The sequence below is a fragment of the Netta rufina genome, assembly GCF_964035555.1.
Source record: "Netta rufina genome assembly, chromosome: 11".
Taxonomy (NCBI): Eukaryota; Metazoa; Chordata; class Aves; order Anseriformes; family Anatidae; genus Netta; species Netta rufina.
The window spans coordinates 4845353-4989531 of NC_140134.1; the positions used below are offsets into that span (position 1 = coordinate 4845353).

The 144179-nt window shown below is 38.7% G+C and overlaps 1 protein-coding gene across 1 annotated transcript; it reads left to right on the plus strand.

Annotated features, from left to right (window-relative positions):
• Positions 1–13223: 13223 nt before the first annotated feature.
• Positions 13224–70028, plus strand: MYZAP (myocardial zonula adherens protein; the record flags this gene model as incomplete). Its single annotated transcript, XM_084293509.1, has 19 exons — positions 13224–13307; positions 18277–18366; positions 27106–27264; positions 29801–29893; positions 32311–32424; positions 33290–33442; positions 35480–35605; positions 36497–36625; positions 38332–38414; positions 41046–41151; positions 54750–54833; positions 55455–55555; positions 57101–57195; positions 58555–58621; positions 63540–63935; positions 64190–64345; positions 64432–65085; positions 65769–65991; positions 66968–70028. The coding sequence occupies 19 exons, from the start codon at positions 13224–13226 to the stop codon at positions 67103–67105; spliced, it is 3051 nt and encodes a 1016-aa protein (XP_084149635.1). The 3' UTR covers positions 67106–70028.
• Between the last annotated feature and the right edge of the window lie 74151 nt (positions 70029–144179).

Consider the following 144179-nt stretch of genomic DNA (forward strand, 5'->3'; position numbering starts at 1 on the left):
ATGCATGCTATGGTATACTTAATCAACCACCTTTCCCCTGAATTTCCCCTGCTTCTTGCTAGATTCTCTGCTAAGAAAGTGACCGATAGTGGCATTGGGAAATACCTACTCATGAAGCTAGAGTCCTTCATATCCTCTCTGCAGGAGAAAGGTAACTAAGTTTGCACATATATAACAGACCAGCTCAATATGCTTACAGACTCAACTATTTGTTTTTAAAATGAGACAGTTGCCATTTAAAGACAAGTGTATATCAATAAGTGTGTTTGCAATAGGTTCCATGAAGGCATTGTTTCAAAGACAAAACTGGCTTTTCATCAGACTTGCCCCCATTTCATGGCAGGAATCTTGACTACACGTATAGGATTTTATTTTACTTAGGCTTTTAGCTTGTGTCCACACGTGAAATGAGAGGCAGGCAGTATCTGTGATCCAGCCTGACATCAGAGCAGTAGTACTGGAGATGTCCTGATGCACTGTGGGCGTGGCCTTAAGCACCTACCATTCAGCTTGTTTGAGCAAAATAATGAGCTTTTTGTAGTCATGTAACTACCACTTACCTAGCCTCTTGTTGCAATATGTTTGTATTCACCTGGAGGAATTTTACTGCAGAGCTTCAGCAGCGCTGTTTCCAAGAAGTCATGTGCTTATGACATAAGCCTCAGGATCCCATATGTAAACTGCAGCATCTGTTGATGTCTGTGTGCCATCAAATGAAGGATATTAGCAGTTTTATTTGAAGGGTAGGGGGTAGTGCAGGTGGCAGAAGGCAAGTGAGCACCTGGAAGCCCAGTAGGGCAGGAAGTCTGCCTAGGTTTGTTTTGTACAGTGTTAGGCCTACCACGCAGGATGAGTAACTCCTGGGTAGAGTAGGTCTACCCGCTGAGTAATTAAACCCCTACCTCCTACACCTGCTTAGCCGGGAACATCAGACTGATTTCACAAACTCCTATAAATCTTGCAGTTTTAGTTTTTCTTCTCAAGAGCATAAGGATACCAACTAGCCATGGGACGTACCGGTGATACCTATGACACAAACTGCAAGTGCACTTTCCCAAAGCATACAGGCAGTGACGTGCTGCTGATCACAACCTGAGTGTGCACAGCTGTTTGCTGCCCCAGACCACCTGTAAGGCCCTTCGAGAACACTGTAGCAGTGCAGCAGTGCAGAGAATCACATAAAAGCAGCACATTTATAGCTCTGATTGGCACTTTATCTAGTCAGTGCAATGGTTCTCATCACATTTGTAACTTCTACAAATTTAGAAATAATATGGAGGAAAAAAGGGAGGTTGGTACTCATTAACTTTGCTGCTCCTCTGAAACTTTTCATTGCTCAGCAGAGATTGACATTCTTGGCTCTTGAGAAAAATGAAACAAAACGCCACAGAACAGGGAAAGTTTCGATGTAAGTTTTCCAGAGAGAAGTCTTAAACATGGGAACTGCAGTCAAGACTGCAAGATGCTTCAGATGAATTGTTCTCATCAACAAGGAGAGGAGCCATAAACCTCAGAGGAAAGGAAGCTGAGAGTAGGGGAGCACACCCCGCAGGTGGCAGCAGAGAGCAGGCAGTAATAGTCCCAAACGTCCTGCCAATGCAAATCTTAATCCCAGTTTGTAGGTATATTTTAATACATCATGAATTGTATTTAATGACATAATGCACTCTCTGTACTGTGACTGTATGCATTTACCAAAATACAGGATTTTGTTGCAAAGAATCTCACACTTGGATCCGTGATGCTGGTGACCACTACCAGCGGCAGTCATAATTTGCCCAGTGGCACTGCTGCCTTATTTTGTTGCTGACATCCTTCAGTATAATGAGGTGGTAAAAGTCATCCCTTAGCACTGCTAAGCAGCTAGGAAGTCCTGCTGTGACTGTCATTCCAGATGAGGTATTGCATCCTCTTTGATGACTTCTGTTAATTATGGTCTAATAGTATACACTAGCTCATGTGGAGCTGACTGTTATACTCCCTCTGCAAAGAGGGTTCATATATAAATGAACCTAAAGGAGGTCTAGAGAAGCTGAAGTGTATGTTGAAGCTCAGGAAACTTGCGATTGAACTCCAGCCGTAGCACAGATTTCTTGCAAGCTGGAGGATATTATTTAATAATCTTCCTTGGATATTTAACATTCTCTTTGGTTATCAATTCTCCACCAATGTAGCACAGGACAGAACAAAGCCAGGCTGCCATTCTGAAAAGTATGCCCTACAGAAAGTGATCTGCTCGACAATAATCCTTTTCAGTAAAGAACTATAGTCAAAATAGCATTTAAGATATTAAGGTGTGTGAAGTGACTAAAGTGAAAAGGGGTGTGATGCTTTCCTATAAAAGTGCTGCTGCTGTAAGAAGTACTCAAATATACTATTGCATCACTAGAACAGATTCACAGAAAACTGATGACAGTCCCGGGTCTGGAGAACTTAATTTGAAGAGCACCTGGATATACTGAACTTGTTCAGAGGTTTGTATTATGTGATGACATTATGTGATGTGAAGGACAGAAAGAGCATTGATCAACATCTACTCTACTCTGTCTTGTAACACTGACAAGGAGACAATCACTAGAAGGGAGTAAGGAATGTCAAACAAAAGCCTACTTTAGTAGGCTTTACTAAACCTGTAGTTCAGAAAGTAAGTTAATTTGTAATGATTAGAAATCCAGGGAAATATTTGGAGGGAATGGGAAGATAATTAATATCTGTCTCTTGTGGAGTTCTTACGTCTCTCTCTCTGAAACAGGAAATCCTGGCCACTGACAAGTTCGACAGCTCTGATGCAGTCTGAGCATCTGTACTACTCTGTATAACAGCAAATGATGATCTGAGAGACAATGTGAGGTAGTTAGTGACCAAAATGTCTCGGAAACTGAGTTGTCTTTTGCCTCAACACTTCAAGGTACTTTCAAACAATGATTTCCAGTATCACTTTAGATCTGAGTTCATTCCATCTAACTTCAGGCACTGACCTAGAAAGGTATCAGCAAAGTAATAAAAGTATGAGTAGGTGTGTTTGAGCTTTTGTTAGGGGATATTTTGTTGTGATCTTTCTCAGAAGTTTCCCCCTTTTTCATCTGACACAACACGATCCTAGTATCTCTCCCTTTCACAGAAACCAAGACCTGTTTGATGTTTGTTTACTGGAATATGGATCAACACCAGTGACCGGTCCATTTGCAAAGATACTGCTTGTGATGTGCAGAACATGACCTCTGCAGGCTAGTGAATTTTGAGGGGTCGCCATTTCACTGTGTGGACCCTAAAAGTTATTCCACTTTTCTAGAATTCACACAAGACAGTAATGAACTGTGGTGAAATGAGTATGATTTATTTACAGGTTTTACACTAGCGATGTCATCAGGAATTTGTCATGTTTAATAGGTGATTGAGATCACAGTTTCTACTTGAACAGGTTCCCCTGTTTGTATCATGGAGTTCTGTACAAAATCATGCTCTTCTTGTCCAAAGGAAAACTCAGAATTTCCACAAAGCTAAAAGTTAATCTTTTTTGGAGATTTTACATTAAAATGATCAGATGGTGTTGACCAAAAGACGGCTAAATTTTCAGTCAAAGCAATTACAAATGTCTAGACCATGTCTGGCTACAGAAACACTGGAATTCCAAATTATATCTACATAACAGGGTAAGTCATTGCACTATAACCTTTGTGTTGATGTTGCAGAGTTGTTGCTGGTACCAAATTAGGGTAACTTAAAGGTAGACAAGAAAACTGACCTATATAGTTCAGCTATTTCTGGTACTATCAGACAAAGAGCAATCCAACCAGAGGCTGAAAATCTTGCAGAGAACTTGATGAAATCTGTGGAAAATACACCGAGCACGTGTGGTATTAATAGAAAAATAGTGAACTACATCAGCCAGAAAAGGTTAAAAACTGAAGACTTTGTATAGGTTCTGTAGATCAGGGAAATGAAAGACAATTGACCTGTGCCAGCACAAGTAGATTCCAAATTATCTTAAAACTATGTGGTTGTCAATATATGCTCAAGGAGGCTCTGGAACTGGGCTAATAGGAAGTAAATAAAATAAAACAGCACCAACCACCAAACTTACTTCAGATATCCTTAGTGTTGATGTTAGTCTGTACCTGTTTGTGCTTGTCCTGCACTGCAAAAATCCACCCTAGGGATGAGGAAGTTAATGTCAGGTTCCCACTGGGTTCAAAACTTCAGCCAAATTTCCAATTATGTGTTCCAACTTGCTATTTTTCTAGGTCCCTCTGTTGCTATCAAAGGATCACCTTTATACTAAAATGATTCTAAATCTCGGGGTGAGATACTGTTTATAGTTACAACAGATTTATATAGAGAAGTTATTGTATTATACAGGAAGGTTTTGACAACCATTGTAGTACCCCAAAAGCGTTCTTTATATATTCATCTTCAGTTGTGGTTTATGAACACATTGGCTGCTGTCCCCTATCATGAGTCAAGGAAAAGAAAACACTATTTTATTGAGAAACCTGTTTCAACATTGTCACCTTAAGGACGGGGACAGAAATGCTCAGTGGGCCTACAATTCTAGAGTTTGTTTCAACCACTTTTGTCTAATGGTTAATTCTACAGGATCTTTTTGTTTAAATATATTCAACAGAACACCAAACGTATATTAACAGAAGAGAACCCCAAAATTCATAGAGATACTATAACTCCAGTAATATGTGAAGTTGGAAATGTACCAAAATTCTTTCTTAAGAGCCTGCTAGCTTGTCTGCAGTCAGAATATTTTGGTGTATTTTGCATTCTAACACTTTAGCAAAAGTAAAGTGTTTGTCATAGGACAGCTGATTGAAGATGATTTCTGGTGTTTGTTACCTTCCCCTAGAAGGTTTGCTCAAATAAACCAAGCTAGAAAATAAACAGACAACGGTTCTTTCTATGTATCCAGTATATGCAATTAATGTATTACTTGATTATAGTCTCTGTACAACATCTGTAGAACTTATTGGGAATTTTGCTATTGACTTTAGAGGCAGGAGGATTGGGCCTGGTGTTACTATTAGTCCTTTGTTAAAAGTTAGAAATATAGAAATTTCCAGGGACGGAGTGATGGTCTAACATCCTGTTTTCAATAGCGGACAATTCCCAGTGCCCCTCAGGAAGGCAAATCCCCTCCTCTCTTTCCCTTGCGTAGTCTGAAGTCAGTTGTGTCACAGGAGACTAGTATCAGTCTCTTTATTAATTGCTAGCCATGTGGGTAAACCTTACTGATAACTCGGACTGAATTCATGCTAGGTAGTTCACTGGTTTTGTCTGACCCAAACCTGATCCTGTACATACGTATGTACCTCCTTCCTTCAATACTAGCAACTTCTTTGTTCAGTGACCTGCAATGGCAATGGACCTCCAGGTTAATTATAAAAAGCAATAAGATAGTTCTTTTGTACTACTTTAATTCTATTAACCCACATTAATATCCAGAGCACCTCCGTTTACTTCTGGTTATTATCAGGCAGATGCCTGTAAAAATAAGAGTTAGAAGTAGGGCAATTGTCTTTTAGCGATATTTTGTGTCTTTCTATTCTTGTTCTGTATCAGGGAGAATAGGTGTTCCAGACAGGGCTGTTCTAGGTATTCATTTCTCTCCATACCCCTCTTTTACCCACTTTCTCTGCTTATACTGCAATTCTAAAATCAGCAAGGTTAAGTTGTACTTACTAAAAGATGCAGTTAATCAACCGTTACACATATGACTGTGTATGTGTGTATTAAGAGAAAATAACCTTTGAATTAGACGATTTTAATGGGAAAAGAACACTCCTTGCTGAAGGTGCATTTTGTTATAAATACAGAAACCTTCTAGTGATAGTTTTCCATGCTGAAATACTTCTGTAAAAAGCAAGTGTGCAGCTGGGAGGAATTTAAAGACACCTCTAGAGATATGCCCTTTCTGTTTCCCTCTGCCAGGTGAAGATGAAATTCTGCCTCGGCAAGCTATAGACCAACTCAAGGAGGACTAATAGATTCTCTTGTGTTAGTTATGCAGTCCAGATGGTTTGATAGCTTGTGAAGCTTTCAGGTAACACCTTTGGAAGATTTCCAGAAGTGGGGATGCTGTTCTATTAACCTATAATAATAAACGTCTTGAAATAATCTGGATAGGCCAGAAGTGCAACAAAATGGCTGAGCATGATGAAGTTATGAGAAAGGGAAAGGATAACAATTAATTATGGAAATTCAAATTTCCGGTCAACATTAATCATGCTTTTATAAATACTGTATATCTACAAAACTAAGTATACATGTATATTATTAAAATTAGGTTGGCAAACTTAAAGACTTCATCAGCAGACATGGTTTGAAATCCTTTTACAAAAGCATGGTGGAAGCACTAGAGACAGGGCTCAGGCATTTGAATAGAAAGAGTAAGATAAAATGGAGTTGAGTGATGCAAAGGAGGAGCAGACTTCCTCAGAGCCTGCAAAGAGTTTGTCGTAATATAGAGTCACTTACTGAGCACTCCTTTCTGCATATTTTTTGCATTTTTCTTCGATACAAGTAGAGGTAAAATGTAGGCCCATTTTGAAATGTGGGGAAATATTTTTGTGGAGATTTCCTCCTTCGAAATCTCCTTATTGAAATAAATTTACAGAGTAAGTCAAAACTCCATGGAAATTAATGGCTCGAGTCATTTGCAAGGTCTTTTGATAGTGTACTCACTAAGTTTTTGTTTTTGTTTTTTTTCTCTGCAGAGAGAAACCTGATAGGAATAAATCCACCGAGGAAACAGTTTAATTTCAGAATAGAAACTTCATTTCTGAATTATGAGCAATCTTGCAAACTGGTTAATTTCCTTTTGTAGACCAGCCTTTGTCACCCAAAAGCCACAGGTTTACTTGGATTTCACATTGTCATCAGACAGGCAGGATGTCAGGAAATCCTGCTGTACTGGTTCAGGTCACTGATACCAGTTTCATCCATTTTAAAGGCTGTAATATTTCTTGAAAGTGACTTCCTGGAATAATTCACATCTCTTGCTCTGTGAACAAGACCCAGAACTATGCTTCTGTCAGCTGCATTCTTGCTAACTAGATGATGAACCATATACAGGTGAAGGAAAAACGTGCTCTTCCCCCTGAGCTGAAGAGGCCTGAAGAAAGGCAAGAAATCCGAGGAGTGGCCATCCAGACTCACAGATACAGTGTATGACCAAATGTATAAGTGGCCAGGTGTGTGAATCCATTTCCTTCCTAAGACTGGGACTCTTGTTAGAGGGGTATTTTCTTGAGTAATATTTGTAATATCACTGTGATTGAGCTATTAGCAAGTGCCTTTAACTATTTAGTTGTCCCTATATACTCCCTCCTAATAACTTCACCTCAGTTAGGCCCAATGATATCTTCTGTATTAATTATAACTTTACTTCTTTTTTGATTACTATAATGGCTTGTGCGCAGAGGAAAGTAGACAGTTCTTGATGGGATAAAAAAACAATGTCCTTATGCTGTAGATACAGATAGGTCCACTAGAATATTTTTTAGGGCTGGAGGGACCAAAGTTTTCCTGATGATAGTTGCCTGATATCAAGAATCAGTATGATCTGGTATTTTATGGTTAAAACTCCTGCCCTTCCACCTTATTTTCTTTTTACACGATTTCTAATAAACATTTTAGTAGTATTTAGAAAGAAAATAAGAGGATGAGATCTTCGACTTCACAACTTTTATGCATGTGCCAGCTCTGGGTGTGAACAGGCAATGGGCTGTGAAAATCACTAATAATTGCTAAAGCACCGTGAGCATCATTCTGAGATGGGGAAAGAGGAGTGGAGGCCTTAAACCAGGTCTAAAACCAGGCACAGCCAGACAACAAAGAACTTTTGTAGTATCTGTGCAGGTGCTCAAGAAAATGCCTGTTTGCTTTTATTGATTAGAAAAATATTCCATCATCCTCTGCCCTGAAGTAGGGCTGAAGTCTGCTACTTTTTATTCCAGTCTTCTATCATAAAATGGAACAGAGTGTAGTTTTTCCCCCTTCTTCCTCTTCTGTTTCATTTCCTATGGAGAAATGAAGAACTAAGGCAAAATTTCCCCTTTGCAAGTTGGAAACAAAATATATGTATTGATTTCCTGTCTTTAACACTCTCGGTCCCTGAAACATGTCCATTGCTCTCATCTGTAGAACTTGTACTTCATAGTTTACCTCTGCCTCTAAAATTTACTTGTTTCCTGCCACAATAACAGTACTAAAAAAAAATAATAACCTTTTGGAAGAGATCTATCATTTGATATCATCTCTAGGGAGTGGAATAGTTTTAAAAGCAACTACCCAACAATATAACTGTGGTGCTAATGGTGGGCGTGCCTGTTTTTTGCTCTCCTACCTACCTTAACCAGTTCAATTATATGACCTGGCCAAGTCACACCCCTGCATGAGCAATGCTGCTACTCCTATGCTGCATTATTTTTACGTGATGTTTATATTGAACTGTCCTGCTTGCATAGCATAGGCTGACTAAAACAAAGCCTACTGCTGAAGGAAGAATGACAGGCTTCTAGAACTGCGTATCTATCTCAGGGCACATTGCAATGGGCTGTGACCATATGCTAACTGAACAGGAAGCTCATGTGAAAGAGGAAATGGTGAAGATGAATCAAGGGGTGGTACTTCTGCTGAACAAGAACTGAACTGATGCCATACATGCTTCAGCAAAATGGGAGGTGGTGCTACCTAGAGACCAAAGAGTTAGTGACTGAAAAATGTTACCATTACCTAATTAGCTTTGATGGCCAGTTCTGCATTCTTGTCCAGATACGAATTTGAGTGACAAACCCATTCTGTTTTGTCCTTTCTCTCTCTTCTACAGTAAATGGTAGTTACCATTGCCTTGTATTATTTATTTATTGAGCTATCTGGGATTCTGTGAGTTCATTGATACATAGTTGAAAAAGTACTTTGAGAACCTCAGCAGGAAGATGGATTGTAATTCGGAAGTAAGAAAACAACTACGAACAGAAAGCATTAAAAGAAAAACTGTTACTGAAATGATAGTCACTGATTGATGACCCGTAAAAGTGGCATTGAGCTGCTATTGCAGGTAACTTAGGAATTTCTTTTTTGATTTAGTTCAACCGTAACTGAAATAATCACACAAAATGGGTACTGAAGGCTTTGCAAAATAAAATATATATTGTGCATTTCAAACTCCTGGTGTAAGAATTCCTAATTATAGATGTGTGTATCTGAGATCAGCAGGGGAGGTTCTGAGCTTCTGTAGTAATCCTGTAGTTGCCATGTACTGAGAGTGTTATGTGACAGCAAACAGTTATGTCAAAAGGTTTGAGAAGTGATTTGATGCTTGTAGCTAACCCAAGCTGGATATTCAGATAGCTGTGCTATGTCACTTCAAAAGGCTAACTGCAAACCAGACTAGCTCCAAAATGTAGCAAAGGCGTATTTGCCAGTGCAAGATACAAATATTGCTCAAGACCAGAACTGTACAATATTATACTTTGGTTTGTATACTGCATATAACGAGGCCTACAAATACAGAATTTGGAGGCTCAGTTTCAGATGACCATCCCCAAACAAGCTGTTTTATGTCTGTTAACAGGCCAACATTTTCATGCTAGCTGTAATGCCCAAAAAAGAAAGTTTGAGAGTTACATGATACTGAGCTAAGTGCTTATCTATAGAATACAAAGGTGAAAGCTAGTCGGGGGCGGGGGAGAATAAAAATAAAAAAATAAAAATTTTAAAAAAAAAAAAGAACAGCTCTGATGAAAAATAGGTGATCAAGCTCACGGGTCTTAACAAGTCTGGTTTTGAAATATTTTATATGCATCTGTCCATTTGACAGTCTTTGCTATAAATGGGTTTCATGCCTTCGGGATGAAGAAGGCAGAACAGATTTTAATCCCTCTGGAAAGTGAAGACTATTAGAAGTTAATTATAACACTTCATTTTTGTAGCGATACAAATGGGAATTTATAACCTTAATGACCATTTGTGTGAGTTCTTGCACAATTTGTAACTCCACAATTATTCCCCAATCCCACAGGACTAATATTCCAGTTGATAAGGTGTTACTGGGATTTTTCCTCTGGACTCTGTCAGCTGTTAGTCTGAAGATGGAGGGAAGATATCGATGAAAAAAATGAGCCTTTTAACATGGCCACTTTGAGGCGATTTGTTAAGGTAAGGCCAGGCTGCCTAGTCCAACAGTATTGCTGACACAGTTTGCTGTTCTGTGAGGGGAGACCTATTCCCTACTCCATGTATTGTATGTCCTGTTGCTCATTTTGTGACTTTTAACATAAAGGCCTGTTGTTTCTGTGACACTGTTTCATTTCTCCTGCAGCATAACAGCCTTTTACCTCCTAGACGAGTGATGCTGGTGGATAAAAGGTACTTACACTTCAAATTTTAAACAGTTTCTGCATAATCACATTAGCTGTTTCACAACAAGTATTGCCCTAGATATTCACATTATAGTGTCAGCTTGTAATTAACCTGCTGTTCCTTTGGATCATTGCGTTCACAAAGCACTGGAAGGTTTTGAACTAAAAGCTCATCCATCCTGGTTAGATTATTTTCTGCCACCACATTGTATAGGGTCTGAGCAGTCTGTATGGCTGTGTATATGTTTTATGCAGTCTGCACAAGTGTAAAAATACAAAGAATAGTGTTGGTTTAGTCAAACTAATCAAGTGGTGATTTGCTTTCCATTCCCCCATCCTGTTTCTGTAAGTTAGTGCCATGTCCAAAGCACAGACAGCAAGAAGTGCCTGCAGAAGGGTGCTATGACCCTTGCAGGGAATAAGAGCTGTAAATCCTGGCAAATCTACTTCAGACTTTATCAGAGCTAGCCAGGTAGGGTCACAGGTCCAAGCTGAAACCGAGCAGATATTTCTCCCTCATCTCTCAGGGATTGAAAGAGGGAATGGATTGTCTATGGCATGTCGCTTCTTGACTTACATCTCCATGAGGGGTGAGAGAGAAAACAAACCTTAAAATTCAAGGACCTCCTGAGTCAGTTGGTAGTTGTATTGATATATTTGTGATTTACAGTCCTTGTAGCTTGTCTTCCGTGAGTTTATCCAACTGCTTTTTGAGAACATTTATATCTTTCGTAAGCAGCGTATCCTGCAACTTAGAACTTTTTTTGCAGCCCTTCTATGTATGTCTCACATTTCTGCAACATCTTCTCTTGAGCTTCTTATTTCGTACCTGGGGTACCAGATGTTTGTTCAATACCAGCAGTTCCATCCATAATCTCTGTAGTGTATCTGAGCTTTGGGGAGGGAGAGAAAGTTGCTATTCCAAATGTTGCTTCCATGCAAAGAGATGTTTGTTTGGTATTGTTTGGTGTTTTTTGTTTTGTTTTGGATTTGTTTGATTTTGAGTCTTACCTCTACAGATTCTTTTCTGTCTTGGCAGAGCTTAGAGATTGAGACATTTTCAAATGTTTACTATGCACATAGGACCACGCAGCCTGCAAAATGGCTGAAGAAACTATAGGTGGGTGCACAGGATACACAGCCAATTAAATCAGCAAGGTAGAAAGCAAGTTAGACTCTTCACTACCCTTGTGCAGCTTGCTGATTTGGGGAAAGGGAAGGAGATGATTCTTAAAGCATCCAAACAAAAGCAGACTACTAACTCTGCATACAGGTTATTCTTTCTTAGAGGATTTTAATTTGGGGATATGCCCAAAGGCAGAAGATCCCCCAGTTGAAAGAGAGATTGGGATATGAGGCAGACATGGCCTGCTGCTATTTTCTAAGAAATAGGAAAAGCAGCTAGCAAATTAGACAAAGCTAAGCAAACTGGATTTGTATTATTGGTCTTTGTATTACCCATGGACAAGTCTTTTCTGTCCATCTGCACCAAAAAGATTTCCATCAAATTAATCATAATTCTCAAAGCTGATGCAGATCATGCAAGTTCTCCCAGAGACCAGATCAGTGTACCTCACTTCATCATAATTGGGCACGGGAAGAAAGGTCCTTTCCCATAGTGTGGTGCAAGTTTAGTTTCTGTGCCTGGAAAAGCAGTTCTGTCTGTGCCTGGCAATGACTAGACAGCCCTGTGTACACACATTTTCTCAGAGGGGAATGAAGTTCTGAAGGCTTCTCACTAATAAGGAGAACTTCACAGGTATGTGAAAGTCTTTGCAGCTGAAACCACACGAAGGCCCTCGGCTGGCTGCACACCAGCATTTAAGCTGAGACATTTCTGCTTGCCAGGAACAAGTAGTGGCCGCTGCTGAGAGACAGCCCAGCAAGAAAGTGACGTACTTCTGAAAAAGTACATCCCTGTTATTGAAAGGGATCCTCCACCTGCAACCCCCCTCTGAAAGCAGGTGTGAGTTAGGACAATGGATGACTTGTGTGGAAATGTGATTGTGGGCATGGGACATCTTCACACAAAACAGTAGACGTAACATTGAGCCCAACTTGCGAGAAATCCAAATACCAGTGGTTGTTCTAGCTCATTGCCTGGTGCTGTATTACCTTCCTCAGGGGGAGAAGAGAACAGTAGCTGGGAAAAGAGAGAAGACTGAATCCGAAGTGCAGACCCTTCGTTCCCTCCTCCAGGCCTGCACAACACTTTCTTCCTCTCTTCCTCAGATCGTATCACATTGATGGCTCAGAGTCTTGCCCTAGGGACAGGGAACCGAGAGGTGGAAGCGAACGGACACTTTGTGCACCGAGAGTGGGCAGCAAATTGCTTCCCTTTCCTTGTCCTTCTGCGGCTCGGGAAGCAGCACGGAGCCGCAGCAGCGCGCTCCTTAGCATCTTAGTGGGCAAGGACACCACATAGCCATAAGCGTGCTCTTTTGTGGTCTTAATTATTCCCAGGTAATTACAGGGAGAGGAAGGATAACCCGTCTCAGAACTGCTGTTCCGTGTATTTGCTCCCCACAGCAGCGGCTCCTTGGGCTGTGCCTCCCCCGCTTCCCGGGGGCTGAGCTCTCGCCCACCTCCCTGCGGGCCGAGCGCTCGGCGCCGGCTACCGGAGCCTTGACCCCCGCTGCCGGCCCCTCCCGGGACTTCCCCCCGGGCGGGGGGCTCGCCCGTTTCTCTCGCTAGCCGAGCGGCCGCCGCTCGGGGCCCGCCCCGCCCGGGGCAGCCGCTGCGCAGCCCGGCCCCTGCGGCCGCCCGCGGCGGGGTGCGCGGGGCGGAGCGGAGCCGAGCGGCGCCGCCGGCCCGAGGCAGCCGCAGTCAGCGGCGGCCCGGCGGCCCGCGGGGATGCTGCGCTACAGCTCCGGGCTCACCGTCACCGCCACCACCCCCAGGAGGCCGGGCGGGGACAGCGGCCGCGCCCGGAGGAAGGTGCGCGGGGCAGCGCGGGGGGACGGCCGGGGGGTCCCGCGGGGCGAGGCGGCGGGCTCGGCCCCCCGGCTCCGTCCCCTTTGGGGCTGGCGGCGGAGCGCTTCGCTGGCTCTTCTGCTCCTCGCTGGCGGGGTTTTCACGCGGAGCTGGCGGAAACGTCTTTTTGCGCGGCTTTGCTAGGTGCCGGGAAGGGCAGAGCCTTTGGGGCGTCCTGCTGGGCTTTTGTTAGCGCCGGGCGGTCCCTGGCCGTTCTGGAAACCTGTGAGGGAGCTGGGCATGTGTTAGAGACTCTTTTCCTCTTGAAATGCGTCTTCCTATTTACAGCTGAGAACTTGCCCGCCGAGACTTTCCATCACGAGGAAGCTTGCCGTAGTGATTTAGGTGGTAAAGGTCATTTCTTTTAAAATCAGTTCAGGAACAGAAATATGATTTACTAACTTTTTGTAAGTTTCGTAACTAAGGTAAATAACACTGATGAATTGATCTGCTGGGAAACATGTCTAAAAAGTTGTTAGAACTCTGGCAGATAAGCCAGCAGTGTCTCTGCAGCCACCCTGCTCTAAACAGTCCCCTCGCGCTGCAGTAGCCACACTTATCACTGGGGCTGCACGTTCTATGGGTAAAGAAATAAATCAACAAAATCAAATGGTAAGCTCGCTCTTCCAAAGAATTCCAATTTTGTGATCATGATGCATCTCAAAATATTTAGGCATGGGTTTGACACTCCAAAAATTTGAGTTTCTCAGGGATGATAAAAACAGCAAAGAATGTCACGTTGCTGTATGTTTCATGTGGTAGCATGCAAGTAGGTTCTGCCACAGGAAAAAAAAATACATCTTTGACCTCTATATGGTAACTCTTAATTTTGGTTTAGGAAATACAAAATTTCAGGTTGATAATAAAATAAAATTGTTCATGCGTGTGGAAAACTTAGGATGACTGGGAAATCATACTTGTGTTCAGTACGTCTACTGCATTCCCATTGAGTTTTCTGTTTTAGTATTTCTTAAAGAAATTGAAGGTAAGATAATTTGTCTTCAGGTGTTAATTTTCTTATTTTCATGCCCAGGAAGTACTTGCCAAGCACAATGTAAAATGAACTTTATTTAATAAACTGGTAAAATCTAATTTGCAAATGAAAGCCATAGGGAAACTGCTGTTCCTTTTGTAGGGAAATGTGTGTCCCATACAATGAGTTATTGAAAGACAGGAGGAAGACAGTTAGAATAACTGCAGAATAAGTGAAAGATGTGTGTCACATTCCTGCATGCCTATGGTCACAGGAAAAGTGTCCTTTAATTGTGGTGGAGTGGGCAGTCTCACAGTGGAGTTTTCCTAAATGAAGCAGACTTAAAATCAGCAGATAAATGACCAGAGAAAGTACTTTCTTCTTTGCTTTTTAAGACCGACTGAAATTAAAAAACTACTTTATTTTTGCTCTCACCTTCAAAACTCTAAAACTAATATCTGGTGTTAGGCAAAGGAAGTGATTTTTGGTCATTGAAAATAGATTCTGGTATTGTTAACTCCAAAGTTGAAGTTAAGATTGATACTGAACCACATCTTCCTTTTTGGGGGTACTGTAAAAATCTTAAATCGGGACTGGTTGTTAATAGAGCAGCTTTTATCTTTCTATTGCTGTGCTAGTAACTTTAATTATTCTATCAAACCAATGCTCGTTATTTCAACGTTAGCGTTGCAATTATTTCAGTACATAGTTAACTATGGTCAATCCCTTTCTGGGTGTTTTGGTTTTTGGAAAAGGGGGAGAAGAGTCTGAAGAACATTGCTCAAACTGAATCTGTCATCTGTATTTATCTTAAGTTGCACCCTAGTGATTTGAGTAGGATGGTAAACATGAATGTGGATTGTGGATCTGGGCCATGAATTCTTAACATTTTTAACTAACCTAGATTGGCTTTTTCTTAACTGCCATATTGCAGCACCTCTCACTTATGCTGTCCCACTAGCTTCTTAGAAGCTGTATAAAAGACTATGTCTTCACCTGTTAACTTCCATTGCTGTCAGCAAACTTTTGCTGTCTGGTGTTGTGGTGGGGTGAACCTTCCAGTCTTTGTTTTCCTGTCTGCATATTCATTTTGCAAATGATGTCAGATGCGCTCTGGAAATACTGCTTGTGGGGTGCTGGTGTCAAAATCCAGGAGTGAGCATAAAATGCCAGCACGATGAAAATTATTTTGTTGGCTTGTCAAAGTTACTGATGCTGTAAACCAAACTCAAATTTGATAGTCTAGAAAACTTGATGCTTGCACGCGTTCTATTTCTTTTAAAAAGAAGTTGTGCTCACAAAGTTGCAATGTTGGTGACATAAAGGTAGGGTGAAAGCCACATCTGTCCCTCAGTTTTTCATTGCTTGTTCTTACTGCCAGTTACCATTTGAAGGAAATTGAATCACAGTTTTTCCCTGCTTGTGGAGTTCTCTTTCATTCTCCTCCTGGGTTTCTCCCTACAAAACCCAATTGTTTCTGTAAATTACTGCTTCATCCTCAGTTGCACGTTATTCTTCCACTGTTTGGCACTGAGTTGAGGCTCTTCCTGTTAGGATTTCATTTCCATTTTAAGTCATCACTTCAGCCATGTCTTACTGTTAGGGGAGGGCTAGCTGTGATTTCCATGTGAACCTGCTCATTCATTTGGTCTCGTAAACTTGCCAACAGAGTGTTTCTTTAGGAAACACTACATAGCAAGAACACTATAGACACAATATCCATCCCTTCTGAAGGTTGAAGGGAAAGTGGTGCCTGTTGTTTTTCCCTTCTGATCTCCATAGTGTTGTTGAATTTCAACAGATTGGTCTGTAGTTCCATCCTTAGGTAGAGTACATCACCTGTGGTCCAGGAGTAGGAGGAGTGAATTTATACATTTGCTGCTCTTTCCCCAGGGATGCCGTGGTAGGGCTATTGTTATAAACAATGACAAGAGTACAGCCTATATAAGGTTGTCCTAGCAAGGAATTCAAAACTGGGAGGTACTTTGCCACTGCTGCACAAGCCCCGCTGGGTGTGACTCCAAGCTTGGAATTCTCCGATGTCTGCTAATGCCACCCTCTGCTTGGCATTTTTGTGCAGCAGGCAAAGTGAAACATTGAATCTTCATTTTGTGTCAGAAATACTGCTGAAAATATGAACTTGTTCGAGGTGTTTTAATAATTTGGCGGTAGCTTGGAAAAAAAAAAAAAAGAAAATGGAAAAGGAATAAAAGTGCGCTTCAGGGAGTTAATAAGAAGGCAGTCTGAAAAGAAAAGGGCAAGAAAAACAGTTTAAATAATAACCCTTTGTAGAGTGCTCCTAGTCGCAGCAAGTTCTTGCTACTGCCTTATGTTTCCAAGCTAGTTGTTACAACTTACTTTTTCTCTGTACTGGGCTTCTCTGATTTCCTTCATGGTAACCCTGTAACACACAAATCGCTGTAATGTGACAGGCAGTCATGATTCACTAACTGGTGTACACGCACAGGAATAATTGCTTATTTACAATCACTGCACTGTGAATCTATAAATGTGTTGGCTATAATTAGTCCTATACTGACTAACAGGCAATCCATTTGCCAGCTTCAGAGAATCTTATACAGCTTCATTTCTCCTCACATTGAGTTGCCAGTCAGTATCTTTTTCTGTTTCTTTGAGGGTATTTCTCATGTTTTATCCTAACAATCCCTTCATTTCTTTTAACCCAATTTTCTTTCACTGAAATCACTGTAGGGAAAATTTGGCCTCATCTATCACTTCCTGCACAGCACAGCACAAATTCAGTCCTATTTCCTATTTATGAGTCTGGTCTTTCTTTGTTTGCCTACATGGAAGAATGCCAGACTCTCCCTTTTTGTTATCAACACTCATGTTTTAGAGGAAAAAGCCTTGCTAAGCTAATAGGAAGAAAGAGCAAGGAGAAATTCAAATAGGTGAGAAAACATGGTATTAGTTACCATGTGAGTCAATGAGCTCCAATGTTGAGGAGTTTATTATTAATATATCTTGATAATTTCGTTGTAAGCGGGAAGCACTTCCTGCTTCTGCAGTTAAGGGAAGAATGGTATTCTCTTCTCAGCACACTCAGTCAGTGTCTAAAGCCAGTGTGCAAAGACTCATCATTTTTAAATGTGTTTCTTTGTTTCAGAATTCTTTGGGAAATACGAAAGCATGACCAACCCACTTTTATGCTAAGCTTTGTTTCTTCTGTTGCTTTCTATGAGGCTTCTTGTTACAGAGTTGATAGCATACAGCTTAATGATGAATTGACAGTGAGGAACCCTCTGCACAAACAAAGTAGCCTCCACATGTAACCTGCTAAAGAGTAGGTTATATTTCACATTGATCTTTTTATGGACATTTTTGTTTCCCCAGCAATAGGATGACTTTTCTGAAGTCAGATAGGAAACAAGACTTATTAAATTTTCTGTGATGCATTTTTACGTTTAGTATTTATAAGCAGCTTTGTATGTAACATATTTCAATAATATTTCTGTTTGAATTCAGTGGAATTCCAGTAATGAGGTACCCTAGAACCAAATATTTTTATATGTACTGATTAAAAAAGGGGCATCCACTCCAGAATGCACTTTTTGTCTCTAAATAATTACTTTTGAAGATTAAAAGTATGCCAAATCTGCAATCAAAACTGAGAAACTAGGAAATTATGTTCAGTGTTCTGATATCTCAGCTCTCAATGTCATTTATGAGTACATAAGAACACGTTGTTGATTAAAATGGATTTTTGCTATTTCAGGTATGTAATTATGGGGACGCCCTTGAATTATTTCTCACCAGCTAAAAAAAAAAAAAACTCTAGCCTTTAACAAATAATTTTTTTCTTTGTCAGATATGTGACAGAAGATACAAAATAGTAAATGAAAACCCAAAAGTTGGTACAGTTCATATTGCAAAACAAGTTGTTAAAATAAAATTTTTGTAACTCTTTAAACTAAAAGCAAACTTCTGTTTTTCTTTCAGATGAATGTTTGTAGATTACGCCTAACAGTGCCACCTGATGAAGGCTCACAGCCTGAACAGGGAGCAAAGGAACCCGAAAGAAAGAAAAACGTAAGTTTTAGCAATCAAAGTTAAACGCTGTGTAAACAGGGAGTAAATATAGACATCCACAAAAGCTGATCGTAGTTGTTTTGGGAACCAGATCATCTGGGTAGACTGAGGAACATACGAAAGCTGAACAAGTCAGCTGTGAGCTTTGAGCCTGAGTTGGCGACAGGAAAACTGCATATAAAATAGAAGGACAATAGTAGATTAACAATGCAAACTTTGAAGGTGATGTGTGACCAAGGTACTTTTAAGACTTGATTATTTAATATTTGTATAGCAGGAAGAGTAGGAAACTGCTGTCAACAAGCAGGGTCTTGTGTTAAGCAGGATCTTGATCCTAGACTGAAGGAGATCTTCTGTTTCACATAAGCTTAACAGTGTACAAGATTTGGTCCTTAACGTGCAGGGGAGCTGGCTGGCCTGGGGCTTGGATGCTTTGCTGTGTCAGCTGATTTTGGTAACCAGTGGTATACTAATAAGAAATAAAAAACAAAGAATTCAAGGTTGTTTTGAAGTGAAAGTGATTTGAAGGTCATGTACATAGAAGGGTTTAGAAGGGCAATTCTTCATAGAAGCAAGTAGTATGCACAAAAAAAAAAAAATCTTACAGCTGCTTTGGTACAGAATTTGTTCTCTAAGAGCTATTTCAGAGCGATAGATGTTTAATTTGTCTTGTTTAACCAGTAAAATATCTGAATAGCAATATGACAATAAGAAGTAATACAACAATAGGATTTCTTTGAAATAATTTTGTAGCGGTACTCAGAAGCAAAAGTAACAGTAAAATGAAACAGAAATACAAACATTTAAAAAAAAAATAAAAACAAATGCTAAGTAATATGGTCAAAATAAAGAGTCATTATCAGACATTTGTTGTGCTGAAATCCTGTACACACTCAGATCTTCATACACTGCTCTGGCAAAGTAATAGGTCCTTGAGGATCTGTAGATGTTATTTACAGAATGCAGTAAAAAGGCCTTCATGCAAACTACATTTAGGCCACCAATAAATTGTGATAATTAATTTTGTACAGAGGTGTTTAGTTGCAGCAGTTAGAGTATCTTTGCCCACCACTTAGAGTTCTCTGTCAGTTTGTATCTGTTTGCAGAAACCTTTAGTCTAGCTTAAACATATGCGTCTGTTGCCCTAAGAGCAATACAAGTTTGTTTTCGAGGAGGATAGAAATTGACTCATGACTTACTCACTTTACTGTGCTGAGTAGTGTAGTAATGAGAAAGAAGTGTAAATGATTAGGGCTTGGACAATTCTTGGGCACTTTCTTATGTGACTTATTCTTTTTTCTCTGTGAGACTCTGTGTTTAATGATAACTGTATTGTAATTATTGTATTAATACACATAAATCCAAGTGGTTTTTATATCAAAGAATGTTAAGAAGATATGAAAGGTAATAAATACATTATTCAGCTCATGCTACATTCCAGTATACTGCACGGTGGTTTTTAGGAGATGGGTCCTTTTAGACGAGAACAAAAAAGTTATATATAGTTCAATTATTGCATGTTCTGAGTAATTTTCTGAAGTTTAGTACTTATACAAAAGTGTGCATAAAGTCTTCAGAACCAGATGGGATCTAATTATTCAGTGTCATAGCAATTAAAAAATACAGAGTAATTATGCCATCTACTTGTGTTTTACATACTTTATAAACTGTATAATCTTACGGTGTAGAAGCAGCCACAATAAATCACTGATCATGAACTGTTTTTTCTCATGCCTCTGAAACAAGAAGGTAATTTATTACCTGTAGATTTGTATTGTCTATGCAATGTATTGCTTTATATATTTGCATTAGTTACACAGTAACTTACGGTGCATACAAGATTCCTGACTAGTCATGCTGTGATAGTTTTATCTTACTTCAGACTTGATTGAAAAAAATATTAAAAAAAAATAAAAAAAATAATAAAAAAACCCCAAAATCTCCTGAAAGCAGTGATCAGATATCTCTGCTGATCCACCCATGTTCAACTGACTCTGTTAATGAAATTCTATAAAGCACTTTGAGAATAAGGAATTTTACAAATATTAGGTAATACTCACACAGTGCTATAAGAACTATGTCCCTCTTTTGGAAATAAGGGTAATAAAAAGAAATTAGAGAACTGCTCAGTTTTCTGCTTTCTGCTTTACAACTTAATGTTAAAAAATACAGCTTCACCAAGATTCAAACTGAAGAGCAGGACTTGTTGGAAGCTAGAGTTCTGTGCTGTCTTTAAATGTTGGGTGTTAAGAAAATAAATATAAAGGAAAAACTTTTGGAAATTATTTTTGGTATTTACAAAGCACTGGTGTGACTTACACAAATAAACTCCATAACCTGTGGGATCATCCAGTCTTTGCTGGAGTGCTCAGATAGGTCAGGCACTTTGTGCTTGGCTGCTGGGCACTCTCCTGTTCTGGCAGGACAAGTGCTGGAGAGAGAGACTCTTCCCTGACTCAGCCTGCCGCTGATGAGGAAGGAGAGCAGAGACCTTGCTGTGTCACAGGGAATGCCAGAAAACTATAAATATACCATGGCGTGACATTTGGTTGTAATCTTCTCTTTCTAATCTTTCATTGGAAGGAGGTGATTTTGAGGTGCCCCGATGTGACATTGCGATGGCTCACTGGCGCACATGTGTTAATCTTCTATACTTTCTGGGACTAGGTACCATGAGGAGATGTGTCAGGTACAGAATCAGCTAGTGAACTGTACAGAAGGGCTTGCTAGCAGTGATTCTGCCAGTACTTTGTTTTGGAGCTCACTGTCAGTTCAGAACTCGTTCTTCATTGGTTATGTTAGTAGATGTTACCTTGGCCTTTTTCATTGTAGTGAAAGTTTAGTCCAAGATATATGCAGTATTTCCTTAAATCTATATCAGCACATTATGTTTCTAGGTTGACTTATTTATTGCTATACTACTAGTAAATAAAAATGAACCACTGCAAGAGATGAAAAGGAAGTGACAGAGCTGGGCAGTTCTGTTGCAAGAAAATTACTGCCGGCATTGAATGCAGCAGGATGGCCTCTCCCTGTCTTCTGTGAAAGGCTGGCAGATAGTACACGGTTAGGGGATGATCTTAAAAAACGGAGGAAGAGAGAGTTTGTGCCAGGCCAGATTTCTGTGTTCCTATTTAGGCTATGATACCTTGAAAGAAATATGTGAGAGTTGAAGACACCAGTACAAGTTTGTTGGTTGGTTTGCTTTTTAGTGGTGAAAAGCTTACTGCTAAATATCTCTGAATTGTTGCACTTCAGATAGAGTATCTGAAACTATCATAATTTTGTTATATTTCTACTGTTAACATTAGACAATGGATGAAAGTGGTGTGAGGCTGCTTAGTTCACCGTGAAGTACAATGGAATATTGTGCTGGTCAGATTGTATGCAAAATCTGTGTGTCCTGAGGCCTGTTCTGTCTTGCATAATAAAGAGCTACTAGACAATTGTATTGTCTCTGTTTGGGCCTGGGCTTATTTTTATCCATCTATCCCTTTCTTGGCTCTCATGCCTAAATTTGGAAGTGTCATTGGAAGCTGCAGTTAGATGGTCAAGGGCAGAATATTGAGATATGTATAGAGAGATCTGTTTGTTTCTTTGTTTGTTTGGACACTTTGACAAGATAATAAAAAATAAAAATTTGTCTCACTTCCCTGTTTCTGTGGCTTTCAACAGAGTTTGAACAGCATTTAATCTTAACTGTAATTGGTACTTTGGCTGTATATATTTTCAAACTCTTTAATTACGTTTTTAAATGGTCACATCCTAGAGGTGAGACCCTTTTTGCTTCTTGCGTAGGAATACAAAAACAGAGTAAACATTTTTCTCCCAGCAAAAATGTAGACTGTAAGGAAGCCAGAAGGAGAATTTGCTCCAGTGTGTTATGCTGAACACCAAGCAGAAACTTGTGTCAGGGCTGGATCAAAGAACATGAGTGCAATGAACACGAGGCTGTTGTGCACTTTGAATCTAGGACAGTGCCTATTTTCTCCGCTGATCTGTGGCTGCCAGCCCACTCCCAGCAGCATATCAGGAGTTGTGACATAACAAATGTGGTTCACCTGTTACAGGTGCCTGCTTCTCAGCCTCTCCAGCACAAATTCATTGTTTTTGGTAATGCTGTTTAAGCAACTCCTTCATTCAAAATAGCACTACATGAAGACCACAGAAAGAGTTCCACTGACCTCTGTGATTACTACTCTCTTGTATCTTATTTTCTTAGCATATAAATGTTGGTGTTCTGGGTACAGATTTCTTTGATTAGATGTGACTTTGTGTAATGCCTGCTACTTCTGTTTTATGAGGCAGGCACCTAAATTCTAAAAAAAAAATAAAAATCAAGGAGTTTAAAAATTTGAATGTGTTCAGTGAAGCTTCTGATTTAGCATCAATGAGCTTAAGAATGCTCGTGTCTATGTCTTGGCATATTTTCCATATTTTAATACTATTTATATATGAAACATCCCAGAATGTAACATGAGTTCCATAAGCTGTAGGGGAATATGAAGAAATATGAAAACACTGCTGCGTTTTGTAAGAGCACAGTAACTTTGCTTGGTGAACTCAGTATTGTAAATGTGTCACTTTACTGGACAGAAAATATGTAACCTAAGTAACGATGTGAATGCTCTTGTTCTTTGTATACACAGTGAGCACACAAAAGATAACTGGATATTTCAGAACCCCCCTGGAATGCAGCAGACGAGGAACAGATAAAACATTACCTAAATATTTAAGTTGTAGGTTAAAAGAAAAGTTTTTAGATGGTGCTGATAAACAGAAGATCACAGTAAAATTTCGAGACCATGTGTGTACTACCTCTGAAATTGTGCAAATTATTATACGAAGTGTCCTTTTTCCTCAAAATAAGACACCTCATCTAGGCTTCTGCTTCCAGCTTCTGGGCGGTGAGAAAGTATGAAGCATGGGGGTACCTGACTTGCATTTAAAAAGTTGATGGAGACAGATTTGGAAGAAGTCACCCCTCAGTGTCATTTACATAATGCTAATAAAACTATGGGCGGTACAAAAAGCAGCTCACAAATCATATTTAAATATGAGTCTATTTTTATGGTGTCTTTGCTTCATATTACATTATGTGCTGCTTGTGCTACTTCCTTGAACGTAGACATAAACAGGATGCATGGCAATTATCAAGACTTTTGCAACCTAGGGGTGTCGGCTTCTGTATTGAATAATTATTAATTAAGTAAACACAGTCCGCTTTTCTTTAGGACATGCTATGTGATGCTGCCAACTGCAACATGACTATTGCTACAACTTAGCCAAAGCATGTTCCTGGAAGCTGCTATATTATTCATGTACAGCAACACGATGTGTTGTTGCTGTTAACTTGGATTGTCAAACAATTGACTGTAGCCACAAAGAAATATTCATGAGTTTCTTGAGTTTCGTCTGCCTTTTCAGATAAGCATGTCATATTAGAAGGGGTTTTCAGCACGTTTTGGGGCAACACATTGCACTTAGAAAAGGTTTTGTTCCAGTGCTATCAAGTGCGTAGGCAGGCAGGGAGGAAGAGCATCCGTGTACTCTGGAGTTGGCTGATACTCTGACCTTAAAAAGCAATGGTTAACTAAAGAAACCTTCCAGCTTTATGTACTTTTCTGGTTAACTTTACAGTATCTACTTGCTTCTAAATACTTGCATGTATTTACTTATTCTGTTATCATCACTGAGATGCCTCACTGCAGATCAAAGTAGAGAGAGGCGAGGACCTTGTCAGAAAAATATGAGTAGTGGGAGTGGATATGTATGGGAGACAGAGGAAAACAATGAGAAGTTAAAGCAATATCCTGTGTTGTAAATAGCACGTAGTAGAACTGGAACACTCAACAGATGATGGAGATTCGTTTTAATCTGAAAGAAGTGACAAAGACATTTTGGGAGGCTTGTGCAGATATAGACTGGAGACAAGTGTATTATTATTGCTGGAGAAGTGAAACCAGTCTGGCTTTGTGCATACTTATGATGCTCATTGTGTGCCCATTATGATGTAAATTTAAGTCTGTTCATCTGTGAAATATTTAAGTGTCATGGGTGATTCTCTGGCTGCAAACCTAGTGTCTGAATCTGCTGGTCTTTGCTAGAGGGGCAAAATCCTTTAAAGCATTCCTTAGGAATGTGTTTACAATGTTCAAGAAATAAGGGACTTGATCATAACCTTCATGAAGAACTCTGCCAATATTACTTTAAACAATTCTGCTAATGTTTCAGAGGCACAAAGGATCTTAGTAGTTGCTGGTACTCAGCTGTTCACCTCATAAAAAATGAATGAGAGTTGGTAAAGGGTATGGATTTATAAATTCAATGTCTGGGGCCTTAGTAACTTCTAAACAATCAAAGTGATTATTCATGTGGTTATCTGGAAGATGGAAAATTGTATGTAATCCCTTTATCCAGATGCAGGGGAGGAGCTGAGATGAAACTACCAAAGGAACTGTACAACCCTGGAAGTAAACACACTAAAGTTTTGAGTCATGTCCCCATCTAGTTCCTGTGTTATTTACTCTCAAAAAATCAGGTCTAGTTTTTTTGTTTGTATTATGCGTCCTAAGTAGGAAAAAAAAAAAAAAAAAAAAAAAAAAAAAGAGGTACTTATGTAACTTTTGGTTATCAGGATATGAAGCTTTGCATATAGTGTTTTCAAACTGCAGAATTGTATCTGTTATTGGTAGGACTGGTGGCTCAATATTTTTCCGTTAGGTGTTTCTAATTGATTCATTTTAAATGATTACTTGTAGCCTTGTTGTTCTTTGCCTGAAACTGTCTTTATCAGGTGTCTGCTCCATGATTGTTCCCCTCCCAGCTCTGCATGCACACATACAGGGTTTCAGCAAAACGGTTAAGCCATCAGTGATACAGTAAAGGTTTTCCAATGTTGAGAAAATCAGTCAGTGCCATGCAGAAGGAACGCACCTTTCTTTTTATCATGTATAACAGATGTCTATCTTTAGCCATTTCTTTTAATCCAAATAGATATTCCTGTTCCTTTTTAACCTACACAAAGAAATATTTATCCTTACATCGCCACTTCAGTTGTGTTGGTTTGGCTGCTAAAAATTGAAGGAGCTACTGCTTTAGAGTGCAGATATCACCATTGGCCTCTGTCATAGTACGAACTGGAGACTAGCTGGGGTGCGGTTGCATGTGGATACAAGATGATGAGTTTCATCTCTTCCTGCTTCTGTTTGGTATCACATACAGCATTTAGATGCTCCTTAGATTTAATAGACTCTCAAAGTCTGTAGGTTTTCATGCTGTGTCATTACTGAACAACAAAACAAAAACAAATATATTCAAATGCCAATGTTGCAAATATTGTCAGATTTATCCGCATCCTGGGTAAAATCTTTTGTGAGAAAGGAAGTTTAGTGAAATTACCTGTAAGTAATTTATCTCTATCACTGGCCTTTAAAAGACAACGTGCAAAATTAAGTAGTAACAGCTGTTTTTGTTTTTGTTTTTCAAGATTGTATCTTTCTAACTTTATATTCACAAAGAATCATTCATTTAGATTCCCAATGTGCAAACATCCAAAGTTAGGTGATATTATTTCCCCCCCTAGTTTAAAAAGCCATAACATGGATGTTTTCATCTGAGCTAGTTGTTTAAATTCTTCATAAACAAGAAGATAAAATAGTACTTATGGAGTCCAACTTATTTCAGGTGATTGCTACAGAAGTATATTTCTCTGTGTTGATTAGAAGGGAGGCTAGGTGAGTAGTTAGGATGGGTGGTTACATCTCATCTTGCAGATATTTATTTACATGCTGAGGGAAATGATTCCTACTGTTTGTATGAGTATTTTTCTTACCTATATTGATGAGATGAATAAGAGGAGTCTGTTGCAAAGAGCACCTTAAAATAAGACGTTTATCACAAGTATTTTTTTTATAAATTTCTGCAGATTGCCAAAATAACAAATGTAGGCACTTTAAAGCTGCCAGTCAAGTAACAACCAAGATCAGTGCTTGAAGTTCTGTCCTCCTATAATAGTTCGTAACATGGAAATGCTCATGTGGATGCTGTGTTTCATAACATTGTTTTGGCTCTTAAGGTGTCAGTTCTACAATTTCTGGAAGAGAAATGCAACACTGAAATGGATGTTTGATTGCTTTGGAGGTCCTTAGCCTAGAATGCAAACTAAAATCCTAGATTGTTTATCTACAAGATAAAATGATATTTTCTGTGCTCTGTGTAAGAGCTCAGAAGTTGCAATATCAGTTTCATCTGAGAACTCTCTAAATAGTTTTATTAAACTTGTGAATTTTGATACATTGCACAGCAGGGACTTTGCAGAGGGCAGGAGGGAACTGTCTTTTCAAGAATTTAAAGGGAAACTGTTAAAGGTAATAACGCTCTAGAAGAATGCAGAAAAGTAGCATATAAGCCAGGGTAGCTTTCTCTCTCCTGTGCCTCCATCTCTTCTTGCACTAATCCAATCTGTTGCTCCTGACTGTACATATACCACTTCTATTAAAGTCAATGGCAATTAGACACCTGTATCATCTGTGTCAATTATGAACTGATTATTGATCATCCCAAAAGTATGAAGGTTGACAATTTGGCCCCAAAACATTTGGGAACTAGTATTCTTAGGTGCTGCTGTGCTTTCACTCTAGTTGACTGTCTCTCCTGGTCCCATGTTACTGTATTTTTTGTTTTGTTTTTAAATTATTCTAGAACTGATTTTAAAATAATTTATTATTTGTTTTTAAGGAGCTCTACCATGTACCAAATGGCATGTCTCCAGGGACGCTTTCTCATGGAATGGTGTATGGCGTCGTGCACCGGACTGACAACAACCATAAGAGAGAAATGGTGGTTTATGGCTGGTCAGCTGATCAGCTGAAAGAAGAGATGAATTACATTAAAGAAGTGAGTTATTCTTTCAGCTTCAAAATTTGTCATATATCCCTTCCATTTATTCATGTAGAGCTGTGAGTGACCATGGGACAACTGACATCTAGGCCAACATCCAAATCGGAATCAGGAACCCACTTTGAAGTTAAACGCTTGCCTTGTTAGTACTCAAGTTTAAAAAACAAAACAAAACAAAAACACCCGTTAGGTACTTGGGAGCTACATGTTTCAAACTCAAGTCCTTAATGCTCGATGACTGAGGTGAGGGATGCACCTGGAACCTGGACAAGTAACTTGCCAAACAGATCTTGGGGTCCCTGACCTGAAGTCTTCATAATTTTCAATGTGATACAGGAGAATCTATGTAAGCAGACACCTGGAAGGATAAACTCTCTTCTCTTCTGCTTTCCCCTCCCCCATCCCAGTTTTGGAAAGGCTCCTAATTTAGGTGATACACTAAAATCACTTGGGTATGTCTTGGGGCAGTCTTAAAATAGTCAGCCTAATAAGGATGACTTTGTACTATTTTCTTTGTGCATGCTCATTTATCGTAATTGGCAGGAGTTCTCCTGAAAGAAAAAAAAAATGCATTTCTGACGCTGCTCATTTCTGTGCCTGAAACTCACCATCTCTTTGTGTGTCAGACTTTGGCAATAACTCCTTAATTAGCCCAGAGCAAATAATTTGACCTCTTTCCATCTACTCTTGGTCAGTGGCTATCATCTTACACTGATTCAAGTGCAAGAGAACTGCATTGCTATAAAAGGGAGGAGCACCGAGTTAAGCCAGCAGTGTAAGAGACTGTAATTATGTGTACTCCTAGCATCTGCCTCGTCTTCAGCTATCAGGACTTGTTTTTCTCCTTTATTACTCACAGTTTACCAGCTCCCAGCATTTACACTCTCCAGTTCCTGCACTTGCCAATTAGGATACGTCGCTACTGCTGCGCAGGCAAGGCATGTGAGCTGCTTTGGCTGCTCTTTTCCTGCCTACGTAGTTTATCTACCTTGCTGAAGTGCTGCCAGGGGATGGGTGGCTTGGCATACAGCATGATGCAGCTTCCTAGGTTGCACTGCTTCTGATACCTGATGCAGGTTGCTTGGACTGGGACCATCTCCCTCTCCTTCGCTGTTCATTGCAAATGCCACAGCTTGTGGCGTGGTGGGAAATGTCAGGGCATTTCAATAGCATGTCTTGCATCGTGTTCAGGGTACTGATGCTTTCAGAAAATGTGGGAAAGCCCTTTGAAGAGGTGTACTGACCCTTGCACTGCTGTCTTTTAGAGGCTACGTTCAGTTATGCTAGTTTGTGAACTTTGGCCTGCCAGATAAGTTCAATCTTTAAAAGTAGAGTCTTAAATAAAAGTTCTCAGCTTGTGCCACATATGTGCTGACTTAAATCGACCAAAAATGGTGGGCCACATCAGAACTGCTGATCATTTCTTTTGTCGAACTTGGACCTTGCGGGGGGCATGCACGTGTGTAGGAACAGGACAAGGAGGGTTTCCTTCAGAAGTGCAGGAGTCAGCTTCCTTCTGTGTTTCTCATCCTAAAGGGAGCAAGTAGTTGGGAGTAGGCTTGTGCCCACTCCTTGCATAGGTTTGGTGGCCAGTACCCTTCTTTCTGGGAGGGCGTGTGTATACCACAGAGCTTCCAGAAATATCTCCTCTTGATATTTTCCCCTCCTTCCTTCCCCAAGTCTCACTTCAGCTATGCAGAGGTAAGGTAAGCTCACTGCCCTAGATTATCTGCAGCCAGTTTGTGTTCAATTGAGGGCAGGGAGGAAAAAAAAAAAAAAATCTGAGATCTGAATTATATAGCTGGAAGGTAGACTGTAGGTGAACGTCTAAATAGTGTTTACAATGTGTGCTCTTAAGAAAATTGGTTCTTTGCATGTTTGTAATGGCATGCAAACCCAAGCTGGCTTCTAACATGTTTTGTTGTTTGTTTTTTTCTTTTACTTTTTGTTTAGAAAGGCAAGACATAATTTACATCCGTAGTTCTTAAATAAAATCAAATACTCTTCAGGTTTGAAATTATGTTGGTAAATTTATGCTAATATATTGTTTAGTTAATTATGAGCCTAAAAGTCCAAATGCAGCGAAACTAAAGGGTTTATCTTCAAAGGACACTCAGTGAAAACTTAATTAAACACTTTAAATAGAATGAATGTGTATTAAATCCATGTGTGGATGCTTTTTTGAGAAAGAAAATGTTGTATGTTCAAATTAGTTTTAGTTCTGTTAGCCATCAAATTAGGTTAGAATGACTTATGGATAATTGAAATTCATTTAAATTATTAATTTACTAGTGTTTAAGTGTGTACAGAGAAGTTTAGAATTACTCAGAGACTTTTATATAGATCATTCCTATGTAGACAGCTCTTAAGACTTAACTTCTTAAGTATAAAGTACTATTGAAAAAAAGTTAGATTAATAATGGCCATCACTAAAAGTAACAATAAAAGATATAGGAGCAAAATATTGTGTCCCAGTATAAACAGTATCATCAGTAAGTTTGATTGATAAGGCATGTGATTTTTCTAACACCAGGTGAGAGCAACTCTGGAAAAAGTAAGAAAGAAAATGTATGGGGAATATGATGAAATGAAACGAAAAATACAACAGCTTACGAATGAACTGAAAGTAAGTATGCATTCAATTGTAGGGAAAGAATAACTGTCCCTGTACTATCTAGAGACATTTTTCTCTCTTTTTTTTTTTTTTTTTAAATTACTTATTTATTTGTTTTACTTTAGAAGAACAGAAATAATATCTCAAACCATTCTGGTTTGTTCTGTAATGTGACATATTTACCTTCTTTTATTTATCTACCTTTTCCCTCCAGCAAGGTAAAGTAGGACAGGGATGCTTTTGCATATGGAATTAATTGCCTGTTTCTTGGAAATAGAAGAACAATCTTGATAGCATCATCTGAGTGCATGCTCATTCTAGACAATTTAGGAATTATTGGAGGTGTTTGGAGCAGTCATCTGCCCGGTGATTTGAAAAATATCAATTGTATAATTATGAGTGACGTGCAACTTCAAGTTGGTGTAATATCAACAGACTTTGTTCTGTTTTACTGACTCTATTGTTTAAACATGATAGTAAAAGAAGTAGTAATATTACTGAGTATTAAAGTGCATGGCATTCCTAAAATGACTTACCTTTTGGTTCTTAATGGAACCTTGTGATGGTCATTTGATGACCTTTCTTCTGATGTGTGCTTTAGCAATAAATGCTGCTGCAGTCTGTAGAAATGCTATTCATCTATTTAAGCTGGGTTCTTAGTTCCAAAAAGTTCCCCTGAAAACCTGCTGTGGAATTTATATTCAATACTGTTATTCACAGCCCTGGTTCAGAAGAAGCTTTGACAATTAAACATAGCCTGACTTTTAAGGGTCTGGGACCCGGACTTGTGCCCTTCAGACAGTCTTATTTGGAAACTGTTAGTTCCCTGCATGCTGTATTTATGCATAGAGATCACAACACAGAACAGAAATCTGTGGCAAGTAGTATACTTAAATAAAATAATAATAATAAAAAAATCACCCCAACTTGAGAGGAAGGAGAGAAAACTGAATTAATTAGTCTTGATGCCAGCGAGGTGCACCCCCGATTGAGTACCATGTAGGCAAATGCTGACTAAGATGTGGTGTTGTCTTCTTTGTGGCTGGTCCTTACTGAGGACGAGTGATGATATTCTGTATTTCTGGATCTTACACTTGACCAGTAAAAATCGTGCCTGAGTCTGAAAATCACTGGGGATAATGACCAGCTCTTTCAGAATCTCTAGTTCTGAAGCAAATGTACAGTTTACGAAGGATTCCTTCTGACATAAACAGCACACTGAGACATTCCCCACCCTGTTTCTTAGTATTTTAGAGTTCCTGAAATAAAGTCCAGGTGTTCTTCTATCTAATAACATACGCTTTTTGATTTGATTGGTTTTTTGTTTTTACATCAATGCCATCCTACATGCTATTTGAGGATCCTATTTAAAATCCTTTCTATACTCTTTGCTTCAGCTTTAAATCACTACACTTTTTTCCCCATTAATTTCCAGGACTACTTTTTGTTCATGGAGTTTGTTTGAAGTTTGTACTTCAAATACTCAGCCCTGGCCAGTATGTTTCTTCACACAAGTTCTTATCTTGCAACTTTCTTAATCCATGCAAAGCATTTCTGCTTTTGTTTGTTTGTTTGTTTTACCTGAGCACACATTTGTATAGGGTTAACAGTAACTACTTGGCTTCTGCTCCCTGTGTTGATCTAATCCATGTATGACTTGGTTACTAAACACTAATTGTTCTCCATATCGGTCCCTGGTGTTCTTATGCTTTTATCGAGAAACAAATCTCATTTATCAAAGAATCCAAGTTGGGCTGGCCTCCATTAGTAACATTTTTTTTCCTCTTTTATTACTGAATGGTTCATAATAATTTACATTGTTTTGAGTTTCTGTCTCCTCTTAAATGATGTCATTTTGTGCTTTTATTCCCTCCAGTTTTAAGCATGCGTGTGTTTGTATAACAGATGACAAATTTTTGTATAACATAGCTCTCTGCTGACTTCTCCTGCCTGCTTCATATTGTTTCATCCTTGAGTTGTCTTGGTGTTGCTTCTTTATGTATCCAGTTAGTCATTTCCTTCTTAATTAAGGCTATTCTACAGTTCACCCAAACCTTTCTAGATCTCTTCTTTTCTTGCATTCTTCTGGTTTTCACCCTGTGACTTTTTATAGTCCACCCACTCTGTCTATATAAGCTTTCTGCCAAGTGTTCTCTTGTCCTTTCAGAAAACAGACAGGTTTTACACAGATCAGGTTTTATTACAGATCAGCAACAAACATAGCTGCTTGTGCCTTGTTTCTGTTAGCATATTTGAATTATAAATTTTGTTTGTATGTTTTTGAGGTACAGGGACATGGTTTGTATACTTTAAGCATCCTAGTACTGTGGAAATTAACCATGGGGTCTGTCTATTCTGTAGGTCCCTTTGAAGCAATAGGTAAACTTGATCATTATTCTATATAAAACTTCTTTTTTTTTCCTGCTCAGGTGACAAATGCTCATCAGGAATCCTTAGAGAATCATGTGCGAGTGCAGGCTGCAGCCTTAGATAGCTTTAGTGAAATGAACAGCTCCTTGACATCAGCATCAATAGACTTGCAGGTACATTTTAATAGCTGTTTCACAGCTGACAACTTCATTTTCTGACGTGCATTTAAAAGTGTACATTAAACATGGATAACAAATACAGATTCTAACACTAAGCTAGTCCATAAAGTCTTGTCTTGGGTATCTGAGGCATCTAATTTAAGAAACTAAGGAAAAAAATCTGCAACTATTTTGTAACAACAATTTAAAAAGTGTACACTCAAGAGATACTGATCTGCAGCAGACTAATGTCACTAGTCATGTCTTTACAGAATATTGTAAGGTGACAATATAATTTGTTCTGTATTAAGCAAAATAGAACATCTTCTGTCTTATACCTACCTTCACCAGGTAATAGAAATGGAAGTGGCATGTGTGGATGCTAATAAGTACTGGTGATGTTGTATATACCTGTGAAATGTAGGGGGAGGGAGAATGCGGGAACATATTTTCTGTTTTAAAGACTTTCAAATTCCCATGTATCTGAGCTCAACAATTAATGATCCTGTTTTCTTGTATGTCACAGTTTTTCTCACTTTAATGTGTTTAAAATGTATAGCATGGATCTTGGAGAGGAGAAAGGAAGACTGTTGGGAATAACATTTGTACTAAAATGTATCCATATTCCTTTTTTTCTTTTCTTTTTTAATAGAGTTCCAGGACTTGATTTCAATGAATATGTTCCTCATGGAAATTCCTTCTAGGAAACCAAATACAAAAAAAGTCAGAATTTTATATGTTAAAACTTTCAAAACTGTTCATGTTGTGTTGACTAATCATGAATCTCTTAAATGTTTTTTTCTATTCCATAATCTCTTGACCACATTAGCAAACTAGATTATTTGCGATTTTTAATATGTGGTTTGCTTCTTTCTTCCAGAAAACTCTAGTGGATGTTACTTTGGAGAACACTGATATAAGGGAACAAATAAGGAATTTAAAACACACACATGAGCAATCTATGGAAAAGCTGAGAGAGAAGCAAAAACAACTGGAAACAGCACAAATTGAAAATCAGTTACTGAAATTAAAGGTACAGTATATAAACTCCCCTGAAGATATTGCACAGTAAGGGCATTTAGGAATATATTAAATGAATTCCTTGGCCTTATTTGTGAAGGATTCTTCATCCATCACACCTTGCTCGTTCTCTAGAGCTGTCATATTCCTGTGAAATGGTTCTGTATTAATAACAAAGAATCCCAGCTGGCAGCAGTCAGTCTTTCCATGACATGGGATTACTCTCCAGAGATGTTGGCAGGTGGAAGTTCAAACTATTAAAAGGTAATTAGTGTCCATTTGTGTAAGTAAAGGGACTTTATAACTTTACACAGTGCTGTAAGAATGTCTTGATGTTGAGCCTGCTTATATGGTACTGCTTAGTTTTTAGTAGGTAATCAAGTTTTATGAACATACGGTCAGCAGATAAGTGCTGTAGCAGCAAGTGTTTTGGAAAGAGAATTAAGCTATTTCTTTCAGAGAAATGCAAGGGAATAAAATGCAAACTATATGGTTTTACATGGCAGAAAGCTTGACCATTTTCTCATTACAATAGCTGAGGTTGGAGAACTTGCTTAAGAATACCATGACAGATGCCATAGTGCATCAATATTTTAATGCTTGTTATCACTATCCTCATTGCTCAAGTTATAAGCAAACAAATGATGGAGACTCAGTGCCAGGGATCATACTCCAGTTCAATATATCTCAAGGAATTTGGGTTTTGATTGTTGGCTTTTTCTGAATTACATGATTCTTTCAGGCTTTCTATAGCATGAAAGGTTTTGTGTTACAGTGAAACTTAATTTATCTTCAGTCCCACCCACAAAGTGCAAGTTACTACCTCTGTGCCAGTATCAGTCTGTGAGTTGCCAAAGAGGGCAATTGTAGAACAAGTGGAGTCGTTCAGAGCTTAGTCCCTTGTCAAAGGATGAAATACACTGTTGTTATCCTACAGGGCACTAGGACAGTTGTTCCCACCATGTAAGATAAACACAAGATTTTAATAAATCATTCGGTCCTTGAAGTGAAGAAAACAAACAAAATAAATGCACAACGAAGACCTTGCAATCAGAACAAGGTATTTAGTGGTTTTGTAAGCTTTAGTGATGAGCAAGGAACACTTTATTCTTTTCTCAGATGACAGTGTATTCGCATCTCCCTGATGTGGCTTTAGCAGCCACAGCATTCCAGTATAACCATTTCTGATTTATAGAATGTGCATTAAGAGAACTAAGTCCTAGATGAGCTATTTTACTTTGCTTTTTATTGCAGTTTACAGAGTAGATGGGTTTATGCTGTAAGTGTATTATCTTGTGTTTAATCAATGAGGGTGTGGTTCAGTGAGTGTTTTGAACGCACATAAGGGGGAAATCCTGTCTCTGAATTACCATTCTTGCCCTCTTCCCTGTAACAGTTGTAGAGTTTCTGGTCCTGTGGTTAAAAATTAACCCTCCCTTACTCCTGGGTGTTTTCAGTCTGAGTTGTTCACTGATCAACTTTGCTCCATGGTCACCCCAGTTCCTGTGCTGGCTGTCAGAGCAGTATGTGAAAAAGCAAGAGAGAGGAGGGAGGGTGCAGCTGTGTCTTCTGGTTAGCAGCACATACTTATGTTCAGCTTAAAGTAATTGTTGCTTAGAGAGTTGGTGGCTATCTAGAAACGGGAGTCTACACCATCTCCTACACCATCTCTAATCTACATTTCAATAAAATGGCAGGAAACAAAACTTTTTCCATGGGGAAACAAACAGTGACTTGGAGGCTGTTATGGAAGGGCTCAGTAAAGAGGTGTGGCCTGGTGCTCTACAAGTGCTGGCTAGTTAAATACAACCAACGTGAAACTAGATGAAGTGGTAACTTCTACAAATTTGAATAAGTTCTACATTGGCGAAGCATTGCAATGGTTTTGATGTAAATGACAATCTGCTTCAATAATGTCAAATTTATAACAAGGTGGAACTGAAATTCAAGGTGTTATTCTTGCATCATGTGAGTTTCATTTCTCCTGCTGACAGCAGTGCTCTGCTGACAGATGGGTCATCCATGACTTTCATCCTATTCTCTCTTATAGGTGGAATCATCACAAGAAGCCAATGCTGAAGTCATGAGAGAGATGACAAGAAAACTGTATAGTCAATATGAGGAAAAAATGAGAGAAGAGGAACAGAAACATAAAGCTGAGAAAGAAATCCTCCTAGTACGTATAGCCGGTCTGTGGCACTTCGTTTGGGTGTCATTTCTCAGTCACCTAGTAATGGAGAGTTTTTTACTCTAGAGTGTACATATGCTACTTCACTCCTTTCTCTGTGACTAGTCATGCCACTGTTACGAAGTTTTCCAAGCTATTGGGGTTGTAGGGCTGAATAAAGAACGTTCAAACACAGTAACAGTAATGATAATGTTGATTTCAAAATCTGAAATGGAGTAAGTTGGCTTTTTTTACTTCCATTCCTCTAAAAAGAGGAAAACGGGATGTCCAATTTTATTGATATTTTTAAAAGGGATGGAGGGACAATTTCACTGGACACTAGGGGAGCAATAAATCTTTCTGCCCACTGGTTTTGGTCCACCCCCAAGTAAAACCTAACTTTGATCAGTTTGTCATTGTGTTCTTCTACCTGGTAAAGATAGATAATGACTGAGACTGAAGGTAGATTCTCTAGCTTCTTCCTATTCCTATAGTTTTATATGTGAAGAAAGTACATAGCTGAACAGGGTAAATGGTAGTGTTTAAAATGCTGTCAACTGGAATAGCATATTTTCTTGTGCTGTTACTTCACGAAATACTCAGAAGGGAGAACAAATATCTAAGAAATGGGGAAATGTTTTTCTCATATTTTCATAATGATGCTTTACAAATATGTATGCACTTCAGAGTGCCCCAGATCTTTTGTTACATAAAATTAAAGTTTAGGGTCACAGCTTTTCCAGACTTCTGGGCAAGTATAGTGAAAAGCCTTGAGCTTTGCTTAAAAACTATTAGCCTGGTTCTTTGGGCTAAAAAATGTTTATTCTTTATTAACATATTACATGTTATCAGATTTTTCATATTATATGTTAATGTGATTGTAAATGTTCTCGTTTAAAGGAGGAAACAAATCGGCTTCTGAAAGCTATTGAAGAGGCAAACAAAAAGATGCAAATTACAGAAACAAGTATACAAGAGAAAGATCAGAGAATTGGTGAGCTGGATCGACTGATTGAACGCATGGAAGAGGTATGAGAGTTCATTGCTTGCATTTTTTAAAGAAAGTGCATAATTATATGAAGGGAATTTGATTATTTTTTTTTTTTGAAATTGCCTGCTGCTTAGTACCCTGCTCAGTGACATACCATTGCTGTTTGTATCTTATGAGTTATTGCATCCATGTAAGTAAATGCACCTGGACTACTGAAGAGACACTGTGATTAAGTGGGTCTTCTATTTTTCTGGTTGTGTCAACGGTTAGAGCTGCTTAAGGTGTCAACATTTATTTACTAAACCATCATTTCCTTCAGTGTCCAAGGTCTCCCTAGTCTAACGATGTAGTCATATATGACCTGAATTCTCTTAAAAATGCTGTTGGTAGGTCCACTAAAATATATTTTAGTTAGGTAGATTAAGACCCTATTATTATTAAGTTGTCTATTCGGACTGGAATTGCATCTCCAAATTTATCCATGTTTCAATGAAATGCTAAACTGCGGGCTTCAAACTAAAAGTTTCTGGGGGATTTTTTGCAGATATCTAGCAGCTACTTACTTTTCAAAGATTTCTAATTTATTTAGATTATGACTTTGTTTTCTGGTATCATTCACCTAACTGAGAATGAATGTTATTGTTTAGTCCTTAGACTGAAGAGTGTCACTCTCAAAGGCATAAGAGCAGCCCTTCTGTAAGACTCCAATACTTTTGGATGTACTTGTGTGTTTCTCATTTAACTCAATAGCAGGCTTCTCATTATCTTTAAAGATCTGGGCCTTGCTATCTAGAATATAGAATAGAGAACATACTGGGAAATTCTAGTAAGTGGATAGAGTACAGTCTTCTGGTCTTACAAGTGAAGCATTTTTTCAGCAGCTTTATTAAATATTTGCTACTACTGAAATTTTTTTATAAGACAGTCTTGTTGTCTTCACTGGTTAGTCTGATGTGCATTTATATTGAGACACTTTTGTCTGATGCTTGCAAGTAGAATTAGTGATTACACTGAGAAATGTTAGCTTAATATGCCCCTTATCAACTTGATCTGGGTTTTGGCATACCACTTGTAAGTATCATGCAGTGAAAAAAGGATTGTAATATAGTTCTTACAGTACAGATAAGTTTCAGGTTATTTAATTTGCTGATATCTGCCGGATATTTGCAGAGTAAAACTGAACGACTGTTAAATTCCCATTAAAGTGGATAGCTTCTGTTAATTTGTGTTAACAGTTCCCAATTCCTGATCGATCTTCACAAGCACTATGTTTATGGATGCCCAGAAGATAAACAGGAACATTTTTTGATTTGGGTGGAAGACGGGGTAGAGGTAGAGGGAAGGAATAGAGCAATAGCTTTTATCTCTGCCTTGGGCTGAGATTTCTTTTTGGAGGGATAAAATGGAAAATATGAAATTTATGTAGTTAAAGATTGTGAGGACTCATCTCTATTCAAAAATTTCAGTTTCAAGTACAGCTGCACATCTTCAAAAGGGAAATTGAAAAATCTGATCTTATTTCTGTGTATTTTTTTTTTATTTTTGAATTTGATTTTATTATTTGCATTCTGTGGTCCTTGGCTATAGGATATACATGAATTCTCTGTAAAAAATGTAAATTTTGTTTAATTAGTTTCTATTTTAATTTCAAAAATCATCTTTTAAATTGCAATGAAATATGCATAGTAAAGCCTTTATATATTGACATATGGAGAACTGAAGGATAGCATTTATTGTTGTTTAGGAACGTCACCAGCTGCAAAAACAACTGGAACTAAATGAAATACAAATATCTGGAGCAAAATCTGAAAACTCCAACAGTGAGAGGTAAGATATGTCTTGTTTGTGGAACTAAATAGTTGTTAGTGTTGCTAGGTAACTTCAGGGGGTCAGTTGCTTTGTTTGTTTTTGAAGACATCTGAATTTTATCTTTCCTAACTTTAACACTGTTTAGGAGAGATAATCCATCTGATGAGTTCCTTTATTTAGATACAAAATATCATTTCCATGCATTTTTCCTGAAAAGTTTTTGTAAACATGCAAAGTACATTTTAGATGGAACACACAGTGACATATTTGTAGATTGATTTTTCTTAAATCTGAATTCCCAAATTCTGCATAGTATGATCTTGCCTATGAGTACTTTGATCATCTCCTTCTAGACTGTTCAATACAGTTTTAAAAGAAAATACATTCTGTATAAATTAAGCTATAGGATAAAAAGGTCCATCTTTGAAAAGATGAACTCATGATGAGAGCAAAAGTTCTGCATATGACTGCCAACATTTCTTATGTATAGAAGAGGGAGAATGGAATATATTTGAGGCTTGGAGAAGTGTATCCACAAATGTGAGGGACGTTAACATATGCACATGAACAAATGAAGGTGTGTAAAAAAAAAAAAAAATCTGTCATGTAACATCACAGTGCAGAAATAAGCTGTGGAGTTAGTTATTTGAGGAAAGTTGAAGGTCATATTATTGGCAGTGAGACCTCTGTGAATGGTTCTGCAAATCATGAGGTTTAGAAGGAAGAGCTGGTGATGTTGGCACCCGAATGTGCTGTTTCTGCCAATGGGTGGCATGTGCATCCATTGCTACTTTGAGACTGACAAGGCACCACAACTAGGCAAAATAAATTTATGTGACACTACTTGAATGGATAAAGATGAATTTTAAGCAGCCACTGAATAATCACACTTGATTACTACTAATATTTCTGGGGCACCTAGACGCTCAGTTTTAAAGTGTTGACATCCCACTATTCTTTATGAAGTATAATCATAAAAAGGAGTCCCTGCCCAGAGCATCTTACTAGTTGTATTGAAGTGACCTGCTTATCTGGTTGCAGGAAAAAAACATCTTTTTACGTCAGCCTGTTAAAATAACAATTTAGAGTGTACAGATGTTGCATGCAACATAGAATTTGGAGATGAAAGATAATTGCCTTCTTTCTTTACCACCAGATAGCAGATACTCTTCTCACTTCAGTGAATATTGCCCTGTCCACTCAGCATGAAAAGTTATGCTGCATTAATAAGGGTAAAGGAAAGACAGAAATTTGTGCGGTGCAATGCGAACAAGCATGTGGTTGTAATCTATGTAATTCAAGCAATGAATCTCTATTCAGATGCTGAGGTCTGTTCTTAACTTCTCTTCACCTGTACATTCCTAGTCAGACACTTACCTCCACATGAGCAATGACATCTGCTGTTTCTCTATTACTATCAGTACATAAAATTTGGAATCTTTCAATGAGAGACCAGCTCTGCTGGTCTCTCATTACAATTGCAATCAAAATGGAAACTTATTTTGTGAGACCTTAATATGCAGGATTGAAAAACCTGCAGCAGTGCCTTGATTTTTTGAGTCCTTGTCAAAGTGCTGCAGTTACATTTTTGTAGACTACTTTACTGTTAATAGAAACTCTTTATGGGAGAGAAACAGCATACAATTCAGTCATTCATTGGAATCATGTCATACAGTTTGCCATCTGCTGCTTTGCCTTAAAATGGTCGTTCTGTTTGCAGCTTCAGCAGTTTCTTCTGCTGTACACAGAGCAGGATGAAAAAAATCCTTTTTGTTTTTGAATCCCCTCCTCCACTTCTCAAATCCTGTCCAGTCCTAACCATAGGAGTACAGAAGTTTATTTTGCAGGCAAATGATTGATTTCTTTAAGCATTTCAAGAATTGTTCATTCAGATAAACAAACAAACAAACAACAACAACAAACAGATGTTCCCATGCTTCCCTCCTGTTTCTTCACATATTCTAAAACTACTTTCCTGGCAAGCTGTCAAGTCAACTTGTGATAGGAGTTCTGAGGGTGTTCTATTTCTGTGTAAAACTGCTTTGAAGAAATACAGTATCTGTCTGCAAAGTCGTACATAGAAACTTTAAACATCCATGCCAGTTCCTGCTGACTGTTGCTGACTTAAAACTACTCCAGTTAGCATTCTAGTACTGTTGGCAACTATGCCAAATCCTTGATTCATGGCAGCCCTATAGTAGGAGAGCATTTAAAAGGACACCTTCAGATGTGCCTCCTGGCTTCTATTTAGTATGCATTACCAAGAAGTTTGCAGGTGCTACTAAGTCCATATAATTGTGCCTTTCTGGTGATAAAGATCTAGTTGTCTAAATGCCAAGAAAAAACAGACATCTCAAGGAGACGAGCTTTATTATATCATTTAATTGTCAGCACTTTGGGCTCTGAGTAAGCACACCAGTATGTGCGACAAAGGTGAGTTAACATGGGTGGAGACAGCAACTTTGACTACAAGAGTACCATTAGAACGTACTTTATACAAATAAAATCCACGTCTGCCAGTGGAATTTGGCTTGTCTACCTGTGGACTTAATCTTCCTGATTTGTGGTGGGATTATGGCAATTTGTTCTTGTTTTGCTCATACTGCATACCTCCGCATTTATATGCTTAATTCTTCCATCTTTTGCTAGGTCACAGCATTTGGAGGAGGTAGCAGCAAGCCTAAGGGAGCGAATTAAACATCTGGATGATATGGTCCACTGCCAACAGAAGAAAGTCAAGCACATGGTTGAGGAGGTGAGATCCAGTAAAACAATGTATTTTTGACTCTTCTGGGAATGATGATTCTTTTAGTACATAATCCAGAGAGCTATGTTCTGTGTGCAATTTCCTTATGCCACTTGAGTTACAAATACAATAGAAGATGAGTTAAGCATCTGAAGCTAGTAAAGCAGAAAGAGAAGCTAAAAGCAGTTTAATCCAGTGGTTTTTGGCTTATATACTGTGATCTTTGGGCTGACTCAAGTCTTTGAGCTCTTTATGTCAGTCCAGGAAATACAACTTAACTTGAAGCATTAGGAGTGCAGAAACAGGGCAGATTAGTTATTAAGGGTCTTCTTTCTATACACAAGGGTAAGGTAGAAGCTGCCCTTTATATTTTATGATTCAGTTCCTCACAGAAATAGCAGGACAAATACAGATTTCAACTTCAAAACAAACAAACAAAAAAACCCAACAACTTGTTCTTGGGATATCATCATAGCTGATCTAATTTTCTGCAAAATTATAAGCATCATTTTGCTGGAAAGCTGCTTTAAGTTACAGGCTACCTACATGCCAAGAAACCATTCAGCAGTCAGAAAGCTGTGATTGCAGACATTTCTGTTTCTCCAGGTGAATGATAGACTGACATGGGATATATGTAAATTGTTTAAATTGGAGCTATACAAAACAAACTGACAGCACTATTATGCTGAGCCTTGTTCCTGCACAGAGGATGGGCATTCGTGAAATATCTCTTATTTGTATTTCGACATCACACATCCACAAAATCAAATGTTTGCAAACTATTTTATTCTAAGGCATTCTTTCTGCATTCATAATATGCTATTAGAGGATTTCTGATTAGACTTGCATTTTTTCTTATTTATCGAAGTATTATTACACCTCTGTCTATATGCTATTTGCCTATATCTATCTTGCTTTATATTTTGGTTACAAGATTCTGATGCAGTCCTGATATATGATCAGGTGTTTGATACTAAGTTATCCTGTCTTACATGCAGAGAGATGCAAAACTGAGTAGAAAAAAAGGGGATGCAAAATTACTTCTCTCTTTGCATTCAAGTTCTTCCATCACATATATTCAATAGTGTACTGTTATAAAGTCTTGAGGTTTTCTAGTTCAGCTTGCCTTTTTTTTTTTTTTCTTCTCACTACTTTCAAGCATCACAGAAGGTTGTCTAAAGCTGGGCTAGCAGTCTTTATGCCACAGTACTCTATTAAGGAAAACATCTCCAATCTAATTAATCTGGAACAGTTATTTAATCTGGAGTCTATTTTATATTTCAGTAAGTCAACCAGAATATTGTGAGATTTTTTTTTTCCCTACTCAAAAGTACTACAGGACTTGTCACTTTGATATTTGTGGCAACCCAGATGATTCTAGTAATACATACTACATTACGTGTATTCTAAGGCGCCTAATGTAACGACCTCTAGTGGACTGTGTTGGTATGAGAAACATTAAATTCCATGGAGTGTTTTGGCAAAAACAGGTATAAAGCTTGGGCCAGTGATTATTATATCAAAAATAATAGTTTTAATTGGAGAGTTTAGCTTTCTGATTCCTTGTAATATGTATCTACTGGTGTATTCATCTACACAGAAAGCCCTTCTGTCGTGGTTTAACCCAGCTGGCAGCTAAACACCACGCAGCCGTTCGCTCACCCTCCCCCCTCCCTCTCTGGGACGAGGGAGAGAAATGGAAAGTGAAGCCTGTGAGTTGAGATAAAGACAGTTTAATAAGACAGGAAAATAATAATAATAATAATAATAATAATAATAATAATAATAATAATAATACAATGATGATAATAGTACTCCTACTAATAATGTGTACAAACAAGTGATGCCCAATGCAATTGCTCACCACCCGCTGACCGATGCCCAGCCTAACCCCGAGCAGTCCGGCCCCCTCCCCTGACTAGCCACCCCTATATATTGTTTAGCATGACGTCAGATGGTATGGAATACCCCTTTGGCTAGTTTGGGTCACCTGTCCTGGGTCTGTCCCCTCCCAGCTCTTACTGCACCCCCAGCCTGCCTGTTGGCAGGACAGAGCAAGAAGCTGAGATGTCCTTGGCTTGGTATAAGCACTGCTCTGCAACAATTAAAACATCGGGGTGTTATCAGCACTCTTCTCATCCTAAGCCAAAACACAGCATTCCACCAGCTACTAGGAAGAAAATTAACTCTGTTCTAACTGAAACCAGGACACCTTCCAGATCTTCTGGTCATCCTCTTTAAAAAGTAGAATGTTAGATGTCTAACTCACTACTAACTCACTGCTTAACTGTCAAATATAACTAATTTATTTGCTGTCTGGCTACCTGCTTTTCAAAATCAATTAACACTCTGCAAATCATTTTTTGCTGTGTATAGAGAATATACCTTATTTTTCCTTTTATTCCTTGTCTGTTTTATTTTTCTTTTAATACAGTTAACTTGAAAGCTGCATGAACACTTGTAACTGCATTATATTCTGATTAGTGAACTAACTAAGATTTCAGTAGCAGAAATTTGATCAGGTCCAATGGTGCCAAATAAATTAGGCACTTAATATTTTTAATTTCGTGGTGTCTGTGGTGTATGTTTCAGAAAATAACTACCATATTGCTGGCATGCTCCATTTAAACCTTTTTTAATTAAAGGCTTAAAAATAGTAGCTTTAATTGGGTACAGAGAGTTGTAGTTGCCCACTGTGGGGAAGAAAGCATTGCAGATGTGTATGCCCTTTAAAAATCAGAACTACGCACATGCATGGCATTGTTTTGTGTCTCTTCTGTACGTAAACATTAGAAAAGCGTTTTAAGGTTCACTTTTAGCAACACTTATTAACTATGCCATAGTAGTTGAGAAACTGACAACAAAAATACTTCTTAAAAGGTAGGACATTGAAAGAGAATACTATCTGAAGAGATGATGTGGAGATGTTAAAAACTAGTGAGCAGTAGCACTAAAACACACTAGAGTAGATAGGGAAGATTTTGTAATTTTACTGCTGTCTGAGTCCCAGGAAATGTGCTCATCAGAGTATACTTGAAAAATACGAATCTCTCTGCATTAAATTTAACCTAATGCAGAATGTAGTGGCTAGGAAGATCAAGTAAAATACCATGTGAACCTGCCATGTTACTTGTCATTGAAATACTTTTATGGCTGGTATCTGTAAAATAACGTTACATCTTAGGGTTTATGAGGGTATTATAATGATCAATAACTTGTATTTAAATAATATAATTGAGAAAGAATGACCTTAGGAGCTAGAAAGCATGCTCTCTGAAACTCTTAGCTTCTCTGATGCATGGGAATAGACTGCTAACAGGCTAACCTGGGAAACCCAGAACAGAAGTAGCATAACAGTCAAAATTATCAGCAGTATTTTTGTTAGAAATTGCAAAACAAACAAACAAACAAAAAGATACTCTGTGAACTAGGTGAACAAATGTCTAAACACTTGCTTGACTACAGGATAAGCTTAGTGTTTAGTATTCAGCTTGGTATATTCAGATATAGCTCTGAAGTATAAATGGACATTTATTCTTTCAGTGTAAACCATGACAGATTTGTGCTGTTAGCATCGCCAGTTTAGACAAAGTGCAGCTTCAGAAATGAACATCATTTCAAAGTGGTGCTTAACAACCAAAATATGCTGCTTCGAATTCATATGGAAAACTGTCAAAATTGAAAAAGTACTCAGACAAATCTGATGGCTGAAAAATCACAAAATAGATTGCTGTTCAGTACTTTTTTAGGGAAAGATGGTGGATCACATGCAAGTGATAAATGGGAGGCATTCTGTTAGACAACAGCAAGCAGTCAAGAGGCAAGTGAAAGGAAGAGCCGTTAGTTTGGAGTTTTGAGATGCAATAGGCAGCTCTAACACCTTTAGTGCTGTTTTAATAGCATTTAAAATGTGTTAGGAGGCTGTTGTCAGTCCTAATCTAGGCATGCAGGAAAGGGGATGCTGACAAAGAAGCACCCATTGTAGAAGGCATAGGGGAAAAGAGTATTAAAGTCTTCATTTCCAAAGGACCCATCTTGCTGATATTGAATGCAGTAAATATGCAAATTGCCTTTGGTGGAACTGAACCCAAGCAGAGGAAAATCACAGTTCATTGTGGTTATGTGACATTTCAGACATTAATAAAACCTTCTTCAATTTGACCTAGACAGACCAGTCATAAACAGGAGCATGGAAAACAGTTTTCAGAAGAAAATAAAAGATAAAATAAGAGTTAAAATTAAAGATATTAAAAAAAAAAAAAAAAGAAAAAGAAAATGAGGAAAAATTCTGGAAGTTTTCTTGAATCTGTGACCTTCAACATCTGTGTTACGTCCCTCACACAACCATTATTCAGCCTCTTAGGGTTTCTCTTCTGTGAAAACCAAGATCAGAAAGAACCTTCAGAGCAACAGCTGACCTGAAAGTTATCCAGCATAGTCTTCAAGCCTGATGTTACCATTGGAGAGAGACTGCAGATGTCTTAAGGCTTACAGATTTTTCCCTGCCATTGCAGCTGAAAGTGCAGGACTTATATTTGGCAAGTGTGCAGAAGTCCAGCCCCTATCTCCTATTTGTATGTAGCTGGCTTTCAAAAAAAAAAAAAAAGAGAGAGAGAAAGATGGAATGGGTGACCTAAGAGCTCAGTGGTGAAATCAGTGAACATTAGTAATGATAAGACTGATTAGCTTCACTTCCTTTTATTTTAATCCCTCTCCTTTGTAGTCATTTTAAAATGTTGACTGGGCAGAGACAGGCTTTCAAAGGCAGGCCCCCAAATAGCCAGCTTGATCAGAAGCAGAAAATTCACAGGGAGAATCCCAGCATGAAAGGTGGAAGGATGCAAACTTCAGACCCTTCCACTAAGGAGTTTCCAGTTCAGAGACTGAAGTGATAGGCAGATGGAGCCACAGGCGTGCTAGGGGAGGGTAGGGGAAGCTGCAACCACATTGCTTCTTTAAGGGTGGAAATGCTTCTGTGAGAGGGATGAAAGCTTGCTCTTTTAGGTTATCTATTCTGTATGGTCGGTCAGTTTAAACCACTTATGTCTGTGTAGGATAATGGAAATGGTTTAGTGTTAGATAAAGCTAAAAATCTTCAAATCCAAAAATTTATATGAGCAACAAAAGCATTTCTTGACATTATCTCCATTTCAGTCCTGGAGAGATTAAGAGAGATTTAGATTTGAAATCTGTGCAGTTGAAATTGAAATGGAATGCACTTTCATGGCACAAAAAGCTCATGTTGTACATGTTATTTAGTATTAAGAAGCAAGAGAGAGGAGAAAAGTATTTACATTTGTAAGCAAGGCAAGTGGGTTGATGCAGATATAAAGAGCTGTTCTGAAGGGGACTGAAAAGAGAAAAGGATATTTGATTCTGTGGCACAGAATTATCAACAGAACTCAGATTTCACATGGAATTCCCTAACTACTGAATTGAACTGTCTCTAGGTCATGGCCCATGAGCTGTTCTCCAGCTTTAGTCTCAGATTCGCTGGATAATAAATGGTGACCAAACACCAGAGAGAAGCTGCATCCTGCTCTGTTGTGGAAGATACTTGCATGAAAGGACAAAGTGCTAACGAGCAAGTGATGTTTTGTACTGCACAAATGAAGAATACAGAAGAAGTTTTCCCACCAAAGACTTAATAAACAGCTGAAAACTTCTCTATCAAAATACTCCAACTTGAGACACATTGAAAAATAGCCCGGTTTTAATATGGATATACAGTTTCAATTTTAGGTCAAGTTAAAGAAGACATACAGAAGCATAGAGGATGAGAAGATTAAATTATCAGCAACAGACAGAAGCCAAAGTATTGCTAACCAAAATCTGCATTGTGTAGTACCCATAGTAAAAGCAACAACAACAGCAACTGCAAAAACACAACAACAAATGTAGAAAGAAACCCACCCTGGGAGCTTGGAGGAAGAAAATATATGGCAGAACATAAATAATATCCCCGCAGTCCAAGTGTTCGTCATGCCTCAGTGGACTTGAGCAATGCAATACGTTGTTTATCTATTGGCAAAAGTAGAATCACTGCTGGAGTTCAGTGAGATTGTTTATACATTCATAGCATCAGCTCTTTCAGCTGGGAATTGCCTGGCCAAGTCATTAATTAGAAGACTTAAACATTGCTAAGGTAGTTCTTAATAAGGTGTGTAGAACTGTTAGACAAGGTGCTGATATTTATAATCTATTAGGACATCTGGGCCCTGTGGGCCTGCTGTAGGAATAGATGGACATCAAAGACTGCTCTAATACATTCATACAGGTCACTAGTTTAGAAAGGTTGCCAAGTTGGTGCAATAACTTAAATCAATGAGTTGTTACTTTTTCTTTACATAAAGTGGGAGTTATAAAATACTAAGAAGTACTGATTTAAGGAGGACTAAAGGGAAAGGTGCTCATTTCTATTTGCTTTATTATGTTCCCTGAAAAAAATTTCAACACTAGCCTCTGATAAGTACTACTTAAGGTCCAGTGAAATACTGGAATCTTGAGTAAAATGTTGTTTTCCTTGTACAGCAACTGTCTGAGAGTTCAGGCTGATGTTGCAAAGTCTTGTCTGTCTCGTTTTGTATGGTGTAATATGTGTTTGTCCTGTGTTTAGTCATATTTACAACCAGTTTGTTCATGTCTCTGTATCAGTGTTACAGATGCCAAATTGATTTATGGCAGATGAATAAGGAAAATGCACGATACTTGAATAATATATAATATTTAACTATATTAGTACTGTCATATTGTGTTAAATATTTTAAATTAATGGAAGATATTATCAGGTGGTAAATATTGACTGAATTTACCTAACAGCTGGATCTGTTCCAATTCAATAGATAACTATATTTAAAGCCTCCAGAACTGTGACTAAGTATACAGAATAAAATCAAGTTTGCTACGTCAGACTTTCTTTATAAAGGCTCTACAGTTCGACATAACTTCAATTGTCTCTTATGATGCTTTTTCTTTCTCCTTTAATTGATTCATAGTTCTGTTGATTTCCCTTCTAATATCACTACTCCCCAGCAGTTATTTAGAGGACTCTTTCTTTTGGGTCTCTTGATACTCCTCTTGACTGTTCTTAGATGCTCTACCCATGAAATCAATGAAATGCTGTTGACTTATACATCTATCTTTCTATCTTTACTGAAGTAGTTGGTTGACAGAGCAAAAGAAATTCAGAAGTGCAGCTCTTCCAAGAAAATATTTACACTGTCCATTCAAGTAGCATGAGAATTTCATCTGGTACTTGAGGACACTTACTGGAGACCCCATAAGGTGCAGTAGGGAGAAATAAATGTATCTTCATTGATGTGACAGGCAAGAATTTAATTTTCTGGGAGATGCTACAAGATAAGGTGACAGTCTGGAAGTTGAGGGATTTTGAGAGAGATAACCTTGAGGTTTTAGAAGGAGGCAAAGGTATAGAGGTGGTAACAGCAATAGCACAAGGAGGAGAGAGCCTGAGGGGGAAAAAAAAAAAAAAAAGTGGCATTAGTAATCCTCAGCCAGTGAATAAATTCAACAAGATTCACATTGTACGTGGGGGCCTGACAGGCTGATTCAGGCTGTCAACTGCAGTAGGTATGTGCAGTGCGAGCTGTACACCCAACACGACCTGTAGGGATCTTTATGGGTTTGGCCATGACTGAGAGAGATCAGGTGCCCCTTCCTGTGCTCAGCAGCCAAGTGTCAGGGATTGAAGTGGAGTAGACAAAGGGCTGAGTTTGTATGCCCTGTGTTGACCTGTTGGGTGCTCCCCAGCCCTGGGGTGGCCAAAGAGCATAGGGTGCCTCTCAGTTCCTGGCAGACCAGGTAAGTTACAATACTGTAGCTTGGGCCTTGTTTCTCTTCCCTTACTAATTTCTGGCATAGTCATCTATTACCCAACAGGAGGAGGAAAGGCAGGAACAATGAATGCAGTGGAGTGGGGGAGCAAAGAGAGAACGAAGTGATAGGAAAAGAGGGTGATGTTGTGGCTCAGGACTGCTAAATTCGCATTTCTACTGTTAGCGGAACTGTCTTCAAAGGAAGGAGTGGGTGGGTCATTTAGCACAAATGACGTTCTTAAGCAGATTTTTTTGATTGCTTAATGTGGGTGTGAGTAAATATTGGTGGAAAATTGGAGGAAAAAAAATGGCTAGTGAGTCTAACAATGCAAGGCATGGAAGAGGGGAGCACTAGGGAAAAGCCTGCCTGGGCATTTGTAGACAAGGTTGGAAGAAGAGAGTCTGAAGGCTACATCTCAGTAGTACTTGAGGAAAATGATGGAGAAATCTGTAAAGGGTAGTTGTGCAAAAGCCAGATTTGGGAGCAAGTTGCTGAGTTGGCTATGAGCTGAAATGCCAGAGTCTGCAGATACAGCAAGGGTGAGGTAGATTATAGGCCTTGGTCATTGCTCCTCCAAAATGTAGGAAGATCTTGGTGGTATTTTTGTCCTGGAGTCAGTCCAGAAGTGACTCAGTCCAAGGAAATTCAGTCTTTGGCTTGCACTAATTTGTTTTTTACCCAAGAGTGGCCTGGCCACCACGTAGGCCTTTAGTTCAGTATTGTGTTTGACCTATCCTCCTTCACCTTTCCTTCTCCTTACCTCATATTCAACCAAAAGTCAAAATCTATTGCTCTGTCATCTGTTGTTCTCTTACTTCATACAACTCCTTGGATCAAAGACCCTCTTGAGATTATGTTTTGTGCAATACACGTCTAAGCATTATTATCTTAGTTTGCCATAAGTAAGATTTTTTTGGGAAAAAAGCCAATATAATGTTAAGGAACAGGCATTATTTTTATTGCTGAAGAGCTTTTACCCAACACCAGCATTATGAGCCACTGTCTTGTTACATTCCTCTCTCAAAGGACACCATCACACTTTTACGGTATGCGATGTGTCTTATATAAATGCACTGAATTAAGGTTTCATTTTATTTAATATAGTAATATTAGTAATATATTAATATAATCCTCCAAACTTATTCCTGTTTGTTTGTTTTTCTCCCCCTCCACCCGGTTTCCTCCAAGTGCATGTCCCCTTGAAGAGTAATTAAATCAGGTTAGCTCATTCCTGGTCTTCCCTAAGCTAATGGCATAAAATGATGTGTACCCAAATTCTTGTTCTCTAAATAAACTTTTTTTGTAGTAAACTACTCTGGTGGGATGTGTCATCCATGTCAAGCCTTGTGGTAGGCTTAAAGGTGTTTCAAAACTTTGGTGGAAGCCATTTCAGCCCTTGGACAGCAGTAGTGCTGAGACAATTAATTGTCCATGTGTTGGGGAGTACAGCAGGTGTGGATGTCGCATGGGTGCCCTGCTGTGCTCTGCCTTGTTCTTCTGCAGTGGCCTCAAAGGGTAGCTCTGCTGCACCTGGGGAGCAGAGACTGCCAGACTGTTTTCCTGGCCCTGAAACAGCCTCTGCCGTTATAACAGCTGCTAAATTTGTCATGAAATGTATTTGGCCTGTAGAGCTGTCTTGAGTTGAGTTTAGTTGTCTATAGTTGAGTTCATAATGTTGTAAAGATCTACCAAAAGGTTTTATATAAGTTCCATAATTTGCAGCCTTATCATATCTGTAATCTGCAGGTTTTAACACTCAGGTCTGTTTTACTGCTAGACTGAGACTGCATGTGATGATACACTGCAACATTGCCTCTTCTCTATAGGTTAGCAAGAGAAGGCGTATATTAAAGTTCTAGCATAATTCTTTAGAAGGACAAAGTAGATTGATTAAGTGGGCTCTGATTGATGCTATGTAAATGTGTTAAAAGGAGGCAGGGAGTGCTGTTGTATGTTGTCCGGTCTGCCAGTTCTTACAGGATTCTTATTAAAAGAAAAAAAAAAAAAAAGTAAAAGCGGTAACATTCCTGCCAAATTACAAAATCTTGTGTTTGGAGTTGAGGTTTGTGTTTGGGAAGAGGAGAAAGCAGTTTGTCAGTCTCCCCCGACCCCCAGGAAAAAATAAAATAAAATAAAATAAAATAAAATAAAATAAAATAAAATAAAATAAAATAAAATAGGCAGCTGATGAGCTCTTGTTCAAAAACAAGAATGTGTATCTATCAGGGTAAAACCCTCCTCTGATCCCATAGCTCTGCTTGGCTTCAGTCTTCTCTGCGTTGTTCTGATTACAGGTGTTAAAATTATTTACTTGTATGCACAGTAGGAGAACAGAATATTGACAGAGAAGACCCACTTAAAAATCCTAAAAGAACAGTTTAACTTTTCTCAAGTGGAATTTACTGGCAGGGCTGAAGCTGTTGAACCAGTGACTTAATTTAGTCATACTAGTAAACAAAGTAGTAAATAAATAAAAAAAAAATACTACACCATTCTGAAAATTCTGAAGTTACACAGTTCTGAAAATGCTACAAGCTTTGGATTTCTGTGATCAGAAAACTGAAATGATAATAGCTTCAGATGACTGATAACTTTTGCATGCATCTCAAAGTAAAAAACAAAACAAACAAACAAAAAAACCTGATTTTGAGAAAGATGAATGATGTCAGCACTCATATTCTGTAACTGTTCAGCTAAAAATTATGAAATTTACATTTTGCTTTTTTTCTAATAATAACTGACGATTGTGTTAATGTTAATTGAAAATTGGGAAGACTGAATTAAAGTCAATTTGGTGATTTTAGAAAAAAAACTTTTTAAATTTTATTTAAAATTTGAATTTATTTATCTCTTCTTCATTTTTTTAATGCTTCTGTGAGTTTTGATTGCACTGTAGGTTTTGGGGAGGGTGATAATACTATTGGAGCTTTGATTATTATACTTTTGAGTATTTTATCATTCTCTTTTAACATGATGTGAATATTTTTATTAATCATTATTTCTACCTGTATTGAAAAGTTTTTAACTGGTGGTCTTGGAGGGTTTTGTTAATGTGCTTTCACAAAATTGGTTTTAAAATACAGAATTAAAAAGTGACTGGTGAGAGCACATGACAAACTCTGACCAAGCAATTGGAAATGGTCTGTCTTTGTGACTGCCAGAAAAAGAAATGTATTCTGAGGTTTGTTTGGTTCTATAAAATTCTGTAAAATAATTCATTTTAGTAAAATCCACTAAGTTTTAAGTAATATATTTTCCTTTTTTCCTTAAAATTGTGAAACCCATAGCCAACCAATAACCTGACAAAAAAGGCTACCTCATTTTATTTGAAGTTTTATAGAAAATGCCTATGCTTTATTATGTATGGATATTTTTATACTTCTCTTATGATGAAGAAAGCTATAAGCATAGATCTACTTTTTTGACTGTTGGCAGATTGCCCCATAATAGCAAGGAATGTGCAGAACACACGCTTTTCCAGTGCTGTAAAGGCATTTTATATCTTTCCTCATCTAACACAGCTTTAGCTTTTTGTACATACAATAATAAAGACTTTGCTAAAAGCAGTGCACGGTAAACTGGCATTCTGTTTGTGATGCAGACCATCCATTTACTGCCTTGGTTTACATCTGTTTTTCAGCTTCCAGGTGTAAGATCAAAAGCTTTTTGAAACTTTAATTTACTCTAATTCTGAGGAAGCAGGGAGACACTTGACTCAGATAATGCACTGCTGAGTACAGCAGAAGTTGTTGGTTGGGCTCTGCCTGTTTAAAGAGAGCTGGCATGGAACAGGGACAGGGGGTTAATTAATGATGTTCCAGCACTGCAGTTGTAAGAAATGCATTTCCAAGGACTTTGAAGGGGAAATTTATGCTTATTTCACGTCATCTGACATGAAATAGCATGTTCAAGACAGGTCAATTTAAATTTAATTAGAAGAATTAGACTTGACACCATTTAACGTTGAGCGCATAAATACTGTCCATTGCTATCAGCTTTCTTTGCTGTTGTAAGACAAAAATTGCATGAGCACAGGACAAAGTGGGAAATTCATCTTCTCCCAGTCCCTACCTGCATACAAACATGATGCAGAATCCATTGTCTCCCACAAACTGATCTTCCAGTGCACTTCTGCTGACCCGCCATGGAAGTAGTTTTATCAGTGCTTTCTGCACCTGAAGCAGACCGTAACTGCAGGTACAGGAAGCACCTTGCCTGTTGTGCCTGTTAAGTGGTGTGTGTGTACCGCTGTGTGAGTAAGAACCTGAACCTCCTCCTGGGGAAGCAGTAACATTTGAAGTTGCTATTTAGCTATTGCTTTTGTTTGCTCTTTTTATTAGTCACCGTTTTAGTAGGTGCAGTCAGCAGGAGTTGAGAGAGAATAACCAGGGATTTTTGCTTTGGTCCAAGGAGAAAATGTGACGTGTTGGCACAAGATTCTATTGTCTCCTAAATTAAGTCAACAGATTTCTTAGACTGTTGCTGATAACAGCATGCACCTTACACAGCAAATCAGCTTTAAGCAAGAAGTTCAGAAGAACAGAAAAAGAGAAATGCTCGTGGCTTTAGGAGCTTTAGAAAGCCGTTTCCATGCAATGAGACCAGCTTTGGGCCAGCAACAAGAGACGGTTATGAAATCCAGGGTGCACCCAGTTTCTCTGGCCATACCTGCTTGTGCTGGTAGCAGGGACAGATTTAATGCAAAAGTTCTTGTTGTATGAGTCTGTGATCAGCAGAAATTCCAGAGTGTACAGAGGTCATCATCGTTCTATATAGAACAATATTAAGATGCAGTACTTTTGGTGCAGCTAACTTTTATTTTCATGAACACTTGTAAATAATTTACTGCCTTTACCTTTGTATAAAATTAAAAGTTTTTTTTTGTTTGTTTGTTTGTTTTTGAGTTTAGTATGCCAGGAAAGAACTGAACAAATATGACCTTCAAGAAACTAGCAGTGTGCAACCTATTTTTGGATGTAGGTAAAATTCACTAGAGCCTTTGAACCAGAGATAGAGTTTTCCTGAGTTTCCTTTGTTACATGACAGTGTTTGAGTTTCCATTTTGTATCCAGGTTTATAGATTCTTAAAATCCATGTTAGTATACATGTAGTATACATGTTAGTATACAGCCTCCTCTTCTCCAGACGAAACAACCCTAGTGCCCATAGGGGAGCGGCTGAGGGCACTGGGGTTGTTTCGTCTGGAGAAGAAGAGGCTCAGGGGAGACCTTATTGCTCTCTACAACTCCCTGAAAGGAGGTTGTGGGGAGCTGGGGGTCAGCCTCTTCTCGCAGATAACTAGTGATAGGACTAGAGGGAATGGCCTCAAGTTGTGCCAGGTAAGGTTCAGATTGTAAGTCAGGAGAAATTTCTTCTCAGAAAGAGCAGTCAGGCATTGGGACAGGTTGCCCAGGGAGGTGGTGGTGTCACCGTCCCTGGGAGTGTTCAAGGAAAGGTTGGATGTGGTGCTTAGGGACATGGTTTAGTGGGTGACATTGGTGGTAGGGGGGTGATTGGACCAGATGATCTTGAAGGTCTTTTCCAACTTTAATGATTCTATGATTCTATATCATCTATATACGAACTGTCTTAACTGTATGGATGATAGCCATGGTTAAGTAGCTTAAAAGTAGTTTGTGAATATGTATAGCTTTTCAATAGTTGCTGAATAATAAAATTAAACATCTTTTCTTCCTGCAGTATCTAGGTCTTTTTCCTGCGCTTCTCATCCACATTAAACCAAATATGTTTATTTTATTTTTTCTTCACAGATTGAAATGCTAAGGAAGAAAGTCAAAGAGAAGGAAGTATTTATCATACAGCTTTTAGAAAAAATTTCTTTCCTAGAATGTGAGGTAAGGCATTATATCATTGTAATTATTTTATGAAAGCCAATAAAATTTGAACAGGTATGATCTGATGTTACCTAAATGCATTTTTATTGTATATATTTGCTGTACTTCAGCAAATTAAACATATAATAGCAGTCAAATGAAGAACGTATGTAATACAAAGTCTCGATACCTCTACTATAGAGACAAATAAAGTTTCTGCTGTTGTTTCTCACCTTCCTGGGACTGTAGATTCTAAAAAGTAGCAGGGAGTAATAAGAGGTGTAGGTATTAAGTAGCCTGGGATTTGAGTGGTCATGAAGGTCAATTTTTCCTGTGCTCCATGTGATGGCTTTATCTACTCAATTAACTGGGATAGATGTACAATTTCAATGCTAGCTTTCTTGACATAGAATTTTATAATGGTATTATAAGTACTTAGAAGCTTCTTAACGAATACAGTTAAGTGTTTTTTGTTTGTTTGTTTTCTGAGAAATAAGGACTCTATTTTCTCAGTAAATACTCTTACATTATTTCTTATGGGGAAAAGCCACTCTAGAACTTTTTTTTTCTTGTTTAATTAATGTAATTTAATTAACATAACTGAAATAAAATAAACTTGTGTTGAAAATTACTGTTTTACAGAATAAAGAATTACAAGATAAATTGGACTATTTAATGGAAAATCAACCAAAGACCAATGTAGAAACCAGAGATGCTGGTGTAGAATGTGATCTTCCATCCAGGTATTTCAATTTTCTGCTTGTTTATAGCAAACTTCTTCATAATGTCCTTTATTGTCACTGTGTTGGTACACTATTAGCATGAACTGTGAAGTTTTGCAAAATTTTCCTAATTTTCAAAGAGGAACTAGTAGGCACTAGGTGTAATATGCTTTAATGACTTAAGTGGTTTTAGATGCAAACGTATTGCAGACCTTCCGGGAATACTTAGTTACAGTAACATGTTTTAAGCAGGTAGTAAAGCTAGAAGTCAAGAGATCTGACTTTGTGAAATGCAGAAAATACTAATGAAACGTCTGCTAGCACCACAGCAGAAGACAATAGACACCACTGCCCTGAGCCTGTTTAATGCTGGTTTCATGCATGCTTTATTCTCTGTGTTCCACCAGATGCATCAAGAACCATTTTAAACGGCAGGTAACACCAACAGAAACGTTTCAGGGCTGCAGAAATTTTTGGAGCTATGCTAGGCCTAAGTGGACAATTGCCAAGTAAACAGCACAGTCAGATTACCACTTCTTCGCCTGTCTCTGTTCTGTGGTGGAGGGTGGCTCTGTAGCCAGGTTTAGTAAAGATTCAGCCATAGTGCCTTCCCTTCTCCTCCTCCTCCTCCCCATCCTCTGTTCCAAACGCTGCACTAGGGTTGTACTGAGCCCTGGAAACAATGCTATGGACTTGCTCTTGAATCTCTCCCCGAGCAAACCTTTGCAAGGAGGGGCAAAACAGTACAGTAATGAGGATCATTGCATAGCACTTTTACTACCAACAGGTAAACTAGTTCATTTTAACTGCACTGCAAATTGAATCATTTAGTTTGAGGAATGTAAATTAGCATTTGAAATCCACGCTAGCATATGAAATGCAAACTAAAATTTCCCTTCCCTATTTAAAAATACACGCATGAGAGTGTTCAGCCTAGAGCAGATTTTAATGGTATGAACTTTGAAACATCAGAAACAGTGCTTTTCACTTAGGACACCAACATATTTTTGCGTCAGGATGTAAATATCTTTGTTGTCCTCTCTGGGTCCCCTTTGTATATTACCACAAATCCTACTTATCTGATATTCTTTCAGTTTTTGAGATTTATCTTTGACTTCTATGCAGTTTTGCTTTTATGGAATTACACTTCACAATTAGTTGCATTCTTAAATTTAATGCTACTATCTTCACTGTTACAGGATCCTTCAGCAAAGCAGCTCTATTGCTGAACATTCCAATATGAGCTCCAGCAGAGCTCAAACTGTCAATTTGTTTGTCAAAGCTGGAAATGATAGTTAATTTCTTAGCTACAGAAATTTAAATAGATATCTTTAAAGACTTTTTAGCCGTGTATATTTGTAGCCAGCATGTAAATTTGTCGGTATCAGTCATGTTTTTTATCAAATATACGTTGTGGCATTATAGAAAAGAAATATGGAACATACCATTGCATTGAATAGTTTAATTTTAGCCCAACAATGTCAATAACGAGGCACAAGCTCATTGTAGTGTCACTTCGAGCCATCTGACATTAATTCTGTAATTTTTGTTTTGTCTCCTTAACAGTACAAGTATTGAGAACAGAAGATCTCCTGAAAGTGCAAGGCCAGTGAGGACATACACCCCATTCAAGAGAGTGTTGGAATTTAGCACAAAGAACAGTACGTCTTGAGCATTCAGGTCAATGTGCTTTCTAAATACAGGCAAATATTTTGCGCCTTTGCAGCTTGATTAGATACATTTTTATCAAGTCATAGAGAAGAACAGCAGCATGGAGTCTTGCTAAATTTATCCTGAAAGCAGCTTTTTAGTAGCTTCATATCTGAAGTTACTACGGACATTAACTGTGAGGGAGATATGCAAGAAGAGGTATAAATGAAACGGCAGTCATTATTGCTTCTTTAGAAGCTGTCTAGTGCAATGTCATTTCAAATAACTGTAAGGAAGGAGTTGTATAGCTGTACAGATTTTCTTCAAATGTGTTCTATTTGTATAATGAATCTCTAATATATTTTATTTTCAATACTGCCAGGGGAAGAATCTGAAACTACCCTGACAGAGGGCATTAATCTGAAAGCTCTCCCTTTGTGTACGAAGTGTGAGGGCTGTTCATTTCTATCATAGAGACCTGCGGAGATTGAGGGCTCCATTCCCCTGGAATAGATCCACTAGTAACCAGCACTCGTTTGATGGAAGGGGAGATGCAACTGGGCTGTTCTCAAAGAATGCCCTCAACACATGCAGATGAATGTCATGTTTGTTGCTCAAAACAGTAAGCGATAGAGCAGCTTTATGATGGGCTTTGCTTTGTTAGATGAGGCACTGGTTTGTACTTGCCAGTCATGGGGTAGAGTGACTATTGGTTTTACATTCAATAGGAATTGTGTAGGATTTTTTTTTTAATTACTTTTGCATTAGATGAAGGAATTCTCACTAAACAGCATTTTGCCTACAGCAACTTGTAGCAGTTTCTGCAATTCCTACAGCAATAGCAATTTTGAATCGGGATTTTGATCTTAAGTAGTTTGTTTTCCAAAACACTTAAAATCTTATCCCTGTCTTCAAAATACCAGCAGGAGTTACTGCATCTACTACTGAACTTATTTAAATATATATAGTGTATTTTTTACATTTTGTTTAAATCTCCTGCCTTTACTGAACTAAAACGAATTTATTAGTATTTTCTTGTAGTGCTATTAACATGAATGCAGGGCAGACTATTTTTTTATTACAGTAACTGCAATAGAAAACAAACAACTTATGTTCTGTATGACTAATACTGTTCTTGCATTGAATGTCAACCCCAGAGGTATTCACTGCCACAAGGCTTCAGAGTGATTGCTTTTGTCTCCAATTAAATACAAGTTCTTAAATACAGCAGTCTGTTAAAATTAAATATACTCAAAGTTGTACTTAAAATAATAAAACTCCCCTCATAATCCCAATTTTATTCCTGCATTATTTCATGGTTTTCTGAATTTGTTAGTTTTGTTTATTCTGTAACTGTGCTGTTTAACTAGTAAATAAAGAAGCCTGGATTGGAGAATGTTTTGACGTAGTACATCACAGGAACGAGAATTGTGTGATGTAATTAAAGCTCCAGCTTTTATGCTTAGATCATCCTCTATTTGCATGTAAGTTATTTTTTTCTCTTATGACATGTTCAACTCTTGAGGACTTTGAATGGTTCTTACTTTTTAGAAAGTCAAACACAGTACTGTGGGTTGTATTATGCATAGAATTCAAGAGAAACTGCAATCAAAGTCATTGACAAAAAGGTAAAATATCTACTGTATGAAGTAAGCCTGTAATCTTTATTGGGATGGAATAGCATTTCTTTTAAAGAGAACAATGCATAATTACAACAAGTTAATAGCTATAAAGGAAACTCATTTACTTTGCATGTGATAAATGAGTGAGAATGATCTCATAGGTATCAAAAGGCCAAAGAAAATCCCAGCTGTTGCATTAGTGAACAGAAATAATACCACACATTTGCTTAAATTGCTTACCTCTTTTAGCTGTAAAACTTTTTTTTTTTTTTTTGAGCTAGAAAGGGCTTGAAGAGAAGGTCCCTGAGAATTAAGTCAGCTGCTCCCTATCAAAAGTCCTTCAGAGGAAGCACCCTCATTATGCAAAGCAGAGGAATAGTCCTATAGTCTTGCACCACAATACCAATGACAAGAAAACAGCTGTAGTCTTAACCTGCATTTTTGATTGAAAGAAGTTTTGGTGCTTGAGTGGGTTTGAACAAAGTTCCCAAGTAACAGTTAATTTGATCAATAACTGAGTTAGTTAGGTTATGAACAGCCAAGATCTTGAACTGAAACTCTGAATGAGAATATATTTAAATTGGAAGTCTATGTTGATGAACCTAAAAGATGATGGGTAATCACCCAGCCCAAATTTCAGGCACAAGCTTTGTACATGTGTATCGTATCTCCCTCTAGTGGCTGATAACAGCAAAAAGATTTGCTGATACTTGGACAAAATCAATTTTGGAGAGAAATACTAGAGACTAATCCTGTCTGTTCATATTAATATCCATAAGGGATGCAATCTCAGGTCATTGCATAATGCCTGTTACCATTTTATGTGCCCAAAAAGTTAGATTGTATTTCAGAATTTTAATTCTGAACCATGGTTGGTGAGTTACCATCAAAACAAAATGAATAGATGAAGGCTTTATTTATAGATCAATGAAAATGCAGGTTGTTGTAAAAGAAATACATAGACTGGAAATTTTAAGTGTTATTTCTCTGTCTGGTTTTGGCCAGAATTCAGAGAACAGAACCTGGTAACTGAAGAGCTCAGAGAACGGTAGTAGAGACAAGGATGAATCAAGATGCTGTTCTAATGCAGTCTTCAAAAGGAAGTTCTCTCTGTTTTTAATAGATTTCTGAATATCTCTCTGAAAATATTGCAAGATATTTGAGATTTGCAAAGTTATAATCATCTGCTCAAAATTTTGCCAAGACTGCAGCAATCTTTCCTGCAAAAGTGTTCTGTGTAAACTGTCTTTGTTATTTGATGACAAATGTCATTTTTTCAAAATATAACAAGGATTGAAGTTTATACTGTATTTTAGAGCATTTTGATATTTAGTGAGATGTATGAGCATTATTTGATTGGACTATTAGTCTAAATTTGGTAACTGTGAAGAAAAGGAGAGGAACGGTATTTATATAATTGTGTTACATGAAAATATAGGGCTTTCCAGTCAAATCAGCAGCCATGTAAATTAGCAGAAATAATAACAAATCTGACTGAAAAGACTGTAATGCTTCAGTATAATTCTTTTTCAGTTTGTGATTGGATAACTTAGTACTATAAGACTAGAAACTAGTAAAATCTCTGTAAACATCAATAAAAGCCATATAGTTAAGTACCAGAAAGTGCATTAAATGTAAGTCAATTGTATGACTTCATTTGTACCATGGTAAGTGTTCTACTGTGATTCCAGTTCTTCTGGAAAGTATTTTGGGATACAGTTTTCATATATGCTGTATAAATAATGCAATTGAATTGTATGCTTTTAAAACATCCTGTATGTAAGACCTGAAAAGGTTAAATTGCAATAAATATTGTATTTAAACTTTTTGTTCTGTTATATAAACACTCAGAAATAAACTTACCTTTAAACCTTTAAAACTCTTACTCTACATAATTGTGTTTGTTCAAAACATGTATGAATGCAAAAGTGGTTACTCTGCAGCCTTGACGTTCTTGTCAGTGTTTCCTTTGGCAGATGTGCTCCTGAGAACAGGAAGACACTCCCTTGCTAAAGACTAAAGACTCTTCTCAAAGCCAAGTAAAAAAAAAGTAGACAAACTCTTTTATGAACTAAAGAACTATTGACGTGCACAGGATAAACAAGAACTGGGCAATGTAGCACTCACAAAAACAACAAAAATCTTCAGATCCCACAGATAACATCTGAACACATCTGGGGTGATGCTCTCCAACTTTAAGAGGAATACGATTGGGATGAATGTGGCACACTTTCTTTTTTCTTTTCTTTCTTTTTTTTTTTTTTTTTTTTTTTAAGTTTATATCCATTCATTGATGATAGCAATTTATCTTTGAGGCAATCACAGTTAAGCAAGCCACATCAACTACTTAAGAAGAGGTTTGACAAAAATGACAATTACAGTGTTGCTGGTTTGTGGTGCTCAGCTGTAGAATGTGAAGGTTTTTACTTGACTAATACTTCCCTGTGTGTGTACTCAGAAGAAATTGCCAAAAGCGCCTTGTAAAATCTTGAGATCGACAATGTTCAGTGCTGAAACTAGAAAATAGGATTCTGCAAGTTGCAGTCTACAGCTTTTGGGAGAGGCTTCAAATCCTCATTTTGACATCCAAAGGCTTTTACTCATGGATGGGTAAGCAGATAGGTAACAAGTTAGTACTTTCTACATTAAGTCTGTAATTCTGTACAGGAAACACCTGCTTCAAGAATGGAGGTGTACATGCTGAACTATTTCATTCCACTTGCATTTTATTTCATTCCTATTCAGCATTTGGAGATTTTTGTATGTAGAAGAAGAAATGTGCTTAAGAGTCCTGAAGAGTTAAGGCCCTTCCAACTCTACCAACTCTAGTTTCACCACTAGAACATGGAAGAAGCATGGGAAAACAAGACAAAGGTGGTAGAAGTCATCTATAACTTCAGGTATGTGAAAACTTCCAAAAATAGAAAGAACCTGGTGGATTAAAGAAAAAAAATATGTAAAAATGTGCACCTATGAGTTTATAGTATTCTGTAAAGGTGTGTATGGTCTGTAGACACACTACAATAATTTGAATTGCTTCCCAAATGTAAACCACTACACTGAAAGGTATGAGAAAACATAGGATAGCCTTTACAATGTTTTTGTTTTGTTTTTAGAGAAGTAAGGTTAAGGAAGGAGTTTTTTTCCTTTAAATTAAAGAAAATAAACTATTACAAAGATAAATCATGCTGATTTTAAAAATTCATTAAAAAAAAAAAAAGTGAAATAGAAAAAATAGTACCAATATTTGGACTGAAGATGAATCATTTCCATTATCTGGGGAGTGGTTTACTCTGTGTAGTTTGATTCTACCTCCCCTGCCCCGCACTATTTCCACCTAGCACCAGAGAAACTATAAGTATGTTACCCGTCTCAAAGCCTAATTTCTAAAGTCGTCTTTCCTCCTTTTCTTAGTAAAGAGAATCATGAGTAATATTTATGCATTTATTAAAACAGAAGAAAGGAAAGGAGGACAATGGAAATTATACCTGTAACAGAAAAGAATCAAGAGTGTTAGCTTTATTTTTAATACCAGTTTTGCACAGACCTGGATATTTCTGATGGAAAAACATTTCCATGTGAAAAATTTAGGCAGGTAACTTCACAGCTATCTCACTCAAAATGCCACATGACTAGAATACATCAGCTGAGTGGTACTTGTCATTGGTAAAACAGAAATACAAAAGGCACAGACAAATGGCTGTGCAGTGTTCCTTGCAACTGGTGTAAACTTAAACTTAAAAAAAAAAAAAATCTATGCTAGAGCAAGTTACTTATTATTTGAATATCTTTCTTTCCATCTATATTATACACAACAATGAATACTCTTGGGCCACTAGAACCGTGCGTTATCCATGAAAGAGATTATGGTATTCCAAAACTTAACACTTGAACTTTAAAGATGAGCAATATTACTTCCCAATGACTGGGACAAATAAATTTCTGGGACAAATAATGACTTGGTGAATGATGTTCCAAGTGAGGATACAGAATGATCGATCATGATCCCAGCAGTCATGCTACTAGGACACTTTACCCTCTTCATCTTCTGTTTCCTTTTTCTGTGTTTATGCAGGTTAGCAGATAAACTAACTCACCAGCATCACTTTTCTGCATATGTAGTAACAGCAGTTGAACTGAGATGAGCCATCATCATGTGAGTGTAGAGCAGATGTCAAATAAGATTTTTCCATTTAGACTCACTTCCACATGGGCAGAAGCAGTTTCCATGCCCAAGCTTCCCATTTTGTCCAGTGTGCGCAGGAGAAAGAGGCTAAAAGGAAAGATTAAGCATCCCTTCGTGCAAGCTGCAAAAATGCTACGTAGACAGCATAACTTAGGATGGCATTACAGAGGCAGCAACTCGGAGAACTTGTGTTCTACAACTGTGAGTGATCTCCTGGTAAGGGGAAAGAAAAAAAAAATATTTTTTTTTCCTCTTCCCTGAACTCTTAAGGAAAATTCCCTGAGTGATTTTCTTGGGAAATGATTCAGGTTGTACATAGCAGGCAGCAAAATGTTCTCTTCAACTAGGCACTTAACTTGGCTTTTCTCCCCCCGGTCGTGGTATTTTTCCATGGGTAGCTGCCTACTTGATTAATCTCATTTCCCCTGGTCCTCAGCCTACCCCTTCACCTTCCAGCTGAGCAAACAAAGGGCCGGGCAGCCATTTTAAAATGCTTCCTCCTCCATCCCTGCGGGACAGGCCTCTGCTCATCCTGTTTGTGAAACAGCTGCTTTAGCCATCTCGGAGAAATGTCTCTGCGCTGTGGCACGCACCATGGAGCCTCAGCTGGGACCAACTTCAGCGGGCCCAGCTCTGCCTCCTGGGCGCTGCTGTTCGTAAGGACCTCAGCGCTGCTGGATGGAGGGGACATGGCGTTTGTGGTGCTAAGGCAGGGGGATGGAAGGGACATGGTGTTTGTGGTGCTAAGGCAGGTGGATGGAGGGGACCTGGTGTTTGTGGCGCTGAGGCAGCGGGATGGAAGGGACATGGTGTTTGTGGTGCTAAGGCAGGTGGATGGAGGGGACCTGGTGTTTGTGGCGCTGAGGCAGCGGGATGGAAGGGACATGGCGTTTGTGGCACTGAGGCAGCTGGATGGAGGGCACCTGGTGTTTGTGGTGCTGAGGCAGGTGGCATGCGGGGAGGTGAAGGTTGTGTGATAATTTGAGTTTCTCTATTCGCTCTCTGCGTTATATGTAAGCGCGTTTAAACACCACGTAGAAAGAGAAATTGTAACAAAACCCTGAAGGCTGCACCTCGAGTGCACCCTGCACCCTGCTGAGAGGCACCCAGCGGGCGGGCAGCGCGAGGCGTTACTCGGCCAGCACGCCGAGCAGGGCAGGGCGGAACGCTTCGCCCCGCCTTCGCCTTCCTCCCAAGCTTGGCCCTGCCGCCGCGCCGTGGCTTCCGCCAAGATGGCGGCGCCCAGGGGGGCGCGGAAGCGGCGGGCATGGCGGCGGCGGGCGGCCTGCGGGGCCGGAGCCTGGCCGAGCTGCGGGAGATGCTGAGGCGGCAGCGGCGGCTGCTGGCGGACCGGTGAGCGCGGCGCCGGGACGGGACGGGACGGGACGGGCAGGCCTCCCCGCCGCCTCCGCGTAAATAAGCGTCTCCTTTTCTTGTAGGAAATTCATCGAGAGGCTGCCCGATAAGGGTAAGAAGATCGCCGATCTCGCCGAAAAGCTCCAGCTCGCCATCCTGCAGGAGGAGGAGGCGGCGAGGACGGCGGAGCTGCTGTCTGCTGTCAGGCTGGAGCTGCAGGCAAAGCAGGAGGGGGACACGCAGAGCCGAGAGCGTTCCTCAGCCCCGAGCAGGAACCCTGCTGTTAAAGAAGCTCCCGAGGTGCCTTCCCAAGAGCAGGAGGCTGAATGTGTTGGGCAAGGGGCCACAAAAACAGCTGTAGGAAATCAAAGGACTCTGGGAGATGATAAAATAGAGACTGTTCCAAAAGATCAAGGTCTTCTTTGTGAAGTTGTCTCCCAGCCAGCTACAAGCAGTCACATGAGAAATGGTGGGCAGATATCTCAGAGCAATGCTGATGATGGTGCAGGGAGTACAGGTGCTACAGACAACAGAGATACGTTGGTTGATGCCTTCCAAAAAGTTACTATTGCAGATGGTGATAATAGTGAAAAAGTATTGGAAAAAGAGCAGAACGTGGCTAAGCATAAAGGCAATATCTTTGGAAGTCTGCACCCCAAGACACCGCATTATATTGAAGTTCTAGAGTCCAGAGCCAAGAACCCAGTCATAAAAAAAAGCAAATTCAGAACAAATGTGTAAGTATTATTAGGAAAAAAAAAAAAAAAAAAAAAAGAAATAATTGACTTGTATAAAATTGGAAATGTTGCAGAAAAAGCATGGTGAGTTTATTTTCTTATAGTGATCCAAGGGATTTAAAGCCATGAGACATCATTATATGTTAACATACTGGCTCTTTAGCGTTAAGTACTGCACAGCGTCAATACTGAATGGTGATTTAATTCAACCAATTTGGTAAAAACAAAAGTCATAAATCTTCTTAAGCTACAAAGCTCTTAAACAATTGGCAAAAATTTGTTCTGAATTGATTCTAGTATTTATAAAACTTTAACAGCAGGGGGCCTTTTGCTTTTCTTGCATCTCTACAGAAACTTCAGTTCACATTGTATTGGCAATAGAAACAATTTCTATTTCCTTGGACTCCCAAAGCATTGCTGTTTGGTGCTTGCCAAATCACTGGCCTACCTTTTTTGTTCACCCTCAGGAGTAACTTGTGATATTGTTTATCTGTAGAGGTGGTGTATACATGTATTACTAAGGAGAAGATTGATCTTGTTATTTATTTGTGGATGGCGGCACAACACTCCATGTTTTCTTTCAACTTTTCTACTCTTGCATGATGAAAATAAGTTTTAGAACTGAAGCAGTTCAACCTTGTATTTCAAATACGGTCACAGCTTTTGTGTTTTATTGCTTGTAGATTATCAGGAGAGCAAAGCGGATCATCGCATGGTTCCTCATCCAGTCAGTCACCTGGGGGAGTTGGCTCTCCAATTACTGCTGAAGAAAGACGACTTCGAGATAAGAAACATTTGAATGACATCACAGCAGCTCGGCTACCACCACTTCACCATGCCCCTGCTAAGCTATTATCCATAGAGGAATCCATAGCAATTCAGATACAACAAAAAGAAGCTTATGAGGTAAGTATTTGTGATTTAGTCTGAAAAGTAATTACTTAATTACTACACACGCACACAAAAATATATATATAACATCTTTGATACTGTTGAATTTGGTGATGAAATTGAGATTGCCAGACTGAAGAAAAGCACTTTTTCTTGTATTTGAATTTCTTAAAGCTGTGATTAAAAAATGTATTTATCCCTTCTGAAACTACTATTCCTGCATTAATGAAAATTTATTGTCACACTTCATGTGGAGTTACGTTAACTTCATTACAGTCTCTTTACCTCTAACTAGAAAGTATAAACCTTGCCTACTAGCCTTTAATTTGCTTTCAGTCCTTCCAGAAATGAAAGACTAGTAGTGTTTGGTATTCTTAAAATAAGCAAATAGCTGTATTTGCCTTAGTTTATGCTGTGCCTGAAGAATCCAAGTTCTGAAGTTCTTCAATGTTAAGGGAATTTCTTGCTAAATTCTCTTCTAATGGATTTTGATTTTAACTTTCTGGGTGATGCTGAGCTAATGTTTCAAATTAGACAGTACAGTAAAAGTGTTTGTTGCTACTTATTGTATTACAAGCACTTGCTAATATAGTCTTCTTGATACTTGAAGGGAGATAATTTATTTGTAAAATGGATTTTTTTTTCTGGGGTTGCTGAATGAAGAGCTATTGCTACATGGATACTGTACAAGTCTGCTATATAGACTGATTTTGTTCTGTTAAAGCTGTCATAAGTATATCACAGATGAGGACTGCCAAAAGGAGATTTTCGGCTTTTTAACTCAAAAAAAAAAAAAAGTCAATCTTCAGATATCAATGGCACAATTATATACTAATGTAAAAAAATTTTTCACCAGTTACTAGAAATTTTAACGTCTACTGTGACGTTACTGATATTATTACATTGAGTTTCTCCTCTAGTATATTTGTTTGATAAAAATGACAAAAACACTTCTAACTTAATTCTTTTATTTTTTTATTTTTTTTAATAGGAAATGCAAGCCAAGCTTGCAGCACAGAAGCTTGCAGAGAGATTGAATATAAAAATGATGAGCTTTGAACCAGAGGGGGAGGCCGCAATGCAATACAGAGAAGTGAGAGATGAAGATTATTTTTCAGCAGAGGACTGAATTCAAGAAGGGATGTCTGAGGATGAACCATGTAGCTGATCATTCTGCAGTACTTCTTAAAACCCAGACGTGAATATGGAGAGTCATTGATCTAGTCAGTTATTTCTGAAAATTTTAACATTACAGCTGTGGGAAGGGTTCTTTATAAACCTTATATTTATAAGTGTTAAGTGGCAACCCCAAGTGTTATTTGGAGACCTTTTTAGGAGCACTCGGGGCAGTTAAGCCTTGTGGAAAGCCTAATAGTTTTCAACTATAGTAAAACAAGCTCCTTAACACACTTTTGCAGGCTATGATGAAATCATCTACAAGAGAAGATTTCTTCTGTGAAGAAATGTGAGTGCAAAGGGCATCATAACTCATATCCATAAAGTTAGCTAAGGTGCCTGTGAACTGCTGGATGGAAACTGCATGTGTGAAATGTATGCATGTATGTCTTGTATAAATGTAAGATACTTCCTCTATTGAGGCATAAAGTATTTAAGATGATCTTCCTTTTACCATATGGTGACAATACATGCCTGGTTAACTAAGTAATTTGCAGCCTAACTGTCACACACTTGTCTTCTTATCACATGAGAACTTGTTTCTGTGCCCATAGCTTAAAATAACACATTTTGCCATTGTACTGTAAATAGGTACAAAATTTCTTTCTTTTCTAATTCAAATTTTGTTTGGGCTTTAAGGGATTCTGCTATTTCATTTTTGGAGATTACTGCCAAGCACATCAAGAGATCAAGTTAATCTGAAGACTTTAATGTTTTTATTAAAGGCCTCAGTGTTTTTCCATATTTTTGTACAGTGCTTTCAAACTTTGGAATACTATTTTTTCATAGTTTGATACTGTAAATTAACAGATCCACCCTCTGGTTTTCTTAGAGAAAATAAGTTCTGTGTATTTTGCAGATTTATCTGTTCTTTGAAGATTAAAACAAAAGTCTTCCTTATTGTAACATTTTCTGCCTTTCATTATGAATTTTGCAAGGTTAGGAACACAAATGAGAGGTATTGTGCAATGATGTTACGCTGCTGACTAGCATATTCAAACCCTGTTATGAGTTCATTTTAGTTTTAAAAAAAAAAACAAACCAACACACATTCTCAGATTCCATGTCTGGCCTGGCAAAACCTGTTTTCTGAGGTACTCCAGCAGCAATGCATAAGGGGCAGCTCTATGTGAAAGGCTTCCCCTGGATGTGAACATACTCCTGCAGGAGTGGTGTCCCTGGAAACCAAGATAGGAGGCATTCAAAAAGCTGCATAATATTTAGAAAAGGAGGCTGAAAATCCCTACCACTTCTTGAGTGCATAAAGAAGTTAATGCTATGAACAGCGCTTTACAAGCAGGCACTTACTCTTTTCCAAACACTCCATAAGCTCGTAAGTAGTCCCTGTGGTACAGTCCATGCCCTGGCACTGCAGTTTGACAGGCAGAACTGCTGCTAAGCTAATACGTGGCTTTTTTTTTCCGCTATGTCATCTGTGATGCCTCTTCCTATACCCTTTCCTCTCACTGTTTTCTTTTTCTAATTGTTTCTTGGCTTCTGGACTCTGCTTTTCCCTTCTCCTCATAAGACTCATCCGTTCCTAAGAGCAAGTTCATATTCTACATCTGCACCACCCATTCCCTTTTGTATCACATATCACTTCCAGCTAAATGCGAACATATTAAACTTGCGCCATGTGTCGTGCATCTTCCTGCCATTGTTATCTCCTCTTGCTTTCTGCGGGTCCATCTAAATAACCAGACACCTTCTGCATACCTCAGTCACTTGAGTACCTTGTGGAGACCTGAATGTCTGTGTTTTCTGCAACAGCTGCTCTCTTACTGAGGCTTCTCATGCTTTCTCATTTCCTATCTTGGTTTCAGACTGCAGATTGTGTTGGTGTTTGCCACTTCCAGGCCTTGTGACCTTGTCCTTACCACGTACCTCTCCTGTTGAGTGGTTGGTTTGTTTGTTTTTGTGCTCCTGCTTCATCCTCATGGCTTCTTACTGTCACTTGTCTTCATCAGCACTGATTTTTGGCACGTTTTCAGTCTTTCAGACCTCAGTTCCCATATTGATAACCCATGTGATCCCTCCACTGCATGTGTTTCTCTCCCCAGCCTCTTTCTTCAGTGTGTGGCTCTGGCTGCACAGGAGGCCAGTGGAGCATTCTTCTCTCGTGGATGCAGGTCACCTCTCAGATCACCGTTGCCATCCCTGCTCCCTACTACTAGTCTGGTTGAGTCTCGTCATTGGTCTTCCCTTTATTTCAGTCTGTTGAACTTCCTGAGGACAAGGGGCATCAGAGGCCTTTCCCTTTGCTGCTGCACAAAGCACAGGTTGTTACCATTTCCAGGCCTGTGTGTATCTGTCCCTGTTAAGATCATCACCCTTGTCGTATTGCCTGGGCTGTTGCACCCTTTTCAAGTTGTGTGTGGTTTTTCCATACTGGCTTTTCAGTGCTAAAGGAATTTTCACAAAGCTGCGCAGTTAAGAATTTGTTTTCTAGATTACTGAAGTCTATCTTAATGTGGGTTTCATAATAATGAAAATTACATTCTCTTCAGTGTGTTTTCTAGGCTTTTGCTTTCTAAACTTTGTGATGGAAGCTGTCATGAGAGGTTGTTGTTCCCAGATTCTGAATGCAGATGTGTACTCTGTGCTAAGATTTTGTGAGTGGCAGAAAAGCGAAGTTAGGTATAAAGAGTCCCATGATAAGGAGGATGTGCAATCCAGGAGCTTGTTACAGGTTAGAGAATAAGAGGGTGAATCCTGAATGGTTTAGCCATCCTGAATTAAGTTTCTTCTCACATGTAGTATTGTTACTGTGTATTTCACTGTTCTCAGGTTACAGAACATTTCAAAGCATACACTGGGAATCGAGGATCTTGCTCTGTTTTATTGGAGTGAACTGTTTTGTCGGAGTGGACTGTTAATCTGGCAGAAAATAAAGAATTGAAATTGTGTTTTTGAAATTCTTGTGTGGATAATGTTTTGTTTTGACCATGTAAAGCTTGCAGTCAAATTTTGGGGAAAGTCAGGAACTCTTGCTTCAGTTGCTTAACAAGGAAAACACTGGAGATGAAATTAGAAAACATTTGCAGTGCAAGGAAAGAAAACTTTTGGGAATGTAAATGCGTAAGAAATGATCTGCAAGACCTGAAGCTGGGCAGTCATGCAGGTCTGAAAGATGGCAGACAGAGCTTAAATGATGTGTTGCAAGTCTGAGAGCTATAGCGTGTGAGGCAGGTAGCAATCAGTGTGGCGGCATCTGCAGTCCCTTGATTTTTGCATTGTCTAAAACATGGTAGGAGGACCTGATCCCCAGACTGCACAGAAGGAAAGTACCTCTTGGCAAATTTCTGTTCACAGCTGTGATATTTCCTGAGGTTTCCTGAACATGGGGTCTGGTTTGCCAGCTGTGGGGATAGCATGAGCGATAGGATTTAGCAGCCTAAAAATTTATGTTAAGTATTTGGGAAATAACATTTGAAAGAATTAAAACTCTAAATGCTGCTGTACTTTAACTTTTTATTTATTTATTTTTTTAATTTAAAGGCTAGAAAAGATGCCGAGGTTTTCATTGTGTATTAAGACTTAGACATAAGTGACAGATCAGCATTTCTCTGTTAGTAGTTTTTGTTTCTAGGTGTCTTACAATCCAAAAATAAAAGTAAAGAGCTGCAAATTCCTGTGTGGAAGAAATGGAGCCTGCAAAGTGAGGGAATTCAAAAAGTAGAGCTCTGTGTTACAGAGTTTCTCGATCTGTCATAGGGACACTGTATCAAGAGTCAGGGAAAAAAACATTCAGACAGCACAGACTTAGGAATTAAAACTTGTGTGGAAAGACATGGCAAATCTGGTCATACTCGGTGTGCAACCTCTGGGCAATAGTTTTTGTGTTTACTTAAGCTCACAGACAATCCTATATCGCAGACACACCACAAGCTGGCAGCCTTTAGCAGCCTCGCAGAGGACCTGACTAGCCTGAGCTGCAAGTAGAGATCTAGCTGGCTGCTCGCTTTGTGCAGCTCCATTGCAGAGCTGGATCCAGAAGGCTGATTGTAATCTCAGTTGTGTACTGTGCTGGGTTTTGCCAGTGAGAATGAACTGTAGTGGAGCCCTCTTTGGAACATTTTTGGCCTAATTTGAGTAACATCTGGTTTATCATCTGCCCCTAGCAAGTTAGTGCCTGTAAGGAATATCCTTGGGCCAGGCGAATTGCAATGAATTCTTGACCTCTTTTTTTTTTTTTTTTTTTTTTTTTTTTTTTTTTCCTAAATGAGTGGCATATAAGGGATGGGGAATGAGAGTCCTATGTTGGAAGAAGCTATTCCCTATCCTATGGACTTAGCTGTAGCAAAAGGTAGCATTTTCTGCTTTGCCATCTTTGCTTCTTTTTCAGAGCAGTGTAGGAGGTGTAATTCTTCCAAGTGTCTTGTAAGGACAACGTTTTCAGGGAGTGGGTCTTGCACGGTGTGGTCTTGTTCCGGGGAGGTGGTAACTGGACTGTATTTTTCCTGAGTTTGTGGTTCATGTTTTGTTGTAAATCCACAGCTCTTGGGGTGGTATGTGTGGAGATCACCACTGAGATTTCCTCATTTCCTAGTGTTTGTTTTCGGGTTGTGAACTCCCACGTTCTGGGAGGGAAAGGGAAGTAGAACGGACAGCTGTGTGAAAACAACATTTATTTTGCTGTGTGTTTTTTTCCAGTAAGCTAATGATTGTGTTTTATTCTCACACTTCTGCAGTGCTGTGTCACTGCTGACATTGTTGCGGGCAAATGTTAGCTGACTCTAGTCCAAACATCTTCCACTCATGTTGACTTTCCATGGGATATGAGTGTCTAAGTCCATTTGACTCCTTTGTAAATACTGTAATCGTTATTCCATATGTATGCAAAGCTTTGGAGGCATTAAGTGATCTTTTATTTAAAAAAAAAAAAAAAAGTTTTGATCGTTTGGTTATTAAGATTTTACTAAATGGGCCCTTGGTTTGGTGAAGCATGAAAGCATGTACCGAAGTCAAGGCTCGATTCCTCTAGGACCATTTCTATGCAAGTGCTCTGTTGAACTGGGATATTGGCTCTGTGTTCTGTTTAATCTCTGTGTGCAAGGGAATACATGAGGAACAGTTGGGAAGCAATTACTGCATGTGAGATGACACAAACAAGCACAGTTAAATGTACATGGGAAGCAAATTGATTTTTAACTTGCTAGAATCACTGGACTAAGTATTTTACTGTTAATCATCCAAACGTGAGTGAACATGTCCTCTAGCATTAAGTATAAGAATGATCTCTAGTCAGGGAAATTTAGAGGAATTTAGAATTTAGAGTACTAGGTGACACCCTCACCACTTTTGTTTCAGGTTTGGTATTGGGGGCCATAATTGCTTCACACACAAATCGCCACATCTCCACTGCAGTCATGGGGGAGATGAGTGAGGCTGTAATGCCTAATGAACATATACATATTTCTTCCCCCTATCCACACAGCTGGTATTAATGTAGTTGCTTATTAGATCAAGGCAATGATATAATGTGGCAAGCAGTGGCAGTCTGAGCTTTTGCTGAGTCTGAAGCTGAGCACTTGATAGGAGATATTTTTGCATACTTCTGCTGAATAGAAATTTCAGTTGCAAAAATTCTGTCCATGTTTTTCTTCTGTTTGTTTGGTTTTTGGTTTTTGTTTTCAAAATATTTGTTCAGTCGTTACACAATGCCAGTAATGCATATGTTTAATTTATTCAGAGGTTAGTCAGACAGTAGTGGGAATACCCAGCTCTGATTAGAACAGTGTGTGATTTCCTGCATCCATCTCTGAACTGGGGCTAGGATCTGTATGTACTGCCCTCCCAAGGAATGCCGTTTGCATGCAATCCCATTCTGCAAGAAACTATGGGATTTTTTTTATTATTATTATTATGCACAAGGAATTGCAACTGAAACTATAGCAGCAATGACACCACTTGTAGAAGATCTCAGTGAGAGAGAATGACGCCTAGCGAGGCTGAATACTTGTAGCTGCTAGGACAATATCTGGTAGATGCAAACATCCTTCCCAAACTGACCATAGCAAGTGAGAAGTAAATTACATAATCAATGAGATTTTATTTTCCGAGTCATTTAGACCATTACCCACTAACGTGAGGTGTCTGCTTTTACTGATCAATTAGATTTAAAATGGATATCATTCCTACCTCAGGAGAGGGACCTGTTATATATGGGCACTAATATGAAAACATCAAATGGCATAGGCAGTATTTTCCCCAGGCGCTTCATGTTTCTACTTCCATTTATATTGAATTGGCATTGATTTTCTTGTTTTCTTACAAATATTTAAAAACAAATTTTCCAGAACTTGCCTACAAACCAAATGAACCAACTCAGTTTGGGCAACAGGTATATATGTATACATGTGTGTGTGTATAAATGAGCTGTTAGTCAACTATTTACATTTGAATGTAGGAAATCTTCAGAGACTGTGTGATAGGCTCTTTCTGTTTAAGTCACTGTTATGCGTGTCCTGTGTTGTCTCCTGGTTGCTATAAAAGTCTCAATGCAATTGTGGTTTCCAGAGCTACAGATCCATCAATTCCAGTTGTAATTATGTGTGAAATTACTTTGTCATTGGCTTTTTCCCTGCTTTTTCCTGAAGAGGGAGGGGGAAGAAAAAAAGCAACACAGATTCACAAAATCCTCATTTTACGTAATAATCTTTTCTTTACTGACCCCAAATTATTTCATATCAGTTAAAAGTTCTCATTCCTTGGTTTCACATGCATTTGTCTGAGCTGCTTTAAATTGGCATTGTACTGATTATAGTACTGCTTAAATGATAGCCGATGATAAATATTACCCTTGCACAGACATAGGACATCATCATATGTCATGTCTGCAGACCTTTTTTTTTGCCTGCACAGCAGATTTTTGTGGCTGTGAGCCAGGAATTTTAATGAAAGAAAACATCAAAGATGCAGAAGAAATGAGAATATTAGTCAAGGAAGATACACAGTGATGCTCTCTGATAACCCCTGGTAATTGACATTAGAACTATGTGGGAGCAACTTAAATAAACATCTGGACACTGAGTTTAGACATTTCCAGTGACAAAACCCAGACAGATCTTCTGGACTTGCAATAATAAATATTTCAGCGCAGTCTACATGAATCAACTTAGAATTCTGTTTTCAATTATTCTAGTTTTATAAATATATCATAGTTAATTATTCAGGGATTGAATTTCTTTTGAAGATTAAGGAATTTGATGTTTGCTTCATTCACATAAAGTTCCATTTTTTATTTATACCAAATTTACTTCTGTTTGTACAAAAACAATAGTGCAAGCTTGCCAAAAGCCATTAAAGCAGAATGCAACTGAACTTTTCCTGGGGTGGAAGGGCCTTTTCTGGAAATCCTGACAGTGCACTGTAATTCATTCCAGCTATGGAAACCACTTAAATTGTGCTGAAAAGAAAATTATAAATAATAATTTTTAAAAGTTATTCTAAATACTTTTAAATATATATTTTTTAAATTTTTATTTATTTTTGATAATACAGCAGTGCTAAGAATATGGTATCCCATACAGACACTGAAGAAATGTTTATATGTACTAAAGTATATAAAAGAGATAGCAATAAAACTACAGGACTGAGTGAAACACTGGTTGCAGTCCAGATCTGATCCTTACAACTGTGGTGAGGGAATAGTTAGTAAATGCATGCTCAGTTCTTGTGCAATTTCTATATTCTTCAGCAAAGCTTCTAGGGTGGGCTGTACTTGCAAAATCACTTATTTTGGAAGGAATGAATCATGCCTCTGAGGTTGCAGATGTATTTACTCATTATGTTAAAATGACTACATTCGTGTAATTTTTTTTCAAAAATAAGAATTTTGAGATTACCTCTATCTTTGTTGCCAGCAGCCCTGGACAAGCTGAGGGATTCTTCAGAAGGTGATTTAGGAATAATCTTTATTGCCACCTTCAGCTTAATTTATGCTTCCCCACAGCCCAGGCTGTCAACATCAGCACATTGCCGCAGTTTCCTGCTTCGGCTGTCACTAGAAGCAGCACTAGCGTACCGTGGCTGCCAGTGTTGTTAAGCCACTGGTTGAGTTATGCTATACCAACAGGTTAAGAAGGTTTTAAGGAACAGCTATGTTACCCTGACCTACACACCACCAGCCTCTTCAGAGGTGGAATTGGTGGAATTGTGTGCGAGTACAATTTAGAAAGTCTCTTTGATGCTTACTCTTAAGATCAGTGTGTCCTGAGTCTGGCCTAGGGTTCATAGGGTGCTTCTGGTTAGAAGGGACCTCAGGGGTGCTGTCATCCAGTCTCTTGTGCCAAGCAGGGTCAGCTGTAAGGCCAGATGAGGTTTCTGAGAGCTTTAATCCAGTCTGGTATTGAAAACCTCCAAGGATGGAGACTGCACAACCTTTATGAGCAACCTGTTCCCATGTGTGACTGGCCTCTGGGAAGAAAAGTTTTCATTATAACCACTTTGAACGAACATCTCCTGTTTCAGATTATGTCTATCTCTGTCTATTTGAGAACCTCTTGATAGGTACTGGAGGGCTGCTGTTAGATCCCCTCAGAGTTTCTCCTGCTCCAGGCTGAACAGGCACACTGCTGGCTGGTGCAGCTTGCTCTCTACCAAGACCCTCAGGGCCTTTTCAGCAGAACTGCTTCCCACCTTGTTGTCATTTCTTGGCAAATCATAGCCAAGCTATTAGGAAGCTACAGGCTGACAAGTGTATTGCACAGACTCTGATGGGGAATTTATTCAATGCTGTTACAGCTCTCCCAGATCAATAAAATACGTTTTCTGCTTTCATATTTTGTAAAAAAAAAAAAAAGTAACCTAGGCTGGTTATCCCGATATCCTGAGCCTATCTAAAATGTCCATGTTAATTAAAAAAAGGCAATTTGGGCTTTGTAGCCCTTTCTACATACCATAAAAATGATGGATAGGGAAGCACAGTGAAAGCTATAAATCAGCTTTGAGTCGGATAACCTAATAAGAGCATCTCTTCAGCAGTTTCACCTTTTGCTCACTTACGTGTAGCTTGGTAATTCATTTCCCCTAGTTATAACCTTGTATTTATTAGAATACCTCATTTCTTATTGCTGAAACTATGTGCCAGAAATTTGTGGTGTTATAGTTCAGACAGTGTAATCTACTCGTTGTTACAGGAACACAGACCAGGAAGACAAATTTTTCAGAGGTTTATTACTCAGGTGCATTTGAGGAAGACGTAGAATAAAGCTGAATGGATGTCGCTAAGAGGAAAATATGGATTGTGACTATAAAGACAAAATTATTGTAAAAGAGGAGTTATCTGTTGAATAATCTTCTATGGGAAGGTGACTGGCTCTCATCTGTGGGACTTTAAAATGTACTGGACAAAGTTCTACTGATAGTAGAGTACAGTTCTGCGTGGGCCAAGTAGAGGAGTAATCAGGTTGTGCTGTTGTTTTCTGTGCTGCTTCATGCCATAATTGCAGCATATTCTTCTCTTACAAGGCAGCCACTGTTTTCAAATCTATTATTCTATTGCTAATTAAAACCTGACAGCCTGGTTTGGCAGCCTTAACTCTCATGGAATTTAATAGAAATTGCTCATCAGATGCTGAATCTGAAATACATTGACAGTTCTGGTTACCTCCTCCAGTTTTGTTTTCTGATCCTGCTGAAAGGATGGGGCAGTCTGGGTAATCTCCTTACTCATCAGCTGTGCCGTGTTTCAACATTAATTGCTTTTTCCCAAGAATGAAAAATGCTTATAGAAAACAGTAATAAAATCCACTGCAAATTATTTGTAGCAGATGTAAGTTGTGTTTATGCATTCTTTTTGTGCTTTGTTTGTGTAAAGACAAAAGCATTCAGACTACGTGTCTTGACCCCTCCCTTGACTCAAACTACCATGCAATAGAGAGGAAGTGAAGTTTATGGGTTTGTTCTTAGTGGCTGCTGAGACACTTAACATATGTGGAATCATAGAATCACTTACGTTGGTGTTATGTCATTTCTCTACTTGGGTATTTTTATTTTCTAAATGGTATATAAAGTTGTAGAGAACCAAAGACAACAAAGCTTTAAGTATATGCTTTATAAGCCAACTTTTGTACTTCTGTGGCATGCACCTACACTATATACTGAGAAAATAATTTTAAAAAGATGAAAAAATATTTTAATCAAGTGTGTATTTCATTACACCATAATGCTACAATTTGGCATTTTGTTAATAGCACTTTGTAAAAGAAAAACAAAAAACAACACAACAAAACAACAACCAACAAACCAAAGCTAGAGCACAAACAGCATATATTGTTATTAGGATATCAGAATCCTCCTGCAAAACAGAACACAGGTCAGGTATATTAGCCAGACTTTCAGAGGAGCTCTGTTCTCTATCTTACCAGTAGCTGCTCAGGGTTATCAATTGTGTTTGGCTTTTGGCATAAAGGGAATTGGCAAAGCTTTTCAGATTTCACCCATTATGACTGTTTTATGATTTATCACACTCATGTTCCACAGAAAAGGGGCTCTGCATTTTGTTTTGTCCTGGAGAGAGATCAGACTGTTCTTTTACTGGTGATTTGAAGATCTGTGGGAGACTGTCACCCGAACTGCACATTTCCTACCTTTTAAAAACAGGGAGATGAGAGATAAAGTTTCATAGGCCTGGAGGGAGCAGCAGTTTGTGTTTCAGCCTGTGCCACATCTGTCAAACCCGTCTATGTGATCTGTAATTTTGTGCAACAGCTTAGGAGGCCAGAGCTCCAGAGAATGTAGTGTGCTTCCTCTTTTGAATGTCAGTGTGTAAGAAAGAATAGCGCCAATGTATTTGGGGGCTCTATGATGCAATGATGCAGGGATCAGTATGAAAGCCTAGAACACCTTTTCCAGCCATGTTAGGAAGGGGAGCATGACACTCATCCTTAAACCTAGGTTACAATTAATCTTATGTTCCCTGCTAAATTGATGTCTAAATAAATAGCTTTGCCACTGGGACTAGAGGAGATGTGAGAGTCAGATTACACTTTATCATGGAATTTGATATGAAATCCATACTTTGTTGCTTGGACAGTGAGATGGATGTTTGTGGTAGTAATATAAGATGATGTTTGTAGGAGTGGTATATGTCACGGGGCTGCCCTGGATCATATGACATTTAAATACATTACACATGGGCTTTGATCAAGGACCACCTGGCCATGTCTGGCCAGTAGAGAACCAGGACACTTTCTGAAAGACACTCTCCACTTTACAGCCTGTCACTGCAAGAAATGTTTTCTTGAGTTATGGTTTCACCATCAGTAATACCGTGTAATACTGGATCACCAGCTAGTACTAACTCAACCAGGATAGCACATGGATGCACAGTTTATTCCTATTTATCCGGAGAGGACTGTTGGTTATGTTGCCTCTATGTTTTTATGCCAGCTGCGTAAGGACAGGCTATACTCGATATGGCACAGAGCCCTCCAGGACAGAGGTAGTTTTTCAGAGCATCTGGAACAAATATGAACCTTATGGGGTCAGTTTGAACCAGTGTAGCAGTTTTTTTCACATACCCAGTAGTGTGTCTTTGTGGTACAGACTAGCTGCTTAAAATCAGGCTTGTCTGTCAGATTGAGCTGTGACCTTAGTAAAATCCCAATTTGTGCTTCTGTCTGGAGAGTTGATGACTCCCTGGGATTATCCACTGCAGAGCTATGTCATGCACGATTTTTTTTGTGGCTTTGTCATAGTTCATTGGTTCAAGGCTGCCATAATAATTTTAAACCCTAAGGTAGAGAGAAAACACTTTATATATATGTGTGTGTGTGTGTGTGTATGCATATATTATATATGTATATATAATTATATTTTTTATTCCCTCAAAATTGCTGTACTTGCTGTAGGGCTTGAAAATTGTAACTGTTTGTTTTCATAATTAGCTGGTGTGCTCCTGGTGTAGTGCCATTAGAGACATCGGCATGGCACCAGGCAGCACCACAGCAAGCTGGCTGGTGTGTCAGGGTGCTGGAGGCAATATAGTTTCATTAGCTGGTGGGTTAATGAGGCCATGCTAATGAATTACATTGTTCTAGGTAGCTGTACTCTCATGTCAGTAGAATAAGCACCTAAGATTTTGAATTTTGAATATTGTTTAAAAGGGTTTTAAAATGTTTAGTATTTTTACTGGAAAGATAGAGGTGTATGTGGCCTCTGATACTGCTTCTGTTTCCATTGCTCAAAGAATACAACTGGCCTGTTCACAATTTCTGGGTAGCAGCTTAAAACCAACATAAAAACGTTTTTGAAGATTTATAATGCCTGTTAAGCTAGGCTATCTGGCATAATCATGTAATTAAATATAAATTCTTTCAAGATACTTAGTTAAATATCAGGCCTCTTTAGGGAGTTTAAGAAGAAGGAAAATGCAGAAGGGGAGTAACTGCCCGCGAGTCACCCCTGACGGAGAAAATCCAGGCCCCAATTTTCAGCCCAGGGATTTCTCACAGGGTTCGTGAGGGGACAGAAAAACTTGGGGTGACAGAAGTCAGGCCAGTGGCCGCGGCGTGATGCAGGCCGTGGGGAGCTCAGGCAGATGGGAGCTGCCAAGTGGGAGACTCATGGCCCTGTGAGGCACGCTGAGGAGATGGGCCCTGTGGGGCCTGGCGCCATGAGGCGTGAGGAGCACGGGCCCGTCAGGCGCCCTGTGGGGCCCTGTGGCCGTGGTGGCTGCATGGCAGGGCAGGACACCATGGCCCCCCATGAGCCCAGAGAAAAGCTCAGTGAGAGCTGAGGAAAAACTTTAAATGGGCCATAGCCTGAAGATATTATACTCTCCCTGGCTGACAGCCTCATTCTGGAGATCAGCCAGGGAGGATGAGAATGGGGCCCTTGGGGTCCGAAGATATTAACAAAATAAATAACCCCGACCGCAGCACCCCCTTCCACTCCCCTCAGCACATTCCACGGAGGAGCCAGGAGCACCCTTCCTCTCCCGCTGCCTCCTGAGGTAAATCAGACACACCACGTCTGCTTCGTATTATTAGAAAAGGGAAATGAAAAAAAACAATGTAAACACTCTTACAATTGCTGCGGAAACTGGATATAACCAGGTTATTCAAAGGGAAAAAATTCAGCCATCCATATATGCCAAGTTTGCCTTCACATCTGTTAATTGTAAGGGGGTGATTTTAAAACAAGAGCAGTCATGGTTTAGGGCCTAGCTCAGCACAGAGCTGGCCTCTGGCGGGGCTGCAGCAGCAGGGCTGATGCTTGGCGTGCTGCGTCGAGCTGTGAGGCACCCTGGCCCGGCCTCAGCCAAGAAATTATGACTGTTGTAGTTGGTATTGTGGTGGTGTTATCCTAGTGGCATTAAATGGTAAGAGGAAACGAGCAGTGCTTTAAAATCTTTAAAGAACAGAAAATATCACTATTGTTCCTATTATGACAGTGTGATTGGATTGTGTTACTATGTTATCACATCGCAATTATGTATATCATCCATAACATCACGCATCTAAGTTCAATGCAGTTATTTTAACATCAAATAGCTGGTCTTTTCTTTCTTAAAATATTTATTTTAGTTTAGTATGAACACAAGTTTAAGCTTAAAATCAAGACAAGTCTTGTTTGGCTCAGCTTACTCAAGTAAATGAGAGTTCATAACAAGTTTTAGAGAGCCATCATCTTTTTACTGAAATGCTGATTTCAGTAAGGAAATAAATATCAAAATCATTAGCTCAAAATTGCGATGTTCAAGTTTCTTATTTGTTGTCTTTAAATAATATCATCCCATGAGAAACACAATGTTGTAATTGACCATTATTATATTGTGAGCTTTACAATATTCTTTTTTTTAAAATTTTTTTGGTGTGTTTTCTTTTTAATAGTCCATCCTCTGAAGCTGTTATATGTGAAAATTTTGGTTTCGTTTGTGTAAGGTGATGTTTTTGTGCCTGAAATCCAAAACCATCTGTTCTAGAGGTAAAATCTTTTCTTATCTGTCAATTAAAAAGAATCCAATGCTTCATATGGAGAAAAAAAATCTGCCAGTCCCCATGATTTTCTGTTTGGAAGCTGATCCATGAATTTACTGTTTGGAATTGTCCGTAATGAAAACAGCTAGAGCAGAAGATGAAAACATGTTCTGTTCCTGCTCAAATAAACTCTCAAGCTATTTAGGTTTTCTAAGTGGTCTTATGATTTTAGACAATAAGCGCTTTTTATGTCATGGTTAAGTTGTGGCTATGTTTTTTCTAGTAGGAACCTTTTTTTATAAACTTCTTTTGTCAGTAGAATAAGAAATAAAATGTAAATAAATGTATACTCAATAACTGGAAAACTGTGCACATTTTCTTTGGAACAGAACATGGCAGTTTAAATAAGAAACTATAAAAAGTAGTCTTTAATATATTATTGAACTGTTAATGCTCTAAATTTTAATATACAAGGCCATTATCAAATTATGTCACAATCCTCCTTTTTAACATCTTCAAATATATGTATTTTGTAAGTAAGTTTACATACGTTTTAGGCATTTGGAAACATTTGAGCAAAATGCATTAATTTCATCTTTCATGAGCTTTTGTACATCTTGCCTTGCAGAGTACTTGGGGAGTGTGAGTATTTTCATAGATATCTGTGACATCTGTTCTTAATATTCTAACATCTTTCTTCCGTGTACATTTGATAGACAACATACTTTTGGCAGTCTCTGTTATTAGAATTGCCAAAATGTTGATATTAATCTCAGTGCCTTGGTTTTCAAAGAGTGCAAGCCAGAATGAGCCTTTTCAGAGACTCATCTTTGGAACCAAGTTATTTCTAGAAAGCCAAATGTTTCAACATTCTTTTTAGGTAATCAGAAATAGGTTTATAATAGAATAAGGAAATGATTTCTGTTTGGGAACAGTTGTTAAAATATATCTGCTCCCTCCTCTCTATTTCTGATCCATGTATTTTTAAATATAACACTGTGTTAGAACTCTGTCCAAGTGCCAGGCTGGGGGATTTTGATTTGCTAGATACTTAACCCTCCTAAATGCCCATTTAATGTGGATTGATATGAGTCTATAAATGGCATTTAATTAAGAGATTTTCAGAGACCTATATGTTACAGTGTTGAGCATGTGCTGTGCTGTTTTTAGATGTCTGACCACAGAGTGAAAGGCACAGCCTTAAGCTAAGCACCAGGGCTTCTCATATAATGTGTGAGAAGTCCCATCTGAAAGAGCATGCAAAGTCCAGATTTCACCAGAAAACAAAAAGGGAGTCAGTATGGAAGCACATCCAAGTACTCTGGATTTTCAGTCTGGTTTCTGACAGGAGAAAAGGTTCATAGGTTATGTTGTCAGAATTTAGGTGACTCATGTCTCTAAAATCATAAATCTTACTTTACGGTTATATCCATTTCAGAAACTGCAGAAACAAATGTGAAAAACCCATGCAGACACTGAAATCCCATCCTTGTCAAGGTAAGAGGGAAATTTCATAAAGACTTCATCATAAACCAAAACTTGTAATATGATACTTAATTTTGACTGTGAATATTTGTATTATTGCAAAAAGCAAATTAATTCAGCTCGTTTATTGATAATGTTGCCCTATGTTACAAATATTTATTGGCCAAACTAGTTTTTATTTATAATTCTCCATATTCAGTGTAACTTCAGTGGTGAGGAATTTGCCCAGAAGTGGAAAAACACAAATCCACTCATAATCATTATCACCCTGACTCATTCCCACTCTATTAGAATTTTAAATTTCATTACTTTTTTTTTTTTTTTTAATTTCTCTTTCATAATTCATTTTTTTTCTATAACCAAAACTGAGATACACAGACCTATTCTGTTGACTTTGTTAGAATGAAATCTCTACATGAGATCTGTAGTAATGGTTATTGTTCTGTGGTTATAAGGATGGCTATGGATTCTTCTTTGTTCAGCATGGTGAAAGAATATGCTTTATAATGCATGAAATACCTGCAAAATATTTTCCTGAACTGCCTGAAAAATGTGACTGCTTTATGATGTCATGATACCAGATACACAGATTGGAATGCATCTCAGAATTTTGATTATCTCAATATTTTGATTATCATTCTCTTAGTGGTGCTATTTTTATTCCTGCCATAGCCTAGCTAAATTACCAGTTTCCTATAGGAAACAAATGATAGGTAAATGTTCGATATCACTTGTCCAGTATGGTTTCCCCAGTCCAGTATTCTGCCCCGAGTAGATTTTTGTCGTCAGCTGCCACAGTTTGAGGGCTTTATGTGCAGTGAGAATGAACTAGATGTATCCTGATGAACCTGATATCAGTCTAGACATTCTGACTTTTGGAACAAGTCTGCAGCATTTATGTAAGGGATACATCTATTTCCTGAATATCCCTGATATTTCCTCTTAAACATTACGTGTAGCATCTCAGTTGACTCACCTTAAATGAAGCAACTAAGTATTGATACAAGATTAGAAGTAAATTTGCAAGCATGCATAAAAAACAGCTGAAAAACAGAATGGTAAATAAAAAATAAGGGCCAAATCTCCCTTCATCCCTTTGCTCAAGTGTGCAGTTTTGCTTTCTCTCAGTAGATGTCAGCAACACTACAAACTTGCCCAGTTTAAGAGTCTTTCTGTTTACAATTTTAATTAGTTTTCCTATTTCAGTTTTACAAAGGAATAGCTTATCCAAACCGGTGGAATCTATTGGCCTCTGAAACTGGATTAGGGACTGCTATTCAGCATCTTAGAATAATATTATATCTCAGTGATGCAGAACTCATACAGAACTTAGTAGAAAGGGCTTATTGCTACATTTTTAGAATTTTCTGAACATTTACCTCACATTTGCCCTGCAGGTGAATGTAAAGTAATATAAGATGTCTAATATTTTGCTTCTTTCTGTGAAGTAAATCAAAACCGTGGGAATGTTTTCATATAATTTGATTTACTCCTGTCTCCTACAATACATCTTCAACTCTGTTCAGTTAACTAACTCTCTGCCTGCTACAAGAAAGGAGCACAGTCATATTGTGACTGCAATGACAAGTGTTCTGTTGGCTCCACTGGGAATTGTGTCAGTCCCAGAGGAGTTCCCAACCACAAAGGAAGGATGTGGAAGGAAGTTTCTTAACAGAATTGTGTGTGTGTGTGTGTGTGTGTGTCAGGGAGAAAAATGGTTGTTTATTTCTGTGTGTAAGGAGCAATCATTTTGCTTCACATTATAATATAAGCATAAATATTTCAAAATCATTGTGTGCATGAAATGGGGACCAGAGAGTAAACATTCCAGTGTTTATTTGGTTAAACATGAAGAAATTTCATTATCTTCTGATTCTCACAGAAGGGTCTTTTCCTTCATCTGATCTCCAGCAGGAATCTTCAATTTTTTTGTTGTAGATTAGGTACTTGTGAAATGTAGCAGATTTTCACTGGTGGAAGTTAAGATCATACACTCAGAAACAGAAAGCAGCAGTGAGCACCTCTTCATTTGCCTGTCACCATCTTGTTGGTGAGAGCACCAGAACGAGCAGCACTAAGGATCAGAGGCCTGGTCAGCCACAGGCAGCACCGGAGAGATTTTGTGTTGTATTCACTTGTCTGTAGGTAAATGGGTTGTGACTGTTCTGTCTCAGTTGCAGTGTGCCTGCATCCAGTAACGAGCAAGAGCTGGGCAACTCCAGAGCCAAATTCTCTAATCAGAGATATAGCCACAACAAACATTTTGGAGGGTAATCAAGTGGAGTAATTATAACTTCTAGCTAGGGGAGACAAAGAGCTGTGCTCCTCAGCCTGTGCTGGCCTGTGGACAGCAGCGCTTAGCAAGTATCATGCTCCTGGCAACATCGCATTTGGCTTTCCATGTCTTTCTCAGAACACTTCCCTTTCCTGTGTCACAAGCAACATCGCATTGTGTTACCTTCAAGCCATAGGTTGGGAGCCACTGTGTCACAGTATTCCCTTTGCATGTTTTTTCCCCCCAAATTCTCTGTCTTTTCCCATTATCTGTCCCTTTTGGTGTCCTCTCCTTCACAGTGTCTTCTCCTGTCTTTCTGTCCTTTGTTCCTATGCTTATCAAATGGATTTTGATCCTTTCCTGCTTATTGATTCACCCGATCAATATCAATCCTTTTCTCAGCTGCAGTTTCCTCATAACCCTACAGGAGTGGGTTCAGAGATGCTCTCTGACAAGCACGTGCTGCCAAAGGAATAATTACCAATTTTAGGGATTGGCCCAAAATATAGGGGAGCCAGTGGAGCTTAGCTCCCCACCATGGCCCCATCGATGTCTGGGTCTCAGCCGGGGTAGGTGAAGAAGACAAGGCGTAGCAGTGTGCCAAACTGAGCATGGGGTGTGTGGCTCCAGGGTGATGAGGCAGCAGCAGCATGGAGCGAATTTTGCTTAGAGGCATCTGTTAGCATCCATTTGGGAACTAAACTAAACGGCCCCAGTGTAATCCTGTTGTGCTGCCTCCTCCATTGTTCTGTGCTCTTTTCTTACTTGCATAGCCAGCAGGAGAAAGCTGGTGGCTTTGGCGCTCTCTCTGATTCCTCCTTTGGCTCTTGCTGAATAGATCTGTTTCTGCCACAGTTTTTCAGCAGTCGAGCAAGTCTGTTTGTTAGTTGTTGACTCGCTCTGCAGGGTACGGAATAGGGAATACTGAATCTGCTGTGCTTTGCAGAATTTCAGATTTGGAGGTGTAGTCTTTGCCACTTCACCTCAGACTGAAGCTGAAAGGAAATGGAAAGATCGTTATCTCCTGTCTGCATGAAAGTGTTGGGGAAAATGTCATCCAAGCTCTCTCTGGGGTTATATGCATTGCTACTAAAGTTCTGAAATTATATCTGAGATATCAGAGGGTCACAGCTAAACATACTTGTGCATGAAAATTAGAGTAGCCTGTATGTAACAGGCGTTGAAATAAATGTGCAAACCAGTAATATGAGTTAGCTCAGAGTTTAAAAGAAGACTCAAGCAATTCAGCATCAGAGTGACAAGAAATATTCTGTCTTCATGGCTGTGCATCGTGACAGAACCAGAAGTACTGGAACAGTGTGGTGCTGAACACACAACATTAGGTTTTGTTGTCTTCAATGTAAAAGCTGAGTGTTTCCAAGTTCATGCATAACACAGCACGAAAGAGGAGATGTTTAACTTAGTTTAGCATTGTGCTTGTGGCAACCTTTTCAAGTTATGATTACTGTGCTCATAGATTGGTTTAGTTGGAAAGAGAGGTGGTGGCAGGTCTGAGTTTTCCTTTAAATGTGATTTCACTGGAAGGGCTGGCATAAGGTTTTATTAATACTAACAATTTATTAATACTAACAACTGAGAGTAACTTCAAAGCAAGGTTTAGCTATTACAAAGTTGCATAACTAAATATGAAAATTAAGACCATGAGTCTTTCTGCATGTGCAGTATTTCCTGAATCAGATTTTCAGGCCTTATGTACATCAACAATAATGGACCAATTTAGCCAAAATTTGCTTCCACAGCTGCTGGCCTTAGGAAGTTCCCTGGGCCTCCTGTGTTCTGCAGCTGCGGAGGCTATTCCCTGCTCTGAACGAAAGAATCTTCCCTCTCCTGTGACTGCAAATGCTGAATGAGACATCCTGTAACACCCTGTGCAGAGGGGTAGAACTGACAACTGAAGGTCACCCTTGGCATTTTAGTCTTTGTAGATAATGACAGATGGTGCATAACCATGAGCAAGGGACAGCTTATCTCCTAAAATAGGAGGGGAGATTTCTGGGGAGTTATTATAAAAATTGATTGCCCAAAGGTCTTGGTGCTGGTTCTGCTCCAGTAAGGAGGAGAGATATTAAACAGAGGTTTAAAGAAAAAAAAAAATCTGGCATATTAGAGTATTGCAACATCTTACACAATTGCAAAGAGCACATTTATCTACATACACCAAGAGTAAGCCCAGGAGAACTGCTGAATAAAATGTTTCTTATAGAACCACACAAAACATTCCTGGTTTCAGATTTTGCTCTAAATTTTGTTATAAAACTGTTGTAAATTTCACTGAAATTCCTTAATTTGCACCTTTGAAGTGACTTGAAGCACTTACTGTTTTGCAAATGAAACCTGATGGTTTCAAGTGAGTTTCAATTGGAGCTTTTAATATTGTTGTTCAAACCTGAAACTCAAAGTTAAATTCAAGGGGTGCAAAAACACGTATGTGGAAAAATCAAAGGAAAGGGTAACAAGAACCTGTGCAAACCAAACGTGCTAAATCTCCTACAGCTCATGCTCTATGCATTTATACAGATCATCTTTGTCTCCTCCTTCTTGCTATGTGACTGGGGAGCCTAGAGAGGGGTCTGATGGTGGTAGCTGTCAGAAGCACTACTGCAAAATAACTGTGATGTCTTTTCATGGTCAACTATTGTCCTTATGGGGACAGCAATTTGTCCAAATTTAAATTTGTTTTCAGATTCTATACATCCATCAGTAAGGCAAGAGCAATTTAATCTCTGTTGGTAAAGTGTAACAGGAGCTGAAGAAATAAGGTTTGAAGCTTATTTGGAGAAGGGAGAAGTTTTGGTATTGGAGCTGCAACAAATGGGTAATTGCAAAGACAGCTAGGTGCTGTGGTGGGAAACTAGATGAATTATGAGGTTTTATCTAATTTCCATCCCTGCAGTACTTTTGGTTGGAAAACAGAAACTAAGTGTGCCTTGTTATTGCATGAAATAAATAAAACAAAACCAGAGTGCTGTGGTGGCTTCTTGATCTGTATAGCATGCAAAGCTAAAACTACCACATGTAAAAACGATCACAAGAAGTGTGAGTGCAAGCTGAAGGGTTGGTGATACTCGCTCTTCGCAATGCATACAGCTCGCAGTTCTCAGCACAGCTGCCCTCTTGGGAACCGATAGGAAGTCCTGGCTCTGCTTGAGTCAATGGGAATTTTGCTGTGGACTTCAGGGAAGCTGGAACTTCACAGCATAACCCACGTGCAATGTACTGGTCCTGAGTATTAAACCTTGCAACATCTCATAGGTGGGCATATATGCATCTGTAGTGCTGTGGGTCGTCTCTTCAGCAAGAACGGGGAATTCAAGGCTAGCCCTACAGCTAGCTAGGCTCCTGGTAATGACATCCTATCTCACCCATGAAAATGAAATGCGTACATGGAGAACTAACATGACTTTAAGTGGTCTCACGTTGCTCGTTCTGCTTGTTTGTATATGCTGTTCCCTCCCTTTGCATGTGCTGCTGTCTTAAACCACCTCAGTGCACTCAGGCTTTGGCAGTCCTTAGAGGAAGGGGTCCTGGTCTTGTTTGGCCTGCAGGCACTACGGCCCACATCCTCACTCACGTTCAGCAGGGGGGCCTAAAGTGGCAGTTGTGATGGTTAATATTCAGTACTGTTACTAAGACAATTTTAAGTGCTTTCTAGCTAACTGAACTGACACCTCAGATTGTAACATTAGCAACAGAGAAATGCCATGTTAAGCAAGCGAATTTCTGGGCCTTGTTTATGCATACCCTTAGAGGCATGTCACCCTCCCTGAGGAAGCCTCAAGAATGGTATTTTCTTGAGAATATCTTTTTGTCAGTTTTGAATATGCAGTCCTATAAGGCTGCCAATACCATTACAAAAGTTTTTATCCTTTTCATTCCATCTGTTAAGTTCTTTCTGCTAACCCAGTCAAAACTTTATTTTCACTGTTTGTGAAAGATCTAGAAGTTTTCACTGATGTATGTTTGAGAGCAGGGCAAATTAAATTCACTGATGACTTAGAAGCTGTGCGTGCACAATTGAAATGGCTGCTGTTCCCTTGGCTCTTGGCTCTGCCAGGCTTAGGTGCCAGGACGATATCTGGAGTCTTCTGGAGAACTTCTAAATGAAAAAGCAACATACTATATCATTTTCATATAAGTAAGTCAGTTGACATGAATGTGCAGTCCAATTGGTAAGACACTGGCTATAAAATGGTGTGAGAAGGTCTGAGGTACATATTTCTTGTGTAGCACATTGATAGTCACCCCAAAGCAGGTCCTTATGTCCTTCTAAATGCCAAAGCTCCAAGTGGGAGGTTAATACTGAAACAGCACCATTAGTAGCTTCCAGTAATCTGTTGTTATGGTAGGAAGGGCATTACCAAAGATAAAATAACAATTATTTTAATAAGAGTTTGAAAATCCCTTCAGCAGATCATGGTACACACAAGGTGATGTGCCTGGGTGAATTGACCTTTAAGGCGCAGTCCAGGAAATATCCTGGTGTTATTTCTAATATTTTGAACCTTGGCCTTTCTCTATTGAAGATCTTCAAAGCTCCAGGAAGTTTAACTTCTTTAGAGGAAATAGCTAGGATCTTAGAGGTAGAGACAGCTTGCTACACCAGTTAATAGATCTCCAAATTAAGATGCCACATTAAGAACTTTTCCTTTCAGGAAAAACAAAATAAAACAAAATGTGAGGTTTATTTCTGTGGTGGTTCGTCTGGAGAAGCCCTCTAATTATTGTATTGTGTTCATAAGCACAACACAAAATCAGCAGGGTGTAGCTTGTGGTGTAGATTTAGAACATTAATTTATGACAGAAAAATAAGCAGGAGGAGAACTGCTTGCCAAGGGTGTATGAGAATCAGTAGGATTTGCTTTGTCAGTGTTGTAACCAGCCTGTGAGTGCTCCTTCTGGAGCCTGCAAAGTGGGCACATTATACAGCTGCCCACACAGTAAGGGTTTAATGCCAGCTGTGGTTGTGGTCTTCTTTCTTTCTTTTCTTTTTCTTTTTCTTTTTTTTTTCTTATAACTTGAAAGTATAGATAAATAAGGGAAATCATATTTAAGCTTGTTTTAGTTGGGCATGTGATACTCACACAAAATTGCCAGCTTATTTTCCCAGCCGTGCTTTCTGCAAGAGCCCAAATAGCTTCAGTTGCCTCATAAATCCACAATGATTACAGTGTATTTATTTATTATTATCTACGCAGACACAAAATGACCTCAGCAAAGGAGAAGCCAAAACAGTTCCTTGATTTGGGGAGAAAAATGATACAGCCCCCATCTCTCTTCCACCCACAAGCTCCTTCTGGGGGCTGTGACTTTGTCTTATGCTTCAGCAGGAAACATATTTTTGGCTGAGTTAGATCCAACACACCCTGGAGAGTTCTTACAGGTATACTGTCAAAATAAAGTTTGTGTTGGACATAAGACGCTTCACTTGCGTATGTCTAAGTGCTAAGGTGTCCTGTAAAACTGATCAACTCCTTTCTCAACATATGCCTAGTTATTCACGTTTTGTTATCACACAATTAATGTTACAGTTTAGGGGATGAAATGCTTTCTGTGCTGTGTGAGAGGGATGAGGGACCAAGCTCACTTCGGTAGAGAGCAGAGTGAAGTACTGGGAAGCAGAATGGGATGGGATTGTACAGTCTGCTGGAATTTTGTGTGGGTGGATGGTTAGAGTAAGGAAATGCGTTCCACTAATTTCTAAGGGATATTTCCTATGAATTGATGAAAGAGCCTGGGTTCTCTTCAGCAACATGAATGATATAATTGGAGATCATGAAATGAATTAATTGTATTTGGTGTTCCACTCAAACATTTTGTACAGAAAGAACCACAATGTCAGAGCAAATATCCATTTAATGCAGCAGAGGCTTTTTCTTGCAAGGCCTCAGATTTTGGAAGCTGGCAATTCAAGACTATCTCGTGCTGAATTATTGTGTTTAAGACATAGACATTTTATCTTTCATGAACTGATCAAGTCCCTTTCATTAGACATTTTTACTTTTGACTTCCTCATATCCTATAGCAACATTTTTTTTACATGATTTTACCTGATATTCATACTTTATTCTTTTATTGTGAAAAAATAATGACTAGTCATGCCCTGTTCAGCCATATTTCCAAATTAAAATATCATTTAATTTCACATTGTGTAGAAGCTTTCTCGTATCTCTGTCAGCTCTTTCTAGTGAAGATCACAACTAAATGCTCTAGAATTAGAAAGTGTGGAGGAATCTCTGTGGCATAAACTCAGTCCTCCAATCCAGTGGCAGAAAAGCTGAGATTAGATAGATTAGAAACTGTTCTGTGCTCTCCCAATATTTACTGAGCTTCTTGAGGGGAAAAAAAGAAATAGGCTCACAGAAAGTGTCTGAATCTATGTGCCACTCTGTACTTCCTCCGTAGGGGATACAATGTGCTCACAAGGCTTGAGATCAAATATTAAAGACAAAATATAATTAAAGATGGAGGGAAAAAAAGGTGACACCACGTGAGATGGGTTTGCCAAAGTTAGATTGTAGACTATTAAGCAGGTATTTTTTGTTATAATAACAGCTCGTCTAGAAAAGGTAAGTGAATTCTAGATGTTCTGCAGCAAAGCATTTGCTAGAGAGCAGCAGCGATTCCTAGTTGGGCTGTAGGAGGAGGGGATTTGTACAGGCACTGTGAGTAACGTGGGGCTCTGACGGAGAGATGGGAGCGGGTTCTGCTGAGGGAAGTTGGGCAGGAAGGAGGGTTACAAATGAAGCTCCTTGATGATCAGTCTGGGGACTAGAGATGTTTTATGCTGTTATTAATGACTTTGGCATAAAAAGCCAGTGAATGTTGAGGAAATTTGATGAGGATATACAGTTGGGACCCATTGCTGATGCAGAAAGGGCAAGAATATCTTACGTAAGAGATAAATGACCTCTAGGATGGGAGTAATAGGAACAGGCTGAAAGTTAATGGAATGAAGTGCAGGGTCAGGCACTTTGTGATCACTGACAATTTCTCATTTAAACTGGGAGCTTGTTGTTTGAAAACAACAGCGAAAGGGACAAACCTGAGTATACTGGGTGATCACAGCACAACTGGTAGCCGGCAATATGATCCAGGAACAAAAGGGAAGTAAGGATTTGAAATTATTTCAACTGGACATACTTGGTCAAAGACACACTTGTGCCTGATAAGGCACAATAAAGCTGCATCTGAATACCACATTCAACTCCAATTGTCCTTGTTGGAAAAAAAGGAACTCAAGCTGCAACAAATCCACAGAAGAGTAATCAGGATCATGGGAATGATAAGATTATCTGCAAGAAACTAAATCAGCAATGGTTTATTTAGCCTAGCAAAATGAAATTTGAGATGATGTGATTTATAAATACATCCATGGGAGAAAATGTCAGAAAAGCAGTGCTGCTCAAAAGACAGCAATTAAACACAAACAAATGGGTGCAGACTGGTCATGAGGAAATTTGATCTGCAGTTTAGATTTCTAACTAGCTGAAGAACTTGGTCCTGGAATAAGCATAGTGGGATGGGCTAAGGAGGACTAACTAGTTCTATCAGAGAGCTGGATCAGCTTATTAGAAGAATAGTACAGTGTGCTTTTCTGTGGACAAAGCTGATGGTAAAGTCCTGTGGAGAAGCTTTATATTTTCTTGCATGATCCTAAGATACTCTGCTTTGGTTCTCATTTATGTAGCAGTGTTTAAAATAGCACGTAGGAACTGCATGAGATTTTGGTTTTGATTCGGTGGTTAAACTTGAGAATCAGTAATACAGTAAGATATTTTCAGGGCAGTAGATCAATTCTTGATGCTGTAGGGAAAAGAGCATTTTCTAGAAGGCCACAAAGTTTAACAAATCCTTATGGTTTTGAAAGTGAAGGCATTAAAGCTGCATTAAGGGTCATCTATCATTACCGCTCTGAAAGACTAGCTAAAAGAAGTGTACAGAGGAGAAAGCAGTGCCAACTTTTATTCCAGATTTTCACATGCTCTGGCACCATTTATTTTTATAACATTCATTTTTAACTGGTTAACAGTACAAATAATGTGTTTATTCCACTTAATGCATTTTAGATGGACCAGGCATTTCTACTTCTCAGCAAAGAAAATATTTCATGTTCTCAGTTTAATTTGTATTTACAACCTTCTCAAAAATACCTTTGCTACAGTCCTTCCTGACATGCGTCTCTCTCTGAGCAGCCAGGGAAGGAAGGCATCTTGGAATCAGAATAATCTTGTTGTCATTTTAAAAGGACTCTCTTAACTTAAATGCAGCCAAAATCTGGTTGATAAAATTGTCAACATATTCGCGGTCTAATCGGAATGACACAGCATTCAAAGAAGAGTCTCATAATACTGCCCATTCATAAGAACAGAATGTGGCAGTGTATGAAAATAAATATGCCGTGTGGAAATTTATATAGATGTCCATCAGCATTTTATATTTGCTGGTTAAGATGAGTTGTACCTTTGAAATCCTCTAAAAGCTGCTGTAATACTTATATTTCAGATGAAAAACAATTGCCCTGCTGGCAGGATTAAGCCCATGATGGCTTTTATCCTTATCTTTTTCTCCTTTTGATGTGTGTGTTACCATAGCTTCCTATATGTAGGATTTTTAAAGCTCAGCAGTGCCAAAGCTCCTCTTCTTCTTTTAGCCAGATGTTTTATTTTAGAAACATCTTTTTCAATGAAAGCAAAGTAGATTCAAACTTTTGAAAAGTGGCTTACCATAAAATAAATATCTCGGAATAGTTACAATTGAAATTTAGATTTTCCTGATTGAAACAAAAAATGACACCAAAGGGGCTTTTAAATGGTGTTTCACGTGCTAATTGGCTAAAATTCTTTTTTCTTCATATGCTAACGTTTGTACAGCTGTGTTTGTAATATATCCTGAAAAACTTAAGATGGTATATTTCTATGCTCCTTGTGGCTTGGGGAGAACTTCTCTTGAAAGAAGGGCTTTTGTTCAGGGAACTTGCTATGCTAATTACTCACAGGAAGGATGGTGATGTTTTTCTCAATGTTATGTCTCCTAAAGACTTGTGGAACCCACAGTCTCAAACTTTGCGTGCTGGTTTGACATGGTAATTGTTTTGCGTGTGAAGCTTTTGCTTTGTATGACTTAGGCAGTTGGGACAAGTTCTGAATTGTGAAAAACTCGTTTTATTTATAGCAGTGCACATTACTCCAGGTAAACATGATCAGATCTTCCAAATTATACACAGAAATATTGTTGTTTTGTTGTTGTTGTTGTTGTTGTTGTTTGTGGGTTTTTTTTTTTGTTTTTTTTTTTTTTTTTTTTTTTTACGCCTTCCTTATCTATATACAATGCAAGTTAATGCATTCTGACATTTCTACATACCTCTTGTCTAGCATCCCTCTTTGTCTACATGATTCACAAATAGTCTGACCTGTTTCAAGTGAATTGAAGCTTTTGGTATATGTGTCAGGTAACATTTCCTTACTGAATAGTTTAAAAAGTGTGTTTTCATAAGATCATCTAAATAACAAGAAAAATGTCTTACTGGATCGGACGAACTCTGTGCAGTTGCAGTAAGAGACACTCTAGATAGAGTCCTATGAGCCTAGCCACTTGGTGATCCATTCTCAGATTTCCCAGCATCTGCAGTTGTAGTAGGAGTATTAGAGTGTACAGCCCACCAATATTCATTGTATATCCATTTATGGACCTGTTGTCCATGAACTAGCCTGAGCTCTTTCTGAGCTTGTTGATACACTCCTTGCCACCTCCTGTAGCAGTGAGGTCTGGAAGCATGCTGCCCACTGTGTAAAGTACTTCATCAGGTTTGTGTTACTTGTTCAATCACTGCTTCCTAATAGCCTGAAAATTGAAGGATTTTTGTGAGTAAAATCACTATACTAGGCCCAGAAGATCTTTACTATCCCAAAAGATATTGCACACTACTGTGGCAGTGTGGCTGGGGCCAATGGACAAAGCAAACTTACTGTTGGCTCTGAAGGAGAAAGAAAACTACTTCTGATTTTTTGCTTTTGCTTAAAAAACAAGAAAGGAGACAAAACAAAACAAACAAACAAACAAAAAAAGCAGTTTTGCATGTACATAGGAATTAAGAGAGGCAGAATAGAAAAGACTGTCAGAAGTTCTGACTGCCATTTCTTCTCATCATTTAAAATAGTTCAGTGCTTGGCCTACAGCTGTGCCTTGCACTGGTGAAGATATCTGGGCAGCTTCACTGCCCTGTCTCCTTTAAATTTCAGGTATCATCTCTTCTAATCTGTGCTTCATCCATTCCTTCTGCCATGACATATTTGGTTTTAATCCTCCTGTAAACTTTAGTGCATTTCTTTAACTGAGCCTGGACAGCAGGAAAGAAATCAGCATATTCTGTCTCTTCTTGTATGGAGAAAGAATGGAAGGAAATAAAGCAGGAAAAACAAGGAAAATAAATAACAAATCAGGAACAAATATATAGTGTATCTTTCCTCCCCAGTTTCCTATTCCTTGGAGTGTAGGAATAACTCATTTCCACCACTAATAAATGCTGCTAGTACTTTAAAGGCAGGATCACATGTCCCATGGTTCACCTGGGCATTTCCCAGGAGTGAAAGAAGGAGTTAAGGGGCTTGGAGAAGGTTGTGTCCCTAGAGGAATGTTTTGCAGAGGTAGGGCTGTTTCCAGTCTTGTGTCTTTGTTCTGCAATAAGTGTAAGATAGTATCCCCCGCTGAAGTTGATAAAACTAAGGTGAACTGAGTTAATCCTTCAAAAATCTCCGCTACCTTTCCACCTCTCTTACTCTGTAGTAATGTGTGTGTTTCGCTCCAACTTACTGTTAGTTTTTATTGCACTCTGATCATATAATGTGATGCAGGAGTGACAACTCCTAATAGCAGCAGACTGACTTCTGAATCTCTCTTTCTGCTAGGTACTGTAAGACAGGACTGCTCGTGTATCTACTGGTTGAAAACCTTGTTACCCTGCTGGTAGGGGAGTGCATAAGAATACAATTCTGCAGTGGTTTATCTGGAGGTAAGATTAGTTCTGTGCATCAGATAAAATGAGCTGCTTTACTGATTTTCTGATTTTTCATGTGGGCTGTGTGATCTGATACAATCTGCTTAAGTCAGGTTATTAATGATCATATACTTAACTGGTTTTGTTTCTGTTACTGCCAGAACATTATTTCAGTGACTCTGTGTGGCAGTGGGTTTCACAGGTTGTAAGAAGGAATGATTCTTCTTCTTAATTATAAACTTAACTAAATGAAACCAGTCTCTAAATGTGTGTATATAACTCTTGACCTTGCATTCTAGAAAGTGGAGCAGGTCCTCTCTTTTTTTTTTTCTTCAAAAGATCTTCACTTGATTAAAAAGTTTTCATTGCCTAAGTTCTGCTAGTCACATCACATACAGCAAAAATAAACATACCATCTGATGAATGGAGGACAAGTTACAGGGCTATGGTGGGGAGTGGCTGTCACCTACATCTGCACAGGAAAATAAAGATTTACTCTTGCTTTGTTTCTGTGTGCAGTATGTTTACTGCAGCCAAGCTGAACTTCTGCATTTAAACACACAAGTCATATATATGCTTAATTTTGAATACAAGTATAACCCCATCACTTACATTGAATACTTTTGTAAGACTTTGCTGAGTCAAAGCTTTTTTTAATCCTGCGACAATTCAGACAATGACCCAGGCATAGCATCTTTGCATTGACCTCTTAAAACAACAGGTGTGGCACTTGAGAATATTTATAACTTAATAGATTTGAAAATGAATTAAATTAAAAATGAAATGCCTTCTATTGACAGATGTCCAGATACATTTCAAATTTGGGTAAACATTGTTATTGTCCCTTTACACCTGAGGAAACTGAAAAATATAGAAGTTAATTGCTTGCAAAAATGTTAGATCCAGTGAAACTTACAAATGTCTTTTTAGTTCGTCTTCTGAATCCAGCCCAGTGCCTTAGCCACAGGCATAGACTGCTTCAAAATTCCTGCTAAATATGCTTTCATATATTGTCATAATTCCCACTCCTCTATCAAATTAGATATAATAATTGGAGGCCCAGTCATATATGTCTTGAAGACTACAGAGGTGTTGTTCGTGAGTTTACTGGGTATAAGACTGGAGCCTTCAATGCCCAGAAGTTATCTATTATTTATTGTGTTTTCCTCAGGTGTGGTCTATTTCCCCAGAATTTTATATGGACCTATAAAAGAGAAATAATTCTAACTTACATTTTGACAAGAGGAAAGTTAACCTGGAAGGGGGGAAGAGGTTAATTTTTTCAGCACTGCCTGAATAAATCAACAAACTTGCTGCTTCTGTTGATTCTTTGTGTGATTATCTGAAAACATCACTATTTTTTATTCATAGCTAAAAACATCCATGTTTCAGAGGGTGGGGGGACATGGTTTTGTTGGGAAAAAATGTTATTTTTTGCTAATTTAACAAAAAAAGGGCTATTAATGGAAACAAATATTCAAACATTTGTTCAACCTACATGTATTTGAATCATTTAGTTGAAAGAACTTGAAGGCCAAGCTTGTATTCCACTTGAGACACAGTCATGACAGAAAAATGATTGCACTTCATTTAGGCATTTAGTCAAGTTACCCAAAGGCATAATATTTGCAAGCCCTACTTAAATACCTGATGAAATTAATTTAATTGTGAGGAAGCTGTTTCATATTGTTACGGCATCATATGTCTTCACATTTGACAAGTACCAGCATTTAATCTTTTAATTGAAAATTACTTTGGGGGTCCTGCCAGAAACTGCAAACCGAAATCACTAAACCCTATTACTGTGTCAAGTAATACAATAGGTACAAAGTCAGATGTCCTTGGCAGGCACGCTCTGGGGCTGTGTGGGTGGGAAATTCTCTGTTCTTCCAGAATGGACTTCATTCTGCTGTGAAGGCTGAGTATACTGTTTGAGGAGTGTTTCTTTATTTTTGTATAAAACATGCTTTTAATAAGATAAATTAATTTTTCCCTCGTAGAGAAGTGCTTTTAGTTGGCATTGTGCAGCCCCAGCAGCCAATAAGAGAGGATGAAGAGTGCAGATCCAGGCTATGCTGCAAGTACTGTGGAAGGGTTCTGGTTAGTTCTGGGAGCAATTCCTAGTTAAAAGTTGCTCAGTGCTAGTATTTTATGTTTTCAGAGGTGTTTTCTAAACATGGACTTAAATTGATGAAGATCCCTGACAGTTCCAATGTTTTTTGTCCAGAGCTGTGTGCCCAGAAACTGGGTCAAAAAAGATGTGTTTTCAGCCCCTTGAGTGTTTTGCCTGTTCTGAACAACACTGCTGTTGAAAAGTGGAAATGAAAAGTACACAAAGCAGGAAGTTCTACCTCGCTAACGTAATTCATGGAGAGGTACCAGGATTGCCCACTACCAGTTAAAGGTTTTTCAGCAGTGGAAATTGCATTTCACTACCTCGAGGTATAGGAGGACAGACCTTGGGCCATATCCAAGAAGGGAATGGGAAATTAAGGTTGGGCTGGGGAGCAGAGACCTGATGAGACAGGTTTGCTGTGCTCTGGTGCTTTGGAGGTGGTAACTGCTGTTGCTTCTTTGCAGCTTCTTCCTGCCTTTGGAGGAAGAAGAAGGAACAAGGCAGGATTCTTAAGGGTTTGCTGTAACAAAGCATGTCTTGGTGTTATAGCTGTTTTGTCTCCATTGCATTTAGTTGAAATGAGTGGGTGGGTTCAAAATCTAATGACAGAAAGAAGGATAGAGCATGTGATTGTGCAAACTGCCTCCCCTTAGGAAACCACCATAAATGAAGAAAAGTTAGTTTTATCGCAATGTGTTTAAAAGTTAGATTGTATTGTTTAAAGACCTTATTATGAGCTCTCTTTCAAATAGAGGTCAGTTTTATGAGACAGCATACATAAGTGTTGTAAAAGCTTTTGTGTAAAAATGTGAGCCATGACTTGGTCAAAGTAGAATGCACACAAACTGATCTTAGGCAAATTTCCTTGAAAAAGAGTGCAGTGGAATGAGCCCTTTCCAGAAGGGAGACTCAAGTGCAGTGGGGAATTGTAGTTATGTTTGTTCTGTGGACTGGTAGGGGGGAGCATGCTGAGACTTCACATGATTTGCAGTCCAAACGTCTCTTTACCAAGGTTAAATTTCATGAAGTCCACCAGTCACTGGACGGATATTATATATATATAAAGGTTAGAGTTTTGTTATCTGGATATGTTCATATCCGGTGTGTTTTTTATTTAACTGGAAATAAAAAGCATTCAAAAAGATATCAAGTAAGGAAGAATTCAGTGTGTCAATAAACCAAATGTATAAATATCCTGTGAATGGGAAGTAGCAGGGGATATTGTATAGAAGTAGGGGGTTAAGCTCTGATTATGGGAATAGGAAGGAATACACGAAACTTGGCTGGGTGTATGCTGTGTAAAAATACCTGTGCCAAACTAAAGGAACATAGAGCCTCTGGAATTAGATCTGGAAATAAACTGTAGTTAGTTGCCGTTATTTGCATGGGCTTGCTTTGTGCATGTCTTACGAAGATAAATTTTCTGAAGGGATCCGGTTATATAAACATTTTGTTGTTCAAGTAACTTTCATTAACACTGGGTCCTCAGGCCAATCACTCATGTGAGGTGGCAGATCTAGGCCACGAGCTAATGACGGTTGGTATCTCTTCTAATGTGGGTGTTTTAGTCTGGTGGCCAAAACGAAAATGGAGCACTTCCCACCACCTCAGCTTTATTAACAATTTTGGTTTTGTGAAAGGTCAGCACATGAACGTGTCTTGTAACATTACACATTGCCTTTACTCAAAAATTCACATGCACAGGGAAACTGCCAAAACAGTTTATTTTGGAAAATTAGTAAATCCAAATGATGGATACCATGTGTCAAAATAATCCTTAGTGCACGTGCTTGCATTTTCACGTGGACATTTTTGAAAATTACACTGTGGAAACTAAATAAAGAACCAGTTTGCCAGGGAGCAGACTAAGTTATTTTTCTGTACAGCCTGGAAGATGTGGTCTCTTTTACCGAACAGAGCAACAAAAGCACATCCATCTTTAACATACTGCTGTTGTTCTCCAAAGGTGCTGAGCAGGATCATGGGGGCCAGTTACTGGAGTTAGGGAAGGGAGGATTAAGGCTGGAATTTCAGAACTAAAGATGTGTAAATAGCTAAACAGTCTTTAAGATTCATTTCACATCCCTTGAGCACTTTAAAAACATGGTGCTTAGTTGAAGCAGGTTCAATTATAGAGCCAATTGAGGGAGACAGGTATCTCCAGGAAGAGTTTATTTGATGTTCATCCTGTATATTCTAAAAGGGAAGAGGTGATGGAGGATGTTGTAGCAAAAGTTCTTAGTGTCTAAATACCGACAAATATAGCACTGTTTAAACAAGCGAATAGTCTTTCTTGTATCTGCCTGCTTTAAAACCTTAAATAAGTCTCATGTGAAGCAGTTAATAATTTTCATCGTGGTCAATTGTGACTGGAGGTTTTGAGATTGTGCTGTTATGTTTGATTATGTTTCATTGACACCTTCAGGACAGGCTTTTTTTTTTTTTTTTTTTTTTTTTTTTTTTTTTTTTTTTTTTAAATAATGCAGATCCAAATATGTGTGTAAGCTTTTTGTTAAACCTGTCCAGGGTAATACATAGCAAATCTTTAGCTGGAAGAACAATATAGAGTTTCAGAGTTCCAGGACACTGAAGTAATCAGCAAAGTTATTACCTGCAAGTAGAAGTATATGGACTTGTTTTGGTTACTTTCTTAGGTGTTTTCAATATAGCTATTGGACATAGGTTAACAAGAATTTCAATGTAGTAACAGTTGCTTTCACCTGCACCATGCTCTGCATGTGGGAATGTATGTGGAAGACAGGTTGAGGTCTCTTTGGTACCAAGACCCTAACTTTTCCTTATTTTTGTTCTGGTTAATGTTTGCAGAGTGAGCTGGGAACAGGGAATGCACCTTTGAAAGCATCATGTTATTACCATGCTGGCAACCAAAATCTCTTTTGTGGAGACCTAAATTTGCTCAAACATTTAAAAAGCTTGGTAGAGTTGGGTTTTCAGTCCTCTTTTTACAGTAGAAACAGTCTTACTACGGTCAGTCTACATTGTCACCATGAGAACAGTGCGTTGCCTGCCATTCTCCTTCTTACATATACCTTAAAAAGATGCTAGGACTGCAAAAACAAACAACAACAACAATAACACACTGTTTTGTAATTTAGCTTTAAACTAAATGAATATTTCAATGGTGACAGTTCTGGAAATGCTTTAACTTTTAAATGCTGACACCAAATAATAAGTAAAGCCTTGTGATTAATGTTTCCAGAAGGGACTATTAACGTTATCCTACATCTGTTCATGATATAATCTCTAAATGAAAAACATTCACTTAAAAAAAATAAAATAAAATAAAAAAGAAGAAAACAAATCTCCAAAGAAGTATATTTTTTATGCCACATTTCAATGCAGACTTAACTCTAATGTGTGGACATCCATGGTAAGACTTAACCAATTAATTTTTCATCTGATCATTATTTAGTTAAACCTCTGTGGTACTCATGAGGTTGCTTAAATGTCATTGACAACATGTTGTTACATTTGATGAAAAATGTGATCATTTTAAATTACACTATATGAAAGTGCTTTTTATTACTTAGAGTAAAACTAGCCATCGTATTTGATGAAAATACTTAATGGTAGATCGGGCATAAAGCTCTGTGAAGCATTGTTTCTTAGTTAGCTCTTGCTGATTTAAATATCTAAAATTGTATTGGAGGTTTTCTTTCAAGATTATGAAGAATTTGCAGGAGTCCCAGCATGTTCTAGAAAACATTTAGGAGGACTGAATCAGAGTTTGTAGAACATATGGTAGCAACTCATTCAGAAAATAATTATTCTGAGAATAATTACCTGTACTGGTTAGGAATAATTTGCCCATTTAAGGTAAAACGCTGTAGAAACTGACATGCCAACAATTAGTTTCAGTTTGTATGTCTTGATCTCAAATTTGCTTTACTTGGTGAATAAAAGTTTGTGGAATTCATGTGCTCAGTAAAGCAGTATGCTGAAAAATCATCCTTTTTAATTTAAGTTGGCATTTTTGTTAGTGTTAAACTATAGATTCGCTCCATGCCAAATACTTTTTAAAATGTGTAAATTGGCATTTCTGGTAGCTTTTTAGATTCCTGTTGAACAATCATTTTGGCCTCTTTTGAGTGCTATTTGCCATGAACAACTGAGTCCTAGTTGTCTTGCTTTAGCCGGGGTAAGATATCGGTGATCGTGTAACTGTTACAGCCAGTGTCGCGTACAGGCCACCTTTTGATTTTTTTTTAATTATTATTTTTTTGTTGATGTAGCCTTTGATTGGTGCTCTTTCCTGCCAGCATACTTCAGTTTCAACAAACATCTCTGTTGTGGTTTGGATACTAGAATGGGAATGAAAAAGTGAGGTGCAAGTTGTGAGGCATGGAATTCAGGGCACACATTGCTAGGTGTCTGTGCAGCTTTAGTGTCCACATGCAGTAGAACTAAAAGACTGTTGCTGGAGGTGTCAAGTATCATCCATGAAAAACAAAACCAAACAAAACAAAAAAACACAAATTTATCTTTTAAATGAATGATAAAACAGGAGCAAGAAGTTGTTTAGCAATCTCAAAATCCCTCCTCGGGTGTTTAAAGTTGATATCTTTATGCTTTGCTTGTGGTGGCTATGAATAGGCTAATCTATATGCTTGTTAGAAACTAAGCAAGACCCCTTTAAAATAAGAATTTGTTGAGTTGAAGGTTGTTTGTGGTGTTTTGCAACACCATTGTTCTAGCCTCTGTGCATGGATCAGGATTTGTTCCAAGTCATTTACAAAGTCCAGACAATTCTGGACATAAGACTGTCTATCATATTTAGTTGCATTAAATTATTTTCCATGGCATTGACAATATTGTAATGAAGAAATCTAAACATTAAAACAGCAAATGATTTGTTTAACAAACTGCTTATGCAGTCTTGTATTTCTCTGTATTTACCCACATACTTGCATATACTGTATGTATACAGTTCAATATGAACACATCAGGTTGTCTTTCCCTGAAAGAATATGTAATACACTTAATTAATGTTAATAAGAAAAGAAAGTTTAAACACCAATTAAAATAAAATGTACTAATTCTTTTTCATATAGTTTCTATCCTAATATTGAACTAGAACAAAACGGAGACATTGCTGTTTGGGGAAATATGATTCTTCATATAGAGGCATAGAACTGTGTTGAAGAAAAGCTTCAGGCTATTTTGCTGTGGTTACAGAATAACCTCTCAGACTCATTTCAGCTTTACTCACCTGTCCTTTTTAGAAAAAAAAAATGATGATCTTAAGGGAGTTATTTTTTTCTTTCCTTTCTTAACAGTTTTCTGAAACAAAAGAAATGAGCCAAGGGAAGAAAGATTTTTAGCAAAATGTATCTTTCATGACTGCCTCTTCCAGTGCAAAGGTGTAGCTTGTCATTTTGTGTTCAGTCCTGCAGTCTAGTGTATTTTTTCCATGTGTTTCTGTGCATACCAGACTTGTCTACTGTGTCAGATTGTAATACGTTTTGCAGTTTTTTTTCCTTGCATGGGATCGTTTAATGTATCTTGTGTTAGCATAAGTGATTGGGAAATTTTGATTCCTTTCTGTTGTCTAATTATTCTGCTTTGACATATTGTTGTGTTCATGATCTCTGATAACGTGAGAAGTGTGACATTTACCTTACAGAAGTGGCCCTTTTCATCACTATTCATATTGTCATGTTAAACCCGTTTCTGAAACCAGCATGCCACTTGAAGTACTGACAAAACATTGTTCAACACGTGCGACACAAGTAACTGCCAAACTTCAAACGTGTATGGTCAAGTCAGAATTCTTGGCCAGCAATATTGAAGCAGCTGTATATGCAATGCTTCTTGATACCCATGATTACCGAATGAAATTAGAAAGGGTCAGCAGGGGGAAGGGAAAGCCTAGTGAATATATACGGCAAGGTTGGTGGTTATAAGGGTGATTCTAATGACATTCTCTCGACCCGCTGAAGGCTTCATACATTCTTTGCAAAAAGAATTTACTCAAAGCTTCATTATGGAAAAGAGGAACATTCCTGATGAGTAAATTGAAGTAGTGCTTATTGTGCTTTCCTACAAAATATTTATACTACCAAGGTGGAAAGAATATTGCTGAGGCATTTTTAAGCTTATGTTGCACTCATTGTTTAAAGTTAATATTCAGAGAGACTTAAAAAGTAATGTATGTGGAGGAAATCCACTTTTTCTTTTTTCTTTTTCTTCTGTTAAAACAGCTTAAGCAAAGCTCTTTGAGTGATTAACAAGTAATGATAATTCATAGTTCTTTCTACCACTCTAGAGACAATGGATACTTTAAAGCTGTAAAGTAATAAGGTATTTTTTTAATAGACAGCATTTGGTGGTTAAATTTGTTTTGGAATGAAACTACAACCGAATGTATTGGGGAAAAAAGTGCAGTTTCATGTACAAATGTAGCAGTGAAGTAGAGTTACCGTGGTGGTTGTGCTTGTCCTAAAAATAAATAAGGTAAATGGAAGAATCACAGAATCACAGAATTTTCTAGGTTGGAAGAGACCTCAAGGTCATCGAGTCCAACCTCCAACCTAACGCTAACAGCCCTCCACTAAACCATATCCCTAAGCTCTACATCTTAACGTCTTTTGAAGACTTCCAGGGATGGTGACTCCACCACTTCCCTGGGCAGCCTGTTCCAGTGCCTCACAACCCTTTCAGTGAAGAAGTTCTTCCTAACGTCTAACCTAAAACTCCCCTGGCTCAACTTAAGCCCATTCCCCCTTGTCCTGTCACCAGGCACGTGGGAGAACAGGCCAACCCCCACCTCGCTACAGCCTCCCTTGAGGTACCTAAAAGAAGGATAAACTTCTGCCTAAGATGACCTTGTGTTTTATAAAAACAAACAAAGGTCATGTATTTTTTGTCATATCCTACAACAAATTACTTCTGTCCTTAGGAAGCTCACTAACAGAAAAATTGCTATCCTACAACAACACAATACTGTCTCTACTAGCAGGAAATCATGAGCATACTGTTGCCAGAGTACATGGTGAAGATTTGAGATGACTTTGTTAAGGACCAGTGTGTTTTGTACACAACCTCACCTGCATCAGCATGGAATTAAACTCAGATCTGTACCTTTGTCTAGTAAGTACCCAAGTGCAGTAAAGATTCATTAGGCCTTTACATAGAGTGCAGATTCAGCAGACTAAAGGCTAGGTGTGGTTGCTTCATTTGACAGATTGGAAGCACAACCAGAGGATGTGAGAGAGAAAATTCTGTGCAATGCATACTAGCTTTCTATTTACATATCAGGCTAGAGATACCATCATTATCCTCAGAGCATGCTGCAAGAGGAGTGGCTCGTTAGATAAAAGTACACCCCCTCATGATACGCCCTATGCAGTGTAAATCTTTGAAACATAAATTTTACCCATAATAAAAATTAGCATAAAAATGCACAGAGTGCAATCTTGGATTTGTAGTTGCTAGGTCTAGAAATATTTCACATAATGCATTTGATTAACATGTTTGGAATGAAAATTAGGAAAGAGCAAATTTGAAATGAACGCATGGGTAAGAAAATTCTTAAAAGTGAGAGCAACTGTGCTGTAGAAGTGGTGAGTACTTTGTTGCCTGGAAATTCTGAAATGAGATTAAGAAAAGCACTAGGAAATGGGATTATGTAGGAACAATCCTATAGAAGCCATGTAAATGACAGATTTGGATAATCCAATAGGTCTTTTGAGCTCTCTCTTCCTGTTTCAATGACTTTTCAATGGAAGGATGATAGACTATCTCTCTTAGCTTAATTTTTTTGAAAGTGGTTTGTTGTTGTTATTTGTACTGCTCTACAGATTATTTTGGTGTGTTTGAAAAGGATTATTTTGGTGTGTTTGAAATAGCCTGGCATATCTCGAACTCAATCTAGAACAGCATTAGTGAAAGCCAAATTTATGCAGATTATTAGAAGATATACTTACACAATGTTTGTGAGTGAGAAAGAAAAAGAAGAACATTGCATCTTCCAAGCAGACTCTAAGCAAATATTCTGGACCTGAAAAAAAAGTCTGTTTTCTAGTCTGAGTGGGTGTCTGACTTTCTCTCATATTTTATATTTACTTTCTCTGCATGGCTCCTCTGAATACTGTAAAGGTCTAGGTTTCTATTGATATGAACAGTAGAATTTGGCTTTTCATTCATTAAGTCCAGTTTAAATAAGTAGAAACGCAGAACTATACCAGTGTTTAGATGAATTTCTTCAGGTTTACGTCAGAATAGTAAAAGTAAGTAATTTGATGACTGGTTTATGCTTCTGTGATGTGGACTGATGGCCAATAAGGGTTAAGAAGATAGAACTCCCAAATTCTCCTTCACTTTTACCTTAGATAAATCTGAGCCCAGGCCTCCAGAGGTGAAAGGCTAGCACATTAACTAGGACCTTAAATGTATGCTTCAGCACACAAACCTGCAGTATCTTTTGAAATCTATGCAGGTTCCTCCTGCCTGCTGTGCGTAATTTCAGAATATGCTGTCACCATTAAAGAAAAAAAACAAGTTTGCTCTTTCATCTGTGCACCCCACGGCACCGATTGGGGGAATCAGTCCCCAGGCTCCCCTAAAATTTGTGATCTTTGGCTCCTGCTGTAAATTGATTCCGTGCTGTGCCTCCTGACATGTGAACTGGGTAAAATCCATTTTGAAGTCTTTTAAAACCTGGCATTAACCCTGTGGAATCCTCTTAAGTGCTGATGTTTTCTCATTATATTATTTACTGGGAAGAACTTGTCTTTAAGATTCTAGCAGCGTTGCAAGAAAACTTGTTAAAACCTCAGTATTGCAGATAGACCCTGTAGTCTGCTTTGAATTTCTCCTGAGAACTGATGATGGGAAAAGTGAGTTCAATTAGTCATGAGTGAGGTGAGTGCCTCACTACTGTGCAAATTGCTTTGGGACCATTTGGCCCATGTCTACTCACGATCCTCCCCCCTCATAAATACAGATGTGTAAAGTAGTCAATATTTTGTTTAAGCTTATCTTGGATGTATTATCTGAAACACTCAGATTTTTTTTTTCTTTTTCTTTTTTTTTTTTTTTTGCTTCAGTGCCATGTAATAAAAAGACTATTAAATTTTTCAGATTTTCCCCCTCTACTCTTTTATAGCAAAAAGTAGTAATGTCTTTTGTACATGTCTCTCTCCTTACATCTATTCTGTATGACTTGGTTCACTGCCCACAGAAATGAAGTGTCCTTTGAGATTACAACATAGTAATGCTTTACTCAAGAGTTTGGGACAGGAAGTCAAAATGAATAACTATTTGAAAACTTTAGGGATTTTTAAGTAGCCAGAACTTAATTCCAAAGAGAGCATGGATTTGGACAAAATACCAAAAACAATAGAAATGATTTAATGATAGAAATGTGTTGCAACCCTGGTATTACATCTTAAGACAACAGTACTGGCAATGGAGTACCCTTGTACTTGTAGTATGCTGTTTTACTGATAAAACCATAATAAAAGGGATTTGAATTCAGACTGATGGTCCTGCATGCTGGCAGATGCTGTTTGCTTTTGTGTGAAGGATTAATCATGAAGATGGGCTCTGTCCTTCAAGCACTTACTCTGGTTCTATTGTTAAAAGAAGAGTAGAAATTCTCATCCCCACGAGGAAGCCATGCTTGAACCAAGCAGCCACTCACTAGAGTAGGATTTTGAGAACTTGCCAAAACTATGTGTTTTCTTTTCCATCTCCACGCTGCTGTTTGTGTTGATGTCTGGCATGTAGTTTAGTTGGTAGCAACTGATAAGGCATAATACTGCTTGTTGTTGTATACTAAAAGTGAGGTGAAACTATATTTCACTTTTCCTTTGAGAAAAAGGCTGGTAATACAGGGCTTGTCAAGACCCTTTCCTGTGTTTGATAGCTTTATCACAGCCCTGGCTCGAAAGGTTAAATGTTTTGGATTACACAGAATGTACATTATATGGAGGGCTTACTATAAATCAACAAGGCAGGTATGTTAAACACAGAAAAATATCTACAGCTGTTCTCTTACTCATCCTGCTTGTTATTTAACTCTGTCTCTACCCAAAGGAATATTTTTAGTTGTACTGTCAACAGTTTCAAAACAAAGAAGCAACTACAACTGGCAAATGAGGAACCCAGCTGGTGCTATGTTTAGGCTCCCAATGAATATACTCTAATCCTGACACCTGCAAGCTATTTAATCAGGATTTACAATTGAACATGAAGGATGAGAGGTCCAGAGGGCTGTGTTCTTGGTGTTTTGATTGCAAATGATGGAGAAAAACTTTGTTATCGGATGTTGTAGTTATTTGAAGTTTGGTGCCCTCTAACCCATGGGGGACCAAGAATCATTTATCACTTCACAGCAAAAGCCAAAAAAAGCCACTATGGCTTACACACTAGCATTCTCCTTTAGCTTTTCCTGTATTCCAGTGTAAACAAGCCTTGGATTTATGAACAATGAAAAACAATTTCCAGAAGGCACATAGGAAGGAGAGGTTATAAGGAAAGTATGCTTTATCAGTTGTGTGTCAAACTGAAAACATCACTTTAAGTTCCTCAGAACCAGTAATATACGTAACAATGTACCTTAAATACCTTAAAGATGTGCAAAAAGAACATGAAGGAAAGTGACTAAAACCCCTAAGGTTTTTCAGAAAAAGCCCTCTTCCGTAGTAAGAGTCTTGGCTCTCGGAGTGGCATTGCCAAGGGTGAATGGCTCCCTCCATAAAGGTCTTTGTTGCTCCTCCTAAAACCCTCAGCTTCCCCAAACAAGTGACATAACTTGAAGAAATTTAAAATTTCGCTGTACAGTCTCACAACAAGCCCAGATGTGCCATTATGTTGCTGTGCTTGCTTATTTATTTATTGAAGGTTTCTAAGTACTCCTAGCTGAGTTCATGACAAATTAAGCACATCATTCTGGCAGTAGCATTGCTGTGTATACATGTGGTGTGTATGTGGGGGGTAGCATGCTTTTCTCTTGCTGCGTTCTGCTGTCAACAACACAGTTATGAACAAGCAGGGTGTGGTGTAATTGACACCCTACAGAAAGTGGTTAATCAGCTGTCTGAAGTTGTTGGGTAACAATGCTGTTGCCTTTGGGTCTGACTGGATGATGTAATGCCTGCAAGTCATTTTTTTGTGGGTTGAGGCTATTGTGTAACTCAGTATCCTGCAGAGGGTTTGCATGGCTAGAGTCAGAGAAGAAGCCAGAATTTATTTCTGACTTGATTATGCTGTTCTGTTTTGTTCTTAATTTAAAAGGAAAAACAAAACAAAAACCAACAATTTTTTGTTACTTTTCAAAGCTAATGACTTGTGAGAAAAAGAAAAAAGGAAAAAAAAAATAAAAAAAGGAAAAAGAGGGAGAGAGCTCCAAGCAGTCGTCTTATGGATTCTGTAATCAGCTGGAGGCTGCCTGGCTGACTATCAGCTTTCCTTCAGAGCACCGTGTATTCTGAGCTGCTGGGGGTTTTGCTGGCCAGGACGATCCTGCTATAGGACCCCTCTCCTGCACTCCTCCTTCAGGCCTTTCTTGCACTGCCCAGCCAGCAGTGTTCTGGGCTTTAAGGTTTTACTTCACAGAGTTGACTCCAAACAGGGGCTTAATCTAGGGTCAACCTTCTAGCTATAGCTGCAGAAACAAACGCTATGGCAGAATGACAGCACTGCCCCTTTCTCTCGTCCAGACGGGTGGATGGCATCTCTTACGCAGTACTAATGATACAGGATCTTCAATGCTTGTTGAACTGTTACATTGAAAAGAAATTAAAGTTGCTCACTGAATGCTTCCTCAGCTTTCCTTACATGTTCAGGCTTTGCAGTTTCTTTATTCCCACATTTCTTTAAAAACAAGAGACTGCACTTATGGCAAGTATTCTTCCTTCTTTCCCCACCTCCCCTCTAGTATGGGCACTCAGACATTGGTGGCATTGACCAAAGCATTCTTGTGGTGAGTGCTCTGATTAGAACAAGGGGACGTACCAGCTTTGCAGACTTGCACAAGACTCTTACTGGCAGCTGTGGTCAATTCCATGCCAATTTAATTATCTCTGGAGAATTCCCACTACAATCCCTCTAGTGCCCTTTGGTACCTTTTACAGCTTGACCATCCATTTGCTGGCTTGTCATATCTATGTTCTTCGTGACATACACTGCACACTCTCTTTGTACTTTTCTGTTGATCCCACAATTTAATTGCTACCCCCAACTCTGTCAAATGAATACAATACTGTCAAGTAACTTCTGCAAAAAACTTTTTTGTGTGTGTGGAGTTACACATGCCATTGTTTCTATGGACAAAGGAAACAGTGCTCAGTACTGTCAAGGGAACCATAATGTGAAGATACAATAAAGTCACACATTCTGTTCTGATTGCAGCCTTGCAGGGTGAACAGGTTACTGCCCAGGGGCTCTCTTCTGTTTCTTTTCCCACTCTACTCCCTACAGATCTGCCATGATAATTTCATGTACAAATGTTCTCTAGATTATCTGAGAAAACCAAAAGTTACATTTTTAAAGTGTGTAAGCTTAACTAGGCATTTTGATTGAACTAGATTAGGAAGCAATTACTGGAGCTGTGATGCCAGCAGATGATCTTTGATATGCTGGGAAGCAGTTTGGACCAGTAACCTCTTCAGTTGGATCAGCTGCAGCCAGAACAAGACTGCTGACTTCTGTGTCTCTTGGCACTGGAGTAGCAATGCTCAAGTTGACTTTTTGCACCCTTGAACTCTCATCCTGTTCACCATGTCTGTGTGATCAGACATAAAAGGCCTTTCAAGGCTATTTGAGTGAAGAACTAGCATTCTCAATCTGAAACTTCAAACTGCATTACCAGTTGCATTGTCTCTCTGAAAGTAGCAAGCAATGTTATGTCTAGAGCTCTGCTTCTTGATGGGCTGAATAAGGAGTGCTGTTCACACCAAGGAAATGCAAAAATAGCCTCTTTAGAACACACAAGGCACTTAAAATAAATGGGAAAAAATGAATGGAGAAGTGAGACAAAGATGGATTAGTCAAATGTAAAACATCATGGGATACTAGAACTGCAGCACAACAGATAACAGATAGGGAGTCTAAATAATACATAGTCTCTATTGAGAAATGAAAACTTTCTTACTTCAGAGATTGGCATTAGACACTTATTTGGTTAAAACAGCAAATTTCTTGACTTATCTTTTCTGTAGCTAAGGGACACCTAGTTCCACTGCCACTCTCCTGAGATGAGTGAGATTAGTGAGGCAGTCAGATATCACCTCGACAGCCTGATCTAGATGCTTGAAATCTTGTCCATCTTTCCCAAATCTACCATGTAATCTGAAAAAGGGTATCACTTCATTCCAGATGTGCTGCCTTGCTCACCATAGTTAACAGGAATGTTACTGCTGCAGCATGAAATTTATCTGCTTTGACAGGATTGTGAGATCTCCAATGCTAGCTGGAATATTCCAATAGATATTAAACCTCAAAAAATGTACTGTGGGAGTAATTTGTGTTGTGTCTTGGGCAAGCACATCAGAGAACATGTGACTGCTTACAAAACAAAGCATTTAGAAATTGTCGTAGTTGCCCGTGGTCTACTCGTAGGATGATGGGAGACCTTTATTACCTTTGTGCCCCAATTTGAAGATGCAAGAATATTATGCTGTTCCTTTTGCAACACCTGGTAATGAGGGGAAATCTTTGCTCTTTGATTTAGTGACTGAGCTGCAGTACTGTATAAAATGATCCCTGTGTATATCAATTGTGTTCTACACTAAGAACTGTGATAGTGATCTAATTTGGCATGTAGATAAGCCTCTTCTTTTTTTTTTTTTTTTGAACAACATTTTGGAAAATACTGATGGGGTTGGTGAAATGTATTTTCTACTACATTGCACTTGAAGACATAACTTCTACATTAGTGTAGAATTTCAGTTTAAGCATTATGGACGAATTCATCAGTTCAATGATTTAGTTGCTCAAATATATTGATAAGTAAACTGGTAAGTCAGGAACAAACCTCCTTCTGTTTAACTAAGGGTTGTTAATTACTGCCCATTTCAGCATATGAAAATGAACTTGGCTGTTTCTTTTGAACTGTGTCTTTAGAAGTTCAGGGTGGGGAAGCATAGTGTTTATTCAAGAAGGCTGTGAATCTATGTACCTTAGCCAGGTTATCACTTTGCAACATTGACAGATAGTTAACAAAACAAATGGCTTAGACAGTAATACATGAGCCAGGTTCTGCAGTTTCTTCCCAACACAACCAGACCTGTCCAATGATAGAATCTGTCACTGCTCTGAAAGAAAAGCAGACCTTCAGATCTTTTCTTTTTTTTTTTTTTTTTTCTATAGAAAACATAGAGAAAATTTAGATGCATTGTGTTTATAACCTCTAGCATTGAATCAGATGACCTTAATGAAGGATCTGAGATTCTTTACTCACAATTATCTCAACTGACAAGTATCTAGCCAGAGAGAATCCATTCTATTTTGTGTATGTCTGAGAAAGATTTTGGAACATCAGGTCTAATTTACTGATGGGAGAAATAAACTTAAGAAAATTATTTGCTGGTGGCACTTGAGAAAAGGTATTGCAGAGTCGTTCCTAAACAAAAAAGCTTATGCCAGACAAAGCAGTGCTGCTGGGACAGTTCAAGTGCTTGAAGTCTTCTGAGGAGCTTTTCTATGAAGGGTTTGCTACGTCTAAGCATTATTCAACATATAATTTCTCTTTGCAATGACATAGCAATGCTCAGGGGTCACATCTCATGGTTATCTATGCTTGTCTTTATTTAGAAAGCAAGAGTTACAGTTAAATCCTATGCATGTTTTGGAAGGTAAATTGCATAAGATGGTGAAAAGGATCTGATTTTGTAGATCTCTAATTAGTCTGTTGTCAAAGCTGACCCTCCTGAACCAGATAAATATGGGTACCTGTTTACATGGACTGCAGCTGGATGTGATGCTAATTAAACAGTAAGCTGTTACCTTCACAAAGCACCAAACCCTAAATACACTGCCAATAGGAGCAAACAGACCCAAGTAGAACTTTTATTTTTAGCTGGTAGGTACCAGATTAAGGTTCAGTCTACAGACAAATAGGTAAATTCGTCATGTGGAATAGTTATCTTCATAGTTTATCTAGATCTTAAAGGTTGAATGGAGTACAAGTGTTTTTATAAGAAATTTTCCATCCTCAAACAACTGTACATATAAAATGTAACTGTTGGGACAGGTGTGCACATCCCTCTCCCCCCCTCTCATATAAATTATGCACACACATTTTCTCTTCAGTAAAATAATACCAACAGACGAAAGCATTTTCCACATTTTATAGTCCATACTCTTCTCTTTTTTTCTCAAGAGAAAATAAAGAAAGAGTATGAAAACCAGATGTAGAATAATTTTAATATCCATTTTAAATGAATGATTATAAGTACATGAAAAATGATTTGCTTTGACATCAAAATTGTTTTGAGTGGATTTTGAAGTTTTCCAAATATTTTTTATGTTTTCAGTCAGCTCTTAATCTCATCTTTATGTATGTACTTTAAAACTTTTCCAAGCTCCAAGTGACTAGAATGAGTGTCAAGTAATTCTGTGTTCTCTTACCATTTCACATCAGTTGAGATAACTCATGATCAGGTCTTCCAGAAGCTGTTAGGGCTTCCTATGCTTTGGTTCTTGAGCGACTATTCCAAAATGTCTTTAATGGTACCAACTTTTCCAAAAATGTATAATTAGCAAAAATTTGATCAGAACATCTCCAGTACTGGAGGACTTTCACTGATGTTACTTCTCAGTATATTTGAAATGCTTGAAGATAAACCATACATTCCACTTAGAAGCCGTGTACATTGCAAAGGAAAACAACAATTTGATTTGAAAGCCGTTTCCTGTCATGACATTCTTGATTAGAGGTTATTGTAGTTTCACAGAATACTGGCAGATCCAAAGGCAGCGTGCTTTCTGCAAACTGACGCATGTGAAACCCTCTCATAGCACAGCCTCTGATTAATAACATGAGAATTCTTTGCAGACAGATAGATCTGAGTTGGATCATACAGAGAATTCAAAAGAAAAACAAAAGTTTCATAAAGAGCATTTAGTATATATATGGATAGAATTTGTGCAGGTGCAGATACACAAGCAAAATTCAGACAGGATAGGTAAACACTGCAATTTTGCCTCTAGCAGGTTGGATTGAGTGTGCCAGCTGCAGTTTACATGGGTTTATTTTTTCTTTTAAAAGGGCGATAGTAGCAGACAACTTCTGCTACATTACAGAGATAGTAGCTTTATGGGCAAATGAGGAAAAATCTCTAGCATATTATTCTTCATCTCTATACTACAAAAATACATAATTTTGTATGAATGTAAATTAGGAAATTACGTTTCAGTGGTTAACTTGGATTAAAAGAGTATTAGACTGCCAGAAAAAGGCCTGGTACCTTTGGTTTTAACTTTTTAAATGTTTGATGTGATGATTTTGTATGACATTTTGTGTGTTTCTTCATATGTTTCTTGAGCACATTTTGGACAGTAGGTATGGAGCCCATTTTCTGAATTTTTGTTATGACACCAGATGTAATAAGCTAAAGAAAAATGTGGGCTATTTTCCGAAATGGCTCTTCCTGGGCATATGCCTTTTAAGCAGCTATATGCAAAACAACATGTCCTGTTTCATTAGGATGCCTCTCAAATAAGAGGTCTCTGATTATTGGGATTCAACAGACTTCTATGAGTTTGGGGATTACTTTTTCTTTTTTAACATCTGTAAAGGATTATTTATTGGTTGAGCTATTAGTACATGGAAAAACAGGGCAAATAAGCTAATTGTTAATCATCTCAATAGCATGAGAATTTAAACAAATGTTGCATATGCTTGCAAGCAAATGGTCAGCTTCTGAACCATGTGTTTAGTTAGTGAACTTCTGGTTCTCTGGTGATATTCTTTCATGTGCTTGCTGAGGACATGACTATGCCTGCATTTCTTCTAATGATGTTAACTTAAAAGCAGCATGACACTGAAGAGAAGTTGTCAACCCTGAGATTACAACTATTCTTCATCATTCCCATGACATTAAAAAAAATAAATCACTTCTTTCATGAGAAGAACTGAAAGTGTTAGACCATATGGATATGCATAATGTACTTCATGGCCTTGTCCACGTGGTACCTGAATTTAAGAGAAAGTGCTGCTCAGCTGCATTCTAGCGTTTAAAGAGAACACATTGTGCTTCTACTTTTACATCCTCCTATGAAACAAACACCAAGCTTTGAATCAGGGGAGACAACTTGTGTTTGCTTTGTTGCTTCTTTTAATCCAATTAGAAAATGCACCGCCATATCTAGGGAAGAGTGTCAGGGAAGGACTGAAGACTTGGGTTCTGAAACACCGTCTGCTTTGCTACAAACTGCGAGGAATACTCCTGCCAGCAGGAGAGCTTTCACAGTGTCGTGATCTGCAGCAGCTACTGCAATCCGTTTTCTGGTCTGTCCTCCCCTGTCATAACAGTCCTCCCCAACAAGATGCAATCTGTCATAGCCGATAGCATGAACTGAAGCTTAAGGAAAATTTCTGCTAAGTCTGAGAAAACCAGCGTAATGCTTTGGGCCCTCACCTAGTATCAAACTGATGGTCTGTTTTCTCATAGTTTCACTGCTTTTGTGCCAGACTAGCTTGATGAAAGACAGTCTTGGCAAGTTACCATGGACGGCAGTCATGCTTTGCTGTTACAGGGCAGACACATTATGGTTCTGTTGGTATGGAAAGTGTTCCAGAGCAACCTTAAAGTCCACCAGTGAATACCTACATGCTCTTTGACCTCAAACAGTACATGTCTAATAAATGACGCTTAGAAAACTTCCAAAAATTCATGTGACTGACTGGCTAGAGACTTTTTTTTTCCAGAGAGAGAAAAATAATTTAGCAGGTTTTATGTTAAAAAATGCTGAAAGTGTTTGATGCGAAGGAACGTGAAATCCTGCAAGTCCCTTTTCATTAGGCTGTTCAGTTGTGTAATCCTTCAAAATCTCTTGGAGAGCAGGTGAGCAGAACTGTATATGTGATGAAGACTAGGAAGCGGGGCCACAAAACTTGAAATTGTTGTCCATGCATGATCTTCTGAATCCTGGACTTCCCATTCCTTTCTGAAGAGCCTTTAGGACAGGGTGGCAGTAAAAATTATACATTTCTCTAAAAAGGACTCTTGAAAACCTACACAAGTACTAGACAATGACAAGCTGAACATAATTTCTTCTTGTAGGTTTTGTGGTGTTTTTTTTGTTTGTTTGTTTGTTTTTTGGTAAACAGTTTACAGGTGGAATATTATTAGTGTTAACTCTACAGGATAGCTGAATAGCAATAAACTAATAGAAAGCGTAAGATATCCTACTGTGCTGTACAGAACTTCTCCCATAAGGTTATTCTTTCTGATGTTTATCCCACTAAAAGTAAATAATGTACTTGGAGGGCAATGCTGAGATGACATGTGCTTGAGTTGCTGGCTACAAGAAGCACAGCTGTTGCTGTTTGCAGACAACTTGGCCCCACACCTCTATTCAGCATGTAGTCTGGAGGTGATGAGAAACTGCTGAGATCCCTGCTGAGGAACAGAAGAGAGAAGCATCTTCTCCTTCACAGCTTTTCTCTAAAAACAAGTTAATCAATATGCTAAACACTGATAGCAAAATACACTCAGGCTGATGTTCTGAGGAGGTCTGGGAGGCACCATTTGTCCACAGCAATTGTCCACAGTAAAGCTTTGCTAGGAGATAAATTATCTGCAGAAGGGATGGAAGGAGTAAGAAGCTGAAAATACAGTTATATGTTTGGTCTAGGGATAAGGGATACAAAATCATGATGACTGCAGAAAAGTACGTCCCTACCAACACTTTCAAGCACCTCTACTTGAGTTCAGTTTAGTCTTCAATAAAAACGAGCAGACAACGATGGCCCAGTACAAACGTTCTTCATTTTTGCACTGAAATGGAGATTGAAATTGTTCTACTTTGGAACACAACAAAAAGAATCTGCTAGTCCTCAATACAGCTGATTCTGCTGATTCATTTATTTATTTGTCTTCTATTGTCACTTTGTACTCTGAGTGACTTAACAGATTTACATTTATGCAGTAGCTCTTGTTTGGGGTAAAAGTGGTAAAGAACACTTTGCCAGGATTCTGCTTCCCACAGGTTATGGCTTTGTGCCTAAATGAACAAAGTGGTAGAACAGTCAAAGATGTATTTTTTGCCAACATTAGTAATTTCCATCAGTTCAGATCAATTTTTTTTCCGTCATAAACTGGTATCTTCCTAACAGTAAATTAATGCACACTTCTACCATAACATGTGTAACTACTTAACAGATAGATGTCACATTCTCAACATCGTCCATTTCGGCTGCACAATGAATACTTTCTGAGGTATAATGATAGTTTGTTTTGTCCTCAGTTCTGTTCTTGATGACTACTACTAACCCATTTGCTTTAATTCTTACTGAACATTGAGTTGATATGAACAGGCCTTGAGAAACAGTGACAGAGATCTCTCTAGTGAGAGGTGGTAGCTAATCCAGATCCTATTGACTACGATGTGTTGTTAAGGTTAATTTTAACTTTTCTGCATTTCCTTGCACTTATCATCACTGAATTTCTCCTGTTATTTTGGTTGCTTAATCATTCAGTGTCATGTCCTGAACACTTCTTCAGCTCTTCATAGTTATTTTTAATCTTGTTTTTCCTAAATTCTGTGCTGTCTGTGTCTTTTTACCATTTTCTTACAAAAGGACCATTTCATGTCTTCTTTCTCTTTTCTCTGTCTTAGAGGAAAGGATTTTCTCTCTCTCTCTTTTTTTTTTTTTTTCTTTTCTTTTTTCTTCATGACAACTGAGAGTCACGAAGAGTCTTTTCTAGTGTCTTGTGCAAAGTTTTTGGTTTGATTTCTGTTTACAACAGTCAGCTTGGTCTTCCTCCTGTCATTTTTGTCCACTCATACCACTCTGTTCTCTCTTGCAGTTTCAAATAATTTGGTCAGTATGGAAATGTGTCTTTCTATTCTGTAGCTGTTCAGATTTATTCCTTATCTTTTTCAAAAGCTGGCCAGCAATACCACTGGAATCCTGGCTGTGATGGCTGTCCATCATAACTCCTTTCCTGAAGAGAATCTATGCAAAGGTGATTTTCAACAAAGGTAAACAAGAGCAGGATGGAGATGTGAAGCAATGTGTCTGATCAAATAGAAAGCTGATCTCTGGGGACCACTTTAGTTGGTGGATCCAGTGTGTTTGGCTGAGTGTCGTCAGCTTAAAACTGCTCTAAATGTCTTAATGATGCATTACCTCTTCAGGAGACAGTAACAATTAGCAGCTATATTCATTAGTTTTGAGACAGCTTTTTATTAAATTAATTACATATTAATTATATATATTTGCATATACACATGTGCACCAACTGCATTCTTTGTATTTGTATTGTCAAATGAGGGTGTCTGAATGGAAGTTACTGGAGAAGGAGAAGCTCAGTAATTGTCAGAAGTTCATACTACACATCCTTTAAGTGGGGCAAGAAATTGCCATTGCTCTTAGCTTCAGTGATCTTGAAGTAATCTTTGAATTCATGAAGTGGGTAGAAAATGACTTAATTTGCAGGACAAAGCTCTCCAACCAACGTTTTTTATGTCCCAGCATTATAGGGCTACTTTTCACATAGAAACTTAAATTGTGACCTGATGGTTTTTTAAAGGTGGGAAGCTGATTTAAGTTATTTGTCTTGATAGCTCTGCATTTCCCTCCCTGCCTCCCTGCTGGCAGCAAGCTGCCTTCTCAGTTAGTCCTACATGCATTTCTTATGGGCATGTGAAGCAGAAGCTGAAGTTACGGTCTCGTGTGGGTGCCCATTCTTTACTCATTCTTCACTCATTCTTCCTCTGAAGAAAGAGGTTCCTTCTGCAAGTTCCTGAGATTCAGTCTTTAGGAACAAATTCCAGTTTTCTCCACAGCAGAGGCAGCAAACAGATGATGAGATCTGAGAAAGAAACACTCTATATGGATTGCTGTACTGCAAACCAGTTTCAGACTTAATCAGGAGCTTTTTAGCATAGGCTCAGATCACCACTAACATGGCTTTGGGACATATGGATGTAAACATTAAAAGTTTCATTTATATAACAAATTATTTAAATATTAAAGCCTACATTGTTCTACTGCTGCTTTCTTGTATTTATTTAAGATGCTCCAAGCAATTAAAAATTACAAAATCAAGTCCCATAAATCTAAAGCATTAAAAAAAAAAAAAGGCACAGAAACAGTAAGTGTCCTTATTAGAAATTTTAGCCATCAGTATGTAAAATGGAAGTCAGCAATTACTAGCACTCCCTGTCTCTAAAGAGGTATCAGCAGATTTGTGGGTTCATGATCTACTTGTTGTCTGTTCTTGCACTTCCTAAGAAATAACTTACTTTTTTGCTCTTGACTGCAGCAGTCAGATACAGCTAGACTGCATTTTCATTTACATGTTCATGTTTCAAATAAAGACGGAATATGGAAACAGCCAAATTTTGCAGTACATTTGTGTCTCAGTGTCACAACACAGGAGAGGAATGTCCCTCCCCAGCTGTTGTATCACAAAAACTTTGCATCTGGCTAGTCTGCTACATATTTTTATAACTCCTGAGTTCCCACCTATAGGGTGCATGGCTCACCCTGCCTGCACCGTTCCCTGGAACACCCACTGTGCTAATACATTTTGTTGACCAGGGCATTCACACACACTCAGATCTGGACAAGCCCAAATGCTGACTGGGTGAGTCACCACATCAACTGCTCCGGCTGTAGGACCAGCAGCTGCTAAGGAGTAAGGGATAGAATTGGAGTAAAAGAATGCCTAGCATAAGAACACACAACCATTGACTTTTTCACAGAAAGGGAATACTTTAAGAAAGGGAAGACTTTAACCAGTGTAACAGGGAAGTATCGCTGAGATTTATTAAACTGCTGAATAGCTTTAGGTCTGTTTGATCTATTTATCTTAGGTGGTTAAAGCTAGATTGCCTAAACAACTAGGAAGTTTGCTACTGGAGACAAACCTGCTGTGGCAGGCAGATAGATGCTGTGACCAAACTGATCTTGTTCTTTTTTCCTTGACCACCAGCTTTTAAAAGGAACAGTGTTTGTAAAAGTTTGAATAGAAGCTAGGCTTTTCCTCATCCTTGTATACCTCTAAGCCTTTGTTTAATACCTTCTTCCTCTGTTGAACAAGATTCTTGCATGCAGAAAGATGAAAAAAGTTCAGAACCCACTCAAAATTTTAAAGTATATTATTTGGCTGGATGCTTTAAAGTCGTTCTTCTTTTGTGATAAAATTATTATAGAACACTTATCAGAGAATAGAGGAATGCAGCTTGAGGGGGTTTAGTTTGCCCTATTACTATGGATACACCATCTGTATGCCATAGAACCATTTTAGTGGGGAATATTTGCTCTTAGCAAGAAAAGAACACTAAGAAACTCTGATTATAAGACCACCACAATCTAATCTGTCTCCTTTCCCTAAGTTTGTGGTTAAAATCTGTTGGCATACAGCCCACAACATATTGCCTCTCTTACAGCAGAGCTAAAGTATGCAGAAGTATTTCCTCTAACAATCAAAGCTTCAGTGCAAAAGTAGTGACCCAAATTAACTGTTTGGAAGAAAAAGGTTAAAGGTGTTTTAAAAAAGCATTCCTGACCAAACTGAAATAAATCAGCAAACTTCACCCACACATCCTCCAAACCTGCAATCAGCAATAATTTCATAGGAATAAAACAAATGGATTGCCACATTCCTTCATGTCTATTACACTTCTGTCTTCATTGCAGAAATTACTCAGAAATGAAAAGTTGGAAAGAAACTTGGCTGTTGGTAATAGCTTTATCACTTGTGCCTACAGCAAATCTACTCTCTACAGAAATCTCTAGGATGCACTGTTTCTGTTTCTAATAACTATTCCCAAACTCTTCATATAAAAGTTCTAACACTGTTTTTGTACATAATAGTAATGAATTAGGCCTATGGATAACAATAGTGCATTAGAGCTATAGTTCAGTTATGCCTAATGATTTTTAGCTCCCTTCCAAGAAAGCAGCCTGTTGTTTAATAGAAGCACCTTAACATGTCTGTAAGCCGTATTTTACGTGAGGTTAAAGTGCTTTGGAAATGCGGCTTACCTTCAAAATAGATTTGTAAATGCACTGTTTAGCTGAAAAGATCAATAAAATGGATCTTTTATGAAATTCTGTGTTTGGCTACAAAACAAACAAATGAACAAAAAAGGCCACTTTTGGTGCTTAGTGTTGCAAAATATGAGATGGGTGAAAAATAGATGGTATTTTGAAGTATAATACCATTAAAAAGGTATGCCAACTTTGGCTTTTATTTACTTCAAGTTTATACGAAAGGGATGAATTCAGAAACTTCTCATTAAAACTACAAAGACATTGGTACTTTTTCCTCACAAGTATAAACTAGAAAGGAAAAAAAAAAAAAACACAGCTTGGGACTTATTCAGAAGTAATGCTCTGAAGCAGAAGTTGGGTTGGCTATGCTAGGCTTGGTGTTTTAATAAAACATGCATTAGAGATTGCATTAAAGAGATTGTGCTCCACTGGAGGGAAGATCGATCGACGTTTAGATGTAGAGCTTAGGGAAATGGTTTAGTGGGGACTGTTAGCGTTAGGTCAGAGGTTGGACTCGATGATCTTGAGGTCTCTTCCAACCTAGAAAATTCTGTGATTCTGTGTGATCTCTGGGAGAACTACGGGAAAAAGGCCACAGCGAAAGGTCCAGCCTCTCAGTGAGGTGAGATTGGCTACCAGAAGAGGCATTCCTGACAGAAGAAAAACCCTGCCCTGTCTTGGATGCCCAGTGACATTTCTCTGTAAGGTTTAAATAGCATTGAGATTCTTTGTAACATCACAATCCCTTCTATGAAAATCATAGATGTGTCAAATGGTACCAACATCGATAGCATAATAGGGTCCATATTATTCAATTCTTCCTTAATTTAAAACCCCACCTATATTGCAATAAGGAAAGCATTTAATTATTAATGATTTGACTATGTTAGTATCTGGGTTCTCCTGAGAGAAGCTTAAATCTCAATTACATTTCAGTTTTGTATAAAGTAATTACCTGTGTGAAAGGGTTTTTATTTCAAAAGTTGCTCTAAAGACTCCTTAAAATTTATGATTATTCACTTTTGACCAAACATATCCCTGGTGTAAATTGCTTAAATAAAGATATACTGAAAAATATTGCCATTTATGTTAGCCATTCTTACAATATTGAGGAATGTGGTAATGGGGTGTTATCTGACACTGTGACCTTTACTCGTTAATAACTGTATATGGCACAATGGGTATTAGCCCCTACACAACATTTTAATTGTTTTCCTAGATTTTTCTATGTACAAAAAACTAAATGTTAAACTAGTATGGCTTCTCCCTCACTCCCTTGTCTCCCAGCCACATCTAACCCATAAGATAGAGCGTAAAACTCCAGCTGTTTATGTTCTACAAAATGCATATCAGTCAGAAGAGAGCAGGGATTTGGTATTTCCATTTTATTAATGTACCTTTTATGGGAAGAACAGCAGCTGTAAGTGAAAAACGCCCATGTGAAAGATAAATGATAAGAAGAGGGATAGGTGGCGACAGTAAAGAGCCAGAGGTGGAACAATTGGAGGAAGTGTGTATATCCAAACAGCATCCCTTTAGGTATTCTCCACTTTCACCACAGTCTTTTTCTTAGTGTCTTTCTTACATTTCCCCAAGATTTCATTGGGTATTGTTGACATAGAGCCAACTAAGTGTTAAAAACAGTCCCTTACCCCAAACGATAAAAACAAAATTTACAATGGGTGCAATGACACAAAGGCATCATCGTCCATAGAATGCAGTACCTGAAGCTTTGGCTATAAAATAAAATCATAACTAAAATCATTCTGGAATACAGATGTGAAATGAGGCAATACTCAAGCTCATGAAATTCCTGCAGCATTCATATCCTTTATGTGATTTTTCTCTATCTCCATAGGCAGAACAGGCTCAGTGTGTATGTGCTCTACTTTTATGTCTTATTTTAGGCTCACAGTCAATGTCAACACAGTAGCAAGGGTAAGAAATGCTGTAATTTTCCTTTGGCATCAGCACACAGGTAAAGATGCGCTATCATTGTTTATCAGTTTCCCTCATATTATAAAAGTTCACATTCACACTGAACTGAAACTTGGCCTCAAAAAATCAGTGGAATAAGAAATGAATTGCTCTTACTGCTGAGATCCTATTTAGAATGGAAAAAATGGATCTGTGCTGCTCAGATACAGCTTTAGTTTTAAAAAAAAAAAAAAAAAAAGGATTTGGAGGGTATTTGCATTAAATATTTTAAGTAAATAACTTGCATTGCAACTGAGCCATGAGGGAAATAGTAACCCAGTCAATATGCTGTGCCATATGTATGGTTGTCGTATGAAAAATGTCTGTCTTACTTCACTAATGCCAACTCCGACTCTCAGTGTTCTTGAACCAAGCTGCCTCCTGTTTTGTAATGTAGCACTTCATTGTTCCAGTTAAACCAAACATGTATTGGAACTCTTTGTATCTTTATTAAGTCACAGATAACTTTTATCATACGATTTTCATGTGCTTCTGCACTCACGGGCTGCCTTATAGGTGAAAATACCAAAATGTGACTAAGGTTGTTGGCTGTAGCCTTTCATGAAATGAGGCCCCAGGTACTTATGCTACTGGAAGCTGATTTTCTGGGCTTGAATTTCAGTGACTTTTCAGGTGTTGTAGTTAGCTCTGATTAATGGAATTGAGATTCGGCCATCCTTTATTTTCTGATGCAGTAACTGTGCTTGTATTCTTGCTACTCAGTGCGTTGCCATTGTTGCCTCATTCCTATCACAAATTTGCGTGCTATTAAATATCAGTAAAGTGAATCTTCAGTATCCGTTTTCTTCAGTGACGTGTGACATATATCTAGACTATATCAACTATACTACCTACAAAGATATATGCAGAAAATGTCATTGCCTTCTTCAGTTACCGATTGTTTTGGAAGGGTGATTTTTTTTGATGCTTAGCACAGGTGGGAGCCTTCTATGAGTCATTTCCTCTTCTCCCTTCCTTAATAATAATTAATTTAGCTGTACACTGCTCTGCCCATCATCCACAGATCTCAAAGCAGAGAAGTTACTGGTTTGCCCATTTATTTTTTCCTTCTGGGATTGCCTCCCTTTTCTAGGACTACAAACTGTTTTCCTTATTTGTCCTTCTCAGTACATAACAGGCTTTAAAAAAAAAAAAAATATATATATATATATATATATATATAAAAACCAGCAACAAGACCCAAACTGTTCACATCTGCATGGGCTTTTCTTTTGTGAAACCAACTTCTTCTGATGGAAGGAAAAGTTTGAAACTATATAGATATTTTATGACTAGTACCTTTAGACTATGATGTTTAGGCCTCTCAATATGATAAATTGGCTTCTTATGGCAATGCACAAGAACTTTGATTTCATGAAGTGTGCTTTGTGCTTATGGCAAAGGTGAGCGAGTACATTGGAAGAGGTAAAAATGGTGGTCTTTCAAACTTGGAGGTATAAAAAGACTTTTTTACACTGGTTGTTTGGATGAGGTATAGAGCAAGGATTTTGCTCCCTTTGTGAAAATGCTTTGCCCTTGGTCCAAACTGTTAGTGGAGCTCTTTGTATGCAAACTTATAATTAGCCTAGTTCATGCAACCAGCTATTTCAAACACACTCAGTATTCATCGTTATCTCTTCTGGTCTTATTGTGAAAGGCTGATGTGCAGCAGTCAATTATAGCTGTGCTTATGACCCAGATAATTTCCTTCATCTATGAGTGGGATGAATCTTAATGTATGGCCCAAGTCTAGAAGCTTTAAAGCGGCTACCTTTAGACCATTTATTGGTATTCATATATACTAATTAAAGGCTAACTCAGATATGGCCACAGTGCACCACAGCCACTGTAGATATATATAGCTTTGCAGCCATCAAGGCAGTAGGACCCAACCTTAATGATTCTATGACCTACCACTGTCAAAACAATTGTGCAACTGGAGCCTGGAAGAACACTGCTGTCCTGTGATTTTCCCCCAAAGTACTTGTTTGGATGTCACTCAGCCAGATACTGTGTTGTCTCAATGTTAATATTTTCAGCACACTATCATAAAGCTTCTCATTGATACAGGGAATTCACATCACAATTTAGGTATGCGTCATCTTTATCTCTTTGATCCAAACATATCATAGCCATAACATTTTCCATATATAGAAGTAGTTTCAAACTATGTACATCTACTACTGCTGCTATCAGGATAATCACCTTGTATGGTTAAAGAGAAGATAAATAATGACTGCAACTAAATAAAGAAGGGTGGAAGCAATGTGACCAACAATAGATCTGGTATAGAAATTGTTACCATGGCAATCCCTTTAGATGAGTTAGAGAATGTTTAATTGCCAAACCCATCATGGTATGGTTTATAACTTGATTACTCAACTCACAGAGGGGAAGTAGTCATAGGGCACGCCTCAGAAGTCTTATTCTCATCTGGGCTCCAAATGTGAACAGCTAGATTCAGCTTGATATGATTAGGAATAGCAGAGATGTTTTTGTCTAGACTGCAAGCTCTCCAGCATAGGAACTGGGCTTTTTATTATTTGTCCATAAAGCACCTACTTTGGGTGGTGTTCCTGAGCATCTGACTTGGAGATAATGAAAACTAACCCAACATAAATCTGCACATTGTTGACCACACTGTTGCAGTTTACTGGGAGAATTTTGCAAGCTAAGGTCACTACACTAGCATGCCATGCTAATTTACTGTATGACATTTTAAGAGAATTGTATATTCTTCCCTATTTCTAACAACCATAGTCTTGCATGCATCAGATCCAGTTGCAGTGCTGTTGTAGAGCTCCTTTCTTATCCTCAGGCAAACCAGGACATCCCTCAAGTAGTTCCTACTGTCTATCTCAAACTTCACTTTCACAGTCTCTCACAGCCTCACCTTTCATTATCCTGAGCTCACATTCTGCATCTAGTATCTAGATCCCTAAAACATCATCTGTTGAATATACTCTGATATTGCCTCCTACACTTGGCAGGTACGCTACTAACATCCACAATGCTGTCTCATTCCTTTCCTTTGACACCATAATACTCTCCCTTGCTTATATGTCTACAGAAAGCATTCCAGTGAGTAACCCACAGGCTGTCAAGGTGATTATTGTACTCTTGGTTTCCATGTGCGTCTTGTCTCTCCGTATCCAACTGACTGTTCTTCAGTGGGTTCTTTTGGGGCACAGATCACGCTGCATTGGTTTGACTCCTAGCACAGATAGGGCCTGACCTGTCACAAGTGTTCTGGGAGTGTTACATAATGACAGCAAAGTGCAAGTAGCATTCAGCTTTTTTTTTTTTTGGTAAAATTTCAGGTCCTACACACCAGCAAAGACTTGCTTAACAGACTTTACTTAATAAGCAGTCTGAAAATTTAATAAGAATCAGGCTGGTTGGCCCAGCTTGCTGTGTGAGTCAAATCACTTTTCCTAATCCACCACAACAGGACAGTAAAGAAGAGCATAATTCTCAAGTGTCAGTTAGGTAATTAATACACAGTCAAAATGGAGTAGTAGTGATTATTTATGTGGTGGCATGAGGCAGAAACAATCTCTGCAGCTGATGCACATTACACACATCCCACAAAGGATGGAGAACTACAGCCTCCAGGCTTTCTCTGCCTGAGCATGCTCAGTTGCTCTAAGCTTTTTATCCGTGCTTTGAGTTACCTGGCCTCTTTTGACTTTCATAGGTTCAGTTTTGAAAAGAACTGCATTGTTTTGTTTGCTAGGTTTTCCAAAATCCCAGCAATCAAAGCATGCCATCAAAATAGATTTTTTTTTTTTTTTTACATCAGTTTTTTACAACACTTTTATATCTTCTGGACTCTTCTTTTGTTACGTCAGTGAGTACAAAATTCACTGTAGCACTGGGAGCACGTCCCACCTGTGCGAAGAGCACATCTGCTCCATACCAGTTTACTGCTTTCACCACCTGCATCCATGTTACAGAGGAACATCTGGATACTATTACAATTATAAAAGGTGCAGGTTTTATTCTCAGTGCAGGATTGGACTCTGATTTCACAACCTTCCTAAAGAGCGAAGCTCAAGTAAATACATCCTGTTCAATTTATAATCAACATACATTTAACATCAGTAAAACATAATGGATCTTTATGTTAATTACATCATCATCATCAGGCATAATTGAGGTAGTATTAATAATCACTGTTGCTAAAGAGTAATGCTATGAACCCTCATCTGGGAGAACATTGTGGCCTTCTCTTTTTTCAAGTAGCAAATTGCTTGTGGATTTCTTTATCTCACAGAGAGAGGAGAGGTGGAAGTCATAAGGCTAATTGATACTTGCTGACTTGAGTTCTGTCATGCAGAACAGAAGCAAACACTCTTTATAATCCTTCAAAATTGTTTATAGTATCTATTCCTTCTCACCCCATCTAACAAACAGAAAAATGTCCACCCTCCTTCATTTGCACATTAGTCTGAGTATTTGCATGTACAGAGAGATCTAAATCCATTCCACAACAATGGCCAGATAAAGGAGCAAACCTAGGAACAGATGACTGTGTGGAAGGTGACAGGGAATGGCGAGTGGAAAAAGGAGTGATTTAACAAATTCCAACTGGGAAGGAGTATGAAGCTGTACGTGCTGCATATGCTTCCTGCCTCTTTATGGTGGTATTTTAGAAACTTGAGAGACTGTTATTTTGCCAGAACGGACAAGGAAGCATAAACGTAACCACAATGTGAAATCCTTCAGGCATTTTAGCTCATTTACAAATGTGTTCGCACCATTTTATCAGTCAGGCATTGCTGAACAGGTGTGACCATTTCCTCCTGACATGTTTTCTCTGTTTCCTACTTACAGGAGGAAATTCAGACCTTTACTTCTGGCTATAGTTACTAAAATACATAGAAGAGACACAAGCAGTTTGTGCAATATAACTGTGGATTTGCTGAATAATGGATTAGTAAAAACAGTATATTAATATGTACTCAGTAGCTAGGTTTTATATTACTTCTTGAAAGACTCTGTTTCCAAAGTGGTTTATCACACCATCAGATGATTAAATCAGCGGTAACCTATCTGTGATATTGTGTCACTGTAGGGAGAGAACCTTCTTTGGAAATAACATTTTCTGGTTGGAGGGATCAAATTCAGAGCTTCCAGAGACATCTGTTCTCAGGCTGGAGAGACACATTATAGTTTAGCACCAATTTTGTTTTCATCCTCAGTAATTTTCAATTATATTAATTCTTACTATATGTAAGATAATGATAATGCGTATATTCTGCTTTCAGAACCCTTCTGAACTATTTCAGCTGTCCTCCTCCTCCTCCTCCTTCTTCCAAGGTTTTATGTATGTCATCCAGACATCTGTCTCCCTTCCTTTTCTGTATCTAATGATAATGGTCTCTGCTAAGATACTGCCTGAACCTCTGCCTTTTCCACTGTTTTCTGTCTCTCAGACATCTTATCTTTATTCTTAATCCAAATCATGGACTATATTGTATTTGTATAGGATGCAAAGAAGGACTTCTCTATTTAAAAGACTGTTTAATTTTGAATTTTATAAATTAGGACAAAAGATACTACCCTTGCCTATGAATTGTGCCTTAGGTTGTCATGGCTTTAGTTACACTGTTTTTATCCTAATCAAGTTCAACTGTAAATCTTATTCAGCGCCTTCAATAAATATATTTTGGTTAATTTATTCAGCTAAATAACTCTCAAAAACAGAGCAACTTCCTCAGTGTGATTCCATATCAATCTGTCTTCCATCTCTGCTCAGATGTTTTGATTTCTCCTACCACCTACATATTTGGCCTTCTCGTTGACCTCTGAATGAATTCCTCCTCTCATCATGTATCATATCTCTACCACACCACACATATGCCAGTGTTCAGATTTTCTTTAACCAAAATGCTATCTGTGGTTGGTTTTGTCTTCTCACCTTTCCTAATGCAGTTTCTATGTGGCTTTCCACGCTTTCACTTCTTTAAATTCTAACCAGTGCAGAGCAGCACTGTCTAGATTCTGTCTCATGCAAGAGAGCATAACCACATCGCCCACGTCCTTAAACAACTCAGATGGTTCCCCACTGAACTCACAAGTTGCTTCAAAAAAAAGCATTGCTTGATTTTAAAATTGTCTTTTGGCTGGGATCATTCCAGCCATTTGCATGGACATCTTTTTCTTCCTTTTTTCCCCTGTTCTACTGATACAGGCCTATTATCTACTCTTTCACTCTTCTGTATTTGTATTTTCCTCATTTCATTTCCCCGAATCAAAGATTTCCATCCACTTTTAAAAGGTCTTTCAGCACCGATGCAAATAAAGCCATACTTATTTACACCATTTTCTTTCCATCTTTGTCTCAGATTTTCTCTTGTGGATTTACATTTCTGAAGCCTCAGTATTTTCACAGTAACACCTATTGTTATGAAGCACCATCTGGGATATGACTCTAATGAAAAAGGAGATACAAAATAACTTGTTTTTGGAGATATGCTGGTGAGAAACATTTGCTTAACCATATGGAAATTGCATTTCTCCAGAGTGCAGACCTAAAGCTGAAACAGTAGGGATGTCAAGACATTCCGCAGAAACATTCCTAAGAACTCTCACAGAATCTCTTATAAAATCTTTTTTTTTTTTTTTTTTTTTAAATGGGGAAGTTGATAATCAGGTTAATGAGAAATGACACTTTAAAGTTGCTCTGCTATAGCTTCACAGTATTCCCACTTAAGTCCTTAGTAGACTATATGACTTTAAGAGAAGTATTATGCCAGTGGTGATGCTTTTGAAAAGTCCACCTTAGAAATCTGAAGCAATCACATTCTAAATCATTGCTATTCCTTCTGAATTTGTGCATAAATGTTGTTTCAGATCAAGAACTGTGAAATCCTAATCAGAGAAAATTTGAACGAATTAAAAATAAAAAACAAAAGATAGTTCTTAATAGGGTTAGGTGTACAAACTGAGTCACAACTTGCTTTCACAGATTTTTGGGGTAGGAAGGGATGTGGATTTTGTTTGTAAATAGAATTTAATTTCACCCACCGGAGGTAGAATTATGCAATTAAACTTTTAGAAAAGCTTCTGGCACAAGGATATTGCAGCACTGTAAAAAAGAGAAAGGACATTTCACACCCAGAAGTTATCCATATGGCCACTGACCACATGTTTGGTAGAGATGTGAACAATATGTCATTGGTATTTACAATTCCAGGTAGTTTTCTTGTATGCCATAAAAAGTAAATACTTAAGCAACAGTCTTTGCTGTGTAGATCTTTAATGGGTGTGGGAAATTCTCTTTATTTAGCCAGGAATGCCCATCATTTGCTGTCTTGGGAGATGTGTTGGCAACAGATGGGATCTCAAGAGCATTGTTTCCCTGTTATTCTGATTGTTAAAATGCAGTTCATTTCATTCCTTTTTTTTTTTTTTTTTTTTTTCTTTTAAGCAGGGACAAGAGGGACTGTGGAAAAGAGGGGGGAAAGTAAAGAAAGCGAGAGAGTGAAAAAGAGAAGAAAATGAAATTTGAAAGAAACAATGGGATAAGAATCCCAAGAGGAGTGTTTAAAAATATGGGAGAATTGAGAGCAATAAGCTTGGGTGGAGAATCCTGGCAAATATTCAGCACATGCAGGGTACAGTAACAGCAAAAGGGGAAGAAATAAGAAAAACATATCAGTCTGACTTTTCTGGTGTCTTATTCCTTTTCTTCTCATTTATCTAATATGATAGGGGTTAATTGACACAGGGCAGTAGAAAACATAGTGTGGGACCATGTTTCTGGAACTAAATGCAGTTGTGCAGGACATGGCACTGCCATGAAGGGGCAGCTGACTTGGTCTTCCATGCAGCTGGATCCAGGAACTTAGCATAGATATGGTACCACGAATAAAATTTTGCTTAAAAGCCTTTGATTTTGTTCTTCTTTGGGAATTTTATTTAAGGATGTCCTGGGAGGATGTTTGGAGATTCTATTGTTGTTCAGAATATGGCATGCTGCCCACATCTGTGTGAGGTTTTTCAGCAGGACCTTAACACTTCCAAACAGATGTTTCAAAAAATGACTTTTCTGAAATGCAATATGCATTGGTCTGACTGTATTTTTGTTACAGATGTCAAGCAGATTGACATGTTGAACAAGGAGGATAATGTTTTGAATCTAACATGAGAGATAATCAAGAGCATTAGTTTAAAAATCCCATCAACCTCTTTTTGTTGTTTTTGCCCATAAGCCTTGTGGGGAGAAGAGAGCCCTTCCTCTCTCTTCTTCACAGAAAAAGTCATCAGCCAAAATACCAGGCAAAATGGAAAAAGGTAATAATACCCAAGCTAACAAGAAGGTGGCCTTACTATTTCAAAACTGTGTCAGTTGCATAGAAGATTAATGATGTGACTTCTCAGTGTGGGAAGTGATTTGAGGACACCCCCAAATGCAATCTGTCCTTTGCTGTTGAATTGATTTTCTGTTCTTAAGACTCTAGATTACTGTTCAAGATGTGTTAATAAATTTCTCTCTCTTTTTTTTTTTTTTCCTTCCAAACCCATTCTCTAATTTGAACCTCTGGCAACTGTGGGATTTGAATATGTCCATTACTGTAAGTCTACTCTTGTTTCCCCATTCAGAGCAGGGAATTCCATATAAGACATACCAGGTGACCAAACAAGTACAATGAAAAATGTGAAATATCATGATGCTGAGTAATCATCCTGCCTATCTCCTTGCCCAAAGGAGTGATCCATTCTACCTCAGTCATTTCTAACAGGTGTTCCTAAACTCTTCTTAAAGATGTCCAGTGAAAAAGATGCAACAATTTTTCAGGTGACCTAGTCCAATATCATGTTTTAACATTAGAAAGATTTTCTTAATGCCTAATCTGAAACTTGCCTGGAACTTGCATGGTGCTTGGAGGAATGTGTGACTGGCACTGGTAGCTGGTCAGCTCAGGGATGCTTCTCTGTGGTCTGGGGAAAGAAGTCTTTTTAGTAGGAAGAGATAATCATTAGAGCCATTCTTTTAGTCTTCTGCACTGTTTTGGGGAAAAATGTTTTTTTGAGAATAATAAGTCAGACTGAAAGACTTTTCAACATGAGTCACTTTTATGGATAACCATCTCAAAAGTGTGTCCTATTGACCCAATATGAACGAATCTTATGGTTACTTACATTATGAGTCTCTTCCAGTATTTCCAGCCACGATACATCCACCCTGAAATCCTGGGAGTGGCTGTGGTTACTGGACTAGCACTGGGGTGATTCTGCAGATTTTTATGGTCTGTAGTTCTTGAAGTTCTGAAAAACATAGGTGGTGATAGGTAGTACTTCTCCATGAGCCTCATCCTGCTATGTCTGTAGTCTGCAATTAGCATTTAGGGACATCTCTGTTGTATCTTCCATTACAGGTTGTAGCACTTTAGTAAAATGTTTGCAAAAAAATTAAAATAATGTTTTTGAATGTTATGTTGTGCTGCTGTTGTTTGGAACAATGGCCATTGCATTGTGTAGATACATGGCTTCCCTTTACTATCTACTGACTTACTCTAATGTTTGTATTTCAGCTGCACTGTAACTTTCCTCCATCAGTACTGGAAAGTAGTTAACAAAATGGGCCTCCAGACATAAGTCAGGTTTTCATGCATGGGTTTGGCTGGAAGACCTGTGATGAGTTGACGAGATATTATACATACTTGAAGGTAGCATTTTAGCTAATTGTAGTAATATTTGGAGAATGTGAATTTGAAGCAGTGATCACCTCAGAGCTTAGGGAGCTCTTGGGTCCTGTCTGGCAATTGGAGCCACCTTCTCTGTAAGAACCTAACGGTTCTGGCAGCTCTTGAGACCATGTGAGCTGAATTAAAGCCAGTGCAGAAACTGAATGTAAGGAAAAGATTTAGACAAGAGAAAGATATTCTGTATTAGCAGAACATAACGCCAATATCATAGCCATCTACTCATGAACTGTAAATGGTAACACATATCATGGGTATTTATCCTGGTGAGACAGTGTGGTGGAAACATTAAGGATCAGCCTAACAAACAGTGAGCACGGACTAAATTGTATCTGTGTCTACAGAAAAGGGTTCTGTCACTGTGGATGGGAGAGCCTATGGAATTCTTACATTTTGAAACAATAAACTTAATAGTATACACCGTAATCCCAGTTTCTGCCTATTCAACTGCTTGCTGCTACTATAGGATGGGAGCTCTCTTACTGACCTGCTCTGTGACTCAGTTTGAGCCATTTCACGTCTCTTTATCTCTGTTTTTCCTTAACTTCTTGCTCATCTTATCCATTAGGCTGTAAGTTTTTAAAACAGGAACTTTCTCTTCCTGTGCATATTTATCTTGTGCCTAACACAACGGCCTTAATCTTGGTTGAGGCCTCTTGGTGATACCAGAATACAAATAACAATAGCAGGAGCAGCAGAAGCAATAACAAAGTAGGTGGTTTAACCTTTGATGTTCCTTTCCTGAGACATCTCTAGATACTGGAATACAGTCACTCATCCATTTATTTATCTCTGTGGTGACTTTGGCTTGGCATATTGTCACACTACAATGACGTGTCACCAGCAGTCCATGCATTGACTGGCTCTTTCCGTCACTGATCATTTTTTATTCCATGTAATTGCCTTTCATTTGCAGTTGTTATTTTAAAGGTGACCCCTAACCCTGCTCAGGGAATGAAATAATGGATAGATTGAGATCTGAGGCTTTCTTATTATTACAACTCAGAGCAAGTGAATATTAGCAGGGGCTGGTACTGCTGCTCATCTGCACCTGCATGGAAGAAAAACTTGAAAGCTAGGGTGTGGTGTTGGTGGGTGTATTTTTTTTTCCAGTTCTCCCCCCCACCCTCATCCAGCTGGTCCCTCATCCTGCTTCTCTCTTGTACTGCAGTTCCTCCTGTACTGTTTCTGTGGAATTTGAGGTTTCTCAATGCGCATTCCCTGCCCCCAGCCCGCACGCTCCCCACGGACCCAGCTTCCTCTCACACATTCCACACTGGAGCGTACCACTCTGGAGGCAAAGTGGGCTCAGGGAAGAGTCCATCCAAAGCTGCTGTGTCCCAGGCTTGCTCCGTCATCGTCCTCACCGTGCGAGAGCACTTTCACTAGTGAAAATGCAAAGATAACAGTTCTCATGGCACTGTGAATTAGAAATTCCTGAAATATTTCCAACATCAGCCAGCAAAAAAGCAGGGTGATAGAAAACAAATGGTGACAGGAAGGCAACAGGGAAATAGGGAAGGGAAATTCAGGGCTGTAGAGGCTAGGGCAAAAAAAGGGAGAGAGAGAAACAATAAAGTCAGGAGACAAGGAAAAAAAACAGAAAGAGATGAAAAGCTGAGAAAATGTGAAGGAAAATCAAAGAATGAACAAATGAACCATGCAGACTGTAAAATGAAATTAAGTGCATGGAACAAATATTCGGGTAGTGATCAAGGATAGAGAGCAGATGCTGAGTATGAGTGAGAGCCAGAAACACAGCAGGGATTAAAAAAAAAACTGTCAGAAGATTTGGGTAAAATTCTTGTTCAGTTCGTATTTGGTTTGATTTGAGTAACCCATCCCTCATTTTCATTTCAGCTTGTCCTCTAGGAATCTGGTTTATCCCACAGCAGATTATTTTATCAAGGGCTGTTGCTGGTGTTTTGCTCCTTACTGCTTTTTTAACCAGTACTAATTGGGCCTGTCATCCGGGTAGGTCCAGGATGTAAGTGTTGTGACCTCTGTGGGAGAGGGTTTCTTCTATCACTTAATGTGTTTATGTTTGAAATCTATGCTCAAACACACAGTCATCTGAACCTGCCCGCATCTCAGAGTACACTCTGTTTCTGGGAAGAGCCGTGTTGCTGAGTATCTCACAGTCACTCCCTGTAGCCACCCTGCGAGGGGGGAAGCCCAAAGCAGAAGGGATCGGTGTGCTCCTGTGTGTGATCCTGCGTTAGGAAAAGTTGTTATACAACAGCTCAGAGCGGCACAACGAGCAGCAGAATGAAGCAGGCAGAAAGGAACTGAGCCAAATAGAAAAGTTTCTCCCGCACAGACTTAAAGACAGATACCGTATAAAACTTCATTTATGAGCTGCTCCCAGTTGCACACCATCTCTAGATTGGCAGCAGCACCTTTACCATACTGCTTTTAATAGCAGCTGTCTTCCCTTGGTACTGTACTTTTCCATACAAGCTTGAGGGGAAAGTAATTTAGTTTAATAGAAGCCACCCTCATTTTGAAACAGGCCTTGATTTAAAGCCGGAAGTAATTAAATGTAATGAAGCCCTTAGCTTCTGCACTAGGATCAGAGCCATGTTATTCACAGCCATACTTAGACGTCCCTGTTGCTAATGTGTCACTAGTCTGTTTTTTCCAATTGCAGTTGATGGTGTTTTTAATTCCTGCTGACCAGATTGTGATACAGTATCTGTAAAGGTTAGCAGCTTTACGGTAATGGTCTAAAAACGGAGGAAAGGCTCAGCTCAGGGCTGAGGAGTTTATGAGATTTCTGCTTATGATCTAAATGAGGCATTTTGTGTTCTTTTATTGCCTTATGTAGCAGTGCATTGTCAGTTCCCAGCTCTAAGCAAAAGCCTCTAAGACAATCATTCCCAAATTTCCCTTTCAACAGCAAAATGCAAAACAACAGCAACAGAACAACAAAAACAAACAAACAAACAATCAAACAGAAAAAACACTTGTATTTTAAAGCAATTGGCATACTACTATTTCTTCTCTTCCACCAACTCAGCAATTTCATCAGATTTTTCTGGGTGTCCTTGGTCCCCAGCTCAGCTTGGTGTCTACAGGGCTCCTTCTTCTTTGTGGCTTGTTAGTGCTTTGGGGCAGGGAGTCTGGAAACTTCCTGAAGTCACTGGGAATTGTGCCATTGGCTTAAACAGGGACAGGCTTTTTAACCTTGTGTTAACACACTGGTAACAGTAATTAAACAAATCTCTCACTGTCCCTTTCAACTTCCCAAGATCCAAATATCAGATGTAATGTGTGACAGAATCCCAAAAAGAGGGTCATCAAAACAAGCGAATCATGCAGGAATGCTCTGGGATCCACCCGCCAGTGTAAATAACTCTGTGACCTCAGTTCCATTATTCTTCCTTTCTGATGTCAATAACTTCCCACCATAAAAGTGTACCATGAAATGGAATACATTTGAGAAATCTGCCTGCCAGCATAGCTCTATATATTCATAGGTTAAATAAAAATCTATCTTTCAATAATGTGCATGTACGCATGCATCGTGTGCATTTCTATGCAGTGAGGCTGCATCTGGACTTTAATAAACCGTTGATTTCAATTTTTAGAATTTTCTATTAAAAACAGCATCATAACCTGGGGCTCTTACTGCAGACATTCAGGAGAGCAACCTGTCCTATCTCCTCGTTCCTCCACCCAGCAGACCCTGCCTCGTTAGTTCTAGGAAGAGACTTCTTTCCTTATTGTAACCATTAGTAAGGCAAACATAGAACAGTGCCACAAACTCAATCTCAATGCTCATCTACATTGATTGTGTTGGTTTGTTTCCCCTTACCAGGCTATCCTGTAAAGAGCCCTACAAGTTTCTTCAAGCAATTACTCAAAAAGCCTGGTCCCAATATTTTAACAAGCAACTTAACCAAAATTACTCTGTCAGGCTGAGGATCTGGCTTAGCAATGTGTTACACTGTCGGGATCAGAAGCATATTATGAGTGGCCGGTACTCCATTTTGGTGTCAAGTGACAAACTGGGTATTTCCTTCCAAAGTTAGAGGTGAAGCATGCAAGTAGATCAGAGCTCACTGCTACACCTTTCTTTTATTGAGGCAGTGCTTCCAGCTCCTGCTGATTTCCAGATGCGCCAGCTGATGGATGGCACGGCAACTCCACGTGGAGCTGAATTCATGGCAGCTGGAAGCTGCTACTTTCCATGGAAACCTTACTTCATTTTTTGTGACTTGAGCTCTCAGCCACACCCTGGCCTTTCTATACGGTATTCAGTATTCATCCATGTGCTGACATTTTGACAAAGGCTTTTGGTTATTAATAACCAAAATATGCAAGTTTGTTGTTTTTTTTTTTTTTGTTTTTTTTTTTTTTCATGCTAATTGGCAGGACAGTGTGCATATTCTAGTGTCTCTTTTGAAAATATTGACTTTTCAGAGCAGTGTCAGTGTGGGTTGATATCCATGTAGATTGTCTGTTATGCTGCAGGTTAATTTAGCAGTCTCCTTGCTGCCAACCTGCATGCCTTACCTTGTGCCAAAACAGGTCAATCTCTTACTCGCCATCTGAGAGCAAAGCTGATCAAACGGTACTTCTTTGCTCAGATGCTGATGGATAGCCGAGATCTTCCCCTTCACAGTAACAGGCTACTAGGTCAATTTCAGACCAAAGAGCTGCAATTACTGCACAATGAGCCACGTGTAAATGAGCTTGTCTCATTTACCTTGTGCCTGCTTGAGATTACAGTTCTCATAATGCAGCACTGAAAAGATGGCGTAACTCTGCAAGGCATACATAGAGTCTGTGATGCATATTCCATAGTATTTCTCACAGCACAATAAGGAGAGTGTAATACTATTACATTTAGGTCTTTTCTTTTTTTTTTAATTATTATTTTATCCTCCCCTCCCCCCCAGCACAGGCCACATTCTTTAAATAGACTGTAAACTTTTTTTAGAAAATGCATGAAAATATAGAGTTAATAAGGATGCTCTTGCATCCATGAAGTAAGAGCATTCTTCCTTGCTAGGTTTGGCATGATCCTTGCAAAACCCTGTTTACTTTCCAGCAGACTTGTATATCTTTTGCGTACATGCAGAACAATTGAATTTCAAGGAAAGTGCTCTAGTATGGCCCTGTTACTTGACAGGTCTTATTGTTTCTTCCACCATATGTAGAGATGCCTTTCCATTTCAGTAGATCTTGAAAGATCATTCAGAGGAATAACATCAAAGCATACCTTGCATAGCAGTAGAGCCCCTTGTCTTTGAGACATACTTTGCATCTCCCAAGAAGTGACAGCTATGCTCTCCACAAGAACACACGTAATTGCTTATCTGACCTCCTGCAAACTCTGTGCCCGCTCCAGCCGGCTCTCTCCAACACTGTGAAACGCGGTAAGGCCCTGCCAGCCAGCCCGCAGCTCCCAGCTAGCACAGCAAGCCGAGCCTAGTGAAAAACCAGGGTTACAGGAACCCTGCCTGAGCCGTCGGGGGAAAACACCAGGCTCTGGCACACCGTGGCAGGCCTCCGATGGGCTGCACAGCCAGGGGCACGTGTGCTGGCAGTTTTTGAGGCTGTGGGTAGTGTTGAGTTTTCAATGTAATGTGCACGCTTTCCTTGGTTGTATGAATTCCTCGTTCCCATGTTTGCACATTATGTAAAAATTTCGGTAAGAAAAAAAAAACAAACAACAACTAAGGATTTCTAAATACAATGTAGTGATAGGGAGTCTAGGAAGGTATGGTCCCTGTAAGGTACTCCTAAAACCTGAAATCCCTGCATTTTCATTAGGTATACACAGAAAATGGGTATAAACATACAGGAACGTAACAGCATATCCAGTCAAATCTTGTCTCACCTGAATTTAAGTGAAAAAGTGTTTATTTGAAAGTTATGTTACTATAAACGTTCAATTTAACAGCAATATTTGTGTATATAGACTATTTGTTATATAATTGTGGTTATGTTATTAGCTACAATCTGTTAAACAAAGCATTGCAAGTTGAATTTAATCTGGTAAAATTAAGTTTACTATATATAAAAAGTTCTTAAAAATGAATGTATCGTCACCATATTGCACAGTTACCACGAGCATCTATCTTTATTTTTCCAAGCTGGAAAGCAGAAATGAAACGCAAACCAAGGAAGGCAAACTAAAACCCAGGCAGCTCCTGTTCTCGAGGCAGCAGCACACAGCACCCAAAAATACTCCTCCGTACGAGCGTGGGTTTTGTTTTTTGTGTGTGCGGGGTTGGTTTTTGCTGCTTTCCCCCCACAAGGTGAGCGCTGAGGCGCGGAGCCAGGGGCGAAGGTTCCAGAAGGGCCCCGAAGGTTCCAGAAGTGGCGGGGCTCCTGAGGGGAGCGCCTGGCCAGCCTGGGAGTGGGGGGGACCTGGCATGGGGCTCTGCGGCACAGGACGTGCAGGTGGGCACCGTGGCGGTGGGGTGGGCAGCTGGCAGGCCGCTGCGCTGCCCTTTGGGGGGCCGGCAGGGTGGGCACGGCCTCAGGGGAGCCTCAGCCCCGGCGGGAGCCCCGAAACCCCGGAGGGTTGTGTGGGGTGGGCAGCGGGGCGGGCAGCGGGGCAGCTCGTCCTTCTGAGGGGGCTACAGCCAGAGCGGGGGCTCAGCAGAAAAAGCAAGATAAATCATACCTGGGGCTGCTTTATTATTATTTTTTTTAAAGCATGCACTGAGCGGTTAAGCTTCTTCATAGCAACTACACACAGCCTGACAGCTGATATTTTAATGATGATACGGGGGTGTCAGACCTGTTAAGTCTGATAGTCTAATCCCCTTAATAAGTTATTAAAATCATATAAGTACATGATGCAAACACTGTAGTTGTTTTCCCTGTTTATAGCAATTTTACAGCTGTTGCTTTGCTGGGATTAATTTGTCTCCATGGGGTTTCAACACTATCCTCCCAAGTGCATTTTGAGAGCCTGTAATGTCATGTAATCGGGACCATATTATTTTTGTCGAAATCTCTGGGAGTGATGTAAGAGGAAAAAGGAAACTAGCTAACTCCCAACCATTTGACCAAAGGTTAAATTAGTCTTGGCCTTCTCCCAGCTAGACCTGAAGCTTTTCAGTCAAACATTTGTTCTGCCCTGCTCAAAAAAATTGAATTCATATCATTTCTTGTCTTTTCTCCCACCTTCTCCCCTCCTCTTGTTTTTTTATTTATTTACCAATGTCACATGTTTTCTTTAATATGTCCTTACTTTTAAGGGAACACATCTTTGGGACAATAGATATCACCTGTTAGAGGCTTTGACCTTTGGTTGGTAATTCCTACAGATTCTATGGAATGAAATGGGCAAAATACGCATTGTGATGGAAATTTAAGTAGGACATGTTACACTGTACAAGAAGACTTATTGTTTATAGTAGCAGCAGAATTTCTGTCCTGTCCAGTGCAAGTTGCCCCAAGCATGGCCTGTCATAGCACTGCGGGTGCTGGTTGTCTGCTTTGTGTGACGCTAGAAAATCCTGCAGCCGCCGTGCTTTGCTGGTGGTGTGAAAGTCTCCCTACAGACTGTTTCAGACCATGTACAGTTTGAGAAGCTTCCAGTAGTGAAAAACAGCTAGCATCTGTTGTGTGTGTTCTCATGTCTACTTGTACATACAGTGATGTATTCTGGTTTGGAATTTGTTCATATTTGTGTGTACATATAAAGGGCAAAAGATTATGAAGTTTGTGAGGTTATTTGCGTTGTTTGGAAAGAACTTTGATTTCATTGCAAAAGGCTGGTATTAAAGTCCTTTGTGCCATGAGCAAGTGATGTCTAAAAGGACCAGAAACAACATTGGCCTGGTCATTAAGAAGTCTGGTAGCTTACCGCCTTTCTTTGCTGTGAGAGTGGGTTGTGCTGCCACAAGAACAGAATTTAAACAGAGTCAGCTGGACTGAGACAGGCATGACAAGAAAAAGTTACTTGGTGCGCTGAACTATGAGACAGATTCAGAACGTGAGTGAAATGGGAATGAACAGGAAAAGACATGTATTTGGACATTAAGCCTTGATGAGAGTTCAGCGATACTCAACTTTTTGGAAAAGTTCAAACTATTTCTTAATGTCTTCTAACTGCTTTTCCGCTTATGCCTAGTTATATATTTTAAATATGGATTGACTTTTGTTTGCCTAATCTTTCCTTAAAATCCGCACTATTTTGAAAAACTACAGAAGTCTAAATCCTCTTGATGGCCGACAAAGACATAGTTTGGCTGTTCAAAGAAGAGAGTAGTAATCTAAAAATGCTATTTATGCAAATCAGAGCAGCAAATGTAGATACGAGGTGGTCACATGGTGATGGTCATGCAAATAAACCTTATCAATAACTACTTTGAAGAATTGTTACAATACTAATCCCGTCAAATCTTTTGTTACGCTACTTATATTCTAGTGTTCTCTATTTCCATAATACTTTAAAGAGTAAAAATTATGGAAGTTATAATCTGTTTAGGGAGTGCGTTTTTCTTCTAGTTAAGCCAATTTCTGGATGATAGATTTTCATGGGACTCATCAGCAACTCTTGTAGAAACAACAAGAAAATAATTGAGGCTCATGCACTTGGAAATGGTACCTGACTTATACATTGATATGCCAGCATCTAATTCAAACTTCCAGATAAAGTCACATGAGTTCAGTACTAGCTGTGTACCTTTTCAGATTATTTAGGAGAATCTTTCAATCCTTGCAAGTGAAGCTGCAATTAATTAGTGTTAAGTATCACTATATGTGCTAGTTCTTGTACTTAGTATATGAATTAAGACCAGAGACTCATTTTCTTTTCCCTTAGCTCTGCTGGGCAGACTGTGGCCACCTCATGGGAAGTGAAGGTTCAAGACTGACCTTGCAAATTGTTCTCCTTGGGAAGAAACAAGTTGCAAGCCCGGCTGGGGGATGCTTCCCACCCTCGGGAAAAGCACAGCTTGCATTGCATCACTTGTTTGCACTGGCTCAGATACATTATTGTAGTTGTGAAGGCAGCTGAATTGTCTGTTGTGCCTGCTACCTTCTAGGATAACAACTGTACTACAAAAAGAAAATACCAGGAACTAATTGCAAGATCAAGCAGCTGGTGTGACTATGTGCGGTATTGTTCAGTATTAGGCAGCAAAACCAGTACTGAGACTAGTGATAAAAGAGCAGGGAAGAACAGCATAACTCAAAAGGACTTTGGTTGTGACTACATAAGTTTGTTTTCTCTATAATTACAGCTTTCTTTTACTTCATGCTTTCCTATTTTTTTTAAATAGTTTTGACATTGTCAAAGCCCTGTTGCACCTGTGTTACAGTGCTGTTGTATCTTGCCACCCTGATGTTGTGAATCACCTGAACTCCACAACAAAATTAGTAAGAGGTTCTAATCCAGGGTAACCCAGCAAGTTGCATACATAGTTATGTAACTTTGATATCAAATCATCAATAGTTTTGAGATTAAAAAGTGAAACGTTGAATAAAATTTCTATTGATCTTGGTAAGGATGTAGTTTTCTAGTAAGATTCCTAAGTTAGGAACCTGGTCAAGATGAATCACACCCTAAATGTCTGTGCCAGAGGTATTGGCATCTAAGCTATGGGCCCAATCTTCCATTGCGTCTCTAGAGAGCTGGTCAAAAGGGTCAGCAGGCTAGAGCCAGAGAAAATTCATCTCAGCCTAGAGCTCTGTCCTGAATACCACCACTTGTGCTGGCTGGACCTCTATTAGAGATCCTACCCAATGGGCCCTCTCTAGACTCAACTTTTCAAAGGTTTCTAGATGGGCAAATTGTTGTCAAGCATAGACACAAATTGATACCTAAATGCAATTGCTTCCCTGAGCTAAAGCCTTGCAGATGCCATAATGCCCTAGGTTTTCAGAGGTGCTGAACATTGTCAGTTCCCAGTGAGCTTGACAGGGACAAAACAGCACAATGTCCTCTGCAAGCTCACCTCCTTGTAGTGGTGAGCGAATGCAGAAATGGGGAGAGAAGGGGAAGGCAAGGGATTGAACTCCGTGCATTCAAAGGAAAAAAATGTAGCCTGAGCATGTGTGTGTGCGTACGTATAAATAACTAACTAACTTACCATCGTATATATGTATTGAACTTGCCACGTGGCTGTGGAGAAATGGGAAACAATACACCAAAACTGCAGTAAACTCATACAAGCACTGAGAAAGCTCATTTGTCTACAGTCAAGCCCTGGTGAAAGTTGACGGTATTATTTATTAGCTGAGAGATCCTGCACTGAGTATAAATATGTATAAATGAATGGCTGGTGTGGCTATTTGTAACAAGAAAAATCAGACCCCCTACTTAAGGTCTTAAAAGATCATTAGTTCCTAAGAATTTCAAGTGCTTTCTCCAGCTCAAGCATGTCAGAAGTGAAAAATTTTTCAGTTCTGCTCCCACAGATCTTTAGGCAAACACAATTCTTCTTGTAAGTCTTATCAGTCCTCAGTGTATGTGTTTGCACATATTATTTTTTTTCTTTATAATAGTATGGTTACAGTGTTTATATGCAAGGAACATGGCTCAGGAAAGGAGGACAACAGAGCCGGGAGTCAGGAGATCTTTGTTTGGTTACAGCCTTTGAGGCAGATTTTCCTCTGTAATCTTGGGATGAGTTGCTGCATTTGTTTTTCTCAGGGAGATCCTTGTCTGTAAAATGGCGATAATAATTATTTTATTTTTTTTCCCTGTTCACAATGTTTGTAGAGGACAGTAGGGCCATGGTTTTGATTGACTGCATATAAATAATCAGGTGATCAATTAACACCCCCCCTTTTTTTTTGTGCCATGATGTGCACAGAACATTGACAAAGATGATGCAAAAGAAAACAAATATTGTTGTCCCTGCAGGCCACTGCAGCTGAAACAACTTAATTTTATTAGAACTGTCAAAAATGAATGCTTACCTTGCAACTCTGATTCCCACTCCTTGTAACATTGGTTTGTTACCATCCAAAACCTATTTGTACTGTAAATATGTTTCATAAGGAGTGTCCATATCTGTACTTCTGTGAAGAGAGGACAAGTTTCTTTCCAGATCTGAATCTAATGAGCAGCCCTGACCTAAATGAGCAAACTGAACCAAATCTGTTGATTTTGATTCTATCTGGGGTCTGGAAGTTTTGAATATTATGTGAGGCTTATGTAGCTTGATTTGTTGTGCATAGAGGAGCCTTTCCATCTAGATTTCTAACATTACGATGTCTTAAAAGACACTCACAGCAGGTTGTAGAAGAGGCACGCAGGAGGTGTAACCAAGTGCATGACCAGAATCAAGGCATGAGGCCACACGAGGTATGCCAAGGACTGGGGGGAAAAGAGGAGGTGAAAGTCTATTT